This window comes from Enhydra lutris, unplaced genomic scaffold (assembly GCF_002288905.1).
Source record: "Enhydra lutris kenyoni isolate GAN:26980312 unplaced genomic scaffold, ASM228890v2 scaffoldscaffold8, whole genome shotgun sequence".
Lineage (NCBI taxonomy): Eukaryota > Metazoa > Chordata > Mammalia > Carnivora > Mustelidae > Enhydra > Enhydra lutris.
The window spans coordinates 43,032,112-43,156,760 of NW_019154092.1; the positions used below are offsets into that span (position 1 = coordinate 43,032,112).

Below are 124,649 nucleotides of genomic sequence, written 5' to 3' on the forward strand. Positions count from 1 at the left end.
ACAGGGAAAGGGTTACTTAAGTACACAAGCATATAAGTCACCTGCAGATGGGTTATAAGGAGAGAAGTGATGGTCCTCATTTGACAAAATGGGCTTCTCCCAAGGGGGAGTAGCTTCAGATGACTTCCAGACTTTTTCCTCCCCAATCCACATTTATTTACTAAGCACTTACTGAGTACCTTTGAGGTCATGTGACAGACACAAAGCTAGACTGTGTAGGACTCCTCCTTCAGCAGCTTCCCTTGAACCAGGGGGAAAAAGACATGGAGGTAAAAACTTTCAAAGAGATCAAACATGTCAAGCAGCATAAGACTGCTAGAATGTTCTGGGAATTCAGAGATGCGAGCTCTTTCCTGATTGAGGGGATCGGGCAATGATCAGTCTTAGAGTACAGAGAAGATATACACCTGAGATGTGCGTATGCATGGCTGGGGGAAGGGGGTTCAAAGCAAAAGGAGACTGAGCAAAGGCAAAGGAGCTTAAGAGACCGAGAAGGGTTTAAAGAGAGAGGAGCCAAACTTGGCTAAAGCAAAAAGAGTAACAGAAGAAAAAGCTGGAAAGGAAGAGTGTGAGCCCATGGCTAAGAGCCCAGAGTAGCAAACTACTTTGGACGCTGTTCCTGCTACAATTTGCAACTATTTAGTCATTGAGCAAATGTTTCTGGATCAGCTGCTGCGTGCTGGGTGCTGTGATGCACAGGGTGAGTTAGAAAAAGGAGAACAAGGCATCCAAAGGTCCAACAAGGTCCAAAAAAAGGCATCCCTTGCTCTCACCGCAGAATTCCATCATAATATAACTTTCTAGAAATATAGTTTAAACTCAAAGAGGACTTATTAAGAGCAAAACAAAACTGGCCAAATGACAAAATTAGTGATTAGGAACCTCTTTTGGTTACTTATTGCCGAGTGACAAACTATCCCAGAAGTTAGCGCTTTAAAACAGCAATCATTTGATTCACTTGCTTACAATTTTGCAACTTGGGATGGGCTTCATTGAGACAGCTGGTGTCAGCTGGGTCACGTGGACAGCCGGAGTCTGGCTGGAACAGCCAACGTGAGTCACGAGTATGGACCTCAGACTTCACTGTGGATTGGGTTCCTCAGCTCTCCACATGGCATCCCATGCAGTTAGCCTGGTCTTTCCTCCAAAATGGTGATCTCAGACATTCTTCTTCGTTCCTGGTAATCTGGCATCTTACATGGCGGCTGGCTTCACCTGGAGCACAAAAAAGGAAGCTGCCAGGGCTCTTACAGAGTAGCCTGAAATTGGCATACTGGTATTTCCAGCACATTCTCATAGTTAAAGTGGGCCACAAAGCCAGCCCAGATGCAACGGGAAGGGTCTACACAGGGCATGAGTGTTAGGAGACATGATTCATTGGAGGCCACCCAAGTGAACAGTCCACCACAAATCTTAAAGCCAATTCAATAGCATCTTCCACAATTTTATCCAACTAAGGGGCATTAAGTACATAGATGTCTCTGCTCTAGTGCACATAACCTACCTGCCCCATTCCACCTCCAGCTTTGTCGAATGCTGGCCAGATGCAATTACTTCTCAGGCCACTCACTGATCGCTTAGCAGAAAGCATCAGATTCTACTGGGACCTTGCAACAACATAGTTTCAAACAGGGCAACATCTGGGAAGGGAGAGGGCTCTCAGCTCAGAACCATCCCACCTGCTCCAGAGTCTTTGTCATTCCCGAGTCCCTGGGTCAGGTACCCCAGCCTCAAAATAGGAAGGAAGAAAATTCGTTCATGCCTGGTTCCTGCTTCCCCTTCTGCCATCTGCCACATTCTTGTCTCCCCTAGGAGACACCCCTCATCTGTGTTATACAGTCCCGTCTCCGGAAAGCTAGAGCGGAAGATTAAGTTCCCAGTTTTCAGAACAATATTAAGATCCCTCTGCAGCATTTATGACCCACTTGTGTTTTCCATTTCCCAAACTGGACACAGTCGTCCCGTATGGCCTGAATGCCAAGTTTGGTGATAATATCAGGATTTCTATAGGAAAAGCTTGGAAGGCAAACTGGTTGGAGGGAAAGTAGGAGGGGCTGAGGTTTTTCTTGAAACTTTTTACATGAGCCATGTGATCCCTCCTAGAATTAGAATTGACTGCCAAAAAAATTGACATAATTAGCCAAGAGGTGACAAGTAAAAATATATACTTAGACCACCAATTAAATTAATAGAGATGTGTACTTAGTACATATAAAAGCAAAAGTTAACTGAGTTAAATAGAGCAGAAGCTGAGTTTTTTAAAATTTGTTTTGTTTTGTCTTTTTTTTTACGTTTCTATCCATCTGTCAATTATTCTACATTGAGGCAGAATCATATGGTGATTGAATATGGGCTCTAGAAGTCAGACGGTCCGGGCTTGAATTCCAGCTCCGTCTCTCACTGGGTCTTAATTTCCCTGTGCCTTAGTTTTTCTCACCTGGAAAATGAGGATAATAATAGTACCTTTCTCATAGGGTTGTTGTAAGTATTAAATAATACTTGCAAAGTGCTTAGTGTCCAATAAACATTGTCTATAAATGTTACTTATTATTCCATACATTACTGTTAGCCTGAGGTTTTTCAACACACACTTTCTAGATTTTTTTTCTCTTTATTGATTTGTGTTGTATTGATTTGTGTTGTGTGATGATCCTGGAGGCAATGACTGTTGAAGATTATGAGAAGCTAAAGGTAGTCTCCAAACCCCCTTCTTGGGCCTTTCACCAACTTTAAATAGATCCTGCCAATAAAGTCATCCATAACAAATTGCGAAGTATCAATGACAGATTAAAAAAATCACTTGAGGTAATATTCTCCTAAACCTCAGAAATTAAAAATAAAATGAAAAATACAAGATAGGTGACAGAGACGAACTTAAGCAGCAAAAAGAACAAGAAGCACCGAATCTACATATGCTTTCAATGTTTTCAACAAAGCAGGTACCTTCTCATCAAATTTGCATGGGGAGGAAATGAGATACATAAAAGCAATTGAGAATTTATTTCGGATAGAATCATACAATTCCATGCAATTGCCATCAATTGTTCTCCCAGCATCCCGTTTTCTATTACAATCCCAAGAGGCAAGCAGAAGCATCGAAGAGTTAAAAGAGGGGGGACTATCAGCCCCCCAGCAAGGTGCTCACTGGAACAATTTCCCTGCGGCTCTGTGTTTACAGAATCTTATTTGCATAGAAGAACTGCAGGAGCTCTGGATGATAGTGGCTCTGAAAGAAATCAGCAAAAGCGCTCGTGAGGGACGGGTTCAACACAGCTCTTTGGCAGTTGTCAAAGGCAAAGCGTGAGGACCATCAGTCTTCAGACTCTCAGATCATGGCCTGTGTTCATCTAATGGTCTACACTAAGAGTGCCAATAGATTTTGTGTGTAATCCTCTGGGTGTTTTGTCATTTACATTGCATGACGGATTAGTTACAAGGGAAACACAATTGGCCTGAGTTCTTTTATGGGGAGTAACGCCCAAGTGTGGCTGCCCACCCTCTGGGTTGACACCAGGAGGGCGGGGACCTCTGGAAGAATTCTCTCCCACCCTCTCTCTCTCACCAGTTGCCGGCAGAGTTTAGGGTTCCTTTGATCTTCTTCGGTCTGGAAGCCGGTTTCCTTTCTTTCTTTCAGATATGGAGAACAGGCTCGAAATGTTGTTTTGCAAGCCTGAGAAAAATAATATTACCATGTTATTGTCAAAAACATTAGAGAGTTTTAGAATCCAACTGAGGAAGAGCACTGCACCGGATCTGTGGTCTGGGGGCCACTGAGGGTATGAAAGTAACTTCCAGAAAGTCTGAAGACGTCAGCCTTAAAGGATTTTGCTTCTAAAATAACCATGTCTATAAGTTGGGGCTGGTGAGGAGAGCAACACTTTATAGTTTACCACCAGTTATCATCCCATCAAAAGTAGTTCTGGATTCCTAAATTCCCAAATTCATTCTCTCTCTCTCTCTTTCTCTTTCTCTCTCTCTCTCTTGTGTGCACTAATTTATTTATTTTTTAACCATTTTTTAAAAAAAGATTTTATTTATTTATTTGATAGACAGTGATCACAAGTAGGTAAAGAGGCAGGCAGAGAGAGAGGAGGAAGCAGGCTCCCCGCTGAGCAGAGAGCCTGACTCGGGGCTTGATCCCAGGACTCTGGGATCATGACCTGAGCTGAAGGCAGAGGCTTTAACCCGCTGAGCCACCCAGACACCCCCCATGGATACACTTCTGAGTGTCCCTAATGGAACCGGCAGGAAGAGGTCTAGCGGCTCAGCGCAACAGGGCACCACCGCAGCCCCTTTTAGGAATGGCCAGAGCTTTAGCACAGCCGGTGGGACTCTCACAGACTTACCTTGGCAACCTGCGGATTTCTGTCCTGTAAATGTATCAGGAGGGAATCTTGAGTCTGCTTGACCTGGCTGGTGAAAAATGTCTTCCATTTCCGCCCAGCAAAGGCCGCCAATTGGCCAAACAAGACGAAGGCTGAGTATCTCAGGTTGTCATTCTCCTGTGGATCCCCGGTGAACAAAACAACAGAACCCAGGTCATGACCAAAAGGCCACTGCATCAGAGGACATCCCAGTCTTTGTGCTTTGTTGCATGGGTGGGTGTGAATCACAAGATCCAGTCTAAAGCACTTAGCTGTCTTGAACGACAGTCTTAACCGACTGTCTTCTCCAGAGGACAAGACAAGCAGACTGGGGGAATCACTGTGCTAATCCAAGCTTCCCAACTCTGTTCTTTATTACTCAAAGTTTTGGAGATAGAATACATTTGTATGGTTCAAATTTCAAAATAATCAATTCATTTTATTAACAAAAGTAAGTCTACTTCTTACGCCTTTCTGCCTGCCACTCAATTTCCCTCCCGTGAATGAACAAAGTTATAAATTTTGTGTGTATCCCTCCAAAAGATTAAGAAGAAAAAGAATAAAATATGCATCATATAGTCCTTTCTCACATTTTTAGGCAAATAGAAGCACACCATCCCATTGTCAGGTACTTTGATTTTTCATCAAATGATCTATCTGGGAGCTCTTCCCATGTCACTACCTAAAGGAATTTAGGGTAGCTGCATTTTAATTCATTTGACCCATCTCCTTTTGATTATTCCCAGTGTTTCTACTAGGGCATCTCCTTCACTTCTGGTCTGAATTTCTCGCTTCTGTGGTAGAAATAACAATTGTTTCTTTCCTGACACCTTGCCAACTTTCCCTCTTTTTAGTTAGCGGAATGGTTTCTAAAGTCGTCTCAGTGGGTACAGTCCTTTATTCTTCTCCAAGGTGAGAGGTCTGGTCCAAGTATCTCCCTTTCCTGATGAATAGATCAAGGCTCAGGGCATTTCCGTGACTTGTGGAAGTCTCATTGTTGGGTGACAAAGAACCGGGGTAGCACCCAGTCTCCTGACTGTTGGCGAAGGGATTTTATATCAGTGTTTCCTGGTCCCATGAAATCTCCAGGCAAACCAGGAGGAACTGAGCTGGGCTGAGCCTCTTCAGGGGCAAGAAGCACCTAGAACTGGGGGTCACAGACACTCAGCAAGACCAAAGACCACTGACCATTTCATGAAGAACTGAAAAATATTTTTTAGCACATGGGACACTCACACAAATTGCTTTAGTGGTGCACTTTCTTCACTGTTCTACTGGTGTGTGTGTGTGTGTGTGTGTGTATGTGTATGTGCATAATTCAATTCATTGCTACCCTTCCACTCTAAGAGGTACAAGACACATAAGATGGGTGCTTGGCCTGCTTGGGGCCTGACAATCATATGACAGGGAACACATGCATGAGAGAGCACAGGGTGAGATGGGCAGTCAAGATCCACTAGATACACACTGTCAGGAAACAACTCTCCACAAGTATCTCCAGGTTACTATACACCCAGGGCTTTCTGGTCAAAAACTGTAGTTCATCTGGGTATAAAAAAGTGATTGCATGGCAAACAAGACCTGGAAATTAAATTGGACCTGCAGAGAGATTTAGACATCTCTCTGGAGATATTTGTTTATATTCCAGGGAGGTAGAGACCTTCCTCTCCCCGCTACCCACAGAGATGACTGGTTTGCATTCCAGAGCAAAGGTCTCTTCTGTTTCTCTGAGCAGGAGGAGGGGCAAATGGGTCAAAAGCTCCTATATAAACTCTGAGTTTCATAATTTCAAGGTTTCTGTTCCTCTCATGTGGCTCAGGTCCATCCGGAGAATTCAGTGTGGGGAACTAACGCAAGGTGCTTTGTGAGTAAATAAAAGGTCTGTAGGTCTGTTTCCTATTCTACAGGTATTATCTCTCTGTTAGAGGGTGTGTGTGTGTGTGTGTGTGTGTGTGTGTGTCTGCAGCAGGCTAACTGGTCAGATTGAAAGGAAGGTATCTCAGAGTCCCCACAGTTTCAGAGCAAACAACGTATCAGTGCACTTTTTACTTAGCCCACCTTGTCCCGTGTGAGTGAAAAGCCCAGGTCCTGTAGTCAGAAAGTCTGGGGTCATATCTGCTCACTGGTTCTATGAGTCTCGGGCAAGTCACCTAACTTCTCTGTGCTTTGGTTTCTTCATTTATAAAATGAAGATAATAATAGTGCCTACCTCACAGGGTTATTGAGAAGATTCTATGGGATAACCCACGAGAACTGCCTAGCACTGGGCCTGGCACACAGTACTGGCTCGCTAAACACTAACTAGTGTTATCGTCACACCTTAACAGAGCACTCAATACATGTCAGCACTGTTACCATCACCTTGACCATCATCTTCATCACCATATTCATCATCGGTGTATATATATTCACTTCTCCAGAACAACAAAAACTCCTCCTTCTTTATATGTCTTCCATAACTGCCAGTATGATACTAGTCTCTCAATGATTTCTTAATAAAGAAGTGAATAATACAGACCATGGTCTCTGAGCAACACACCAGCCAGGGCTCATATATATCTCATCCTACCTCAAATTTAATAATCCAGAATTCTTCCAAATTGTCTCACTTACATCATCTAATAAAGTCCTGGTCTGGAGAGTGATGTCTACGAAGAAAGAGCCTAGACTTTTCCCCTGGATCTTGCCCAAGATGATGGTCAGTGTCTTCAAGCTCTCGTGGATGACTTCAGCACTCACAGGGTCATACAATCCATGCACCAGCAGGTCTAGGACAATTTTCTTATATTTTCTCACCTGTTAACAAGTTTGAAAAGCATGAGTAGTCCAGAAATTGCTCCCTGCGAGTTGAAAAGCAATCCTACTTCTAATCCTCCAATAACCTAGGACTTGGACTGAGAGCGCAGCTTTCTTCCGGTACTACAGCAACAACACTCATTGAAATACAAATGCTTTCCCTTAACCTGACCCAACATCCAGCTCAATCTTGGAAGAACAACAGGAAGAGCAGTCTGGAGCTTGGCTTATGAGCAGATGAGGGCGGGAAGGGAGCATCAAGGAGTGTGGTGGGCTGGATGATCTAGGCCTCTGGGGCACAGCAGATACTTTTATTGGGGGTGAGATGAAATGATCACTGAAGTTGACAGTTGCTAAAAGAGGTGGGGAAAACATCTTTTACTACACAGGCATAAATTACTCAAAAATAAATTAAATTCACCCAAGAGGGTGATGTCCAGGTGTGTGTTAATCCCATCTGCCACTCTGTTTCCCAAGGCTGATACTACTGAGGTGTGAAGATCCCCCAAATAACCCCAAATGAGTCACACCCTTGTCCAGTCTTCTTCTCCTGAATGTGGAAGGAAGCAGTGACTTTTCTTCTAGCCTCTAGAATATGACAACAAGGATGGGATATCATTCCCATGGTTGTATCACATTACATGAGTTCATCTGAGCAGGCATGAGCGGGTGAAGCTCTCCTGCTGGCCTTGAAGAAGAAAGCTCACATGCTGTGGGAGAAGAGCCTCAAGGAGTTGAGGTGGCCGGTCAGCAAGAGAGCAGGGACCTCGGTCCTACACCTAGAAGGAGCCGCATTCTTCCAACGGCCACAGAGGCTTGGAAGAAGAGCGCAGGCTTCAGAAAGGAAGGCAGTCTGACCCACACCTTGGTGGTAGCCTTGTGAGATCCTGGGCAGAGAACCCGGTTATGCTGTACCTAAACTCCTGACCCAAGGGAACTACGAGAGGATGAATGCTAGGTCTGTGGTGATCTGTCGCACAGCAGCGGATAACTGGTACGTGGAGCACCGTCTCCCGGTCCTGGGGACTCCAGGCCATGAAGGCCAGTTGGGTGCCACCTTCCCCTCCTACCTTGTCAGGGGTCTCACAGGCCATGGTTCCCAGGCCTCTCATTGCCATGTGGCGCTTTTTAGCGTTGGGGTCCTGGGCTCTTTCTGCCAAGATGGAAAACACATTCTTCAGAGACTCCCGCTTCTGGAACCTCAGTGACCAAGAGACCTGTGTAGTAAGTCAAAAATGTATTGATCTGGGGAATGTTCAGAGTCATACCTATTCCAACCACAATCCCTCCCTCTAAAGAAAATCCTGTGTGGCCTGCTCAACTCAGCCCTTCTTTCTCCACCTAAAGACACCTGATCTGGGGTGCCTGGGTGGCTCAGTCATTAATCAACTGCCTTTGGCTCAGGTCATGATTCCAGGGTCCTGGGATTGAGCCCCGCATCGGGGTCCCTGCTCAGGGGGAGGCTGCTTCTCCCTCTCTCACTCCCCCTGCTTGTGTTCCCTTTCTTGCTGTGTCTCTCTGTCAAATAAATAAATAAAATCTTTTTTTTAAAAACCACCTGATTATTCCTGGAAATACATTAGTTTGATCTACATAATGAAGAATTTGGGTGGAAGAGGAACTAGGTAGAGACAAATAATGCAGGGCTGGTGTTGAGGTAGGTTGGGGGGAATATGGGGACAGGTGCTCTAGGATCACTGAGGGTGTGCTAGAGCTCAGAAGAAAGGGGGCTTCAGGGGCGCCTTCAGTCAGTTAAGTGTCTGCCTTGGGTTCAGGTCATGGTCCCCAGGTCCTGGGATTGAGTCCCACATTGGGTTCCCCACCCACCATTTGTGCTCTCTTTTGCTATCTCTCTCTCTCTCTCTGTCAAATAAATAAAGAAAATCATTAACAAAAAAAATAAAGGGGGCTTTAGAGAGTTGATGTGAGCTGAGACCAGGGGTCCTTCACAGGACGAGAAATGCTGGGCAGCTTCCATCTCAAAGAAAAGCATTTTCCCAACCCTTCGTCCTCCTCCAGCTCTTCCCCACTTTCCTGCTCTACCTTGAAAGATGTGTTTACGCTTGTTTCCTCCAATTCCTCTCTCCTTTATCTCTTGAACCTTCTGCAGTCAGATTGATGCCCCCCTCCCCCACCTCCACGTGACTACATCCAAGGGTTAATTTTCAATGCTCGTCTTCCTCAACCTCTTGAGCATTTGGCCCGACTAGCAAAGCACACCTACAAACATTTCAGGACACCTAAAGGCTGTCCCACCCCAGAATGCATATATCTGAGCAACTAAGATTAGGAACAGATATGCATAAGTAAGGCAAATGGGAAACACCGTGCGGCAAGCACAGGAAGCCACATCAGGGACTAACTGTCACTGCAGGGCTAGAACCGGGTCCCCTCTGTGGTGAGCCTATGAGACCAGGCAGGGCACAGTGTTCTGTGCCTCATACAACACAGCAACATATGCTGATGTCAGAACAAAGACAATCCAGACAAGATCCAGGAAAAGCCACCTCCTTACCGTCCTGGGGCACAAGGGCCTGCAGACTGGACCCACAGTCCTATTCGGTATTTGGGTGATTACCAGGTCTCATCATTATTTCTCAGCATGCATTGTAGCTCTTTCTATACTTTTATGATTAAGTTTGCAGTAAACTAAATTCCTCCCCGCTTGTCTCGTTACCCTATGAACCTGCGGTCTGTGTTATGAGAAGCGTCATCAAGCTTTTTCCAGAAGCGCCTGTGGAGCGACCACAGCCGATGCAGACCAGGCGCTGTTACAGGTAGTTGTTGGGGAGGGACCTCTGTTCATAATATTTTGTGACAGACCTTGGAAAAGAAAGACATCACTGACGTCCTTTTCTTCTTGGGCTGGGTGGTGGGGACCGGCCCGGGCTGGCCCAGGATTCCTCTCTGTGTTTGATCCATGGAACTAGAAGAAAACAGAATCATCATATGAGCCACAAACACTCTTCCAAGACTTGTCATCAACAAGCAGTGTCATACAAAACACGGTGCCAGGGTAAGAACACAGAGAAGCAACATGCCTGAGGCCTGTCCTTTAGGACCCCGTCCCCTTGGTGAGGCGACGCAGCTGTCCCATCAGTAGATAAACAGCAGGAGGAAATGCAGCAGGGGCACCCAGACCGTCCGTCCCATGGCTCCCATTCTGTCCCGGAGCCTTCTTATATCAGAAGCACCAAGGAAATAAAACAAAGGTTCAGGGCCCCACCCAGATTCTCATGAGTTAAAGTAAAAAGTAGCCTGAAACTCTGTGTTTTCAAAAGCTCCCCAAGAATGTAAGTTGGTACTTCGTTTTAGAGGGGATCTTGATATCATCTCCTATAATTCTGAAATGTACATATCTTTCAGCCACCCTTGGACCCCACAGAGACAGTGGCACATCATTTACCCAGACACAGACGTATACGATAGGCACTGCCACTTTGTAATGCGAACAATCTATAATGTCCTTTGATAGTTGTGACTAACTATTTAATATAAATAAGTTAGAACTATATATCACAACTACACAACTACAGATGACCGCAATGCTGTCATTGAGAAGAATACCGGGGGGGGGGGGGATACTAAAAACATACTTGAAAAAAAGAAAAATTCATATGGATAACATGTTAATAAACATAATTTTTTGGAAGGAAAAAAAGAATATTGGGCAGACCCACCCATGCTAAAATGATCTCCAAAACATGCTGTTGAGTGAAAATCAGTATGCTGCTGTTAGTATGAGAAAGAGAAACATATTTGTACCTCTATGCTTGCATGTGCATAGAACAGGGAAGAATGCCCAAGCGATTTTAACAAAAATCGCCTGTGGGGTAGAAATCTGAGCAACCATACTTCTTATTTTATATCTACAGTTTTGTAATTTCACTGCCAGTATATATTGTTTAAAATATATATTATAAGTAAATACAGCTCACAAAGTATTGCTGATCTACCGTGTGAGTTGAAGTACACTAGTGTAAACTAGTCTGAACTAGGATAATAGAATCCATTGCCAGATCCAAAGTCATGAAGAATTCCCCTATGTTTTCTTCCAAGATTTTTTAGAGTTTAGCTCTTATATTTACATTGTTGATCCATTTTGAGTCCATTTTTGTATGTGGTATGTGGTAGGAGTCTCGCTTCATCAGAACCACTGACTTTTGTTTTGGTTAAAAAAAAAAAAATTAGTGGGAGAAATGACACACAAGGAGCTGCAGGGGTTGTCGGTCGCTAGCCACAATAAAGTCCCCTGAGGAACTTTCCATCTCCCAGATGTCCTGGTGGTGCCTGGGACGAAGTCTATCACCATCTCTGGAGGTGAGCCCCGCCATCAGTAATCTTAAAGCTCACCCAGTAATTCCAATGGGCAGTCACTGAACTAGGGTGAGTACCGACCATTCACCTCGGTTTGCCCCGCAGTATGGTGACTTATAATAAATATATACTTGGTCTCTCTCCCTGTTTCTGGCACAGAGCTCCTAAACCCGTTAGAATTTCCCAAGTGATTACAGCGATCAGGGCGTCTTTGTCATGTTAATGAGGTGACTTTCTGAAAGCCTTTTCTTACCAGGGGGTGAAGCTGGTTGCCAGGGGGATGAACCCTGTGACTGGAGGGCGGGAAACTTCAGTCCCCTCCCCTCCTGTTGGGAGGCCGGAGGGGCTGGAGACAACCCACAGTCAGTGATTGAATCAACTGTGCATAGGTAAAATGAAGCCTCGACAAAACCCCGAAAGGTTGGGGTTCAGAGAGCTTCCGGGCTGTTGAACACGTGGTGATCTGGGGAGAGTGGCACACTCAGGGTGTAGCAGCTCTATACCCTTTCCCCATACGTCACCCTATGCATCTCCCACCTGGCTTTTGCTGAATAATATCCTTTAATAATAAACTGGTGACTCGGTAAGTAAAATGTATCTCTGATTTCTGTGAGCCGTTCTGGCAAATTCCTCAAACCCAAGGAGAGGACTGAGGGAACGTCCGGTCTAGCTGGTTGGTCATTGGTCACCTGCCGATGTCAGAAATGAATTGAATTATGAGACGCCCTGTCGGTATCTGCTGAGAATTGGAGACTTGACTGGTGGTGTGGGAGAAAAACACACACTGGAGCCTGGCCCCCCGGGGTGGGGGGGTTCCTGGGATGTGGGATTTTGCATGCTAAGACCAGGGAGGTGTCAGGCAAACCTGGACATGTTGGCCACCCTACTTACTGTACTTGAATTGCAAACTTATTTGAACATGGGCAGCTGACAAAACCCAGCCCCGTTAAACAGCTTGGAACATTTGACTCTGACCTGGAGGTTCAAAGAGAGTGGTTTCTCCACTCTCTTTGCCCCTCCCTCTCTGCGGGTTCCGGTGTCGCTCTCTTGGTCAGAAGACACTGGAGAGATCCATGAAAACACCTCTTCCTCTCCACCCCCTAGGCTCTTTTTCTTCTTCATCTCTGGTCAGCAGAGCTCCCCTCACTACCACAATGGGGATCTCAAACAAAAGCCCAGAAAAAAAATCACCCCCACCAATCAGCAATATTTTCTTTGTTTGAATAAAGGCATTCCCATAAGTTCTTCATTCCATTAAATGCCAGCAGTTCTCACACCTGAACATGGGCTAGAATCACCCGGAGGACTTGTTCTAACACAGATTCCCAGCCCTGATCCCCAGAGTTTCTGATTCTGTGCGTCTGAAGCAGGGCCCCAGATCCACATCTCTAACAAGCTCCCGGGGAATACCGGCGTGCTGCTGGTCTGGGGACCACACTTAGAAAACCACTGCATTAAGAGAAAGAAACGACACTATTCCTATGCCAGTCTTCTCCAAAATGAAGGGATTTTAAAATTCACACTGACGCCAGACAGGCTTGGCTGTTTCTTTTGGGGCTCTTCTCCACACAACCTTCTGTTTCAGTAGAACCTCACGGGGCTGAATGCTCCTGATAGAGCTGACAAGCACCTGGCTGTGGGTAAAGGAACTGAAAATGGTCGAGCTGGGGGCTGTTCACTAAGGGGGCCTCCTTATAAGACAGCTGGTATCTCCGTTCTGATGCATGAAAATCACACCTGAGGCTTCTCTCCGTGGAGAAAGAAAGCAGAGCCAGTTCCCTGTTCATTACGCTGGACTTCTCCTGTGGGATTAGCAGAGCAGGGAAGAGGTTTAGCTATCCAAACCGTCTGTTCCAGGCTTCAAAGGCCAAGCATCCAGCCCCGTCACTTCTTCATAGTCAGGTCGAAATTTAAGGTGCTGGGAGGCTCTCACGCAGTGCTAATTAGGTCCGTGAGGGCTGAGTGCTGTTCTTGGTAGGTTCGGTATGAGGTTAGGAAAACGCCCGGGGCTCCGCATCTAGCTCACCACCTCTGCTAGCAAGCCCTTCCTACCGCCCTACCTTCTCATTACAAGATGAGAACTATGATCTAGTTCGGTCACACAGCTTGTCAGGGCTCATCTCCATTTCTGGAGCAGGAAAAACAAAGCCGTTTCTCACCATGTCAGCCCAGCCTCCGACATTAGAATCCCCCACAGTGCTGGGTATTAACCCCAGGCCTACCTCATTGTTACTGGATCGGAATCTCAGAGGGCATAGGACCCAACCCCAGCACTGCCTTTTCTTTCTTTTTTTTTTTTTCTCCCTGCCTCTACAGTGGAACTTAAATAACTCCAGAATTGACATACCCCACACATCGGGAGAGACCCCAGAAGTCAGAGAAGCAGCTGGGGCCAAGGGGATAAGAGAGGAGAGAGTGTCAGGGTCTTCGCAGAGGACACAGTATTGACATCATGTGTTCGTGAAGCTCCTTGAATTTCTTTCATGATAAAATCACATTGAGCTATACAGGCTATGATTTGTACCCTCTTCTTGGATACTATTCCCAAATAAAAAGTTCCCTTAAAAGTAAAAAGAAACATAAAAGTTAGCTTGGGGTCCCAGAGCCCCTCACCCGGAGTTTTGTGGCATGTGAGCTTGCCGCACCTCCTACCCACAGGCCCTCCTTCCTGCCTGCGGTGTCCTCCTCTCTTCTCCTTTCCAACCCGTAAGTCCCTTAGACCCAATGCAGCCAAACAAAAGGACAATTTCCGTCTGTTGTCACGCAGGATCTCAGAGAGGAGGATTTTAAACATGGCCTATGGAGTCAAAGATTTCTTAAGTGTTCTAACTGGAGCTGCAAAGCCCACTCACCCCCACACTTTGCTTTGAGGGGTTAGGTTTTTCTGGTGGGTTGCTAGGGTCATCCCAGGTGCCCAGGCCAGTGTGATGGAGTCTGGGAGGCCACCTGGCCACAACGAAGCCAAAGGCATGGCTCTGCTTATAGTTTCGTTCATCCCCGTGTGCATCCTTCCTCCAGGAAGTCCTCCCTGGGTGTGTTAATACCTTGTGCCCTGGTTTTCACTATTTCTGAAAGCCTGGAGCTTGTCTTCATCACCATGGTGTGATTTTTCCTGGTCTTCCTGAACAAACATGGATTTAGGGTGACCTAGAAAACTGCTTTGTGCTTTAGGCTGACTCCCAAATGCCTCTGTAATTTTAAATCCTTCTGACTCAAAATATTAGGTTTATGGTCAATAATCCTTTTATTCAGTGAAGCCAAAAGGTATATTATGAAGGCCAAAATTATAAAACACTTTGATCATTTCTGTAAAACAAGGGGAAGAAATTGTTAGATTTCTCTTTTTTCTTTTTTAGGAGGGGAGGAGGGGAAGGGGCAGACAGAGAGAAAGAATCTCCAGCAGGCTCCATGCCTAGTGCTGAGCCTGACGCAGGGCTCGATCTTAGGACCCTGAGATCATGACCTGAGCCGAAATCAAGAGTCGTGTGCTTAACCGACTGAGCCACCCGGGTGCCCCAAAACTGGTAGATTTCTAAAAACCCTCCCAATACTGACCTTATTAATCATCATAATAATATTAACAGCTACCACATATTGGGCACTGTGTATGCTAGGTACCACATTTAGCACTTTGTCCACACTGCAGGGAAAACCGTTTCAGCTGACCTCTGCTGAGCCAACTTGCCAGGGGAACCGTGTTTTCCATACCCTCGTGACTTGCACCAACCAGTGAGTGTGGCTGATGGTGCCCACTCCTCACTTCTCCTTTTATGCTGACCAAGAACCAGTTTCTGACACCTGTACTTCTTATCATAACTGTGGCATTTAAGCATTCAAGAAATTGATGAAAAATGAATACACAGAGAAAGGAAGTTGTTTCTATGAATGCAAAATGGAATGTTTTGGAAAGATCCAACAACAAGAAGCTACTCAAACCTTGCTGTCTACTTAGAAACGGTGTGGACAGTAAGCACTGGGGAAGAGTCTTCATGGAACCATGACTGGGATCTGAATGACCGTGCAGAAGCGACTTTATACGGGTCTCCCCTGGTGCCTTTCAGATTTTATTCCACTGAATGAAACTCAAACCAGAACTCACAGATGATGTGTGTGCCTCAAAAGCCACCAGCTCGTGGATCCATATTCAAAGAAAAGACCATGGCTCTACATTAAAGACCAGGGAAGTCTATATTTTAAGGTAAACTATGTGAGGCGTGTATTGCCTTCTCTGATTCTCTGCTTTAACGACTCTCTTCCATTAGCTCTCTCTAATCCAGTCCCAGTCTCCCAAATAAGGGGCTTTTCTTGCACTTGATTTAATCTTCGAAGTAATCTTGAGAGGTCAGTTTAATTATGTCCATTTTAGAACAGAGAGAAATGATGCTTAGAGTAAGGTCAATAACTCAGGTCAAATCTCTAGTAAGGACACAGCAGAGACCATGACCTGTACTTCCGCGTGCAGGGTGTCACCGTGTGTAAGGCGGATGTCCGGTCCCCAGACAGCGCCCTGCGTGCTCGCTGGGGAAGGACATGCTGTGTCCACATGTTGGCACCAACATCTCCCCTTCAGTGCCCCTCCCGCTTCCTAAAGCTCTTTGATGACTTGATATAATGACCTATAATCTACCTATTGGACAGAGGTGGACTGACATAGTTTGCGAACAGAAGAAAGATTGGCTTTATGGCCAACATTGCCCACTTCAGTTTTACAAAGACAATGTCAACTGCCCCTGATGTCAGTGACCCGAGTGACATTCCAAAACCTCCCGGGATATCCCGATCGACCTTGGCCTCCTCTGGGCGCTGGGCGGGTTGCCGGGAGCCCCGGGGGCCCTTACCTGGCGGAGGTCACGTGGTCAGCTGCTGCAGGTGCGGCTGGAGCCCAGGTCGGATCCGCTGTGGTCGCCAGGTGGGGTGACTAGGCTCAATTTTCCCAGCCCTGAATTCCTAACGTAGAAGAAGGGGAATGAGAAGGTGAAAGAAGATCTTTTCGGGATAACGGGTCAGCACAGAGTGTTGGAAAGTGAGAATCCCGGGGCGGGGGCGGGGGCGGGGGGGGGGGGGAAAGTTTAGATGACCGCATTGCGGTGGGGGAGGGAATTGCGCTCGAATACCGACGAGATTGTTCTTAGTGGTTGCAAGCATCACTTGTGTCCTTTACTTTCCCAGACTGTGCTGAGGTGTCGTTCCCCCTTCCCCTTGCTGTCTTTTCCCCCTTATTCTTCCCTCCGTTCGGGTCTCACCCACACTTTTTAAAGAAAGGACTGCAATTCCGAGGCTCTGCCCCTGCACCAAATGAAGGGCTCTGCCCAGAGCAGTTCCCCGATGACACCATTAGATGGCAGCATCACTCAATGGACGGGTTCCAGGCTCCGCGCACAGCTGCTAAGCCTCCTTCCCTAATCCAGTTCAGCAGCATTAATCTAGGGATGGGACACTGTGTTCCAGGCGGAGCAGCTTCTCTGTGATTCGTTGGTGCACCCACAGCTACAGCTTTAACGCTGACGCCCCCTTCTGCGCCACAAACACCATCGGTGCTACGAGGACAGATTTAAACTCTCAACAAAACTGTTGATTTATTGGGAAAACAAAACAAGAAAACTGGGAATTAATTGTACTTGCAAATTTGGAGACCTCCTCTCCTCCCCTCACTTCTCCCTCCCTGGACTTCCTATAAATCTATTTATCACTAATTATTTATTGTCTGGCCTTGTGTTTGGCAAAGTGAGCAGGCTATATGTCCTAAGAGAAAAGAAGTCACATTTTCAAAGCTCTTGGAGTTTATTGTTATGCTAATAAATGTTTATTGGGTATTTCTACGTGCCAATCGTTCAGGTAAATATTTCGTAGACTATCTGGTTTGATTCTTACCACAAATCTAAGGTAAGTACTCTAATTATGATCCCCATATTAAGGATGGGGAAACTGAGGCACTGGGAGATGTCTTTACCAAATGTCATGCAGTTAACTGGTGGCAGAGTCAGAATTCAACCTTAGGTTAATGTCAGAGCTCAGACTCAGCCATGATGCTGTGTGGTGAACAACTTTAGGAAACACGATTAGTTGACACACACAGTGTAAGCAGAGAAGTAGGTCAGAGTGGAATTGTGAAAGAAAAAGTAGAAGGAAAGAAAAGTGATGCTTTTGAGAAAACAAGAAGGATGAGTCTAACACAAAACCCTCTCTGGGCTGGGCCCACCGGGCACCCATGGTGACCTCTGAGAATGCAATTTCAACAGTGAAAGAGAAAGGAAGCCATAGCACTAACCTCTAGGAAGAGGAAATTGAGATGTCTTGCTAGAGGAAGAAGGCAATAAATAGACTGGAAGAGAGAGCAAGGTCAAGCTAAGGCGTTCTGGTGTTTGTGTGTGCTTTTTAGAATAGAATGGAGATTGGGCGCATTTGAAAGCAGCTGCAAGGGAGACCCGGCTCATGCAAGTACTGGAAAGTGGAAGAGGAAGAGGCAAAACCAAACCAAACCAAAACAAACAAACAAACAAACAACAAAAACACACCCCCAAAAACAACATAAAACCCAGGGGAGGTCAGTCCAGGACACAGGGGCAAGGGTGAGCTCTGGAGAAAAGGGAGAGAGAGGCCCCCCTTTCATCCAAAACTGGGAGGCAGCCACAGAGATGAGTAAGTTTAATTCTTCCAAGTGAGCCTTAATCTTCTCAGTAAAACCAGAGTTGGGTTGTCTGCCAGGAGTGGGAATAAGACTTGGAAGGACATTTTCTTATGGTGAACTAATCCACAGAGAGCTCAGAATGACCAAAAAGCCGGTAAAAATTAAACCAGGCAATGGAGGTGGCTGGAGAAGGGAAACTGCCCTGTAAGGGTGCGGATTCCCTGCCAAATCTTGCCCCGGAACCAGGACTGAAATTTACCCACTGCACGGACAGGAGCACAGCTGATACAATGCATGACCCCTTACATTTTAAGTTTGCTTTCTATTCAGGTTTTAAAACATTTGCCAGATAAATACTGTTCTTGTTGCCTGCCAAAGGGGAAAATTAAAAGGCAGACGTGTTCTCCCTGTTTGGCTTAAAGCCACAGAGAAGATCACAGGCAGAAACAGAACCGGTGCCCAGAAAACTCACCGATCCAACTCCAGTTCTATTAAACACTTCCCACAAAGGGCATAGGCACAGCTAATAGCCCCAGCGAATTCCAGACGCAGCACAAAGCTGGGAAGCCTCCACATTGGGATGTGATACCCAGCAGAGCTAAGCTTCTCCTAACGTGGCCTTAGGACACAGCACCGTTCTAAAGGGAATTAGAGAGCGGAAGTGTCTTTGATAATTTGATTGCAACATATTGATACACTGATGCACAATGTCCTTCCTGCACATCATTATTTAATTTTATTGCTTAAACAACTCCATTTTCCTTCTCAACTAATATTTCCTTATCAGCAAAAGTCCATTACTGGGGCTGATGTAACCAAAAAATCAAAGAGGATGATGACTTGGCCTGCATTACTGATGAAAAGGGCAATAGGGAGCACTAAATTAATCAACAACAGTTCACCTTCCCTTTAGACTTGGGAAATGAGGACAAATCGTCACCGATCTAATGGTTTTTCTCCAGTGTGAGCATTTTCAGAGTTCCCTCCTTCTGTGTCAGTGCATTGTCCAGGTGAGAAGCTTGTCTTAAAGGGATGGTTTTCCATTTCCTCCCTCTCATCTTCTTTTAGGAAATCCCTTCCAGCTCAGGCCAACCCCCACCCCCTTGGTTTTCACTTCCAGAAAGAAATTAAATCAGCTGCTTGCTCAGTCATAAATGGACAATACCCACTTCTCACTCATCCGTTGTTCATTCTTCAAATGTTTACGGAGGTCCTACTCTCAACACGGCACGGTGCTCTCCAGGTGGCACAACCCTCAGACTGTGCTCTCCAGGAGAGCCAACCGAGAGAGGAGTTGAGACATGGTCTGGTGTGTTCGGAGGAATCCATATGTGCTGTAGACAGGAGCTGACAAGGAGCACGGAGTCAAAGCCTAGTCCATCAGGATGTCCTTTGTAAGGGAAGGAGCATCTGTCCCAGGGCTTGCCAGAAAACAGAGATTAGCAGAGGCAGACAGAAGAGAAAGGCTTTCTAGGAGGCAGGTGCGGCATGGGTTTAGGAGCCCAGATGGATGAACCAGATGACCCAGGGAACCTCACCTTTTCAGATTCTTCCAGAAGCCACCTGCAGCAGTGTTGGAGCCCAGAGCTTCCTGCTGCAGGCAGCTATCCCGTGAGAGGCTCTTCTCAAACTTCAGCACTGGATGCTTCCCACTCTACTATGCATCTGGGTTTTTCCCCCCACATAAAAACCATGGCCTTTTGGTCTCAAATCTGTGAATGAGTAAATGCCATAGGGATAAGCACCAAGTTTCTTCCTTGGCTTCAAATACCCTCTTGCACAGGAAAGCAGAAGCCTCCTGATACCCAGGTCGGGGGAGTGGAGTGAAGATTCTCCAGCCCGACAACCTCGAAGATCAGAAACTTGCCATCAGCCATTTGCTTGTCTAACCCACTGTCTGGCTGTCCTGCCTTCTGTTTTCCCGACTTTATTATTTGACAGGCATTATTAGTACCGGATTGTGAGAAAAGTTCCAGCTCTTCCCTACGTAGCCTGAGATGATCTCTGAAAATTGTTCTCTACTCGACCCAAAAAACCCTGACCAATCATGCAAATCAAGAGGTTCAAATCTCTGTGTTTACTTTAAGAACATCCACGAAACAGCCCAGAAGATCAAAGGTATGCATCTCTGAAAAGCCACCAAGTCTCTGAAAGATGTCACATTACAGAAGCCATGCATACCCCTGCATCATTGCAATGGTGTGGGACTCAGGCCAAACGATGGGGCTAGACACAGGGTCAGTGGCCCCAAAAGAGGGCTGAGTTTTGGCTGCACGTGCTTAAAAATGGAGAGAGTAATGCTGAACTTAAGAATTTAGATGTTGAGGGGCGCCTGGGTGGCTCAGTTGGTTTAGCGTCTGCCTTCAGTTCGGGTCATGATCTCGGGGTCCTGGGATCAAGCCCCACATTGGGCTCCCTGCTCAGTGGGGAGGTTGCTTCTCCTTCTCCCTCTTTCCCTCCCCCCACTCATTTTCTCTCTCTCTCTCTCAAATAAAGAAATAAAATCTTAAAAAAAATAGAATTTAGACCTTGATTCATCAGTCACTGGGTTCATCTAGATGAACGAGTCCCCAGAGCTGCACCTAGGGATTTCAGAACTCCCGGTCAGATGAACCCCCCATAAGCTCCTCTGCCGGCTGAGATGACCCTTACTGAAACAGAGCAGATTATTGAGCCGAAGAAAAAGACAACCCTAGAATTAACTGGAGAAACAAAAATTGATGGCTCAGGAGTAAATTCAGCATAAGATAAATGCCACTAAAGGCTTAAAAAAAAAGTTCAAGCTCAAACACCTTTCCTATCTGACTCATGAATTATGCCCACATCATCACCAATGCCCCGACTTCCAAAAAATAATAATAAATGTACATAAACATCTTTCAAGCTAACTGGTTAAATCTACAGCAGTCATAGAACAGTAGAGTTTGGAATCAGTTGAATACAGGAGACGTTCTGTGCGGTCTTACCTGAGCTAGGCAGTGAGCAGCGCCGGGGGACTGGCTTCTGCCTCAGACCTCATCCTGACCAGAGGTGAATGTAACTAACCCCAGGAACATCTCAGTCCTCTAACCAAGCGTGGGGCTGGCCAAGCTGCATTTTGTCCTTGAACATGAAACATAGAATGAGTTGGAGTTTTATCACGAGAGGGAAATACATAATAAGACCTTTTTAGGCTATCTACCCCTGATAATTGCTAGAGATACGTTTCGGGCCGTGCTGTTTTGCAAACTTTGAGGATTCTTACGTTAGTTTCCTACTTTTCAAGGGCCCCCTGAGAAAGCTACGTGTACCTATTGGTGCAGGGAACCGGAACAACAGACATCACCATGAGAGGCCAAATCCATTCCACCAGTAAGACTGGGTGTCAATTTGTCCCTGCTCTTAACGGCCCGAGGCATTGTTAAGCTATTTGTCATGTTGTCCTCACAGTCCTGGGGGAAAGGGGGGTCATTCTCATGCCTCCTTGACAAGCAGAGAAACTGAGAGGCAGGCAGAGTGAGTGGGTTTTGCCCGAAGTCTCAAAGACAGTTGGTGGGACTGGAGACTCCATGCTTGGCTTCCTCTCCTGTTTTGACCAGCTAGCAGCTCCGTGGATCTGGCCACTCACCTCTAGAGGCCACTCTTATTCTCTGTGGCCTTCCTTCCGGGAGGTCTTCCATCCCTTCCTGCCATCCCTTTCTTCTCCACCCTCTGCCCCACCTTCCTGGTGTCTATTTTCAGTTCGTTGTGGACACTGCTTAGTATAGTCCTTCTTCTGAAACTGGACAGTCTCGGAATTGCATTTACACTTACAGTAGAATCCCAAATTCTACTGTAGAGAGTGTGTGTCACAGAGAGTGTGTTAAAGAGTGACAAATGTGTCAGCATTTTATGACACGATTTCAGACACACTTTTACCAACGGAACAACGCGCCCATGTCCAGAAGTGCTTGACAATGTGTGCTTCTGTCATTAGAAACGCAGTCTGTGGTTGGGATAGCTGACACTTCCTTGAGTGATGGGAGAAGGCTATCGTACTAGGACGTCTTTTACATAGCCCGCTTCCTAATCCCGTCTTTGATCCCGCGATCCCAGCTTCTCACCGCAAGTCCATCATAGCTGACTGTGTCTTTCCTAGCATTGCTCACTTGATTCCTCCAGAAAAGAACACGAGAAGACAGTTTTATCAACAGACAGGAATCAACTCTGTGGGCCTTAGGTCTCCAGCAGCTTCTTCTCTCTCCCACCGATCTCCCCGTGCCTTTAAGAGACTATACATTAGATTGTCCCCAGAGAATAAAGGAAAGTAGGTAATAAGCAAATCACCTAATACCCACTGGGATTTTTTTTAGTAGTTTTTTTTTTTTTTTTAAAGAGATTTTATTTATTTGAGAGAGAGACGTCATGAGAAGGAGGGAGGGGTAGATGGAGAAGCAGACTTCCCGCTGAGCAGGGAGCCTGATGTGGGATTCAATCCCAGGACCCTGGGATCATGACCTGAGCCGAAGACTCTTAACAGACTGAGCCACCCAGGTACTCCTTTTGGGTAGCTTTTAAGTATTCCTGTTCTCATTCTTTCTTATAATTTCAGGTAAATGAACATTGATCATGGCTTAAAACAACACAGCAAGTTTTTGACCTTAGAATCCACTGCTATCAGGGGCGCCTGGGTGGCTCAGTGGGCTAAAGCCTCTGCCTTTGGCTTGGGTCGTGAACCCAGGGTCCTGAATCGAGCCCCGCATCAGGCTCTCTGCTAGGCAGGGAACCTGCTTCCCTCTCTCTCTGCATGCCTCTCTGCCTACTTGTGATCTCTGTCTGTCAAATAAATAAAGTCTTAAAAAAGAAAAAAAAGAAGAATCCACTGCTCTCTCTGTCAAAACTGATGCCTATTAGTACAAACATTTTAGAGGGAAAGTTGACAATATCTATCAAAAGTCCTTGTGGATATGCCCTTTGACATAGTAGTTCTGTTGATAGTCATCTAGCCCCAGGTGCTGTGGTGATTTTGTGCAAATCAGGAAAAGAAACCCTTTCTTAAGACATTTTATGCTATCTGCCAGAAAATTATCATAATAAGTATTTAAAGTTATGATATCTACAAAGATACTGTTGCCCACATAGATGAAGTGCTTTGTGCAATGTACAACCAATGCAACTGTATATGTTCTCTCCAGTTCCTTATGAATACATATGAAGGATGACATCAAAATATGTGTAAAAAGTATTCATAGAACCATTATTTGTAATACCAAAAAATTGTTGCAAATGTCCATCTGCAGGGGACAGGTTAAATAAATATAGTAGGGTACCTTTATATAATGGAATACTAGGGAGCGGTATTAAAAAAACAGAGTAGGCCTATGTATGCTGATACAAAACGATATTCGAGGTATATTATTAAATGAAAAAAGTAAGGTGCAGAGGAGAATATATTAATAATTCGATGTATGTGAATGTCTTTTGAGGAAAATTTGGCTCTATCAGCAACTTTTTTCTCAAAAGACATTCAAGAAATCATTAATAGGAATCTTCTAGGAGGTGAGTAACTGGCAAGAAAAAAAGGTTTTAGTTCAAATGTATACTTTTCTGCATTGTTTGAATTTTCTTACCAAAAGCATTTATTACTTCCAGTTTTAACAATCAACAGGGATAATCAGAATAGAGATATCAGAATAGAGATAAACAGGGGCACCTGGGTGGCTCAGTGGGTTAAAGCCTCTGCTTTCGGCTCAGATCAAGATCCCAGGGTCCTGGATCAAGCCCTGCATCAAGCCCTGCATCAAGCTCTGCATCGAGCCCCAAATCGGGCTCTCTGCTCAGCAGGGAGCCTGCTTCCCACCCCCCTCTCTGCCTGCCTCTCTGCCTACTTATGATCTGTCTGTCAAATAAATAAATAAAATCTTAAAAAAAATAGAGATAAACAGAATAATCTTTTTTTTCCTTGCACTTTTAAGCATGAAAAAAATCCAAGAAATTTTTTTTTACATCTTTTAAAAATTCAAGTTAGTTCACATGTAGTGTAGTATTGGAGTAGAATTTAGTGATTCATCCCTTACATATAACAGTACAATTAGTACTGTTATATGTACTATATACATATAACAATGTATTGTTACATTGTACAGTACAACAAGTGCCCTCCTTAACCTTCCAGTAACCTCAGTTTGTTTTCTATATTTAAGAGTCTTATGGTTTGCCTCCCTTTCTGTTTTTATCTTATTTTATTTAAAAAAAAATGTTTTTTAATTGCTGTGCACATCTCCCAACAGAATATATTTAAAAATAAACTGCAGTTTTCTTGGCTTTTGGATGTTTGGGGTTTTTTGTTGTTTTGTTGGTGGTGGTGGTGGTGGTTTTTTCTTTTCTTTTCTTTTTTTTTCTTTTTTGGTTTTGTTGTTGTCATTGTTGTTTGGTTTTGTTTGTTTCTAGCAAAGGGGCTGAGGAGGAGAAGGAGGAGGGCTGGTGGAAAAGCAGGAGAGCAGAGCCCTCTCTGTGCCCTTCTACCTTTCAGTTCTTGTTTGAAATTTGTTTCCATTGGACAACTAATATATTTAATCACAGAACAAGAGTATCTTGAATCTCATCTTCTTTTATTGATTCAGGTCTAGTTGAGTGTAAACTCAGGGCGTCCAGAGTTGCCAGGGATCTGTTAGAAAGCTACTCATTGTGTGCTTCCTTCATCGAATGGTACTAAGAGGGGGTAGAATAATGAGATTAGCTGTCTTTCTCTTTGGTTTTGATCCCTAGAGAAAAGCAAATTCTAGCTTTCTATTTGTTCCTAAAATTTTAAACATGTTAGAATAAAAGTAAAGCTTAATTTGTTGTGACAAATTTTATATTAAAAATCTATTCCCTGGGGCTCCTGGGTATCTCAGTGGGGTGGGCCTCTGCCTTCTCCTCAGGTCATGGTCTCAGGGTCCTGGGATCGAGCCCCACGGGGAGCTTGCTCCCCCCCCGCCGCCTGCCTCTCTGCCTACTTGTGATCTCTCTCTCTGTCAAATAAATAAATAAAATCTTAAAAAAAAAAAAATCTATTCCCACAAATGAATATTGATTTAGTCTTATTCCAAAAACAAGAGTCTGAAAAGAAAGATTTCGTCTTTGATGAGCAGAAATAACATTTAATATAATTAAGTAACATAGCAATCCCAAATCTAACAGTACAGTGACTTTGATATCTTTAAAAAAAAAAAAGAAAGAAAAAAGAACTATTTGTATTTCTTAAGAAAAAAATTCCTTTCAGGAGCGGATGTAGGAGGGGAGCACTCTGAATGTTATAAATTTTACAAAGTATTTTTTTACTTTGGGGCTCTGTATTTTGAGTCATGCATTTGTTCCAGTGTCAAGGGTACCAGACCTTGATTCTGATTACAAGTGATACATATTTTGATGATAAGTTACATACGTTCTTGTTCCTCCACACGTTGGGAAATGGGTTTTAAATACTGAGCTGATTCCCGGGCAAGGTCTTCTCTTATTACGGATGTAATAAATACCCTTCTATACCTCGCTGAGTTTCTGTCTGGAGACTGATCATTTAGAGCCCCAGTGTTTGTTCGCTTACCTCGTCTGCCTTGATTGCCCTGACTGTGTCACTAACCAAGTATTTATGCATTCAATAAACATTTATTGAGAGTCAGAGTCAGTGCCAGGCTCTCAGCCCAACACTAGGGCATGAGGGAATATAAAGATAACTCTACAGATAAAAATATATGACCCCTGCACTCAGAGAGCTCACGAGCTGCCAGTCCATGGGCTCTTACATCCGACATCCATTACGAGGTTTGTTCAGTACAATCCGGGCCTGGGCTAAAGGAAGGGGAGAGAAATATGGGACAAAATTTCAGACTTTCCCTCTCAGGAGTATGTCAGTGCAGGTGGGTGCCTGAGAGGGAGGGCCTCGGCAAATGGTGAGCTCTAGGGCTCCTGGTTTTACCCTCCTCCTGGCCTGCCAGTCCCCTAGCCTGGCCGCCTGACCTCCCACATGGCCTCCTCTTCTCTTCCGCTGCTCTTCCTCCACCTTACTGACATGGTCGCCCTCAACTCAGCTCCTTGCACTTCCCTGAAAATGTCTGCCCTCAGGGTCTGTTTTTTATGCCTAGAGCTATGCAACTCTCCCTCTAAGCCATCCTGGTCGTGTTCAAACCCCCCCCACCCCCCACCCCCCCCAGCCCTGCTCCGAAAGTCTGCCCCAGACCTAAGCGCCTGATCCATTTCTTCCCACGTTCGCTCACTCCTGCTACGACCTTTTTCACTGGCCCTTAGTATTCAAATTATTATATAGGAACCCACCTCCCCACCCCCCCTCCCCACCCCCAGTTCTGAGTCTTTGTGGAATGTCACTCCAAACCCATGCACCCAGCACAGTGTTTACACAGGGTGGGTGTCCTAGTCCCTGCGGGCTGCTAGAACAAACAGACTGGGGGGCTTAACAACAGACATGTATTTCTCACAGTTCTGGAGGCTGGAAGTCCAAGGTCAAGGCGCTAGGGGATGCAGGGTCTGGTAAGGGTCTGCTTCCTTGTTTGCAGATGGCTGTCTTCTGGCTGGGTGCTCACAAGGCAGAAGGCAGAGAGGAAGGGTGCTATCACTTGTGTCCTCTTGTAAAGGCACTAACCCTGTTCCCAAGGGCCCTGCTCTCAGGACTTCATTACCTCCCAAAGGCATTTAGCCATAGGGTTTCAACATAGGAATTTTGGGGGGAACACGCACACTCGGTCCATTGAGTGGGCTTTTAGCAAATGATTCCATTTACCTGAATCTTTATAGCCTTCAGCACATTTTTTTAGTGTTTCTTTTAACAAAAGCAAACATTGGTTGGAGACATTCACGATACTCAAATTTAACTATACAGAAGCAAAACAGGAATTACAATGAGTTAGTTTGCTTTAAAAACGGGGGGGGGGCATTTTTGGTGTTTCCCAGCAGCTAATTAAGCGCAGTTTAATTAAAATAGTTTAAGTAAATGGACATTTCATTTAGCGCTAATTTTGTTTGTGTGTAGGGAGGCGGGGGCAGGAGGTGGGGGAGGCTGGGGGAGGGCAGGAGGTTGTGGTTAAATTGTAATGACAATAGGCTTTCTCTTCTCTGCATACAAGATAGTCACTGGGTAAAGAACTACACAGCCACTCCTCAGGCAACAGTGCTTCTGAATGGCTTCTGGTAGCGGCTGACTGTGGACCCCTGTTCAAGTCAGGCAACTCTTAATGACAGCCAAGAGTCTCCCGGAGGAGTTAGTGGCCTGGGACACTTAGCATAATTTTACTGGTGGCATTTGCTTTATACAAGGCCATGGAAGAGATTATCTATCAAAACTGTCCCAGTATCAACCCCACCCTAAGCATTTGTGAAATCCATCTTGGAACTGATTTAATGGCCAAAGCTTGAATTTGTCCAATCATTGGAACTAAGGAGTAGCCATTCCATCTTCTTACTGTTTGCCTGAAAGGACCTGTTGTATGAGACTTGTCTTCATGGTGTGATTTCACAAAGCAGCTTGGAGTTATAGCAACTCCAGTAAAACATTTCAAGTAAATTCAAAATACTGAATGAACCCTTATCTTTCTTGGAAGGTCTTACCAAAGCCCTTTGTGATATGTTTCTTCTACTTCCTCTCTGCACATGCAGGCGTCAACCCCCTCCACCTCAGATGTGTAAAAATTAGAATGAGCTCCACGTGCTAAATGTGGAACGCGGCAGGATCTTCTGGTCCGTGGTGACTTTACTGCAATCTACGCAGACACTGGCAACCAGGAACGTTTCAAACTGGGAAGTCCTGGCATACATTGAGGAGACATGACTTGAAATGCAGCTATGTTGTAGCTGGAGAGTAAATGAAGAGAAACTCACTACTCAGTGTCTGGGCTTCTGGACAGCTAGCTGGGCAAACACTGAAATTCTGTCAGATCAATGAGATTTTTAAAAAGTTAATTGGGGGAGTTGACTGTGTTAAAGGAAATGTAAATGAAGAATCATTTATTTTATCTGCCTTCCAAGTTTTGACTTTAGGGTTTTCTAAAAGTATGGCGGTTCCTCAAAAAATTAAAAAGAGAACCACTACATGATCCAACAATTTCACATCTTGGTATTTATCCGAAGGAAGAGGGAGACCTTGCCATTTGCAACAATGTTGATGGACCTTAGGGCCATTTTGCTGAGTAAAAGGAATCAGAGAGAGGAATGGATGAAGGTAGGGAAAAAAAGGAGTATTTTATGACTCATGAAAATTAAAAGAAACTTCAGTGTCCATTAGTAAAGTTGGATTGGAACACCAAATAAGCAAGCAAGCAAGCCAACCAGCCAGTTGGTGGTTTGAGACTCAGATTTCCTAAATACAGACCTGAACCATAGAGAAGGTGATGAAGGGGAATCTATACACATGTCCCTCATTTGAACTGGTAATGATGGAAAGAAGACTAGCTCGCCCTCTGTCTTGGACGATGTCTCTGCCACCACACATTCCATTATTCTTTGCCTCAGTGGGTTCACAACCCAAAGTTAGGATTATCACAAAATTGCTGGATTGAGAGTAACTGCCGGGTACAGGTCAACTGCCACCAAGTAACCCATCCCAATTGTTGGTCATTTGTTCTTAGAGATCTCCTACAAAGTTTTGCAAAAGAATTCCAGAATCAACTTGCAATTTGCCTTGAGCATGTGTTTCTTTGTAATATTGTCACTTCATTGGTTTGGGCTGAATAAACAATTTTGAGGAATAGTTTTTGAGTGCATATCTTGGACATAATGTGATTTATACACATATGTACAACATATAGATAAAAGATGAAGCCTCTGCTTTTGAGAAGTTTATAGATTCAAAAATCAAAACAAATTTCTCTGACTTCATTCTCTGTGCACTTCACATTATCCCACAGTGTGACTCTAACTAATCCTCCAGAACCTTCCAGAACTTTTCAACATCAAGTTCGGGATCCTCATACTGATGACCCAAACTTTCCAGGTTCTGCCCCATTTTATCTCTCCAACCTTATCTCCATGGTCCGTTTTCTGTACACATTCCATCTCCCCCAGACCCAATCCTCCTCTGGGCAGCCCAGGGGTCTTCCCATCACTCCAATGGCATTTGTTTGGTTCAGCCTCCCTGTCATTGTTCATTCATTAAAGATCATCATCACAATGGCACCAGTCCACAAGGCTTTACATTCAAGAGATGGTTCTAGAGAATGAAAGCCTATTTTAAAGATTTCCTGTGCTGTCCTGAGCTAATTAGCTTCTGTCTCTTCACTTTAGATATGCTCCTTTTTATCTAGACAGTATATTTTTGTGTGTAGTAAAACTTAATTGATGCTCATAATTTGGAACTCATGGAGAATCTGAAGTTTGAATTTTGCTATTGACAAATAGCAACGATTAATACACAAGCAAATTTAACGGGGGGGGGGTTTAAATATCTTAAAACTCAAATATTTTTTGAGCACCTTCAAGTATGCCTGGGATACCCTTTACCAAAAAATAACTGGTGTACTATTAAGAAACAAATCTTACCTATTTATCAAAGCAAGATTCATAAGGTAATCTGCTAAGACTTCTATTACCTTCACCATACATACTTCTAAGTAATCAAAATCCATTTTCTTTATGTATCTTTTAACTGAACTTTTCCCTCTCATTCAGATCCCCTTCAATTTAGTGCAAAATAAATAAAATTTTATTGATTTGGAGATCATTAAAATAATTCTCTATGCCTGATTCCTGGCTCTAAAATGTTCTGTGTGACTTTGAGCCACAGTTATTTTAGCAGCTGTAAAGGTCAGGCCTATCATCCACAAAATAGAGAAGATAATACCTCTTGTGAGATTTGCGAGGAGTACATGTGAAGACATGTGGTGTAGAGCCAGGCCAGTGGCAAAACACAGTAAACATCAGTTCCTTTCTCTGTGAGTCATTTGTCATTTTACTGTACATTTCAGTGATTCTTAAAGGATGACCTGTGTGTATTTTTTTCATTGATCTGGGGGCACTATATTTTTATTCTGGGCGCAAATGAATTACTTTTGTAAGTCCCAAATTCCCTGACTAGCATTTCATTAAAATTCCATAAATGCTCTTTGTCAGGGATAAATTATTCCTTTTACTGGGGACACCTGGGTGACTCAGTCAGTTAAGGGTCAGATTCTTGATCTCAGGTCTTGAGTTCAAGCCCTGCAATGGGCTCCCTATTCCTTTTACTAGGACTGCCTCATAATCTTTAACCCGGCTTAACCCCCACCTACTGTACAAAATAGACCCCGAAGTCTCCAAATGATAGTCAAAAAAGATGTTATGAAAACAGAAGGTGCAAATGACCTTAGCAAACATGGCCTTCAGAGCCTCATCTGTCCAAACCCTTCCATCAAGGTCAATTGGGGCCGGTCTGCACAGTGTCCTTGCCCCAGGCCGAGATGACCTCACAGATTCCTGTCCCCAGTGCTCTTTTTCAGGTCTTGGGTGCTGAGTGCTTACCTTTTCTGGCTATAATGACTCCCCACCCCACCAGCACTGCCAGCAGAGGCTTTGCTCTTCCTGGAAGCCACATCCTTGCTGTCCCTCTGTGGGCAGAGCCCCCACTGTCCAGAGCCATCGCAGTTCTCGGTGCTCAGGATGAGCCCCCGAGGGTCCTGTGCTGTGCCCAGGAGACTAGAGCTTGCCAGATCTGGCCCAGCACCATCTGCTCTTCCATCTCCCTGCCTGCACGTGGTAAATCCTCCGGCAGGTGCCCGAGGCCTCCGCCTGCTGCAGACAAGTAAGTCCAGTGGTAGCAGAGGCATCGAGTATTAAGAATGCAGCGACCACTACGACATAGTGTCTGACCGGACTGTACCTGGCAGAGGGCATGGCATCGTGATGATCCGTAGTTATGTGAGCAACCTGGGGGTTGGGCAAGACTCTCAGGACCCCCCATCCCATCCTCCCCCCTCCAAAAGAGGTACACACCTGTGCCCACCAGAAGAGACCAGGGCTCTCAGGCTTCACAGCTTCTGCCACAGCCTGTGCGAGCACTGGCTGGAGCAGGGGCTTATCACATCCCCACTCTGCCTTTGAAGGTCATATCACCATAAGCCCTGAAGCTTAGGTCAGCTAGCTCTAGATTGTTCCATTCCTGAACTCTCTGGCCCTGGCGCACAGGCAAGGGGTGAATGCTTTCACAGTAAACAATCAACACTCTGAAAGTCATCTTTTCCTACGTCCTAAACCAGATTCACCTTACACGATGGGTAGTGGATCCATATGGGTGTATCTCAGCCTCGTCCCCAATCAAACCCTTGGCGGAGGGCTGGTTCTCCTTCCTCCACTCTGCCTTGACTGCCCCAGACCCCTGGAGTCCCAGAGACCTCTGTGTTTGCCTCTCATGTGAGCTCACCCCACCTTGAGTCGGGAAAAGAGCATTCCAGTCCACAGGCAGCTGGGGCAGAACTGTCCAAGGAAACACAGCTTGCCCTTTCTTCCGTCCCTTACAATTCCCTGCTAGGGGCTCGTCACTGTGGATATTGCCTGGTTTGTTCTGTGGAGAGTCCGGGCCTTCAAGGGAGGAGAGCGGAGAACAGCAGCAGGGGTGGCTTCTGTGGAATGGAAAGCCCGAGCCTGTTTCCCGGAAAGAATCTGCAGAGGCTCCATCTGGGTCCCTTTGGTTCCAAATCCAAACATCGCAGCAGGCCGGTGTCTGTCTCTCAGGGCAACCCCGAGTTCTAGAACCTCCGTGTGGCCCACTCGTGGTTGCAGCAATACACAAATATTCTAGATGAAATAGAGTCGCTGAAACTCCCTTAAGGAGCTCTTCTTCAGAACCTGAAGAGGATAGTTTTGATCACTGGAGAATTTTCTTCTAATTAAAAAAATTCAGCAACTGGCAAGGAGTTTTTAAGCTGTCAGTTGTCTGGTTTGGGGCATGCAGCAAAATGGTTAAAAACTTGTCCTTGGAGGGGACACCTGGGTGGCTCAGTTGTTTAGCGTCTGCCTTTGGCTCAGGTCATGATCCCAGGGTCCTGGGATGGAGCCCCGCATGGGGCTCCCTGCTCAGCGGGGAGCCTGCTTCTCCCTCTCCCTCTGCAGCTCCCCCTGCTTGTGTTCCCTCTCTTGCTGTGTCTTTCTCTGTCAAATAAATAAATAAAATCTTTAAAAAACAACAACAACAACTTGTCCTTGGAATTTGATCTGGGGTCAAATCTCAGCTTTGCCACTTAACATTCCGTAACTCTTGGAGCCTCAGTTTCCCTGTCTATAAAATAGGGACATGACCACAGCCTGCCTCGCTGGGCTGTAATGAGGACTGATTGAGAGGACCTATGCTAAGCGCTGACTATAGCAGGGGGCACTTAGGAAACAATACATGTTAACTATTGCTGTTACTATTAGCAGCACATGTGAGAATCCAACAGATGGATGAGTGCGACAAGGTAATTAAGACTGAGACAAATGATACAGAGTATATAGAGTTGGGTCCTAACTTCAGATATTCTTTTTTTTTTTTTTAAATTTTTAAAAAAATATTTTATTTATTTATTTGACACAGAGAGAGAGACAGCAGGAGAGGGAACACAAGCAGGGAGAGTGGGAGAGGGAGAAGCCAACTCCCCGCTGAGCAGGGAGCCTGATGCGGGGCTTGATCCCAGGACCCTGAGATCATGACCTGAGCCGAAGGCAGATGCTTAATGACTGAGCCACCCAGGTGCCCCCTAACTTCAGATATTCTTGAGTATTCTACTTGTTTGCTTGTCCACATGACAATGCATTAGAGCCATAGAACATTCATGATGGAAAGAACACGCAATTCACACTCCTTTCTTATTCCTGAGAAATATGGGCAAATTACTTATCCTCGTTGAGCCTCCATCCACTCAACTACAGAATGGAGTAATTCTAATTAACTCTAAGAGGCCTCATCTTGTTCCCAACTCTCCGGGGCTAGCAGCCCCTCCCTTGGGCACCAACAATTCTCTTACCCCGTGGGTGTCCTTATTACCTTGTACCACGGTGTCTCCTCCACAGGAGTGTAGAATGAGTCTATTTTGTTCGTTTTCAATCTCTGGTATTTCCTGTACCCCTTGGACACAATTGGTCTTCAGCAAAGGCTTGTTAGATGATGGAATGAAAGAATAACTGAAAATGGCAGAAACAGAGTTGGTAGGAAAAATGAAATTCTTCCATTGCTCGTGTTCCAGGGGGCAACCCTAGTCATTGTAGTGTGAGCTCTCTGTTGTATGCTGAGGTTTTCTCATTGTAATAGATGTAATTTGGTTTCTGTTTACCCAAGTCTTTGTAGTAAGTGGTATTTTGAGGCGGTCCACCAGATCCCTAGATCCTCTGGGTTCTGTGTTATCTAACCTTGCTTCTAAACATTCTTCTAAACGGAAATCTTTTCTTAAATCATTATACAGATAATACATGTGTGCGAGGGCACGCTGATAGGGTGGCGGCCGGGGCTGCGGACAGTGGAAGAACTCACCCAAGGCAGAACAAAAAAGATCCAGGTTTACTGCATACACCACAAGGGAGCAGCAGGTAGGACAACTAAGGAGTGACTATTTGTGACAGGACAAGGGTGAGGGGCCACAGCTAGAGGGTGGAGTGTAGAAATACAGGAACCTATGGACTTTTCCCTTCTGTGGTAACTGCCTGGTTGTAAGCAGCCCATTGGTTAGTCAGGGCCTCTGGCTAGTTCCAGGTAGGGCACTTAATGAGACTATTTGTGTTCAGCTGGGGGGTCGCTGGGGGCCCTTGTCCCTTGCTCAAGTTTCCATAGGTCAAGCCCATTGCCTAAAAGCAGCCTCTACAACACAGTCACCAAAAAAAATCACAAGTCTGAATGAGCTTGACCTCATAATAAACCTAAAACACTCCAAATCAGTAATTCTTGTTAACATTTTGAAGGTAATCTTCTGATTTTTTTTAAACAGCTTTCTTGAGATATAATAAACATACAGTATTAGCTTGCTAGGGCAGTATATTAGGGTTCTCCACAGAGAAACAGAAACAACAGACTCTCTCTCTCTCTCTCTCTCTCTCTCTCTGTGTGTGTGTGTGTGTGTGTGTGTGTGTGTGTGTGTAGAAAGGGAGAGAGATTGATTATATATTAATTTTCAGGAATTGGCTTACATGACTGTGGAGGAGCAAGTCCGAAATCTGCAGAGTTGACAAGCAGGCTGGAAACCTGGGGAAGAATTACAACCCAAAGACAGTCTACTGGCAGAACTCCTTCTCCCACAGGGGAGGTCAGTCTTTGTTCTCCGCAGGGCTTCGCTGGACCAGGCCCACCCACATTAGGAGATTGCTCAAAGTCCGATGATTCAAACGTTAATTCATCCCAAAAACACCTTCCCAGAAATGTTCGAGGTAGTGTTTGACCAAATACAAGGGCATTGTGGTCCAGCGAAAGTGGATACGTAAAAGGAACCAGTGTAGGCTGCCATACATAACAAGGTACCACAGAGTGGATGGCTTTTTTTCTTTTTTTAAGTGCCAAAATAAGAATATCCCCAAGGATGCTCCCGTCTGTCAATAAATCTCATGGCTGAACCAACTGGATGATTGTGCTGCTAGATATGTGCTTCTTCTATTCTAGTTCATCAGCATGTTACCTGATATTCTGGCATAATGTTTATTACCCCTGAGAAATAGATGCAGAGCACCCTTCTCAGAGAGTGAAGTTATCCAAGCCAGAAGTTTTTGCTTTTCACCCACATACCTAAGGTTTAGCTCCTAACACAAATGCCAGCAAATAACTACGATATCAAATGCTCAGAAATGCCTCCACAATATCTCCACTTGGAAGAGACAAATCAACTTGTTTTATTTACGTTATTTAGAAAAGACAATGGGAAATGTCAAGACAAAGTATGTGACGGGTATATGGTTCCTGGGTTGAAAAAACAAAACACAAGGAGAGGGGATTTCCCTTCCAGTTATGTGAGTCCCTAAGTTGCTGGTTACTTTTGACATTTAGTTACTCTTACTTTCACTTTCACTAAAGTGACTTCAAGCAGAGTGGTCAGCGGCTACCTTCAGACTTCCAGTCCTATGAATTTCAAGCATTATCACCGTGTGGTTTGAAGACGCGTACTCAGTATACGACTGTTGTATAAAATAAACAAATGAAACAAATTAGTAAGGTTAATTCTGGGGTGGTAGGGTTTCCCATAAAAGAAAGCATTATAGGAGACAAAAATTACAAGATATGGAAAACGCTGTGGGATAAATGTTGATAAAAGTGAAAGTGAGTGCCTTTCAACCAAGCTAATGTCTTTTTTGTAGAACCTAGTTTACTAGATATAAGGGCCTCAAAAAAATTAGGAATAATATACTCTGCATCATCATAAATGCAACTATGCTTTGTTAGTCCTTCTTTAACTATATTAGGGCATTTAAGACACATCAAAGGGTTATAGAACGAAGGCTGAATGAAGCCCAATTATCAGAGTCAAATATCGGCCAGTGAGAAAGAACTATCATCACACTCTGGCTTTGCTTTGCAGCGCGAAGATTTTCCAGGCCTAAAATCTGGAAACAGGCCCAACATCTCTTCAGTCAGAAGTCGGAGCACGGTCGAAGTTGTTGTGATAGCCCTGTTCCAATACATGCGGCTTCTGGCTTGATAAGGCAGTGCACACCCAAATTTCCAGCTCTTACATCCAAGAATAGAACGCGAGCCACCCTCATTCTGGACAGAGACTTGGATGCTGCAAATTTCCCCGCTTCCACCCAGGCTCTATGCCTCTCCTGCCGGCCCAAACAAACGCATACCTTGTCGACTCCCGACTGAGGCCGTCAAAAAGAATAATGCAGAAATTTACAACAGATCATTTTTGCTTCTCTATGATGCAATTGTCTATAATTAATAAAATAAAAAAAGAAGATACCATTAAGAGCTGGTATCGGCTTTCAGAAGAATGCACTGACATATAGGATCCTGGAAGTACAGACAGATCCACACCAAGAAGAAGCAAGCTATGCTAGGACCCATACGGGTGCAGCAAGGTCGAGGCTTGCTTCCCAACTCCTCTGTCTTGTCTAATGCTATCACCAGTTCTCAGTCACTTAAAATTCCAAAACTTGGGGGATCTTTGACTCACTGTTCTTATCTCCCTTATCGCCAAAGTCATCAATTTATAGGCACCGTTTCCTTGAAAATTCTCACATCTTCCCTTCTGTCCTCAGCCAGGGCAGGTGCTCAGTAATCACGTGCTGATTATGACAACCCCTACCCTTGGGTCCTCTCTGTCCCAGCTGCTTCATACATCACAGACAGGCGTCCCTGAAATGCCATTTTTTTTTAAAGACTTTATTTATTTATTTGACAGACAGAGACCACAAGTAGGCAGAGACACAGGCAGAGACAGAGAGAGAGGAGGAAGCAGGCTCCCTGCTGAGCAGAGAGCCCAATGCGGGGCTCGATCCCAGGACCCTGAGATCATGTCCTGAGCCAAAGGCAGAGGCTTTAACCCACTGAGCCAACCAGGCGCCCTCCTGAAATGCCATCTTCACTGGGTCATTCCTCAGGGTAAACACAAAGAATGGCAGCCCTCTGGCATCCCCAACATCATCTATAACCCACCGCTGAGATTTCTCCATTAGCCTCCCACTTCCTAGATGACAAGGCTGGTCTTACTGATCCCCATGGTGAACTGGCACAGTGTGGAACACGGAGGAGGCAGGAAGTAAATTCCAGCCAAATGAACCAACAAACTTTGAAGCCCATGGAGCCGGTTATATCACCCATTTCAAAATAATGATTAGGGCAGAGTAGTTAATGAGTGGTATGAATGTTTTGCTTTTGTACAGGTGAGAAGGCATGGGAAGGGCGTTTTGACAGGTCAATTGCTTTGCCTCATCTTGTAAGCTCTTGAAATCTTTCTTGAGTGAGAACAATAAAGCACGATTATTTCATGAGTATGTATAAATAGCAGCTAGACTCAGAGGAATCAATGTCAAAAATGTCTTAAAGTTTACTATACATAATTTGTGGTTATTATAAACATCCTGTCTGATAAGAGCCCATGGACCTTATTATTTTTTTTTTTTTTATCATGAGCACTTACGCAGAGATCAGAAACACTATAAATAGGGCTACTTGAAAACATAAAAATACCAGGACAGGTGACTTTGGGCAAGCCACTGGATGTTTTTGAGCTACATATTCCTTGTGTGTAAAATGAGGAGGTTGCACAAAGCAGATGATTTCCATGTTCCCTTCAATTCTTATTTTATTCTACATACAAAACAAACAAGCAAACGACCAGGACAACAAAAACCCCTCTGCTCCTTAAAGCAGCAAGTTTATTACTTTGAGCATTTAGTCTTAAGATTTCCTGGGCCAGTAAAATGCCCTTGTCTCCCGTGATTTTCTGTGGACTCTTCATAAAGTAAAGAGCCTTTTATTTTGACAAGGAAGAAGTTTTTTTAGTTTTAATACCTCCATCCTACCAACTATTACCATCATGTCATTTTAACAAGCCATTTTAAGACCAGCAATTCAATCTCTGGATAAAAGATAATCCTTGTGCTTCATACCAAATTCATTGCAGCCTCCTTATTTTTCTCATTCCACCACAGACTGGTGACAGCCTTGTCCCAGACTGATAACCGTTGTCATCCAGACTTATCATTTTGATTCCTCTGTGTGACCTAGGTTGTAATAAACCCAACTTCCCCAACTACAACATAGGGCTATGAGTAAATCCACCATTTTATCATCCACAAGAATGATAAAATCTCAAATTTCAGCATTGGAATGTATATTAAACAGAAGTAAGGGTAATTGGGTCCAGCCATCCATCAGAAAGATATTTGTGTTCTTTCTACTACATCACTATAGACAGTTATCCAAACTGACCGCTGACAACTGGGCAGTTCTCTCTCTGTGCTATGCTTTAAAATGCTTATTTACCAACAGCTTCCCTTTTACAAGTCCCTTATTGGTGATTTACTCAGTCTGAAATGAGACTGAGAAACATGAAAGTGGTTAAGTGTATACATTTGACGTAATACAGATAAAATGCCCCATTTTTGCATGTTTAAATGGCCTCTGTTTTTTTAAGGTTCAACGCAATGTCCTCTCCTCCAGGAAGACTTCCCCATCTCTCCTGCCAGAAACAATCTTTTAAACTTCCTCCATGGTGTTTGATCATGTCTTATGGTACTACTTTCCAGTTTCTTCTACCTTTGTGTTATGGTAAAATATGTGAAAATCTTATTTCCTCTATTTGATTGCAAAGTCCTTGGTGTCAAGAGCTATGTCTTTGACTGTTCATGTAAGGCCAAACACATTTAGCAGAATATCCTGCAGGAATCAGATTCCCAGTATATTGAGGCAAGAATGAAAAAAAGAGGAAAGGAAGCAAAGGAAGAAGGAAAAAAAAGTCTGTGATATATAGGAGAAGCCTTCCTACCTGGAAAAGACCTTTAAGGGAATGTTCAAGACAAAGGGAAACTGAAAATGAAAGTGATCTGAGTTAAAAGCCAACCCATCAATGAAAGGGATTACGCCTAAGCAAAGGGGCAGAGGTTGGGGTGAGGAGCTGTCTGGGAACGTGTTATCGTTATGGGGGATACTTTATAGCCTGACTTTCCTTCTTCCCTAACCTGTTGCTCTCAAGTACACTTGCTGAATGAGTACTTGCTGCCCTTAAGGGGGTGAGAGGTAGCGAGATGCTATAACCACAAGCAGGCTTAAACTCCAACAAGACAGATTAATTCCTTCCCTAGAATGTAAGCGTCATCTCTCTGAGAGCAGTCAACTGACAGAAGCAGAAACTTTTCCCCACTGCAAATGCACAGATTTGTTCCTGCAACGAAATCACTGGAACATCTTGTTCAGTCAAATTCCTTTTTCATCAAGGAAACCTACGCCAGGCTGTTCCTCCCCAACCCAGGACACTGTCTTGTCAAATCAACTTAGCCTGAGTCAACAGGGGCAGTAGGCAAACCCTCTGTCTCTGATTGGGTGAGAAGTCACATCGCTCACACAAGGCCCCTCCGGCCACCCCTCCCAACCCAGAGCTTATTTTCCTTTGTCCCTAGCTTGGTTTCAACCACTGAGCCCATTAGTCCAGATCTGGCTCCCCATGACTAGATTGTCCTCGTAGAGCCAGCACCTCAAACCCAAGTTGTCCATAATGGAACCCTTCACCTCCTCACAAACCAGGTATGCTTTTCTTCCTGGTTTCTCAGTCTTTGCTAAACATACCTATTTCCCAGGTCAGGAAGTCTCAGATCTTTCTACTACCCAGCCCCCAAGGCTCCCTCTTTCCTGGGCTTACTCAGAGACAGCAATCTTCTCCCATCTTTGCTGCAAACTCCGGGGATGAAGGCAGGGTTCCCTTCCTCATGCCAGGCTTGTCGCCAAAGCCAAAATTAAGTCAAAGAAAAGTGAATGACTTTTCCTAGGAAGAGTTTTATAGCTACTCCCATGGCACAGGATAGAGTTCATTGTAAGAAAACAACACATAGTTTATAGAATTCAAAAGGTCATAGTCTAAAGGGGCTTCCAATCTCTGTTTCCAAAAGTAAAGCTCTTTAGACCTCACCATTCCCCTTTCTTCTGGCCTGACGTTCAGCCCAGAGTGTGCAAGGCTCACAGAATAGAAGAACTGCCCTCTCTCAAGCAGGTGGTTTGTATTTCTAAGACTCTTCTCTTTCTGGGACTCTGCTTGACCAGTAAAGATCACTTTACATCTTCTTAACACTTTTTTTTTTTTTTTAAACCAACGAGTCTTAAAACTTTAGAATAACTCTTCCCTCTTCCTCTCAAAATTGTAATACTCTATTCTCTACCCCTTTCTTTCTGTTCCCATCCCATTGTCCTGAGTTTGGCCCTCTTCATGGTTTAACTCGTCCAGACTCTTGCTCTACCCTCTTAACTGGTCACCTGATTTCTGATACCACTCTAGAATGATACTTCTTCTTCTTCTTTTTTTTTTTAAAGATTGTATTTATTTATTTGACAGACAGAGGCCACAAGCAGGCAGAGAGGCAGGCAGAGACAGAGAGAGAGGAGGAAGCAGGCTCCCTGCAGAGCAGAGAGCCCGATGTGGGGCTCGATCCCAGGACCCTGGGATCATGACCTGAGCTGAAGGCAGAGGCTTTAACCCACTGAGCCACCCAGGCGCCCCTAGAATGATACTTCTAAAGCACACTTTGGTCATGTCACTACTTTTACTCCCTCCCCAAATTTCCAGTAACTGCCTATTACTCACAAAGCAGAGGCAAAATAACTTAGCATGGTAGTCAAACTTCCACATTTGCTCCCAACCTGTCAGTCTACTCTTACATTCTCATACTCTAAATTCCTGCCAATGGAACAAGCTCTGAGATTTTATATGCGCCTCTGTGTGGAATGCACGCCTACCCAGTAAAACCCTAGCAATCATCCACACAAAAACCTGCACACGGATGTTGACAGCAGCTTTATTCATAATTGCCCAAACCTGGAAGCGACCAAGATGTTCTTCAGTAGGCGACTGGGTAGATCAGCGGGTACCTGCAGATGATGGAACACTATCCAGCACTAAAAAGAAACGAGCTATCAAGACATGAAAGGCATGGAAGAAACTTAAACTCATGTCCCTCAGTGAAAGAGGCCAATCTGAAAAGGCTACTCACTGTATGATTCCAACTATATGGCAACCTGGAAAAGGCAAAACTTTGGAAACCATAAAAAGATCAGTGGTTTCCAAGATGGGGTGGGGCGGGGTGAGCAGATGACTAGGCAAGAGCACAGAGAATTTTTAGAGCAGCAAAGGTACTCTGTATGGTACTATGATGGGGGATGCATGTTACTTATTGTCCAAGTCCATAGGAAGTCCACACCAAGCATGAACCCTAGTGTAAACTATGGACCTCAGGTGCTGGTCATGTGTCGATACAGATGTAGGCTCACTGACCATAACAAGTGTGCCACGTGTTATTTATAATGGCGGATAATGGTGGAGGTTGTGCCGGTGAAGGGATTGGCTTATATGGGAACTCTTTGTACCTTCCTCTCAATTTTGCTGTGAACCTAAAACTGCTCTTTTTTTTTTTTTTTTTAAGATTTTATTATTTGAGAGAGAGCAAGAGAGTGAGAGAGAGCATAAGTGGGAAGAGGGAGAAGCAGTTTCCCTGCCAAGCAGGGAGCCAGATGTGGGGCTGGATCTCAGGACCCATGACCTGAGCTGAAGGCAGACGCTTAACCAACAGACCCACCCAAAAATTGCTCTAAAAAAACAAAAACCTTTAGCTATCTTTGAAGGCTCAGATAAAATGAAGCCTGCTACACAAACCTTCTTAACTTTTCCCTGTCTGGAATGCTCTCCCTGAACTCTGTGGGCCAACGGCACTCCCACACACCTCCTCCCAGCACTTGTCACCTCGCGCTTAGTGTTACAATAATTGGTGCGCGCATTCTATCTCCTCTGTAAAATACAAACTCCATAAGGTCAAGGGAAGTGTATTGATTTTTATACCCCTTTCAATCCCTCACACATTTCCTCGTAAAATTTACTTAACAACTTTTGTTAATAGGTAGGTAGCTTCAATTTCAACCTACCACCTTTTTGAATTTATGTATATTTTATCAGGAAATTATGTTAATCATTACTTACATAATCATTACTCTCAGTCCAGAGGTTAGTCCATATGGGGATGGACTTTAATTACAAATCCAAGCGAGTTCTAGTCCAGATAACTGTGTCACACCTACTTAACCCTCTACATAAGAACCAACTCCTTGGTATTCCTCGTGCGTCAGGGGAGGGAAGGAGACCAGATGGGTGAGGAACACAGTCAAGGTCCCCAGTAAATGAGGGCAGAGATTAGATATAGAACACTGCAAGGCTGGGGGAAAGGTTTGGGTGAGTCCCTGGGGTAGGATTCTCTGAGCAGCTGGTGAGTCAGCCATGAAGGTGCTGATTAATACACAGTAAGGGGGCACCTCAGTGGCTCAGTGGGTGGAGGCCTCTGCCTTCGGCTCAGGTCATGATCTCAGTGGGATTGGGTCTGAGTTGGGCTCTCTGCTCGGCCGGGAGCCTGCTTCCCTTCCCCTCTCTCTGCCTGCCTCTCTGCCTACTTGTGATCTCTGTCTGTCAAACAAATGAATAAAATCTTAAAAAAAAAATACACAGTAAGATTCGGCCAGCATTGTACACACAATGCCAAAGACAGCTAGCTCGTGGGCAGATGGCTAGCCTGTCAGTGTGGTCAGTGGAGGGAGAGTTCTGGCCCAGCAGTCAGGACAGCTGGGTTTTAGCTGGTCTTGCCCACTGCGGGTCCTCAGGGGACTCCTTCACTCGCTTGTCCAAGTCTTATTGCACCTCCAGAGAATGGTAAGGATGTCAGACTTAGGGAACCACAGGCTCTTTCTGGCTCTAAGTCTGTGATTTTTAGGAATTCGTTCACTCAGTGAGTAGATACACTGAGTGAGTGCCTTTGTTGCATCCCTGGGAAGGGAAAAAAAAAAAAAAAAAAGAGCCTGCAGCCCAAATGGGGAGGGAAATATTACCACACCTGAAAAAGAAAATTAATATCTAGGTTGGGGAATAAAATAGGGAAGGAATAAAATGAGGCCAACTCATGGAGAGTCTGGGGAGTCGGGCTGTGAAATCTCAACTTGACAGAGGAAAGGGATAAGAGGGGGAAGAAGAGGGCAGAGAACATCAGACTTTGGATTTTATAGAACCTCCCTTATCTCATCTGAGCCTCACGGTGAGTACTCTAGGAGTTGGGTGACATATAGAGACAGTGAGCAGGTTCACTAGAGTTAAATAAAATATTTCAGGGCCCCCAACAATAATGTCCCAGCTACAAATCTGGATAGGGGATAGATTCTAGGCACCTTCTGGACTAACAGGCTCCTGAAATTCATGCTGGCTTTTCACTAGCGCTGGTTTCTTTTCTTTTCTTTTCTTTTTTTTTTTTTTAAGATTTTATTTATTTATCAGAGAGAGAGAGGGAGAGAGAGTGAGCACAGGCAGACAGAATGGCAGGAAGAGGCAGAGGGAGAAGCAGGCTCCCTGCCAAGCAAGGAGCCCGATGTGGGACTCGATCCCAGGATGCTGGGATCATGACCTGAGCCGAAGGCAGCTGCTTAACCAACTGAGCCACCCAGGCGTCCCGACTAGCCCTGGTTTCTTACGGCACCTCCCCAGATCCCAGCAGACAAAGAACCTAAATGAGAGAAATAACGTTTGCTAGACTCTTGATTTGAAGGTGACTGCTTCCTTCCACTGCCCTGACATGGGGGCATGATATGACATCAGTGCTGTTTTTGAAAGATAAGTTAGGCATCCATTTGTAAGAATGATGAGCATTGGAAGAGGAGGGAGACAAAAACATGACCAGTTAGCTGGGAGGGCGGGGGAGGGCGATGGAGAAGGTAGGGGAGGTAATTCATAAGGGCCAGGGAAGGCATTGTAAAGAGCAGGGATTGGGTCTTCCTTGGTGATGCATTCAATGTAGGGTGTGAAGGTAAAATCATATTCAGGTTCCATTGTTATCTACTGAGCATTTATCAGATTTCTAATTATACACTTGGGTGCTCTCACATGCCCATTTAATTTGGTCTTCAGAGCAACCAGGCAGAGCTAAGTTCTATAAGAGATGTTGAGAGAATCATTTGTGGTCTCTGGCTAATAAGTGTGGAAATTGAATCCAGCTGTCCTAACTCCTAGACCCATGTTTCCTTCATGACACGATGGATCTAGAGAGATGTGGCATTTACAGAAGTGGCACAGTTGAGAGGAGTGGCCCATGGAGGGGAAGTATGCTGGGCTTGATGTTGGACCCACAAATATGAGCCACAGTGAGACATCCATCCAGTTGGAGATGTTCTCTACTGACTTGGCTGCGTCTTGCCTTCCATCCCAACTCTTTAATGCAGCCCCTCAATAGGGCCTGTGATCCCCAGTGCGTTTGTCCCCCTGAATGGCACCAATCCTACCATCTCAGACAAATGCTCTGCCCCTCCCCAGCCCACTCTCTGCTTGTGACTCCACAGCCTCCCCAGCTTCCAGTTCTCTTACTTCCATTACAAATGGCTTTGGCCTTTTGGAAACATCAGTCCCTTGATCTTTTTCTTTTCTTTCAACCTTTTATTAGTTGTTCCAGGTTTCTCCATCTCCCCAAATCACCCTAGGCTCCTAAATCCTGCTCTTACCAGCACTTCTGATTCCCCTGTACTCCCTCTCTCTGTAACCTCTCTCAGACAACACCCCAACCTTGGCTCAATATTATCATCTACCTTCACGCTTAGCTAGTTTCCAGAGAAAAATTTCTCAGCCTTGCAGACCTGTGACCCCAAACTCACCTGAGCCCTCAGCACTTCCCTTCCTCCTCTCCCTGCCCAGGGTCCCTCTCTGTTGCCTCCTACGTTGTAGAGAAAACCTCCAGACCATCACACATGCTCTCCCCATGTCCCTGCCATCTATACATGTATCAGTATGTCCCCCTCCTCCCTGTTTGTCCTCCCACAACAGAGAATCAGCCATCCCTTCTGCCCAAGGCCCCAAGGCTAGGCCCCAACTTCCTCTGCTCCCTCGTAGCACCATAGGTCACCTCTCCTCCTCTGCAGGCCTCTTTCTTTCAGTTTATAAACATTCTCCACCTTTTCTTCTTTGACCTCCCGTGGCCTCACAGTCCTCTTAGCCTTTGTCCAAATTCTCTTCCCCTGCTTGTCCAAACTTCCCAGAAGAGTCAGTCTCTACTGCCTCATCTCACACTTGCTTCTCAACCCACAGCCGTCGGACTTTCTCCTCCACTAACTCAGAGAGCCTCATTCCTACGAATTGACATGTATAATTTTTATTTTCCCGGAGCTCTCTGCTCTACTTTTTTTTATTGCAGTGAAATGCACGTCACATAAAATTTACAGTCTTAACCATTTTTAAGTGTCAGTTTAAGAAGGTTAAGTACATTCACACTGTTACGTAACCACCTTACAAAACTAACTCTGTACCACATTCTCCCCACCCCTGGCAACCACCTTCTACTTTCTGGTTTCTATGAATTTGACTGCTCTATGTACCTTTTTGTCTTTTTGTGACTGGCTTATTTCACTCAGCAAAATGTCCTTAAGGTTCATCCATCCTATCACATGTGTCAGAATGTCCTTCCTCGCTAAAGCTGAATCATATGCCGCCGTACTGAATCATATGCCGCCGTATGGATGGGCCGTGTTCTGCGTTTCCACTCATCTGTTAATGGACACTTGTGTGCTATGAACACACATGTACAAACCCCTCCTTGGGACCCTGTTTTCAATTCTTTCAGATGCATACCCAGAAGCAGTATTGCTGGATCATATCATCTCCTTCGTTTTTTTAAAGCTTATCATTTCCTCCTTCCTGAGGCTCTCTGCTACACTGTTTCCATGAGGTACTGTCCTCATTCTCACTCCCAGTTCCTTCTGTTGCCTTCCTTCTCCCACTTTCTCCATTTCCTTCCTTCCAAGGTCTCCCTCCACCTGCCCTAGTGGTCTGTGTCCGTCAGCATCCAATTAGAAAAACAAAAACCACCTTCCAAAGAGAGGGTGTTAGGTGGGCTGTTGGCTCCACAGATGTTGGGAAGCTAACAGAGTAAGAAGGAGAATGTTGAGGGAGCCCAAATCAGTAACTGCACGGTCAGTCACTGCCGCTCCTCCCACAGGGCTGGGCAACAAAGGAAGAGGTGAGGATGATCCTCACTACCGACGCTGGTGACGAGAGGCTATCAGGAAGCCCTGCTCTGCTGCATGGTCCTTGGACCCTCACGCGTGGCACTCAGCCTGTGAAAGTTGGTAGTTCCGATCGGCCAGTGCTGGGAGTCAGTGAAGAAGCCTGAGGCTGGCACTGTGGCCACCTTCTGTGACTTGAGTGACAATGACAACAATTAGAAGCAGGAAGAGAGTCCATTCTGTCCTCCTCATACCTTCCTGTTTTCCCTTAATGGTTTTGTGGGCAGAAGCCAGAGGGCATCCACCTGGCAAGGGAGACTGGGGAGCAAGCCACTTGCCACTCTGGCCATGGCCTCTAAGATCACCGTAGAGGGTCACTGGGAGCTGAGTGACAGGGCACAAAGGACAAGCCGGGGCTCCACCCTGGGTCCACTCTTCTCCCTCAGTCTACTTCCCAGGAGTGGTCTCAGTTTCCTGGGATTGAGCTCTCACAGCTCCGACCACCACCTGTGCGTGCTAACACCCTGATCTGCCCACCCAATGCCGACCTCTGACCGAGCTTCAGATGCACTGTCCCTTCAGTTGGGGACTAGAAAGCTCCACCCTGGTAGTTCTTGAAGGAAACAGGCTACAGATGGGCCTTGTTATCTCTCCCCTCAGCCTGCTTCTACTCCTCTGTTCCCTGTCTCAGCTGGTGGCTTCGTCTCTGCCAGTGAGCTATTCCAGAAGCCGGGGGGGTTCTCCTCACTTCACTGGCTTCTTCACCCCCCAAATACCTCTGCAGTGCCCTCCGTCCCCTCTGCCCTGTCTGTACCACTGTCCCAGCTCAGGCTTTCATTCGGTCCCCCTGTCCACTTCACAACCTCCTCAGTGTCCAGTCAGACTTTCCTCTTGCCTGTCTGGACCTCACACAGCTGCCTAGATGGCAGTTTTTTGTGTGAAAGCAAGTAGGCACTCTAAAAATGCTTTCTGAATGAACAGAAACTTGGGGAGGAAAGGTGAGGATCAAAGGTGAAAATTTGCAGCAGAGGACCCAGACTCGTAAGCCTTCATGATGGATTAGTTTAGTATTGAACCTCGGGGATCACCCTTCATTATGGGGCAACAGGAGAAAGAGATGGCAAATGGGAGGCCAATGATGGAGAGTATTGTGCCACAGGTGCCAAAGGAAGTGTTTCAAGAAGGGGGGGAAGGCCAGCTGGGGCAAATTTTGCTCGAAGAATAAGGAAGTTGAGGATTAAAAGAAGGGTTTGGGGTGTCTGGATGAACCAGTGGGTAGAGCATCTGACTTTTAGTTTCGGCTCAGGTCATGATCTTGGGGTCACGGGATTGAGGCCCATGTGGTCTCCGTGCTTTGTCCTGCCCTCCCCACTCCACTCTCTGTCTCTCTAAAGAAACAAATAAATAAAAGCTTTTAAAAAAGGTTTTTTAGTGGTAAAAAAGAGCAAGTTTTGCAGTTTTAATAAAGCTGTGGAGAAGGAAGCCAGACTATACACAATAAGGAAGGTTTCCACAATGAGATACCACCTCACACCAGTCAGAATGGCTAAAATTAAGAAGTCAGGAAATGACAGATGTTGGCCAGGATGCAGAGAAAGGGGAACCCTCCTACACTGCTGGTGGGAATGCAAGCTGGTGTAGCCACTCTGGAAAACAGCATGGAAGTTCCTCAAAAAGTTGAAAATAGAGCTACCCTATGACCCAGCAATTGCACTACTGGGTATTTATCCCAAAGATACAAATGTAGTGATCTGAAGGAGCAGGTGCACCCCAATGTTCATAGCAGCAATGTCCACAATAGCCAAACTATGGAAAGAGCCTAGATGTCCATCGGTAGAAGAATGGGTAAAGAAGGTGAGGCATATATATACAATGGAATATCACTCAGCCATCAAAAAAATAAAATCTTGTCAACTGCAATGATGTGGATGGAACTAGAAGGTATTATATTGGGCAAAATAAGTAAATCAGAAAAAGACAATTATCATGTGGTCTCACTCATATGTGGAATTTAAGAAACAAAACAGAGGATCATAGGGGAAGGGAGGGGAAAATAAAACAAGATGAAACCAGAGAGGGAGAGAAACCATAAGAGGTATTATATAAGACTGATGAATCACTAAACTCGACCTCTGAAGCTAATACTATATTATATGTTAATTGAATTTAAATTTAAAAAAAAAAAGGGAAGGGACTGGTTTCATAGGAGCAAGCAAAGCTGTAGACTCTTTGTTGAAATGGCTGAATACTGTGGAGACAAGTCAAGCTGCCCCATTTGGGTGAGTAAAATGTATACCAGAATGTTCCTTCTCTTATTTTCTTCTCACTTCTCCTTTCCACCCTAATAAGTACAGAATGGGCTGAACTCATGACCAAATAGTTCAGTTTCCCTTTTCTCATTGTTGGCATAATGTTTTTTGAATGTTATTTTCACAGCTGGTGTGAAATAAAATTCTATCCCTTTCCAAACTTACAGAAGGATGAGAGTTGCTTTTCATGTCTACTCAGAAAATGTGGATGAAATAAAATATATGAACAAGTCATTTTTCTTCACAAAAGGAGCTAAGATACATTTTTCTATCAAGAAAAAAAATTGTAAAATGCTTAAAAAAATCCTCATGGCAGGCTTTCAAAAATGTATTCTAGAACAATTACTCCAAGAGTGAGAATGTCAGTAGTAAATTACTTTCTTAACAGGTCTAGCAGTATGTGCCTCTGGCACAAGGAGAGACATGAACAAATTCCTCTTAACAAGGAGCAGAAGATGACTAAGGGAAGTTTCCTAAATTATCAACCTGGGAGGCTGGGAAATTTGGCCGATTTTCAAGTTGAAAGCAACCTCTGCAATGCGAACCAGGTAAATCCAAGTTTGTGTCATAATGGTAAGTCATTGGGCCACAGGAAAGCCCAAGTGGCACTGTCCTAGGTATAGCTCAATAAATTGAAATGGAGTAGAACTTACTGTGTAATTCACTGTCACAAAAGACCTGTTGACAGGGAATGTCTCCGCATATCCTTGAAACTGGAGCTCTGACAAAAGAAACTGCTACAGGAAATTATTTTCCAGTATCAGAAGTTGAACTCCTAAATTGCTGACAGGTAGAAGGAGGTTCTTAGCTGAACTTGAGTAAAAACTGTCCTGTACAGGGGGGTTCTTTTGTTGTTGTTGTTGTTTTTAATTTTTTAAGGATTTTATTTATTTATTTGGCAGAAAGAGAGAGAGGAAGAGAGAGAGAGAACAAGCAGGGGGAGCGGGAGAGGGAGAAGCAGGCTCCCCCCTGAGCAGGGAGTCCTATGTGGGGCTCCATTCCAGGACCCTAAGATCATGACCTCAGCCGAAGGCAGGCACTTAACTACTGAGCCACCCAGGCACCCCTCCAGGGGTTCCTAAACACAGGTGGTAGGTGAATTTGGATTGAGAAAAATATGTTGGGGCACTTCAGTCGCTCAGTCAGTTAAGCATCTGCCTTTGGCTCAAGTCATGGCCCAGGGTCCTGGGGCTGAGCCCCACATCGGGCTCCCTGCTCAGCAGGGAGTCTGGTTCTCCCTCTACCCTCCCCCCACAACTTGAAACAAAACAAAACTTGTGCTTTCTCGCTCTCTTTTTCTTTCTCAAATAAATGAAAAATAAAATTTTTTAAAAAGAGAGAAAAATGTTTATTTTCACTATCTCTAACTGGAACTTAGCATTTTGTTCAATTATAGATGAAAGCAACAAACTGCTAGGATTAACAGAAGCCCCAGATTTTTCATACCACCTTACAATTGTTGCAGATACTTTCAAATATCATTTATATTCATCATTATTAGTTATTAGACTAGTCTATATAGCTAGTCTATAACTAGATTAGTTATATTACTAGTTATATTACTAGTTGCTAGATTTTTATTTAATGTATTATAAAGTAGTATGTGCATTATTGTATCAGGAATTTAGAATTTAAAAATATTTTAGAGGCACCTGAGTGGCTCAGTAGGTTAACCATCTGTTTTCAGCTCAGGTCATGATCCCAGGGTCCTGGGATTGAGGCCCAAGACAGACTCCCTGCTTAGCAGGGAGCCTGCTTCTCCCTCTGTCTGTGCCCCCAAATCGTGCTCTCTCTCTCTCTCTCATTCTCTATCTCAAATAAATACAATCGTTAAAAAATATTTTTATCTTATTTTATTGTAATTATATTCTTTGGTTATTCTACATGCTTTATTTCATAAATTAAAAAAAAATTCTGAAGAGTCTCTAGGCTTCGCCAGACTGTTGGTAATGTCCATTGAATAAAAGAAGATGAAGACACTCTGATCTGGTGTTTTATGAATAAAGCTTATGGTTCATTTCTAGCTGCAGGCACAAAAATATGAACAAGAGATTATGTTTGCAACATTTGGTGCCCTTAATAAGCTGGAATCTAGATATAATTTTCCAAAGTTGTGTTGTTTAGGACTAATCTTTTATTCTCTCTATATATTTTTAAGATTTTGTTTATTTATTTGTATAAGAGAGAGCACAAGCAGGGGGAGTGGCAGGTGGAAGGAGAAATAGGCTCCCCGCTGAGCAGGAAGCCCAACTTGGGGGTAATCCCAAGACTCTGGGACCATGACCTGAGTGGAAGGCAGACACTCAACTGACTGAGCCACCTAGGTGTCCCTTATTCTCTATTCTTCTGTGCAATATGCTTTTGGTTCAAGTGCAAAGAAGAAAAGATATTCTACTTCCCTTTGGATGCGTATTAACACAGAATTCTCCAGTTAATTGCTGGAATTGGTACAGACCTCAAGACGGCCAAGTTCTAATGTGAAACATCAGCACTGAGTCAAATCTCCAGGGAGGCCCTGGGGTCCCCAGACATTCATGAGGTAACCAGTGGCCATGGAAAGGACATGTGAAAGAATTCCCAGCTGAGGAGTATAGCTGGCGGGGGAGATGATTCACTTTGAGAAACATTTCAGAAAACTAGCAGGTCTAAAGTCAAATAGTAAAGGGTGGGAAGGCATGCCTGGCAGATTTCTTCTATGGTTAGACCACACCTTGTTGACCTAAAAGATATGAAATCTTCAACTAAACAATATTAAAGCTGTTTTTAGGATCCTAATATCCCTTGTGCCAAAGAATCCACCATTTACTGCTCAGTAGGAAAATATATTGGATAATCAAACCCACTTTATTAATTCATGGCTTTCTTAAATTACTGTATCTATTGTAGCTACTCTCTCTCTTTCTCTCTCTTTTTTAAAATTTATTTATTTGACAGAGAGAGACACAGCAAGAGAGGGAGCACAAGCCGGGAGAATGGGAGACAGAGAAGCAGCTTCCCACAGAGCAGGGAGCGCGATGCAGGGCTCAATCCCAGGACCCTGGGATCATGACCTGAGCCACAGCAGATAGCAGATGCTTAACGACTGAGCCACCCAGGTGCCCCGTAGCTACTCTCTTGGCCACAGAAATTTTGGAAACTTTGTAGAAAAATATCCCAGTACTGCCCCCAAGAGATAGAATCTCAGAGGTACATTTTTATCCCATGTGGTCTAAGAACTATGAAGTGTGCAGGGTCTATTACTGTATGTACAGTAATGCTCAAGATACCAGGGATGTTATTTGGGTGATCAAGGCAAACATTTCTGGGATTTTTTTTCCCCCCCCTGACATCAGATAGAGACCTCGCCTACATTCTATTTGGTACACATTTCTACCTGGTATCTAGACCATAACTACATATCTGGTGAATGAAGAATAAAACTGTGCTGCCCGTGGTTTAAACGTAACATATTCTCAGTACGGGAAGGAAAGAACAGCTACATTTGCCTTGGCACAGGAACTTTTGAGGATAAAGTTTCATAGGTTTCTAGAAATTAAAAATTCATTCACAGCAACATGAATTCACAGAATCTAGAACTTCAGAGGTTCTTTGTGCTTCTCAAATGTTAATGTGCATGGAACTGCCTGGCCATGTTGGATTAATTCTGGTGCAGTAGGTCTGGGTGGGACCCAGATTTCATTTTTCTAACAGTCTGGTGATGCCAATGTTGCTGCTCTTCCAGTCCTCTCTTAAGAGCTTATAGCTAATGATGGAGCCAGACTAGGATTTAGAATGAGTAACACTGAGCTGCCAATGGCTTTAGAAAATTTTAGAGGTGGCATTAGGAAAACTGAATCACCTTCATAAAAGAAAGAAGGTACTTCCACAATGACATGACACTAGCAAATTTTACTCTGTCCAGATTACCTAAGTCCTAGAGGAAAATCAAGAGGTAAAATATTATCCATAAACACCAAAATGTTATTTTCTTTAAGGAGTAAAGGTCCTTCTATTGTTAGTAAGCCTATGATAGTAACTTCTTTGTTCTTCACAAAAGTTTCTAGAACTTCCCTTAAGATATTTTGGTAATGAAGGGACTGCTTATTATGGTATTAATTACTGCTTATTATGGTGTTAGTTTACTCTTTTAGTAGACAGCCTGATAAATTACATTATTTTAATTATTTAAAAAATAGTGCTGCTTTTTAGCGGTAATTACTATCATTGGTACTTCATTGTATTTTAAAACATCATTGTTTTTTAATGATAGTACTTACCTATACCAAATGCCTTTTTTTTTTTTTTTTTTAAAGCATCAAATGCTTGTGTCGCTTCCAAACTAGGCTGACTGGAAACTTGTTTCTGCAGTGTCTGGCGTAAATGCCTTCAGATACACTGTTTATTTTCTCTTGTATTTTTAAAGAGTTTGCATTTTTAATGACCCTAATTTATTTAAAGATAATTCCCAGTGGTGCAGTCAGCATTCATTATTAGTGTTTTCTAGTCTAAGGCAGATGGAGTTGTGTAAACCTAAACATGTGATTAGCACAATCTATCTGCTTTTGCTCTAGACGATGTGCCAACCTAAAACCAATGCGTCTACCACATATATTCTCTTTATAAGGAGAATGACCTGTAACTCTCTGAAAACTCAATCATATGGGTTTTCCTTAAGAAAACACACTTGTGCTTAGATGAGATAAAGTTGCTCTATTTTCATGGTAATTGGTCCTGATGTTTCTCCAAGCATCTTCCTTTAATTTTGAGAAAGGTGGGCTAATGTGTGTCCATCTTGAGATAACTGGCATATATAACACTTTAAGCTGCCTATTGAAGAGCTTTATAAGGAAGTTACCTGACCAGGTGTGCCCTGGAAGTCTGTCCCTTCAAGGCTCCTCCCACTTCATAGGTGAACTGGCCAAACCGGTGACAAAGCCTTAGATGGCAGCCTCAGCTCCCCAAAGCACAGGACTCCCACAAACTTACCACACCCATGTCCTTCTCTATTTGTTTAGTGACCAAGCCCTATTCCTATTTCCTTCTCCTACTTTTCCGTTAATTTGGGTCTTGGCACCTTGTTTTCCCCGATCCCCTGCCTTGTAACCTACCTTTCTTGGAAGAGCTTGTGCCTTCTTTGCAGACTTGTATGTTGTCTGTCATTTGACAACCCTGCAAGGCCTGGCGAGCTACACTCCGGACAGCCAGCAATGGTCCCCTGCTTTTTCTGAGAGGGTCCAGTGGAGGACACCAAGGAAGAAGCCCAAAATAAGGGTATAGGACTCACAACCAAGTTCAGAGGCATTGACGTCAAAATGAAATAGCAATGCACAATGAAAATGGTTTATTTTATATGTGGGTTGGGGTAGATCTAAAATTCAGGTATGTAAAGCACCTCATTCAAGTGTGGTGAAGTTTAACCTACATGTACACCTGCGTAGTCATCATGCAGGTTGAGATATAGAACGCCCCCTTGTTTCTTTTCAGCCAACCCCAACTCCCCCATTAAAGCTAACCTCTTGGGGTACCTAGGTGGCACAGTCATTTGAATGTCCGACTCCTGGTTTTGGCTCAGGTCATGATCTCAGGGTCATGAGACTGAGGCCCGAGACGGGCTCTAGGCTCAGTGCAGAGTTTGCCTGAGATTCTTTCTCTCTCTCCTTCTGCTTCTCCCGTTCATGCTCTCTTTCTCTCTAAAATAAACAAATCTTTTTTTTTTTTAAGATTTTTTAAAATTTATTTGACAGACAGAGATCACAAGCAGGCAGAGAGGCAGGCAGAGAGAGAAGGAGGGGAAGCAGGCTCCCTGATGAGCAGAGAGCCCGATGCAGGGCTCAATCCCAGGACCCTGGGATCATGACCTGAGCTGAAGGCAGCGGCTTAACCCACTGAGCCACCCAGGCGCCCAATTTTTTATAGTTTTTATAAGCCCCTACTCTCATGGAACTTTTACTATATGAGTAATTAAAAAAGAAATATAGGAGAATTATTAAGAAACATGGGTGCTGGAGTCCCATATAAGAAGATTTTTATTTAATTAGTATAGAATAAGCTTTTTTTTTTTTCTTTTTAGTGTTCCCAGGTAATCCCAATGTGTATTTACATACCATCACACCAGGCTTTACTGAAGAGGTGAGATTAGAATTTGTCCTTGACTTACGAAGAAGATTTTAATAGACAGCTTAAGTGGGAAGGGCCTTCCCACTTTCTAGGTGGGGGGCTGCAGTGGCATAAAGCTCCAAATGCTTTTTCTGGTCTTTCCAGGACATTGACCTGTACATAAAAATATTCAAAAATATTCAGTTTGTATAACACAGTTTGTATCCTTTTTTTTCTTAGACGAATCAACCTCTAAATCCTCAGATTTCCCATAAAATGGGAATAACAATTTTACCTACATCATAGTATTGTCGAGACAATTAAATGATCTTAGTATAAATAAGGAACATTGTTTAGAATAATGTTTAGCAAATAAGTGCTCAATGAATGCTAATCATTATTTATTGAACATCATCTATATGCCAGGCAGGAAACCAGAATGAGAATACTTTGCATTTGTATTCTTTTGACTTTACAAAGCTGTTGTATATTTTTAAAGTCTTATTTATTTATTTATTTATTTATTTTTTTAAATTTTTTTTTTTAAAGATTTTATTTATTTATTTGACAGAGAGAGATCACAAGTAGACGGAGAGGCAGGCAGAGAGAGAGAGAGAGAGAGGGAAGCAGGCTCCCTGCTGAGCAGAGAGCCCGATGCGGGACTCGATCCCAGGACCCTGAGATCATGACCTGAGCCGAAGGCAGCGGCCCAACCCACTGAGCCACCCAGGCGCCCCTTTAAAGTCTTTTTTAAAAAAGATTTTATTTATTTATTTGAGAGAGATATAGATTGCGAGAGAGAGCAGGAACAGGGAGGAGAGAGAGAAGCAGGCTCCCCACTGATCAGGGAGCCCATACAGGACTGCATCCCAGGACCCTGAGATCATGACCTGAGCCGAAGATAGACGTTTAACGACTGAGCCACCCTAGCACCCAGGCACCCCAAAGCTGCTGTATATTTTCTATCACACTTCCTCCTTCCAGTGACCTTTGCAATAGGTAGAGAAAATTTAATAGCACCTACATGACAGGAGAAAGCTGTGAAGTGACTTTTTAAAAGAGTGCAATAGTACGTGAACTCCAGTGTTTCACACTCCCAAAGTGTGCTCTTTCCTTCAATAAAATAAGGAAGCAAACAAACAAAAACCAAAAACAAAAGCAAAAAACTGTTGAAGAACTGAGGCATTTGTTCAGCTAATTTGTACACATACTCCACTTTACCTAGACAGAGGTCCATAAGAATCTCAACAATCTTCCTTCTGTCATTCCCAGGTTATCCATAAGGGGGACATTTAATTGGCGGATAATCTGTACTCTGCTTGGAATTACATTTCTTTTCTTTTCTTTCTTTCTTTTTTAGAGATTTATTTATTTGAGAGAGAGCAGAAAGAAAGGAAGACAGCACAAGCTGGGAGGAGGGGCACAGGGAGAGGGAAAAGCAGACTCCCTGCTGAACAGGGAGCCCAATGTGGGGCTGGATCCCAGGACCCTGGAATCATGACCTGAGCCTAAGGCAGGTAGATGCTTAACTGACTGAGCTGTCCAGGCACCCCAGGAGCTACATTTCTTATTCAGCTATATTTCTAGTCAAGGATTGTCAGATAACTCCGTTTACTGGAGAGAACCCTGCCTTTAGGAGTTCTTTCATTCTCTTAAGGAACATCCAGAAAATGGAAAACCTAAAACTAGGCAAGTTGGAACAAGAAAGTTCTCTTCTTCAACATACACATACAAAATGGAAAAGTTAATATAGCAATTAACATGTTCTTTCATGTAACACATACTTGGTGACCTCTTATATGTATTATATTCTTGGTCTGGACAATACAAGAGTAGGAAAAATATAATTGGAAAACATGAGTAATCATTAATAGAGACATAAAGTCTAAAACCTCCCAAGGTTTCCTCTACTGGTTTCTACAGGTGAGAACTACCGTGAAGGATACAGCTCCTAGGTTACATGACGTGGCCGTTACTCTGTAACTGGTGGCAAATTTTCCACATAACTGAAAACAGATGTGTAGAAAACCTATTATTATCATTACTCCTACTGCTGCTACTACAACTTTAGATTTGCTATCCTCCATTTGAGTTATGAGCTATTCTAAAGAAAAAAGTATAAACTAAGATATTATGGCAGGGAACAAGATCTTTGTGCATTTTAACAGTATTTGTTAGAAATTATTTTTAGCCCCAAACAACAGAAAACCCTATTTGGGTTGGTTTATACAGAGGCTTATTTCACAAAATAAGAAATATAAGGCAAGGAGCCAAGGCTGAATATGACTCGACAATACTACCAGAGATCCAAGGTCTTTAATTCTGCCAATATCTTTAGAGTATATGCCTTCATCCATTTGCTTGTCATCTTATGGTCCAATGATGGGTGCCATGTATTCAAACTTTTCTGGCAAGAAGTGGAATGAAGCAAAAAGCCAAAGTACACACTACCTGAGCCTATTTTTTAAAGCGTTTCTATAAGTCCCACCCAGCAGCTTCCATGAATGGGACTTGAATAGGTTCCTCTTGGACTAGCACTGTCCAGCTGAAATATAATGCAAGCCACAAATGGGAGCTACATATAAAATTTTACATTTTCTAGTAGCCATGTTTTAAAAAAGTCAAAAAGAGAGGAAATTAATTTCAATAACATATTTAACCAAAAATACCCCCCAATTTTTCTGATGTGTGACTAATACTTTAAAGATCAAATCAAGATACACATTTTACATTCTTTTTTTGTATTGTTTTCATAGTCAGTCTGTATCTCAGTTTAGACAAGCGGCTTTTCAAGTGCCCGATAGCCATATGTTACTGTCTTGGGTAGGAAGCCTCAGGCCAATCACCAAAGTGTCTCAGGAGGATATATGAATTGGGGTGGGCCATCCAAATAGCGATGTTTGCCTTCTTGACAGTAGCAAATACTTCATTTAAGGAATGAAATTACCTGAATTTAACCAAAATCAGTCCCATCCATGATAGCTCTCTACAACACTTCAGACCAGGGTTATTCGAATGTAGGACAAACTGGCTTTCCAAGACAAAACAATTTTACCACTCCTAATGAAGTATTTACGATGCTTGTACTTTTTGAAATTTCCCTCATTCAGTTTGATGTTCTTGACAATTTCTGGCGAGCAGGGTTATTTGAGGTGATGCTTATATACAGTCCTTTTTACTGTGGTGCTGACTATAGCAGCCATACCTATCATTTATCATCTAACTACAGTGTTCCCAAACATGCCCGCCCTTTGATGTTTTCTCAGTGGCCTGGTTGCTCCAGATTTTATGTAATTGCCAGTGTTTAGGAAGGGACAATGCACTGTTCTCTACTTCCACTCAATTTTCTCTATTTTACGTTTCCATCACTTTCAGTTTTCTTATTGCATCTTCCTTGACTCTTTTTGCATCTTTTACATCTTCACCTTAACATTATCATTCCCAGGGGCGCCTGGCTGACTCAGTCCACGGCGCATGCAACTCAGGATCTAGGGGTTGTGAGTTTGAGCCCCACTTTGGATGTAGAGATTACTTAAAAATAAAATTTAAAAAAATAATAAAATTATCATTATCATACTTTAAAAGTGCACAAACTCATTTATAGCAAAGAACTTTTGGTGATAAGATTTTTCTGAAACAAGAGTGAAGAAAAATCCTCCAATGTCATAACCGTGAGTGGGTCAAGGGGCACTAAGGTACAGTCCCCGCTGCTTTCAAGATGACAATTTAGTGTTTCAGTGCTTTTCTGAGAGAGGACATTGAACATCTATTTATGGTGACGGTGATGATAGAGATTAGTAAATCCCCGGCGGGCCGGTAACTGTGCCAGCAGGCGTGGAGAGTGGCAAAGAATTCTGCAGAAGATGGAGGCCTAGGCACACAAACAAAAATAGCTCAGAAATAGAAAGCGTTCCTTAAGTGCAGAGGCCTCACATTTCCCGGTCCCACCTATTCCGCTTCTCCAGCCACCTGACCTGTATCCAGCTCTTAATCTCTCCTTCATCTTCTGCCTGCCTCCGCTCGCTGTCCCTGATGGACCTAAACTCCCAGCCTTCCTCTCGTCCCCTGGGGCTGGTAGACTGGTACCCGCGAATTTCCCGGGCCCGGCCGCGCCTGCGCAGAGCCTCTTCTCGCGCGAACGTGTAACCATCCCCCCTCGAGTACCCCGACACCTCGGGGGATGCGGGGTCCGTCGTAAACTAGCCTCCGCTCCTTTCGTGGAACAACGGGCGTCACCTGGGTCTGCTGCGGACTCCTTCAACGCTACAGGCCCCCCCTCGCATTCCACGAGATCGCGTCCCCACCGGCGCGCGCAGGCCTCTAAACAGTAACCTCAAAGAACCAGATCCAGGAAGGTCCTTGGGGGGGAAGGAACGCGGGCTCGCCGGCCGCGAAGGGGCGGCTGGAGCCCCGCCCCCCGGGAACGACTTTCTGCCTCCGCATTGGTCCGCGCGCCCGTCAGTCTTCCCCGGGCCGCACCGGCCCGCCTCCTTGGCTCACGACGCCGCCTGCCTGGCTACCTCGCCGGCTGTCTGCCGCTTCTGCCTGTAGGGACCTGAGCTAGCGCCAGCTCCGCGAAGCTCAGGGAAGAGGGGGCGGACTCGGCCGCCGCTGAGCATCGCCTGTGTGGGCGGCAGGGCCGCGGCCTCTCCGCCGGCAGCACCACCTGTCGCGGGCCGAGACTTCGGGTAAGGCTCCGCGCAGCACGCGGTTGCTGGCGGCCTGGCGTGGCGGGGCCGGGGCGGGAGCTCCAGGAGCGCAGCGGGGGCCGCCTCCTCCCGCCCGGCCCGCCCACCCGATTGCGGACCCGCCGCCGGCTTTCGCGCGGGCGGCCAGCAAGGACCCGCTTGGCGGATGGGTGGGGCGAGGCGAAGGGAAGCGGTTCCCCGAGCCCGGGGGAGGGCGGGGGAGAGGTCAGGTCGCGGCGGTCCCCAATACGAGCGCCCGCGGCTTTTTCCCGGGCACGGTTTCGGGGCGCGACTTTCCCGTTTCTCGACCGGCTGGTCCCAGGGCGGCGCCCTTGTTGCCCGGGATGAGGTCCTGTGGCTTCCAAACCGGGAGCGTCGCTCTCTCCTGCGACCTTTAAAGACCGGTTTTGTGGCTTGATAACCTTTTTATCAAATCCCCTTCTGCAGGGATGAATTAATGACAGGAATTAGGCTGTGTGTGTGTGTGTGCGCGCGCGCGCGTTTGTTCGTTTCTCTCTTTAAAGGAAGTTTGCTACAAGCTAGAAAGTTCTACGTTTGGACAGTTCTGCCCATTCGTGTGAAATGGCATAAATAGACCAGAACTGGCAGGTGTTTCTTTGACACTGGTGATGACCACCTCTGCTTGTGTGGTGGTGTTACATTTGCGGTCCAGGAATTGACTTCTTTCGTGGTTACAAAAACAATTTTAGAAAACATGTTGCCTTTTGATGAGAAGCATAATCAAAATGATACATCTTAGCAGTAGTGCTTCCTTACTAATGCATTATCTCCCTATCTGATTTATTTTCCTAATGCTTGTGGCAGCAGCCTCTAAGCAGAATAGGTAATAGCATTGTTGTTTCTTTTAGTGTTGCAATTGCTAACAATAGAAGCACGTTTTAATTGTCAGTTCTGGGCCTGACATTGTTCTGTACATGAATCATCTCAAAATAACTCTTTGAGGTTGGTACTGTTATTTCTACTTAACAAATGAAGAAACTAAGGCTTAAGAAGGTTAAGTAACTTGCGCAAGATCACAGATTTTATAGGTGGCCAAGTCTGGGTTTGAACTCAGGCAATTTAACAAAACAGCTCCAGCTCAGTCGCTCCTTAAGCATTGTTCATGTTGTTCAAGTAATTGCAATGTTGTACTCGTTAATTTTACTCTTAATATTTACTCATGAATTTATTCTTTAGTTTCCAGGCATCCTGGAAGTTAGAGAAGAAACATTTGCTTGCACTTTCCTCTCCTCACCTTCCCCGTGTGTGTATTTCTATGTGTATGTATAATCTATTGTGTAACTACTAAAACTAAGTTACATGATACTATGTTACATGGTTTGCAGAAATACAGAAAAAACAGCTTAACTCTTGTCTTCTAATGTTGGACCTTTAAAATAGCTTTGAACTTTGATTTGCAATCTGTGTTTGGTTCTCTTATGGTAGTTATAAAGACTTAATTAAAAGTTAAGCATAGAGCCCAGATATGCTGATAGAACTTTTATCATATATTAAGGAAATGTTGGGCTATGCTTTTGTAGAAGTTCTTCATTCTCTTGAGAATTAAATATACTCTTGCTCAGTACTTACTTCTGAGAAAGAACTACTGACAGGTTTGTCTTACAGGGTGTTTTTGTCTTTTAAAATACACTTGTTATGGAAATACGTCAAAAATTCATAAAAGAAAAACTAATTTACCATTTAAGAATTTCTTTTGCAAATTAACTCCTATAAAGCTGCTCATATATAACTTGTATCAAGTTTCCTATAAAAATAAGCTATTCTTAACTATATTAAATTTTATATTAAGTTAAACTAAAATAAATTCTAATTTATGTTGGTGAATTTTCGACAAACTTAGTCATATTTCATTTATTTATTTATTTTTTAAGTAGGATCCACACCCAACTTGGGGCTTGAATTCACGACCCTAAGATTGAAACCTGAGCTAAAATCAAGACAGATACTTAACCGACAAAGCCACTCAAGCACCCCAAATTTAGTCATATTTTAAAACATAAATAATAATTGAAACCTATAGTTGTCTACTGAGGATCAATTTTAGAAGGAGGACAAAATTCATACTATCAAAATCATTCTACATTTAATTTCCTAAAAATCTATTTTATAAAAAGTTAACTTTTATTTTAAAGTCATCATTTTGGTTATATGGCTCTATATTATATTTCCTTTGATCAATGTGTACAAATTGCAAAAGTAATGAAAAATACTATATTGATTCTGTAGATGTTGTTCAGAATGACATTTGATGTTGCCTGGCTCTGTATACCATCCAAATTCTAATCACTGACCTAGAGATTTAATTCGAAATAGTTTAAATAAGTGCTAACCGTGAGTATCCTTATAGCCTCAAGGATTTCACAGTAGAAGATATTGATGCAGAAACTAACAGGCATTCAGAACACATCTTCTGACCACCATAGTCTGTCCCTACTACTAATAGTGCTTAAAGAACTAACATTTATAGAGCACTTAGAGGGCACTGTGATAAGCATCTTACATGGATTATCTAATTAAAATCTTAAAATGGCGCTGTTTAGTAGGTCCTGTTATTATCCCCATTTGAGTGATGAGAAAACTGCAACAGACTTATTCAAAATCAGAGTAAGAATTGGCCAAACCAGGATTTAAACCCAATAGTTTGATTCCAGAGCTTGCCTTTGACTACTCTGCTAAACTGCCTGGATATGGATTTTATTGAATAAACTTTCACGTCAAGTAGTCAGGCTCTTTATGATGATGATAAAGCTCTTAATTGCTTGATACTTTGTAAATATCATCATTACTACACACAGCTCTGCAAACCAGAGTTCCCTCTCCCTTGGTTCATTGATGAGAGAAATGAGACTTCTAAGGCAGTCCTGAGACTTTTGGAGTTGATGGGCAAGTGTGTATAGGGGGACAATTGGGACCAGACATACACTGCCAACTTTTAATTCTATTAAGGTTAAGGACTCTTTTAAGAACTACTGCAATCCACCATCACCATCTTTTCATAAACGAAAGACGTTTTTATCACCAAACAGATAAGGAGATCATAATTAGAATAGGAAAACAAAGAGAATAAATTTTGTTTTATGAAGAACTATATTGTATTGTTCAGTTTTTCTCAATTGGCCACTCAGCAGTGAGAAATGTGTCCCAGGCTAACACCAATTCAGAAGCCGTTGGGAATGTCTGGGTGACACAACCGCATCCAAAGTGGTGATGGGCTGAGTCCAGATTCCGATCCCAGTCGGACTGCAGAGCTTGTGCTCATTGCACTCAGTCACGACCTCTAATTTCTGTCTCCCTTGCAGTGACCTCCTTTAACCCCAAGTAGGGGGCCAGGGAGAGTTGTCTCCAGCAGCCAGTGGCCTAGCAATTCCTGTCCTGGTCCAGCTTGTAAACACCGGAGAGTAAGTTCCAGGGCAAGGCCATGTGAATGACACACCGGGGGTAGAAACCAGAGGCAGATCTCAGTATTCCAGAAGCTGTCAAGGAAGCAAGTGGCTTGATTTTACATGTCAATTAAAAATTAGAAACGCTGCCTTTTGGTTCCTGTTTTTACTTCACTCATTCTCAGAGTTCTCCTTCCAACCCACCTGCATAACAGCGTTTTATCTTGTTGCCTCTCATTGTTCTTATTACTGGTATTTAAGCCTACCTGTCTATCTCTTATTCCTTGGTTTTAGTTTTGGCAGATTTTTTTTTCCTTAATTCTTTTTTTAACTTATGACCACTGTTTTCAAGACACTATTAAAATTACCTTTACATTTTATTTTATTCTCTATCATTCACTAACAAAGTAATTTTAGTGATTAAACATTCTTAAATTATAATACTTTTTTGCATATAGTCTCATTTGATCATCATAATTATCTATAAGGTAGATTTGACAAGTGATGTTATCCTTATTATACAGACTAAATTCAGTATTAGGTAGAAGCAAAACTTTAACCAGGAACTGAAAATAGATTTCATGTATTAGAATGCTGCTCTTAAGTTAAATACTGAAAGGAAAAATTTTAATCTTCCTTACTCGCAGTGTCAATTCTTCTGGCCACTAAATGTGGGACTTCTCTCCCCCCCCCCCCCCCCCCCACTCCCCCGCAATTCTCCAATTCTCAGCAGATGCTGATTGGGTTTGCTTTAATGTAACTTAATTCTGACACTGTCCATATGGAGATAGCTTCAGATTCCATAGGTTAAGGATTAGGTCCCAAAAGACAGCCCCTACTTGAGATGCCAATTGCAAGTCCCAGATTGTGACCCATACTTCTGACCAACTCTCTATAAATTGAGGCTTCACACAACCCCCTCTGTTTCGATGATTTGCTATAATGGCACACAGACTTACTTACATTTGCTGGTTTATTATAAAATGATACAACTCAGGAACAGATGGAAGGGATACATAGAACTATGTATTGATGGGGGTGGGGGTGGGGGTGGAGAGGCATAGAGCTTACTTGTCCTACCTGAGTGTGCCATCCCCCAGCACCTAGATGTGTTCACCAACATGAAAGCTCAACAGATCTCCTTGTTAAAAAGGGCCCCTGCCCACTTCCCTTTCTGGAGGTTCTGGAGGGGGGCAGTAAATTTCTACTCTCTAATCACTTGGTGTTTCTGGTGTTTCTTCAGCTCTATCTGAGGCTTTGCAGTGGTCCACCCTAGGTCACCTCATAAGCATAAACTCAAATGTGATCAAAAGTGTCTTATGAGTAACAAAAAATACTCCTCTATCATTCAGGAAATTCCAAAGATTTTTAGGAGCTCTGTTCCAGAAACTGGGGACAAAACCCAAATATATTTCTTTTTTTAAAAAAGATTTTATTTATTCATTCATGGAGGGGGTGCAGAGGGAGAGTGAGAGGCAGTGAATCTGAAGCAGACTCCGCCCTGGAGCCTGTCTTGGGGCCCGACCTCAGGATCATGAGATCATGACCTGAGCAGAAATCAAGAGTCAGACATTTAACTGACTGAGCCCCCCAGATATATTTCTTATCATACCACAAGTACTAATGACAAAATAATTTTTTTTCAGATTGCCTTTGATTTAAAGTAAAAAGTATTCTATACTATATCGTAGATTTGCCTACCTCACCAATATACTGGAATACTAATCCAGTTTTTTGGTACCAAAGTTTTAATTTTGACAAATAATGCTGTCTTTCCTGGAAGAACCACACAAACACATAATCAGTGCTACCATTTCAGTCTTTGAAATTTATTTTGAAATGATTTGAAAGGCTTTGGTTGCATATATCATACTTCTTGGCCCCTTAATACTTCACTGTGTTTTCAGGACAAGTATATCTCTTCCATATGGTTATCAAATACAGAAAATTTAATATTTTATAGTACTTTTATTTAAGCTACAGTATATCTTCTAGTTTTGCCAGTTGTCCCAATAAGTGTCCTTGATAGCATTTTTTTTTTTTTTTTGATTCAGGCTTTGCATTTAGTTGTCATATGTTCAGTCTTCTTTATTTTTTTTTTTATTTTTTTTAAAGATTTTATTGATTTATTTGACACACAGAGAGAGAGATCACAAGTAGGCAGAGAGGCAGGCAGAGAGAGAAAGGGGGAAGAAGGCTCCCCACCGAGCAGAGAGCCTGATATGGGGCTCGATCCCAGGACCCTGAGATCATAACCTGAGCCGAAGGCAGAGGCTTAACCCACTAAGCCACCCAGGCACCCCCTGTTCAGTCTTATTTAAATTGCAGTAGTTCCTTAGTGTCTGTCTTTCACTAACATTTTAAAGTGACCCAATTATTTTGCTGTATATCTCTCATAATTCTTTTTTATTATTGCTGAAGTATATTTGGCATATGACATTGTATAAATTTAAGGCATATAACATTAATTAGATATATTTATATATTATAATATGTTTGCCATTGTAGTGATAATTGTCACCTCTCATGTTATATAATTATCTTTTTTTTTTTTTTTAGTGGTTGGAACAATTAAGACCTAGTCTCTTAAAAAGTTTGATGATTATAATACAATGTGAATATCTATATATTATATATAATATATTATTATTTATTATATATTATATATAATAACATATATATAATATATAATAATATATTATATATTATATATAATAACATATATTATATATATAAATATTATATTATATATAAAAATATAATATCTATATTCACTATACTACGCATTAGATCTTTAGGAGTTATTATTTCTTAGGACTCACTGCAAGTTTGTATCTTTAAACATCTGTCCTGTCCTCCCACCCCCAGTCCACATCTTATGATTCTTGATGTCCTTGTAATCATATAAATTTTTTGTTTTTGTGGACACATTTATGCACCACATTTATAGGAAATATCCAGATTAGGTAAATCCATAACGACAGAAAACAGGTTGCTGGTTGCAGGCACTGGAGGAGGGAAAGAACTGCTTAAATGGGTAGTGTTTCCTTCTGGGATGGTGAAGATGTTTTGGAACTAGATAGAGGTGGGTTGCACAACATTATGGATTTTCTAATCCCTCTCAATTGTTCACTTTGAAATGGCAAGTTTTGTTGTGTGAATTCACTTCCATAAAAATTAACTTAAAAAATAATCTCACTGTAATGGTTTGCTGCACTCCATATACAAACCTTGATTTCTAAGCAAATAAAAATTCCAGTAAAAAACTTATTGCGGGGTAATTGCAGTGATTTGTAATGATTAAGATAAATGGGCTTTGCAAGTTCATTTTGGGTGGGTGAATTGATATGCAGAAGAATCTATTGTATCCTTATTTTAATTATTTAATGTACAATATATTATGTGGAGTTTTCCATTTTGAAAAATTTCCATGTGTCTGTGATGGTCGTGAAAAGGCAAAAACATGTTTTCTAGCCAATTTGTGTATTTTTTATATTAAGTAACAGGTTTTTTGAAAAGAAAAAATATTTAGTATATTACCTTTAAACACTGACTATATTAATACATTAAAATTATACAGCTAGATTAAGAGTTTGAATGGCTTCTCTTCCTCTGGATGTTTATGCTCCAGGATTTCCTGGTAACTTACTTTTCCACCTTCAACCTAAACTCCCATACACATTAACATGAACCATACCGTATGTCTTTGTTTACTAGATGTTACCTTGTTTCTTAATTGCTGGATTTCTTTCTTTCTCTCACAATCAGGAGATACATACCTTGCCACACTTGTGGCTTAGAAAAAGAATAAGTGTTTAGCACACTGTAGTATACAGTACATACAAAATAACAATAATGACTAACCAGGGACTTAGAGTATTATCAGGAAAAGTCAGTCATTGTTTTCACCCAGTTACTTTTTTACAATGGTTACAACCTGTAGAAACATAAATGTACTTTGATAAAGCTTTTTCAAGTGTGGAAAATTAAGCTTTCTGTATCTGCTTTTGAAAACTGATACCTAATGTGCATGCATTCTGTAATATGTTTCTCATCCGTTATCTGCTGCCTTTTCCCCAGGTGAAAGGAAAGATGTTGTCCCGGTTAAGAATAGTTGCTACTCCCTATACTCTAGCATGTCGTCATATGCACATAAAAGAAAAAGGCAAGACACTCATGTTGAACCCAAGAACAAACAAGGTTAGTAACATTAATACTGACATAACATTTTCTCTCTTCCTGGTAAAGATTTGATATATTTTAGGCTGATAAAGTATGAACTTTTTAAATTTTGTAGCTTTATACTAAAATTATTCAGAGGTATTTGCTTTATCTGTATGACTTTCCACTTTTCTCCACATGGCAAGAATCACAGCTACTTGATGGGTCTGTTTCACCACTCAAATTCTACTACCAGAAAAAGATTGACTTTGTTTCCTGGTTTCAGCTCAAAAATATCCCTAGAATAGCAGTCTGCCCAGAACTTTCAGGCAGTGGGGGACACTTAGATTTACCCAGCTCAAATCCAACTGAGCCCTTGGAAGATGGGGTTAAAATTGTCAAATGAACTATTGTCTAATGTCTGCACCTCCACCCAGCTTCTTGGACACAGATCATTGCACACAAGTGCTTTTGCCCATTAATCTCACAGTACTGCTTCATGGTGGAGAGACTTCCAGCCCCCTCTTTATGGTCTTGGGGTAGAGGTGATGGGCGTTATTGATACCTAGTCTTGCCTTTACTCCATGGCCAAGCTGTGTTCAGTGGGCAAGTCCCTCTCTATTTTCTAGTGGAGATAGTAATTAGTAAGTACATGTATTTCTAGAAAGAGATTTCTCACCAAAAGCTTGTAAGAGGATACACTGAGTTCATTGTAATGGGTGAAATTTACCTCTTGGGAATAATGCATACAGGTTAAGGTATGACATATTTTAAAACAACGGTCATCAGAAATTTGCCAATGCTGTTTATTTCCCATGGTGGGGGTTGAGGATAACTAATTGTATAGTATGATATGTTTTGAAGGATTTCAGGCCTACAAAGGGAAATTGACCAGGGACCACCCAGACTGCCTTATTTTTGCATTTTTGGTACCTTAGACAGAATGAGAATTCAGCAGGTAGTAGTGAATTGAATGAAGCTTAATGAGGGATATTCTAATGCTCTCTTGTTTTTGCCTCACTTCCCCAAATCTTGCTTGCTCTTCAAGATGCAACTCATTCAAAGTCCAGTTCTCCTGTAGCAAATTTTCCTACACCATAGACTGGAATAATGGCTCCCTTCTCTGAAGCCCTATAGCAGTTTTTGTCTTCCTGTTCCTGTATCAAGTAATCAACATCTTGCTGCGTGCTTCCTTTCATGCCTTAAGTTGTCATTGAAGTAATTGTTGAATTTATATTTCATGAATTTATATTTTTTCATGAACTTTCATGAAATTTATATTTCATGAATTTATATTTCTTACGTATATTTCGGGACCATTCAAAATTTTATGTTTTTTACAATGCCATGGGTATAGTAAATATTTGCTAATTATGTTGGTCTTTTTTTTTTATCCTTAAACTACTTAAAGCATACTATGAGGGAATTGTGAGTAATTTATAAGGTAGTTTAAGTAGCAAATTAATTTTAAGGAGGAGGGTAGTCTAAAATGCATCACAGTACTTCTGCAAAGATAGTAACTAATGCTCTGGGCCTCTGAGATCTTGACGGTTGGATAGCATCTGTAAGGTTACCTCACTGAAGGATAATTTTTGGAAACCCCTTAAACATCAGGAAGAGTTTTTTGTTGTGCATGTTTAAGAAGGAACATAAACTAGGGATTCCTGATTTGAGGGTCATGAAATCCTTGGGGACTTGAAAGACATCAGATTTGTGCTTCAAACATCGTAGGCTAAATGTTTTAAGAGTATGTTGCTGCTATGATTAATAAAATAGTAATTTTAGACAGTATTGAATTCTTTTGAGATTGTGATTTTTTAAAAAAGATTTTATTTATTTCACAGAGAGAGAGAGATCACAAGTAGGCAGAGAGGCAGGCAGAGAGAGAAAGGGGGAAGCAGGCTCCCCACTGCGCAGAGAGCCCGATGTGGGGCTTGATCCCAGGACTCCGAGATCATGACCTGAGCCGAAGGCAGAGGCTTAACCCACTGAGCCATCCAGGTGCCCCTGTCTGTGATCTTTTAAGATGTCTATAATCACTGTCTACTAAAGGCAGAGCTGTTACTATGTCTTTAAGGCTTTTTCAGTGTGGTAAATAGTGTACAAGTCAGTGACATTAAGAACATTCACTGTGGTGCCTCCATCACCTGAAATGGAAACCCAGAAGCCATTCTGCAGTCACAGCCCCCATCCCCCACCACCTTCTCAGCCCCTGGCAACCACAAATCTGTTTTCTCTTCCTATAGATTTACCAATTCTAGTATGAATATGAAATTCTTTATGACATTTTTAAAAAGTCCTTATATGTTAAAGGAGTGGACATCATTGTGCCAGGTTATATGCAGGTGTTCTGGTGTGCATTTGAATTCACTAGCCATGAAACTTTGGGTCTTTATTTAACCTTTCCAGATCTCAGTTTTCTCACTTAAATCATGTAGGTGATACATTTTGAAATGTTCAAAAGGCTGTGTGTGTGGAAGGTTGGCTTTCCCCTTCTCTCCGTATGCTCATTTGGTAACCTTTTTAGATAACTTTTTGAACCTCATCTCTGCATCCTGTAGGAATGTATGCACTTTCCAGTTTGTACCTGGAGCTCTGGTTTAATAGTTCTTGGTTCTTTGAGGGTTTTTGTTTTTATTTTAACTCCCCTGGCCACACTTCTAATAAACTAATTCAAAATTTTCTTTTTTATTTGCATAAGTAACAATTACATTACAACTAATAAAAGAAAGAAAGATCACATTCCTACCGTCCCAGTAGATCATCTGTTTTTATTTTGCCAAAGCCCCTTAAAAGTATATTTACTTTGAAGATCCTAGGATACAATTTTACATGTCATTTTCCTACTGGGAATAGTATTTTACAAATAATCTCTATGATGTCTCATTAGCCTTCTATATATGGCTGCATCACAGTCCAGTAGGTAGATCTAGACTCACAGAGACTGAAGAGAGACCCAGCTTGACCCTTACAGGCTGTGTGATCTTCAGTGTAGATACAACTTCCCAGATCCCAGTTTCTTCATCTGAACTGTTGTGGAGAAAAAGGAATATTGTAAAACTACTTTAGGCACTGTAAATTCTATGTAAGTGTGAGTTACTCCCTTCAGGGGATGTTTTATAATTTGGTTAGTCATGATGCTATTGTCGAATATTGTTTTCAGTCTTGACATTATGCATCGTTAGTTACTAGTTAGCAGTTTTGTAAGTAGGTATTTGGTGACTTCTTAATTCCTGATGGTTTATTCTAACTACACTTCAAGGGAAGCAAATTTTTTCTTTCTTCCCAGTATGTTTACCTGTATATTCAAATCTAGTTAATGGATTTTTATCAGTATTGGCTTATGTGAAGAAATTGAGTGTGTCTAGAGGAAAATAGCTCAGGGGATCTTTCAGGATCAGCCAAAGAAGACACACTTCCACGCTGCGAAATGGGAGGGCATTGCTGTGGCATAGATGAGAAAAGGGCAGACATGGAGAGACAGGTGACCTGGGGAGATGGAGGAGGAGGAAAAATGGACCGTTAAAGAACTGATCGAGGCGTTCATTTGAAGCTAATGTCATCTTTGTGGGCGTGCTTCACTTGTTAATACCAGGCTGGCAAATTTAAGCATTTGATCAATTACTAACTTAAATACTTACTATATAAAAGTGTTTTTTAAATCGTTTTAATTTCTACCCTGCATTATAAATAAAATGCTTTCTTTTAAAATTTTTTTTTTTTTTTTAAAGATTTTATTTATTTATTTGACAGAGAGAGATCACAAGCAGGCAGAGAGGCAGGTAGAGAGAGAGGAGGAAGCAGGCTCCCCGCTGAGCAGAGAGCCCGATGCGGGGCTCGATCCCAGGACCCTGAGATCATGACCCGAGCCGAAGGCAGCGGCTTAACCCACTGAGCCACCCAGGCGCCCCTTTTTTTTTTTTTTTTTTTTTTTTTAAGTAGGCTCCTCACCCAACGTGGGGCTTGAACTCATGACTCTGAGATCAAGACCCAAGCTGAGATCAAGAGTTGGACACTTTGGGCTCCTGAGAGGCTCAGTTTGTTAAGCATCTGACTCTTGATTTCTGCTCAGGTCATGATCTCAGGGTCATGCGGTGGAACCGCATGTTGGGTTCTGTACTCAGCTTGGAGTCTGCTTGAGATTCTCTCTCTCCTGTCCCTCCCACTGCTCATTCACTCTCTCAATAAAGAAATAAATAAAATCTAAAGAGTTGCACACCCAGCTGACTGAGCTACCCAGGCACCCCAAATATACATTTTTGAGTGTCCCTTCAACCTAACTTTTGAGTGTCCCTTGAACCTCAGTAGGAGATAGGCAGTGACACCTTGTGTAGCCAAGTCATTTACCTTTGCCGGTAGGGTAGGTAAGGCACCTTTAAGTGAAATAATTAGTTCATTTAAATCTAAATTTTAGGGGTACCTGGCTGGCTTACCATGTGACTCTTGATCTCAGGGTCATGAGTTCATGCCCTGCATTGGGTGCTGAGCTTACTTAAATAAATGGGTAATTTAATTTAAAAAAATAAATAAGGTTTAGCTTTTCCACTTTAGTCTTGTACTAGAGTGGGAAAAGGAAGTAAGGGTGAAAGTTTGGGTTTTACTTCTTTTATATATCCCAGCCTTAGGTGAAATCTTAGAAGGAGAAACACGAGTTGCAAAGATTTAGAGATTTCAGTCTTCTCCCTTTCTCCTTTTTCCAGTCTAGCTAAAGGTTTGTCAGTTTTGTACATCCTTTCAAAGAACCAACTTTTGGGTTCACTGATCTATTTTTCCAGTTGTTTTTTCTGTTATCTATTTCATTTATTTTCATTCCGATCTTTTTTGTATTTCCTTCCTTTTTACTTCAGGTTTAGTTTGCTCTTTCTCTCCCCTGCTAGTTTCTTTTCTTTCTTCCATTTTTTTTTTTAAGATTTTTATTTATTTATTTTGAGAGAGAGAGAAAGAGAGAGCATGAGCAAGGTGAAGGGCAGACGGAGAAGCAGACTTCCTGCTGAGCAGGGGGCTCAATGTCGGATTCATTCCTGGGACTCCAGGATAATGACCTGAGCTGAAGGCAGACACTTAACTGACTGAGCCAACCAGGTGCCCTCCACTGGTAGTTTCTTAAGGTATAAGTTTAGATTATTGATTCGAGATCTTTCAACCTTTTTAGTGTGGGCATTTATACCTGTGAATTTCCCTGTAGGCATTGCTTTCATTGCATCCCCATAAGTTTTGGTATGTGTGTTTTAATTCATCTCCAAGTATCTTCTAATTTCCTTTGTGATTTCTTCTTTGGTCAGTTGGTCATTTTGGAGTGTGTTGTTTGAAATCCACATATTTGTGAATTCCCCAAATTTCCTTCTATTACTGATTTTTAATCTCATTGCATTATGGTAGGAGATCATATTTGGATTTAAATCCTTTTAAATTTATCGAGACTTGTTTTATGGTTTAAGACTATGTTTGATGTTTAATTCCATGGGCACTCAGTTTGAAGGATGTGTTTCCTGCTGCTCTTGTGTGAAATGTGCCATACGTGTCTGTCAGGTTTAGTTGCTTTATAGTGTTGCTCAGGTTTTCTGTTTCCTTTTGATTTTCTGTGTAATTGTTTTCTCCATTATTGGAAATGAGGTATAGAAGTCTCCAACTTGTCTTTCTTCCTCGGATTCTGTCAGTTTTTGTTTCATGTATTCTGGGCTTTTTTCACAGATGCATATATATTTATAATTGTTACATCTTTTTAACAGATTGACCTTTTTATCATTATAGAATGTCCTTCTCTATGAACAATGTGTATTTCACAATCATTTTGTTTGTTATTAATTTAGCCATTCCAGCTCTCTTTGGGTTACTATTTACATGGTGTATCTTTTTCCATCCTTTTACTTTCTACCTAATTGTGTTTTGAATCAAACTGTGTCTCCTGTAGACAGCATAAAATTGGATTGTGTTCTCCATCTTGCCAATCCATACCTTTTTTTTTTCAAAGATTTTATTTATTTATTTGACACAGAGAGAGAGATCACAAGTAGGCAGAGAGGCAGAGAGAGAGGAGGAAGCAGGCTCCCTGCTGAGCAGAGAGCCCGATGCGGGGCTCTATCTCAGAACCCCGAGAGCATGACCCGAGCCAAAGGTAGAGACTTAACCCTCTGAGCCACCCAGGTGCCCCAATCCATGCCTTTTTATTATAGATTTTTATCCATTTACATTATATAGTGGTTGATAAGATATGTTATGTCCGTCATTTTGCTGTTGGTTTTCTAAGTGTCTTATCTTTTTTTGTTTCTCTATTTCTCCATTGTTCCCGTCCTTTGTGTTAAACTACATTTTCTAGTATACCATTTTAATTCCCTTGTCATTTCTTCTACTGCCTTTTTCTGGATTATTGTCTTAGTGGCTTGCTCTGGGGATGATAATTACCATTTTCATAACAATTCAGACTGATTCCAACTTAATTTTAATAGTACATAAAAACCGTTCTTGTATAGTTCCATCCTTCTGTCTGCTTTGTCATAAAAATTACATGTTTATACATTGTTTGATCATCAATACAGATTTCTAATTATTTCTTTATGTAGTTGTCTTTTAAGTCAGTTGTCTTTTAAGTCTCAGGTAGAGAGACAAAGAGCTACAAACAAAAAAAAAATACATTCATACTGACTTTTATATTTACCTATATGGTGATCTTACCTGTGTTCTTTATTTCTTTGTGTAGATTTGAGTTACTGTCCAGTGTCTTTCTTTCACCCTAAAGGACTCCCTTTGATATTCCTTGTGAAACAGACCTGCCAACAATGAGTACTCTATCTTTATTTGAAAACATCTAAATTTCTTCTTCATTTTTAGATAATTTTGTAAGGATTTAGAAATTCTCGGTTGACAGCTTTTTTTTTTCCTTTCAGCACTTTTAATATGCCATCCTACTGCATTATGGCCTCTGTGGTTTCTGTTAAGAAATTAGCTGCTCCACTTTTTGAAGGTCCCCTGTGCATGTTGAGTGACTTCTCCCTGCTTTCAAGTTTCTTCTTTTAGCTTTTAACAGTTTGAACGTGACATTTCTAGATGTAGATCTCTTTGAGTTTTTTCCCTGATTGGAGGTGTTGAGTTTCTAGGATGTGTGTTTCTTCTAGGGGTAATGTTTCTCACCAAATTTGAGAAGCTTTTGGGCATTACTTCTTCAAATATTCTTTTGTCCTTTTCTCTTCTTGCCTTCTGGGACTCCTGTTATGCATACGTTGGCACACTTGATGGTGTCCCACAGGTCTCTGAAGCTCTGTTCATATTTACTCATTGCTTTTTCTCTCTTCTCAGACTGGATTATCTCAATTGACTTTTCTTTATGTTTGCTGATCCTTTTTTCCACCTGCTCAAATCTGCTGTTTAGTCCCTCTGAATCTTTTTATTTCAGTTATTGTACTTTGAATTCCAGAATTTCTATATTTGGTTCTTTTTTTACATCTCTTCATTGATATTCTGTAGTTAGTGGGATATCATTCTTGTACTTCCCTTTGGTTCTTTAGATGTGGTATCCTTTGGCCTTTGAATATATTCAAAATCACTGAAGTCTTTAGTTAGTATAATGTTTGGGCTTCCTCAGGGACAGTTTCTATTAACTAACTACTCTTTTTCCTGTGTATGAGCCAGACTTTGTCTTTTTGCATGTCTTACAATTTTTTGTTGAAAACTGGACATACTCAATAATGTGACTTCTCTGGAAACCAGATATTCCTCCCAGGGTTTCTTGTATTGCTATTGTCTATTTAGTGACATTTCTGAACTAATGCTTTTAAGGTGTGTAAAGTATACTTGAACTCTTTAAAATCTTCATCTTGTTTTGATATGCCCACTAAAGTCTGCTTTGTTGGCGTAGTCATCAACTAGTAGAGACTTAAATACCTAAGGGCTCTGTGTACATTTTGGGGCACGCCTTTCGTACTTAGGCAGTTTACAACTGCACATCAGCCTTCACCTCCTGCTTACACAGAACCTCAAGATTAGCCAGAGGTGCGAGCTAAGGGCCTTCCCAAGTCTTTCCTGGACTTGCCTATAGCTCCCAGTGATCATCTAGATTCTTGGGAACATTCAAAACTTTTCAAATTCCCACCTACCCTGTGGACATTTTGTTCCTGGGCTTTTCCTTTTCAGCTTTTTGGTTAGCCTATTGTTTGCCTCAGCTGTTATCCACTGCCTTAGGCTGCTCCCATGTTAAATAATTACTTCTGATTGTTTTCAACAAGCTCTTCTGGAGAAAAACCTGTTCACACTGGGTGAACTCCAGATCATATTTAATAAAGCCTTGCAAGTGGGGTTGTCCACTAAACCACCAGATGGGCCAAAAAATGACAAATTTCCTGAGTATGGGACTGTAAAATTATCTCCAACCTCTCTTTAGTAGCTGCCAGGCTCTGTTTTTCAAAGCTTATTGTTTCATAGTGATTGCTGTTTTCTAGGCTACTGTGGAGCTGGGGTGGAAAGCATAGGAATAATGCAAATAAAAATGTCATGAAGCTTGCTGTTCTTATGAGAATTTAGCTGTTTTTCTTGAGTAAAATGTTTCCTGATTGCTGAAGCCTTTGATTAGTTTCCAGAATTCCAAAGAAGTTTATTCTGATCACTTGGCCAATGTTCTTACCGTTTTTGTAGAGGAAAAGATTTGGGAAATCCTTACTCTGGCATTTTCACTGACCTCACTTCTATGAAAAGAATTTAACACACAACTGAATATCAGAAATTGGGAAAGATTTTCTTATGACATAGGTTCATTTCTTCCTAAGTACCATTGCTTCCTTTGCCCTCTTTAACTCAGCCTCTCTTTCTAGTGAGGGTAGCTCTGTCTGTGTTCTTTCAAGCTGTATTCTGTTAATTTCATTTCTAACGTATGGATGTATCTGTGTATATGTACTTTATGTGGGTTTTCTGAACATAACAGTCAACAGTGAGTGTGTTTGATTTGCAATTTGCTTTTTTTTTCCTTAACTATATGTCTGGGAGGTAATTGTACATAACTGGAGATCTGTGTTTAAGTGTATGGTATTTCATACACATACCATAGGTTCCTTAACTGTTCCATAATTAATGGGCTTTTAGTTAGCTTGTAATAGTCAAGAAAACTAGAAACAGTACTATAGTCTTTTTGTATACTTGTCTTTATTTTATGTATGAATATTTCTCTAAGAAGGCTGTCTAGATGTAGTGTATGTGCATTAGATTTTAAAAATATTTTTAAGTTGTCTTTTAAAAAACTTAAACCTGTTTACATCCCAGCAATGATATGTGAGAGTAACTCTTTTACCACACCGTTACCATTATTAGAGATGACCAGTCTTACGGATTTTTGACAGTGTGGGCAAAATGATATCATACTGATTTTTTTAAAATTTACATTTAAATTACATTTTGTAGGATGGCACCATTGCAACCTCAGTAAGCAATAATTTTTCATCCTTTTCTCCTTTTTAGGGAATGGCATTTACATTACAAGAACGACAAATGCTTGGTCTTCAAGGACTTCTACCTCCCAAAATAGAAACACAAGATATTCAAGCTTTACGATTTCATAGAAACTTAAAAAAATTGAATGGCCCTTTGGAAAAGTAAGAGTCAATTAAATGTTTAGTTCTTTATTGATACTCTGATCAGGAAAATTGGGAACATTATGGTTATTGTTGCATAAGAAATATGCAGTCTTATAATGAAGTTTGTGTTTTAGGCAGTTAACTGTTATTTTTATAATGATTATGTTTCCTTTATTTCACTGAATATTTGTGTTCACTCTTGTAAAATTTAGCAGAAATCTTTTATTTATTTATTTATTTATTTGACAGAAATCACAAGTAGGCAGAGAGGCAGCCTGTGGGGGGGCGGGGGGTGGGGAGCAGGCTCCCTGCTGAGCAGAGACCCCCCCCCCTTGCAGGGGCTCAATCCCAGGACCCTGAAATCATGACCTGAGCTGAAGACAGAGGCTTAACTCACTGAGCCACCCAGGCACCCCAGAAATCTATTTTTTTAAGCCTAAAATCACAGAACATTTCAGCCGTGATTAGAATATTAGAAGCAAAAACTGTCATCTGATTTGTACCCTTTCTCTTCAACAACTTTTATTAATCCTCTGCTTTGTGTGTGTCACTATACTAGTCACTGAGGTTGTGAAGTAAGTAAAAGATAGGTGATCAGTTAATATGTCATCCAATCCAGGGGAGTGAAAAAGAGAAGTAACTGAAACTGTCCCAGGTGAAACAGAGTGTATTGCCACCCCATAGCACAGAGCCCTGCGTTCTAGGAGCTCATCAGTAGTTATACTGTGATCATCATCATACCCTATACTGCAGTGTGCAGCAGAGAAAAGGTACATGCAGAGGATATTCTGAACTTAAAGAGTAATTAACCAAGTTTAAAGAGTACATTAAAGCTTCCTAGAGAAGTGATGCCTGAGCTGAGTTTTAAACAGTACGTTATAAGGGATAGGTAACATGAGAAAGAAGGGCAAGGTATTCTGTGTAAAGAGATCAGTCTGAATGCAGAATTTAAAATATCTTTTGGGGAGCGCCTGGGTGGCTCAGTGGGTTAAGCCTCTGCCTTCAGCTCAGGTCATGATCTCAGGGTCCTGGGATCAAGTCCCGCATTGGGCTCTCTGCTCAGCGGGAAGCCTGCTTCCCCCTCTCTCTCTGCCTGCCTCTCTGCCTACTTGTGATCTCTCTCTCTCTCTGTCAAATAAATAAATAAATAAAATCTTAAAAAAAAAATCTTTTGGGGGTCGGCACCTGGGTGGCTCAGTTTTTAGGTGTCTGCTTTCCGCTCGGGTCATGACCCCAGGGTCCTGGGATTGAGCCCCTTGCAATGGCTCCCTGCTCAGTGGGGAGCCTGCTTCCCCCTCTCCCACCACCCATGCTTGTGTTCCCTCTTTCACTCGTGCTCTCTCTCTCTCTCTCTGTTAAATAAATAAATAAAATCTTTGAAAAATATATCTTTTGGGTTTGTTAAGTACAGGAGATTATTGTTTGATGACAAGTAAGAGTAGTTTCTTTGATCTGATGGGGCAAAAGGAAGAGAACAGTAGACTGAGAAATGATTGAGACGAAAGGAAATCCAGACTGTTTCAAGAAGTTAGATAAGGGGATAGGAAGGACACTGAGCACTAAGTAAAGCAAGACTTGGGTTTCTAGTCCTCCTTGGGGACTATATTTGGGGGTGTATATTTCAGGCCAGAAGGAGGTTTAAGGTGCTCATGCTGTGAGGAATGATCCCAGAAGAAAGGGTAACTGATAGAACAAGATCCCAGAGAATGGAAAGGGACAGAGGGACAAGTGCAAAGTAGAGCTCATAGGGTCAAAGGCAAAGATAGAGGGCGTAGGGTCAAGTGCAGAGGTAGAGGCTGGTCTTGAACAAGAAAAAAGAAAAGCTCATTCTCTGAGGCAAGAGCAAAGATGAAATACAGGCACAGGTAGGGGTAAACCCTGCAGGTGGTGGAGCAGAGCCTGTGAGATCCCATCCCACCTGATGACTTTGATTTTCTATGATGTAGAATATGAAGGTCTTGGCTAAGATTTGTAAGGGTCAAGGTTAAACAGAATTGGTGAGGACAGTAATAAATGTTTAGAATAGCCATTTAGCCAAAAGTGAAGCTGAACAAGGACAGATTAAAGGCCTGGGTAGGCCCGGAACGCCTCATAGCATAATCTTATTTTTATTGATGCTACCCTGCCCAGCAATGTTATTTTTTCCTCAGAAAAGATGAAATGTAACGGTAGTTCAGGTTTGGGGTTTGCTGGGCTGGCAACGATGCTACATTAACTCATTCAGCTAATATTCATTCAGGGCTCCTATGTGCCAGGCATTGTTTTAAGCTCTAGAACTACAAAAATGAGAAATTCCAGCCCTTGCCTTCAGGGAGTTCATGGCTGGAAAAGACAGACACCGTGGCAGGGTAGTGCCGTGATAAAGGTGCGGGGGTGTTCCACAATGGTGAGGATTTGTTGAGGGTGAGAGGCTTGATCGTGGATCCAGTGTGGGGAAAGAAGAAATGCCAGCAGGGAGCCTAATAGAACCGGAGAAAATGAAGTGATCCAGGAGCAGGGCTCTCCGTCAGAACTGTGAGGCATGGCATTGTATAGCTAGCTAAAGAGGGGAGGGTTGCGATCAGAGGACTGCATCCGTGGCATTCAGGATTTCTGAGCTGTAACAGTCCTCGGTGAGGACAAGATCCAGTGGGAAGCATTCAGAGGAGTGACCAAAGTGAAAGGAAGGTGAAAGTGAATCACATGTGCCTGATAAGTCATCTGTTCTTGATGTCTTTGCTGTTTCATAAAGCTAGTCCATCTTCATTGTTTGTTTTCTTCCCTAGCCTGAGGAGCCATCTCCTTCCCTTTGCTACCTACTGGCATTATTTCTGCCTGCAGTAGCTACATAGAAAATATTATTCCTTTTATAAATGGAATCACTTCTCCCTATTTATTCACCAAATATTTGCACACCACTTATATTACATTTACTTTGGTAGTTACTGGAAATAATAGATTTATATAAGGCAGTAGTCCCTAGCTCATAATATCATCCAGGCTGGGGGGAAGACAAAGTCAGGAAGGGGACTGAGAATTGCAGAAATAGGACTAGGGTGTTGAGGGACCTGAAAACAGGAAAATCTGTGTATATATGTGTGGTGGGGGAGGGAAATGGGCAGAAAGGGAGAGCATGCCACCTGTGTTGCATTCAGGGAGTGTAAGTATGGGACTGTGCATGGGTAGAAGGTGATCCAGGCAAAGGGTGTCTTGTGTATAGCGACACCAAGGTAAGAGATGTGGGGCATTTGAGAAACTGAAGTTAAGTTCAGCAGGAGGATAAAGCTAGGAAGTAGACAGAGATCTGGGTAACTATTTTAGAAGCATAAGCCTATTTAATGGGTGTTTGGAAGACAATCAAGGAGAATAGAAATGGTTAGAGTTACTTTTTAAAGAGAAGAATAAATTCGAGCGGGGGAGGGGTAGAAATTGTGTGTACAAAAACTAGTTAGAAAGTTCTTGAGGTGGGGCACCTACATGGCTCAGTCAGTAAAGCGTCCGACTCTTGATTTCACCTCAGATCATGATCTCAGGGTTGTGAAATTGAGCCCTGAGTTGGGCTCTGTGCTGGCATGGAGCCTGCTTAAGATCCTCTCTCCTCCCTCTGCCCCCACCTCTAAAGAAAAAAAAGGAAGAAAGTTCTTGAGGTAGCCCAGGTGAGAAATGATGCTGACTTGGACAGGGTGAGAGTAGAAGGGGGATATAAATATATTTGAAAACTATTTAGCTGGTGGACACTGTAGGTCTTATTGATTTATTAGACTGGGGTAAGACAGAGTGGGCAAGGAAGAAATCAGGAATGGGATCTCAGATTCGAATTCGGTCAGATGATAACAGGACAGACAAGTTTGAGTAAAAAGTAGTCTATTTTACACATATTTAATTCAAGATGATTGGTGGCTTTTTTTCTTTTTCTTCCTTTTTTAATAGGAGAATCATCTACAGCTTTTTATTTTTTAAAAGACTTTATTTATTTATTTGTCAGAGAGAGACAGCATGAGCGGAAGCAGGGGGAGTGGCAGGCAGTGGGAGAAGCAGGCTTCCCACTGAGCAGGGAGCCTGATGTGGAACTTGATCCCAGGACCCTGGGATCGTGACCTGAACTGAAGGCAGGCACTTAGCAGACTGAGCCACCCAGGTGCCCCTTACGACTTTTTATTTTTAAGTTGATTTATTTTATTTATTTATTTGTTTTAGTTATCTCTCTACCCAACATCATACTTACAACCCCCAGATCGAGAGTTACACACGTTTCTGACTGAGCCAGCCAGGTGCCCAGTCACTGGTTTTTTCGAGTCAACATTTCCCAGTTTTCTAAACTTTATTCTTGAAAAGCCATTATATATATATGTGTGCTAATTGACCATTGCTTTTGTGGTACCTCTGCACTCTGTATAGACCCTATAATGCCTTAAACCTACTGGATTCTAACTCCACAAGGACAGGGGTCACTTCTTAAAACCTGGGAGCCCAAAATAGTGCCTGGCACATAGTATTTAGTAAATATTTGAATGAATGCCACTTTATTTTGCTTCCATATTTACATGTCAATAACCTTGAAGGTTCTTTTCTTTTCCTTTTTTTTTTTTTAAGATTTTATTTACTTATTTGACAGGGAGAGAGAGAGAGAGCGTGCACAAGCAGGCAGAGGGAGAGGAAAAGCAGGCTCCCCACAGCAGGGACAGCTTGATGTGGGACTTGATCCCAGGACCCCGGGATCGTGACCTGAGCCAAAGGCAGTCGCTTAACCCACTGAGCCACCCAGGCGCCCGAAGGTTATTTTCTTGAGAGTAGGGTGGTCTCATTGTAGTCTCTGCATTTCTAGCGCCTGGTGTAGAGCCTGACTCAGCGAGGGCTCAGTGAATGTTAGCTGCTGTTTCTGCTGTTCTTCTTTTTCCCCTCTTCTTTGTTATCATCATCTACCGTTTAAGTACATTTTTATTTTTGTTAATTTTTGTCCTTGGTGTCAAATAATGATAATTTAGAGTTTTGTTTTCTGGTAGGGAGGGGAGTCCTGTTTTAGATGTTTGCATATAACTTCTTATTCTAAAGGCCAAAACTTTGAGTGTAAATGCTGACTGATATAGACATTATTTACTGTGCTTAATTTCAGATACATCTATATAATGGGAATACAAGAAAGAAATGAGAAGTTGTTTTATAGAATTCTGCAAGATGATATTGAAAGTCTGATGCCAATTGTATACACACCGACAGTGGGTCTTGCCTGCTCCCAATATGGACACATCTTTAGGAGACCTAAGTAAGGCTTATTTTTAAAGACATAAATTTGTAAATGATTATTGTATGGGAAGAATGGCACTCCCTAACAGCTCTTATATTTCTCTTTTATATATTGCCATCTTATGTCAATCACCGTTCCCTCCTCACCAAAGCTTAATTTGGACAAGAAGGGGTTAATAAAAACCCCGCATGTTCATATCTTGTTGTAGTAGAAATGGCAACATTCATTCCTAACCTTCTGCAAGTTATTATGATTAGTAGAAGAACCCGTGCATTTCTGTACAAAAAAGGGGGGGTTACTCTTGATTTTGGTGGCAGGTTTTCCAGAATTATCATTAATAACAGTTTGACAATCTGCCCAAATTAAAAGATTCTCATTTTTTTGTTGGCTTTAATTTCTGTTGTTTGTTCTTTTTTATGAGCTTCTCCAAATTTTAATATCAAATAGTTCTAGCGCCTCAAATATTTTAAATAGAGTAGGGAAATGGGCATCTACTTAAGTCTTTCCATAAGTCACTTTCTCGCTCTAAATCTGTTTTCTCGTAAAATAGGGATGCTAGTGCCTGTTAAAGAGCAGCAGAGAAGGTCAGATGAAGAACTGATGGGAACAGTTCTTTGTAAACTTGCGATTAATTTGTGTTTTCTTGTCGTGTTCCTCTAACCTGTTAGCATTTGCAGCAGTCCTCACCCCTTTCCCATGTCCTGCTTACGTATCGATGCAAATGGTGGAGACATTCAGGCAATGCACGATAGCATCGATCTTCAGTCTCCCCTCATCTAGCCTTGTGGCTTTCCGATGTTAATGTGTGTACAAAACACCCGTGGGACTTAAAATGCTGATCCGAGCCAACCTTCCTGTCCTTCCCATTCCCAAGATTCTAATGAAAAAGAGAAAGATGTGGCGGGTCTGGGTTTTAATGAACGCGATTGGTGACCGCATTGCACATGCTCCCTGTAAGACACTTTGAAAACAGTCTCTGTCCTACGTGCTGCCATCAGTTAATGTGTGTTAAACATTCCTTAAGTTAACCCGGCTGTTTAGTTCATTTTTGGTTTCTTTTTCATTCAGAATAGTGGTTCTCAATCCAGATTAAAGAACAAGGAGAAACTTAATGTATTTATGCTTGGGCCCCACCTATACAAGTTCTGATTCAGTCAGTCTGGAGCTGGGGCCCGTGTAGGTGTTCCAGAAAAGTTCCTGTCATTCTGATGCGTACCCCGCTCTCAGAACTGACATGAAGCAAAAAGAGCAGGGCTTTGAGGCGACACAGATACTGTGTTTTTTGCATAGAAGATGGTCAGTAAATCTTGATCTCAACTCCAGGTCAGTTTAATCAGAATCTCTGGGGCTGGGACCCCTGGCATTTTTTTTTTAAGCCCATCAGATGATTCTATTATGCAGCTACAGCTGAAGAACGGTTTAAACTGATTTGAGTTAGGATAGCAGTGCCAAAGCTGAGACACTAGTGAGAAAGTCAAGTGTAAGAGCCAGTTTGAAGGCACTGGGGGCCTGTTGGCCTTCATCCCTACCTAACCCGTGTTTCTACATACATGTCTACAACCTGTGTTTCTCCCCGACCCCGTCCCCTTCTTCCTTCCTCTCTTCCTTTTTAAAAATCTAGATTTATCTCAGTTGGATAACAATATGCAGTGTGTTTAAGATAACTTTTCACTTTTTCCTAATGCTTCAGAGACATCCTCTTTTGTGTGAAGTTACTGTACTTTTTCTTCTTTCCCTTCCTGCTCCTTCAAATTTCACATTTTCAGTTTTAGTGAATTTTAATAGTAGTTTTTATAGCTTTATTATGCTGTCCTGAATTGGTGGTTTATGTTTACACTGCTTTTTACACAGGTGTATCGAGTTTCTTCTTGGGTAAAACAGTCATGTCATTTAATAATGATCTTTGTTGCAGCTACTGTGTGCGCAATGCAGTTACAGTTTGGAGTAGTTGAAAATGTTTGAAAATAATCCAGTATGATTTAGCTAAATCTGTTTGGAAATGATACTGTGTCTTGATGTTTTATTAAAATACCTAAATATTCCAGTTATGAACAAAACTTAGGAGAAAACAAAAAACTGTTGTGAAATGCAAAGGTGTTTTTGTTCTGTTGCAGGGGATTATTTATTTCAATCTCAGACAGAGGTCATGTTAGATCAATTGTGGATAACTGGCCAGAAAATCATGTTAAGGTACTACTAATAGCACAATCTTCCTCTTCATAATCTTTTTTTCCTTCTTTGTAAGATGCCTCTGAATTTCCAAGAATAGTTTTCATTGTTGCTCTGATTTATTTTGCACTTGCATACATGCAGATTTAGTGTTCTGAGGAGATCATGACAGTAATAATTGCAAAATGGGTCACCAGTACAGAGCTCGACTCTGGGAATGAAATGGGAGTTAGTTCACAAGGTGAACCTGTCACTATTGATACCATGGTATTTCTTGCCTTCTCTATATTCCTTTTCAATATTATTCTAGGTAGAGAAAACACATTAAAATGCCATAAAAGCTTTCATTTTTTTGGGTGGTGAGAGGATTTATGACACTTCTTTCTTCTAAATCTCAGATGGATTTAGATCCTTAAGCAAATATAAAACTCTGTAGAGTTTCAAATTTAATAAATATAAATCTTGGTCCACGTGGCTGTCTTTCATAAAATAAAATCCAGTGATTTACTTAAGATCTTTTGGCAGGCTTTAGAGCTTGTTATAGGCAGTAATCTTGCCTTTATAACATGTCTTCCTCACCAAAATAATCTTCGATGAATAATCATGAGCTCTAATAATCTAGAAAAAATTTGGCCAGATAATTAAACTGTTAGTATGACCTTTAAACCTTGTAGATAGGTATATTTTTTATTTTAGATCTTCTTCCCCCCACTGTTGTTAAGGTGTTTCTTGTTTGGCCTAGGTTATTATGTGGGAATAGCATATCGTTCCATTCTAACCTTGTTTTTCTCTTCTGGTGGCTCTCTATCAGAAGTTTGCCTGCCTCTCCCCAGTTTAGTTTTTGTGAAGATACATAACTGAGCCTCCAGTCAGAAACATTCTGTTTCTAAACCAAAGACAAAGGGAAATCAGATCTAGTTCATCTTTGTTTCACACCTAGATTCTAGAAATCCTAGAATTTTAAATACGCTTGGTTGGTTTACTTTGGAAGTTAGTCAAGAAATAATCTTATTTTTAAAAGTGAGAGTGAAAATACACAAAGAATCTTTTTTCAAATGCTTTTTAGTACCCCACTTTTGACAACTTTTAATTTATATATTTTTTTGTAATTAAGGCTGTTGTGGTGACTGATGGAGAGAGAATTCTGGGTCTTGGAGATCTGGGTGTCTATGGAATGGGAATTCCAGTAGGAAAACTTTGTTTGTATACAGCGTGTGCAGGAATACGGCCTGATAGATGCCTGCCTGTGTGTATTGATGTAGGAACTGATAATCCAGTGAGTAAAACCATTTTCTGCCTTTGATCTTCCTCCCATATTTAAAAAACAAAAGCTTTACGACATTCTTCTCTCGAAGATAATATAAAGATGGGAAAATTTCATGATTAAAGTTAGTCTTTTCTTAAACTGTGCTTTTAATATTTATACAAATAACAGTAAATTAAATCTATTAAGTTTCTTGAAAAAATGTAGCAAGGTTTTAAAAGTTACCTTAGTAATTTTTTTTGTTTTGCAGTTTTTGTTTTATAGAATATGTTTAAGCTGGTTGTGTAACAAAATGATTTTATTTTTGCATTTGGTCTATGTTATAGGCACTCTTAAAAGATCCATTTTACATGGGCTTATATCAGAAAAGAGATCGATCACAACGTTATGATGACCTGATTGATGAGTTTATGAAAGCCATTACGGACAGGTATTTTTTTTTTAAGTTGGAGTAAATGAAAGCATCTTTAATTAATAAAAGAAAGGAACCACAGTTTTTTCTTGATCTCTGATAAAGATGCATAGAAGGAGATACATTTTTGAGAGCTTGGGTTCTGTCCTGATTGCTTAGGTGTACTGATACTGGTGAGACCTTTCGCATTCTGCCTTGCTCTCCTGAGTTGTCTGACCTCCTGCAGGAAGTCTGCGCTCCCCACTCCTGCCAGACCCTCACTGCTCAGCTCTCCCAGCCCTAGGCAGCCGGGCTCACGTCCACCCTTCCTGGGACTCTTGGGCAGCTTTCGTGTTTCAGATTCACTGACCATGGATCCTCCTCTCTCTCTACTTCTGCAGCATCTGATCAGAATAAAGGCCGCATTCCCTACTTTTGCATTCAAGAGTCTCCCTTATCTGGCCCCAACCTACCATAACCAACTTCTCCTTATCTTCTCACATAAACCCTGAAATATATAGCCTGACTGTTGAAAATTCAGGGTCACCAAAATACACCTTGTTTTTCTTCCTATCTCTTTACTTTTTGTTCTTTGAGGGCCCAAATAAAGTCTTACCTCCTTTTCAAGCCTTCCCTTACCTCAGCTCACCAGGGTGATTGGGGTCTTTTTTTGAATGCCAGCGAACTCTTACAAAAATTACTTTTTAACCTCTTATTTAATATATACTTTCCTGTGTTGCTGTTTAACTGCTAATATGGTGAGAATACACATATCAAATATATACTTTATGAGACTGAGATAAAAATCTCTTTCTTTTTAGGAAGTTACTTCATGCTTATATGAGCTGGGCAACCTTGTAGGCACTTGGAAATAGTTTATACTGATTAATATCACATAGATTCACCCCACAAATTTTTCTGAATGAGTAATAGATTTCTGCATTTCAACTCCAGTTTTCAGAGGCTCTGAAAATTGCCAGGTGGCCTTAAATGGACTGACTTGAGACATTATTTCAAAATGGAATCATAAGGAATATTAGACAGGAAAGCTTTTTAATAATGATATTTTCAATACCACCGTTATGGGTTTTGCTGTTTTAGATACGGACAGAACACACTTATTCAGTTTGAAGACTTTGGAAATCATAATGCATTCAGGTTCTTGAGAAAATATCGAGAAAAGTATTGTACCTTCAATGATGATATTCAAGGTAAAGCAAAAAGAAAACCTTAGATTTTTGATCCCTACCTTCTTTAAACCTTTTTAATCTGCCCCTTTGTTATCTTAAAAAATCTTTATTTGAGGGGGTGCTCCTGGGATGCACAGTCGATTGAGCGTCTGACTCTTGATCTTGACTCCAGGTCATGGTCTCCGGGTTGTGAGATGGAGCCCCACATGGGCTCTGCACTCGGTGGGAAGTCTTCTGGAGATTCTTTCCCTCGGCCCTCCCCCCCCGCACCCTGTTCACGAGCACTCTCTCTCTTCAAAATAAATAAATCATTTACAAAACATCCTTATTCATCTTACAGGGACAGCTGCAGTAGCCCTAGCGGGTCTTCTCGCCGCACAGAAAGTTATAGGTAAACCACTCTCAGATCACAGAGTCCTATTCCTTGGAGCAGGAGAGGTACGTTTTTGTGCGCTTTGAGCATTTAAATCTAAAACTCTCCTTTAGAATTGGAAAAATGGGACATAATGAGCTTCTCATTTTGTTATGATCTTGTATGAATGGAAGATCTCTGTTGTAAAGTAGGTAATTTAACATATGTTTAGAAATACTATGTTTAGAGAGAATATCACAAAGAATCAACTTTTGCCGGGTGCCCAGGTGGCTCAGTCATTAAGCGTCTGCCTTTGGCTCAGGTCATGATCCCAGGGTCCTGGGATCAGGCCCTGCATCGGGCTCCCTGCTCGGCAGGAGGCCTGCTTCTCCCTCTCCCACTCCCTCTGCTTGTGTTCCCTCTCTTGCTGTGTCTTTCTCTATCAAATAAATAAGTAAAATCTCAAAAAAAAAAAAAAAAAGAATTTTTACGTGATTTGTTAGAGAATAAACCAAATATTCCTCATAATGCATAATCCTCATATATAAAGTAATTCAAGCATTCTATTATACCCTGGTCTTTATTTTTTAAATTTATGTTTCGTTGGACAGGCTGCTCTTGGAATTGCAAATCTCATAGTTATGGCTATGGTTGAAAATGGTCTCTCAGAAGAAGAGGCGCAAAAGAAAATTTGGATGTTTGACAAGTTTGGTTTGTTAATTAAGGTAAGGTATTTAAATCTTGGAGAAGCAAAAGAATGTTGTTAAAATGATACTTTTAGTTTGACTTTTTAAAAATATTATCAATTCCTAAAATACTATATCGCACTGGACTATCCAGATTGTACCCATTGGGGGACCTTCCAGTATATTCTCAACAGAAATCCTCCAGTCTCCTTTCTGTCTTTTATAAAGACTCTTGCTTCATATTCAAGTCATAATCTCCATGTTGGCACCAGACATATTCTTTCTTGCTTTGTTCTCTTTAAGAAATCAAGTAACCATACAAATAAGATTGTACTTGGCCTTTCTAAAACTAGGTTTTTAATTGGAACTCAGAAGTTCCTAATTAAATTGTTAGCAGGACATCTGACATTTGAGCAGAAATTCCTTAGCCATTTAGAGATCATAGGCCCTTGTAACAGTCCGAGAGCAATCCATGGATCCTTTCCTGAGGCCAGTTCATGGATACAGAAGAGCTTCCAACCCAGATTAATTTAGTATCCTTTGTACCTGCCTGCTTTCCTAGCACTGATTGCCATTTTTAGTAGCTTAAGAAATGCATTATATCTTACACTGTGTAACACATTAGGTAAACCATTTCACAGTTGAACCTACAGTACCAGCGCTGTTGTATTTTTGCTCTATACAAAGACAGCAATTACTTGAAGCAGACCTCTTCAGAGCAAGCTTATTTCAACGTACTTTGTTTCAGTTCTGAAATCTTTCCTTCTTAACTAGTACTCACAACTATTGACACGGAAAATAAAATGAAAAAGTGTTTGAATGAAAAATCTTGAGCGCTTAAATTATACATAATAGTTTAAAATGTACCAGACCTTATGATAAGATTCTGTAGGTATTATCTCGTTCAATCTTCTGTGAAGTTTTACAAATAAGGAAACCTAGGATTTAAAAGGGCAGGTGACTTTCCAAGGTCATTAGCATAAGTAGTGGATGTCAGAGTCACATCCAAGCAGACTATGAAGCCTGTGCTCTTGACCATGAAGCTGTGCTGCCTTCCAAGTGAGCTGTCACCACCGTATTTGCTTGTATCTAAGATACAAGGATTAGAAACTTTGTACTTTTAGAAGGCCATTGGCAGCATACATATTTTTACTGGTACGCAGTTTGGTGCTTCTTTTTGTGGTGTTGGTTTTCACAAATTTTTTTTTATATTTGTAGCAAGTCAAGTCTAGAATGAATATGCTGTTGGTTAGCGTAAATGTGAATCCCGGAATATCTGCAAGTTCGGGGAATATTTTTCTTTTAGGGTGTGTGAATAGCTTGACTTACGGGTTTTAGGCGTCTGGACTCCCCTGCTGACCCAAACACTGCCCTCCTTTTTGAGACTCTGAGAGTTTCCTGTTAAACCTACATATTGGAGAGCTGTGGTCCTCCAGGGGGCAAGTATAAGAAGCCACTGTTCTGAGAACCTGAATCTGTTGAGGCTATATGTCAGTCCTTTAGTTAACTTCCCATCTAACTGATTATGGCGTGCTGCTTTTCCCAGACCCTGCTAGTTCTTATCTGGGGGTATTCTAGTGTTCTGATAGAAAAATTCACCTCTGCAGTGGGTTCTCCTCTTTTGCTAAAATAAGGATACAGATTTCTCAGCCTGGTTGGATTTTGCATTTGATATATTTTTGACTGCTTTAAATTGTTGAAAAATTCTCCATTGTTCTAGTTTGTCAGTGGTATGTCTCCTGGCCTTATAACACCACTAAGGATTTAATTTTTATAGTTTTTGGCTTGGGATTTAGGGAGGAAAGCATGTTTCTCCATTCAGCCATCTTGGACCAGAATTCTCTGTTCCTCTTGTTTCAGAACTCTTGCTAGTACAAGTCCATGATGTCTATCTGCAATTGTAAAATCCTAAAAGCTCTGAAATCCCAAAGTTTTTTTGAAATTGGTAACAAATCTGATTGACTTGGACTTACCTAGTAGCAAAACCAGAGAGGTATTTGTAGTCTTGACCTTTTGTACTTAGTGTACTAAATTTTCTTCAGTTTGGGGTGCCCATGTTAGGGGATTTTAATATTTGATATATTACCACAATACCTTTCTAAAGTATGAAAATATTTTACATCTAGCCTAGATAAGGGATTGTAAGCCTTTGTGCCATATTGGATTTAGAAGCACTTCACAAAGTAAATGAGTTTTTGACAGGGACTAGAAAGTTTCTGGTTAAGGTGGGATTTATGTTTTATATCTGGGTTTTGTGGACACTGGAAGATAGTGGCTGAAGAGGAAAGTAAATGAGAATGAAAAGGCATTCCTATTGTAGAAAGAATATATGACTCATAATGATGTCTTTTCCTTAATCCTCAGTAAGCATTTACTAAAAAATACTGTATTTTTCCCAAAAATTCAGGGGCGGAAAGCTAAAATAGACACTCATCAGGAACCATTTGCTCACTCAGCCCCAGGGAATATACCTGATACTTTTGAAGAAGCAGTAAATATTCTCAGGCCTTCAGCTATAATTGGTGAGTAGAATTGTTGACATGTCATCATATCACTTAACAATATGTTGCTGGTCATCAGTACCATGCAGGAGTACTAAAAATGAAATGACCTATTTTATCTAACTTTCAGCATATAATGTGTTTTTCTGTGATAGCCTTTATGTGTAAAGTTCAGTTAACAGATGTTGCCTGTGATCTTAAGTGTGGGAAACTGTACAATTTATCATGCTTTGCTTTTAGACTTGGTGTGACTGCTGTGCTCAAAACCTGAAAAAGACCAAGGTCATATGATAGACTAAACCAAGAAGTCCTATGCAGGGTCAAATCTTTGCACTGGCAGCAAAGCAGAAAGCGTTGTTATGTTTTGAGAGTAAGGCATTGCATAGCTGACTTCAGAGTATGCCAAAATGGTATTGGGTTCACCCCAGAAAATGTAAAAGTCTTTATTTTGTTTTTTATTTTTTATTTTTTTATTAACATATAATGTATTATTTGTTTCATGGGTACAGGTCTGTGATTCGTTAGTCTTCTACAATTCACAACACTCACCATAGCACATACCCTCCCCCAAAGTCCATCAGAAAGTCTTTATTTTTTTAAAAAGATTTTATTTATTTATTTTAGAGACAGAGAGAGGATGCGAGCAGGGTGTAGGGTGGGTAGGAGGGGTGGGAAGAGCAGAAGGACAAGCAGAATCTGTGTCTAGGGCAGAGCCCGACACAGGGCTCAATCCCAGGACCCTGAGATCATGACCTGAGCTGAATCCAAGAGTTCAGATGCTTAACCAACTGAGCCACCCAGGTGCCCCAGAAAATGTAAAAGTCTTTAAAAGAGGAGCTATTTCATTTCCTATATAGCTGTGAGATTTGAATCCATAAGTTTTTAATAGTTTTATCACTTTCTTGTAGAACCCCTATTGAATGTTAAATAGAAAACAGTCACAGACAGTAAGTTTCTGTGGTCGTTAGCTTCTTCATTGATTAGAACACACAATTTCTTAGGGCAAGAGGACATCTTGAAGATCACCCAATTTCTCTCAAAATTCAATATGAAAACCTAAGAATCTGTCCACCGATTTTCTCTCTGGAGGGTCAAGGAAACAAAAATTGAAAAAGTTTAATTCCTTTAGAACTCATAGACTCCTAAAAATATGTCCATACACTTCCCTATAGAGAAACACTAAATATAAATTATTTTTTTACATAAGAAAAACAAGCACAGAGATGTTAAACAACTTGCCCAAGATTTGTGAATATTTCATATAGCCAGGAGTGACAGAGAACACTAGAACTCTAGTCTCCAGATCAGTATTCTTTGTTACATATCAGTTTTTAAAGTAGAATTGAAAATTAACTATTTTGATTGTTAAATATAAGTCATCTTACTAGATGAACTGGAAAAGGACTCAGCTGAGGTTTTGCTTGGTCATCCCCAGATTCCCGTCATAGGCTGAGTGCTCTTCATGCTTCTGTAACACTGCATACCTGGCACCTGTTACAGGTTTTCTCATTTTCTGCCTACTTTGTTTTTCTCTCCCCTGTAAGTTGCATTGTGTTCATGTTTATATCCCAGTAGCCTAATGCAGTGTCTGAGACATTGTAAGGACTAAAGAAAAGGTCATTAAATTGCGTCAAGAAAGTAGATTGCTTTAGTCAAGATGATTTTTTATCCCTTCTGAATTCCTATTATTTGTTTAATTAAACCCGAGTGTAACAATTTAACATTTGAAATGCAAGTTTTTAACTTTTTTTTTTTTTTTAAGATTTTATTTAGTTATTTGACAGAGATCACAAGTAGGCAGAGAGGCAGGCAGAGAGAGAGAGGAAGGGAAGCAGGCTCTCTGCTGAGCAGAGAGCCCAATGTGGGGCTCGATTCCAGGACCCTGAGACCATGACCTGAGCCGAAGGCAGAGGCTTAACCCACTGAGCCACCCAGGCGCCCCAAGTTTTTAACTTTTTAAAATTCATTTTTAATTGTGGTAAAATACACATAACATAAAATGTGCCATCATAACCACTTTTTAAATTTAAATTCAACATATAGCCAACATATAGTAAGTACATCATTAGTTTCAGATGTAGAGTTCAGTAATTCATGAATTGTATATATCATAACCCTTTTTAAGTGTATGATTAGGTAGTGTTAAGTGCATTCACATTGTTGTGCAGCTGGTTTCCAAAACTCATTTTGCAAAACTGAAACTCCATACCAATTAAACAAATACTTTCCCTAGCCCCTTGTTGCCACCTTTCTACTTTTTGTGTTTATGAATTTGACTACTCTGAGTATATCATGTAAGTGGAATCACATAGTATTTGTCCTTTTGTGACTGGCTTATTTTACCTAGCATAATATCCTTAAGGTTCATTCATGTTGTAGCAAGTTTTATCTTAATTAGACAGAGATGGAGATAGTCATACTCTTTTTTTTTTATTTCCTAGAATTTACTATGTTTGGGGTAAACAATAAATATTTTAGTAAAAACTTTCAGCATTTTATTGTTTTCAGATTCGAGATTGTGTTCCTATGGCATTATCTTAGCAATAGAAAATATGTGTTTTGTTGTATTAAACGTATTGCAGAAATGCTGTTGATAAGAATTGTTTTATGTTACATGTAAGGAAGTTGCTTTTCCCCCCCTTATGTATTATAGGAGTTGCAGGAGCTGGCCGACTTTTCACTCCTAGTGTAATCAAAGCCATGGCTGAAATCAATGAAAGGCCTGTAATATTTGCATTAAGCAATCCTACAGCAATGGCTGAGTGCACGGCTGAAGAAGCATATACACTTACAGAGGTACTACTAATAATTGTCTGAATTGGTTATGTCCATTATTTTCCTTCCATTGGCCTTAGTTATACATTCTTGCATAATTCTTTTCATGGTTAACTGTAGAGATTACAGTATGTATCCTTGGATCATCAAGTTCTGATATAAACTATTGTGTGTATGAATTCTGGAACATAATTACCATACATCTCCATTTTAACACCTTTCTGTCTTGTGGGCTGTTGTTGTACATTTTAATTATATTTTAAATCCCAAAAGACAGTCTTGTTCTAAACACAAAATAATTGATTTTGATACATTTTGATACATTTTAATATCTTCTCTTGCCATTCTGTCTGCCGTGTATGTCTGTGCTTTTATCTTGGGTCATTTTCCTTCTACCAGAAGAACTTTCCTTGAGTGTGGGTCTGATGAATTTATTTTAATAATCTCTTTATTTTGCCTTCATTTTGAAGGATATTTTTTACTATGTATAGAAGTAAAAGTCAGTGGAGATAGTATTCTATTATTTCCTGACTTCTGTTTTCCTTTTGATACATCGTTTTGTCTTGGGTTTGGCTATAATGGACGTAGTTGAGTTTGTATTTATTCCAGCTGGAACTGTAGAACTCTGTATCTTGATGCCTTCTTTTGTGGCCTATGTTGGAAGTACCTGGGTTGGCTGCATTCTCTGTCTGCTCTTGTGGGTCTCCGGTTGGAGAGTGTCAGACTTGTTCTCATATCTCAGATATCTCTTACACGGCTTTTTGCATATTCCATCCTGCTGACATTCTGTGTGGTCTTTCTTTCTTTCTTTCTTTCTTTATTTTTTAAAAGATATTTATTTATTTATTAATTTGAGATAGAGAGAGAGCAAAAGGAAGGACAGAGGGAAAGGGACAAGCAGACTCTGTGCTGAGCGCAGAGCCCAATGCAGGGCTTGATCCCACGACTCTAAGATCATGACCTGAGCTGAAATCTAGAGGTGGATCAGCTTAACCCACTGAGCCACACCAGCACCCCTGCATACTGTATTTTAATATTTTCTTTGGGTATATCTTCCAGTTGCATGCACTCTTTTTAGCTATGCTAATCTATTGCTAGGCCCTTAATTTTATTGTATTTTTCATTTGTAGAATTTCAATGTGACTGTTTTTCTAATTAGTGAAACAGACTTACAATGGCATATTACAGAAATAATCAATTCATAAATAAATTCTGCTTCCTTGCCGTCACATTTAATAAAACAATTCTTTTTACTCTCCAAACATAGCTTCACTGTCGGTATTTGTCTTCATGAAAGCCATTGTTTTCAGTCATCTGACAGCTGTCAGGAACAAGTTTTTACTTTCATCCAAGTCATTTAAGGTTTAGTACTTCTGAATTCTTTGACACAGCCCCAGGACTATATCCCAATTACAGGTGTCTGCTCATATACCATTAGGACAGTTAGGTTTTCCCCACTGTTCTGTAGGGATATATTTTTAATCTCCACAATGTAATCATGTTCTGTATTGTTCTTGTAAGTGGTCTTTAAGTGACCCCAGGAAGTAGTATTTAAAGGCTTGTTTACAGTGACACCCAACAGGAAATTATTAGGTCATATACTTCAGAATAGGTAACCAATCTGTGATGAATGCTTTTTTCTGCACTCTATTAAAAATGTCTTTTTTTTTTTTTTTAAAGATTTTATTTATTTATTTGTCAGAGAGAGAGAGAGGGAGAGAGAGCAAGCACAGGCAGACAGAATGGCAGGCAGAGGCAGAGGGAGACGCAGGCTCCCCGCTGAGCAAGGAGCCCGATGTGGGACTCGATCCCAGGACACTGGGATCATGACCTGAGCTGAAGGCAGCTGCTTAACCAACTGAGCCACCCAGGCGTCCCTAAAAATGTCTTTTATTACGGAAAAGTTCAAACATATACAGAGGTAGAATAGTCAACTCCCATATGCCAGCACCAGCTGTGGAAATATCACCTCCTTCTCAATCTTGTTTCTTCTACGTCCTTCCCACCCTAAACAGATCTCAAGACATCGTATCGTTTCATTGTAAATCTCTCAAAAGTTAAGAGTTCTTTTAAAGATATAATCATGGGATCATTACCACACCTCACAATTTTTAACAGTATGTTTCACATACTTATTTCATCTTTCTACATAGCTTATAGTTCTCTGCTAAATAGTCTATCTTGTTATTTAATTTCTGAAATATATGAATCATGATGAAAGTTAATGTCTGATAGCAGGAAATACATTACTCTCTGTGAATCCATTTCTATCCTCTTTCTTTTTCTTGGTTATGCAGTCTTGTATTTTTGTAAGCCTCGTTTTATTTTTGTTTTTTGTTTCCTTCTTGAGTGCTAGATGGTGTGGATAAACAATTGTAGCGGTAATTTGAGGCTCTGGAGGAGGGGGTCTTCCCTTTTCCTGTGGTGGGGGTTGGTCTGGAGCTGCTCACCTTAATCTAATCAGGATGCGGTCCATGGGGTGCCTGCTCTCTTTCCACGGTTTACGCTTTCTCCCAGCGTGTATCCCTTCGCGCATGAATCACAAGTCCAGGGCTATTTATTAGCAGCCATCACCCCCAGCAGGCCCTGAACTTTTCTCCCTCTGTCATCGTGAGGCTCCTGATAGCTTTGTTGCTCAGGTTCTCAGCCACAGATACCGCTTATTTTGAAATCCGCAGTCTTCATGAGGGGGAAAGCTTCAAATAAGTGCTGGAATCACATGTATCTTGTTTTCCTCCTCTTCTGCATCTCCCACACCCAAGCTCTCATGATTTTGATAGCACTGCTGCTTTCTTTCTTTCTTTCTTTCTTTTTTTTTAAGATTTTATTTATTTATTTGACAGAGAGAGATCACAAGTAGGCAGAGAGGCAGGCAGAGACAGAGGAAGGGAAGCAGGCTCCCTGCTGAGCAGAGAGCCCGATTCAGGGCTCCATTCCAGGACTCTGGGATCATGACCCGAGCCGAGCCTAGCGAGGGCAGAGGCTTAACTCAATGAGTCACCCAGGCACCCCACACTGATGCTTTCTTAACAGATATTTTTAATGTATTTTATCCAGTTTCTCTCATTGTTATCAGAGGGAGACTGGGTGTGAAACAGCCTAGATCATTGCCAAAGCAGAACCTTCTCAGAACTTTCCAGACTTAGTATTCATGCTCCTTAAGTCTTCAGCATTCTTTTTTTTCTCATTGCCAAAGTATTTATTTTGATACATACATTCCTTCTAAATTTCTTTTGCTTCATATTGCCGCTCAGTTTAGTCAAAATGAATTCTGACTGCTGGTTTCCAAGTTATAGTAATCACTGAAACTTCTAATAGTTATTGAAATCTTTTTCTTTGAAATCATCCACAAAATCAGCCTCCAGATAGCAAAGTAATAAATAAATGAAAATCAGTCTCTTTTAGTATACTGCCTTATCTTTTTACCAAAGTATGGTATCCTATTTACCAGTCTTTACTACTTAAAATTAATGGTTATTGCCCCCAAGATTAAGTCTTAGTCGGATACAATGACTGATAAATATACTCAATTTGTCAGTAGGTTTTGGCATTTTAGAAATATAAAATATGTAAATGTTTTGGGCAGTAGTAGCATATCACTGGAAGATGGCCCAAACATTTAAGAATTTTATTTTTTGAATAAATACCATCATGAGAGCTGTGTATTACTAGAATAAATAAAAATAAAAATCCAACAAGGAGACTAGTTTGATATATTATAGTCTATCAGTTCTAAGATGCAAATTTTTTCTCAATATTGTATTACCTCCTAAAAATGATAAAAAAGCATTGTGTCATAGTTTAATTTTACATAAATTCCTTCTTAGTCTTACATAAAATAATGGCATAAATTACATATTTGCAGTCACCTCTTAAATTTTTAGTGTCCTTTTGTTTTCAGTAGAGAGAAGTCTTAGTGTTACTCTAACACCCTCTGCTGCTTAGTGAGAAAAATACTTCTTTTTAATTCTTGAACTTCAGAATGAGAACACTTGGTTATCATTAAGATCCAGCCATATTTGATTGATCATGTAAGACAAAAAATATCCTGAAGAAGAACTGCTGTAGAATCTTGCCATTCTAGAGAAAATACCCAAGATCTTTCTAAATCTAAAAATTTACTGATATCATGAGAATGTAATATTTTTCCTATAAAGAGCTTATATCATATAAGCCATTTTATAAAGCTATTAAAATTAATGATATTACAAAAATAATTATTATATGCATTATCATTGTAATGTTATATGGCATTAACCATGAACTGACTTTAATCTTCAAAGAAACACAATTTCATCACAGTCTCTGTGCTTAGAACAGGTGGAGAATGATCGTAGCTCTCTGTAGAAAATGATACAGCCGCCTGACATTGTAGCATCAGGATAGTCTCCTGGGGCCAGCCCTAGCATAGTTAGATAGCTTCTATACTTTGTGTCATTTTGAAACTGAAAGTATGTCTTGTAAAAGTAAAAATTAATACACATTGTAGACCTTCAGGTGGTCCAAAGGGTCAGACTGATGAGTGTTAAATCCACTAATGCCAAGGATTCACTATACTTCAGAGAATAATCAGCCTTGATAGAATACCCATTTTTAGATCTAGAGAAAAGAAGACAAAATATTGTCTAAACACTTATTATTCTGTCCAATGTTCAGGTACCATGTGAGTTTGTCCATCCTTCTGTGTGGAGATAGTTCAGTTTTCTGTAAACCATCTCATACTTAATCCAGGTAGCTGTTCAAACATGACTGACTTTTGGCTCAGTCGGTTAAGCTTGATTTCAGTTTGGCTCATGATCTTGGGGTTGTGGGATCGAGCCCGGTGTCAGGCTCTGTATTTGGTGTGGAGTCCGCTTAGGGTTGGCTTTCCCTCTCCCTCTGCCCTTCCCCGCTGTGCTCTCTCTCTCTCTCTCTCTCTCTCTCTCTCTAAAACACATAAATCTGGGGCGCCTGGGTGGCTCAGTGGGTTAAAGCCTCTGCCTTCGGCTCAGGTCATGATCCCAGGGTCCTGGGATCGAACCCCACATTGGGCTCTCTGCTCCGTGGGGAGCCTACTTCCTCCTCTCTCTCTGCCTGCCTGCCTCTCTGCCTACTTGTGATCTCTGTCTGTCAAATAAAATCTAAAAAAAAAAAAAATTGCTAAAATACATAAATCTTTAAAAAATAAATAAAAATTTAAAAATAAAAGAAATAAACATGACTTACTTTAGTCATACCTCAAGCATTCCAAGATAGATTATCCTGTTTGAGAACTACTGTTTTCTTGCTCTTTGCCGTTTTTTGCCAAAGAGGAGTGGAGCAGATGGGATTTGTGGTGGGGAAATGATATTTAAAGGATTTATGGAGGCACCTGGGTGGCTCAGTTGGTTAAGCGTCTGTCTTGGGCTCAGGGCTCAGGGCTCAGGTCATGATCCCAGGGTCCCTAGGTCCCTCCTCAGCCAGAAGCTGCCTCCTTCCTCTCCCTCTGCTGCCTCCCGGGGTTATGCTCTCTCTTTCTCACTCTCTCTCTCTCTCTTTATCTCTCTCTCAAATAAAGTCTTTAAAGAAAACAAGAGATTCATAAATTTACTTTCAGGTACTTTTCAATTTCACAGGTATCTAATTCTCCTAGAAATATTGAACATGGGGGCGCCTGGATAGCTTAGTCAGTTAGCATCTGCCTTTGGCTCAGGTCATGATCTCAAGGTCCTGGGATGAGCCCTGCATGGGGCTCCCTGCTCAGCAGGGGAGTCTGCTTCTCCCTCTGCCCCTCCCCTGCTCATGTGTACTCACTTGCTCTCTCTCAAATAAATAAATAAAATCTAAAAAAAAAAAAAAAAAAAGGAAATAATGCATATGCTAGTAACATTATATTCCATTATTGAACACAGTACTAAAATTGGTACTACAAATTTGGAGACTTATTTTTCTTTAACAAGGCAACATGCTGTATTTTTCTGGGGTAATACTGTGGTTATACCATACATAGGTTTTGTAAACTGTCCTACAGGAGCATTGTTAGCATAATAGAAAGACCATGGGCTTTGGAGTTACAAAAAAAAAAAAAAAAATCTGGATTCAAGTTTAACTACTACAATTGTAACGTGTGACTTTTTACAAAGTACTCGGTAATCTAAATTCTAGTTTTTTGAGATTTTTTTTTTTTTTATATCAGTGAGGTGGAGATGATGATAATCTCATAAGGCTTTTTATGCAGGCTAAACTGGGGGAACACATACAAAACACCTGGTACAGAGCCAAAATTAATAGATGTATGGTCAGTGATCACAGTTTAACCTTTGGTATGTTCCCCTTCATTCACAGATGTTTATAGCAATCTTCATTATTCAGGATGGTATTTGTTGGCCCATCTACATTTTAAACTTTTTAAAGGAAGTAGAAGGGGCACCTGGGTGGGTCAGTGGGTTAAAGCCTCTGTTTTCAGCTCAGGTCATGATCCCAGCGTTCTGGGATTGAGCCCCACATCGAGCCCCACATCGGTCTCTCTGCTCCGCAGGGATCCTGCTTCCTCCTCTCTCTCTGCCTGCCTCTCTGCCTACTTGTGATCTCTGTCAAATAAATAAATAAAAATCTTAAAAAAAAATAAAATTAAGGAAGTAGAAGTGTGAGGTTTTTTAGTTTCCTGATGGACAATTTTCAGTTTTATTTGAATGTGTGCTCTGCATAAAAACTCATTCTGATAAGAATTTTAATGAAAGATTATGTTATATAGTAAATTATGACTGTTTGCAAGTAATACATTGGTCTATTTTAGTACAGGATTTAATTGTGTTTTGACTAACCTCAGTGTTGGTCCACATTAAGTTACAAATTGAGGTTATTTCATTTCTTACCAGGGAAGGTGTTTGTTTGCCAGTGGCAGTCCATTTGAGCCAGTGAAACTCAGTGATGGGCAAGTCTTTACACCAGGCCAAGGCAACAATGTGTATATTTTCCCAGGTAAGTGCCACCATGATTTATATTAAAGAGTAATAGGTAATTAAGTTAAAATACTTAACAAAATTACGTAGAATTTAAGATTAAAATGAATAATAGTATTTATAGAATTTTGCTACGTATATACAGGGAAACTCAAGGAATTCAGCAAATCCAGCTTGCTTTATTTTCCCTGTAAATGTATTTATTCATCTTTTCCATTAAGCTTGTTCTTATTATAGAAATAATGTAGTACATGGTATATAAAAATGCAAAAGGAACAGAATGTTATAAAATTATTTAGTCTTTGCCTTCAGTACCTCTTTTTTTCCTAAGTTTTTATTTAAATTCCAGTTAGTAAAAAAATTTCAAAAAATAAATTCCAGTTAGTTATACAGTGCAGTATTAGTTTCAGGTGTACAATTAGTGATTCAGCACTTCCATCCAACACCCAGTGCTCATCAGGACAAGTGCTCCGTAATCCCACCACCTGTTTAACCCACCCCCCCATCCCCACCCCTCCTCTGGGAACCATCAGTTTGTTCTCTATAGAAAGAGTCTATTTCTTTGTTTGCCTCTCTTTTTTCCTATTGCTTGTTTGCTTTATTTCATAAATTCCACATATGAGTGAAATCAAATAATCTTTGTCTTGCTCTGACTGACTTATGTTGCTTAGGGTAATACTTTCTAGCTCCATCCATGTTGTTGTAACTGGCAAGGTTTCATTCCTTTTTTTTTTTTCTTAAGGGCTGAGTAATAGTACATTGTATATATATACCCATCTTCTTTTTATTTTTTTTAAAGATTTTATTTATTTATTTGACAGAGATAGTGAGAGAGGGAACACAAGCACGGGGGAGCTAGAGAGGGAGAAGCAGGCTCCCCACGGAGCAGGGAGCCCAATGCGGGGCTGATTCTCAGGGTACTGGGATCATGACCCAAGCTGAAGGCAGACATTTAACAATGGAGCCACCCAGGCGCCCCTGGCCACACCTTCTTTATCCACTCACCAGTTGATAGGCAACCTACATAATGGGAGAAGATATTGCAAATTACATACCTGATAAAGTGTTAGTATCCAAAATATATAAAGAACTTATAAAACTCAACACCCAAAACCCAAATAATCCAACTAAAATATCAGCAAAAGACATGCATAGACATTTTTCCAAAGAGGATATACAGATGGCCAATAGATACATGAAAAGATGCTCATCATCACTGGTCATGAGGGACAAACAAGTCAAAACCACAATGAGATCATCACCTCACACCCATCAGAATGGCTAAAATCAACAACACAAGGAACAGCAGGTGTCAGTGAGGAAGCGGAGAAAGGGGAACCACCTTGCACTGCTGGTGGGAATGCAAGCTGGTGCAGCCGCCCTAGAGAACAGTATGGAGGGGCCTCAAAATGTTAAAAATAGAACTACCCTATGATATAGAATTGCACTGCTAGGTATTTACCCAAAGAATACAAAAATTCTAATGCAAAGGGATACGTGCACCCCAATGTTTATAGCAGCATTATCTACAAGAGCCAAAGTGTGTAAGCAGCCCAAGTGTCTCCTTGGTACCCCCTTATTGTACTTCTCAGCTATAACCACTGTCAGTGGTTTGCTTTGAGTTTTTCTGATGGTTACCATCATGACTAATACCCTTATCTTCCCTTATCTTGATTCTAGCCATGGACTGTATGTATGAACTTCCCACTGTTAAATATAATAGTGTACACATACCTCCTAATACTTTGCTTCTCTACCTTTCAATTTGTGTTACTATTTTTAGTTTTCCTAGTAGTTACCTTTATTTTTATATAACACATCTAAAAAACTTTTGATAGCAACTTAACGATAGTTTGCCACTGTTGAAAAATCTGGTGTTTAGCTGTATCTGTTCTTATTCCATCTCTCCATTTTGGTTAGTTAATGTTTCTACATTGTAGGGCTGCTGTGCGGCTCAGTTGGTTAAGCATCTGCCTTTGGCTCAGGTCATGATCCCAGAGTCCTGGGATCGAGCCCCGCATTGGGCTCCCTGGTCAGTGGGGAGCCTGCTTCTCCCTCTCTAGCTCCCCCGTGCTTGTGTTCCCTCTCGCTATCTCTGTCATAAATAAATAAAATCTTTAAAAAAAATTTCTACATTGTAGAGAGGGTTTTTGGACATGTAGGTTATGTTCTGTTATTTTCTGTGCTTTGTAGATTGATTCTGAAATTACATGACTATTTATGTCTAAACAGGGGTTGATTTGATAAATATAGTAGAATATGTAATTCTGTATTACAAAATTTTTGAAACTCAAAGTAAAAGTCTTTCAAGTATCATGAATCAATCTTTCATTTCCTGACAGCTTTCTTCATTTCTTCTGGATCCTACTCCACAGCAGACTACTTTCTCTTTTTCTTTTTTTAAGATTTATTTATTTGAAAGGGAGAGTGTGCGTGTGCATCAGGGGAGGGGCAGAGGGAGAGGACCCCAAGCAGACTCCGCTCTGAGCAGGGAGCCTGATGGGGGGCTCAATCTTACAACCCCGAGATCGTGACCTGAGCTGAAACCAAGAATCAGATGCTCAACTGACTGAGCCCCCAGGCGCCCCACACAGCAGACTGCTTCTTGTAACCCGTGTTGTTCTCCCTCTCATGCATGCGCTGTTTCTGTCTTGCTGCTATTCCTCTCTATCTTGATCTTGTTTTTCAGGAGTACATCTTTTGACAAAGTGTTTTCGTTAAGCATGGATGAAAACTTCCTGAGTTTTACATATCCTAAAAATGTCTTAATTTTGTCTTCTCACTTGATAGTTTGGTTGGGTAGAGGTTTGTAGATTGAAAGCCCATTCCGAATCTCAGATCTTTGAAAATATTTCTCCACTTTTAGTGTTGCTGTGAGAAATCTGATGTCATTGAGATTCTCATTTCTTTATCCATACTAGCTTTTTCTCTCTAAAAATACTTAAAATTTTATCTTTATCTTTAGATTTCTGAGGGTTCCTGGGATGCATCCAGATGTGGGCTTATTTCCATTTATGATGCATATCTGTGTGGGGGCCAGGTCACTATATATTCTTTTCCAAAGGATTTTTTTAACTTTGTTTTTTCTTTCTTATTTCCTTCCTTCCATCATTTGTTTTTCTCTTACGGAACTCATGTTAGACCATAGTCAAATACTTCTGTTGTCCTTGACTTGTAATTTTTATTTTACATTTTCAACTCTGCCTTTTTAAATTCTGTAATGTGGGGGAGTTCTATTCATGTAACTCTTGATTTCAGGGCTGTGAATTCAAGCCGTATGTGTGAGTGTGGAGCCTACTTAAAACCTAAAACAACAACAAAAAAGTCTTTTTTTTTTTTAATTATAAAAATTTTCAAACATACACAAAAGCAGAAAGAAGAATGAAGTCCCATGTTCCTGTCTCCTGCATTTCAGCAGTTACTAACATGTAACCATATTTTCCTACCCATTCCTTCCTCACTGAGTTATTTTAAAGCAAATCAGAGAGATCATATAATTTTATTCTTAACTACTACAGTATATATCTCTTAAAAAGTAATTTTTTTTACTGTTGATCGAAATTTTTTTTAATTTTATTTTTTTCAGTGTTCCAAGATTCATTGTTTATACACCATACCCAGTGTTCCATGCAATACCTGCCCTCCTTAATACCCACCACCAGGCTTACCCATCCCTCAGCCCTTCCAAAACCTTAAGTTTGTTTCTGAGTCCACAGTCTCTCATGGTTCATAATTTCTTTTAATTAAATGTAATACTCGTATCATACCACATAAAATGAACATTTGTTTGAATCACATATCATCAGTTCAGTAGGCTCAAATATTATTTTTTTTATTCCCAATATCTTTATCTTATCCTAAAATCACTCTTTTTTAATAGCCACTTTTATTTTTTTAAAGGTTGCAGGCTCTTTTTGAATTTCTTCTGAGAACTAAGATTCTTTTAAATATTTCTTCCTTTTTGCTGTTCATTTTCTATAAATTTCTGGTGATCCTTAATTGTTCATTCATTTTAATGAAAGACTATGTTGGATTTGGCCTGAATTTCCTTTGTCTTCTTGTGGGCCTCTCTCTGAGGAGCTGACAGTAGGTGCTACGATTTCATGACAGGTAGATTTTTAGTGTATGTAGGCTAGCATCAAGCAAGCACATTTTAACTGTTGTCAAAGTAAATAAGACTTCTAGCCTGTGAATATCCCAATGCTTTTGTGTGTGAATTTTCCTCCATTTCCTCCTATGTAGCTGTTTCGTGTCTAGAATTCTATCATGCTTGGCTCTTGAGACCTAGTGTCTGTAGTAGAAACTCTCTCATCACCAATGATCTCTTTCTAGAACTTGATAATGTTCAGAATCCATCCATTCTATCCAGCAGTATTCCTGTGGCATAAAGGCATAAGAGTATGGAAAAGAATACTTTTCTGATCATTTTAACAAAGTCATCTTCTGTATCTTATTTGACTAATAAGGAATTTGGCAATTGATTATTTTTATACAGCACCACAAAATCCTAACTTTATTATTAACCATTACCAGCATTATAAATACAGATGTAAAAATGACTTGGTAGTAGAGGTAAACATGGACTTTAAAGCAGGAGACCAAAAGTCTGTTGATTAAAAAAAGGTAGGCTCTGATAATGTTTGAATTACCTGGTCCAGCAGTTATAACTGGATGAAGTAACAACAAAACTAAAACCTTAACAGGGTCAAAAGGCTAATAAGATATTGACTAATAAAATACTCGGGAATTCTGGATCAAGAGTAGGGGGAGAACTTGAGCTTCAAAAACCAGTATGTGAAGGCCTTTCGCCATGAAGTGTTCTCTCATCAGCAAGAGGGGGCTGAGCAATCCAACAACAGTGCTTTTGGTGGAAGGAGGGCAAGCGTCAGAGTCTGGCATCTGCCAAGAGTGGGATTCTGTTTGAACCTCTCATGCCATAGCCCTAAAGGCTGTACCATGGAATATGGGTCTAGTTTGCACTGTCGCGTGGATGATCTAGAAAACCTCAAGCCTTTGTTCTGGCTTACCAGCACGCACAAGTGACTGGCAGAAGCAAACAGAAATCCATGGAACAAGATAAACACTATCCTTTTCTTCAGGTTACTTTCACAAATTTTGAAATACACCTCCAGTTAAAAAATTAAAGATAAAGACACATGTACAGAGACAAGACAGCAGAAGCCAAAAGTATCAGAAACAACAGGAAAACTGGAATTCTGGCTATCAAACAGGTGCTGTGAAACAAATATGCTTGTTGTGTTTATGGAGATAAAAGCCAAGCTTGGAAGATTCGGCCAAGTAACACTAAATTGTAGAATTGAAAAATAAAATAAATTTAAGAATTCAGTGAATGAGGCTTATGGCAGATTAGACTAAAGAGAATTAAACCGTAAAGTCAGAAGAAATGATCGAGAGACCAAAAAAAAGAAAAATATAGAAAAACTGCTATATACCTTTAATTGATATACTTTATTGTATGGTCCCAGAAGATGAACATGAGAATGAAGCAGAGGCAATATTTGTGTCTCGATGGCTGAGAAAGTCTTAGAACCTGATGAATGAAGTCAGTACACAATATTGACACGAAACCAGTGAAACCTGTGTGGGATAAATAAAAGGCCACATCTAGGAACATTGTTGTGAGGCTTCAGCAAACAATAACAAAGAGAAGACTATGAATGCAGCCAGAGCAAAAGGATTTCCTTGAAAGGAGCAACTATAATAGTTTATCAGTTAAGCAGATTGAAACTATTAAAGGGACATGCATTGTCTGGCAGGAGAGAACATTAGAGATTGCCATGAAGTTTTCATGGGGTACAGGTTATATATTTTAGGATAATCATTAGAAGGCTAGAAGAACTTCCCAACTATGGTTAGAGACTGTTAAGGGAGGAAATGAAATGATTAAAAAAAAAAAAATTTGACAGTCAAGAATGAAGAGGAAAGGAAGGAACATGGAATAGACAAGACAAATATAAGAGGACAATAGATTTTGCTCCAATCATTTAAGCAACTGTATTAACTATAGATGGAACAAATAAATGCTCTACTTTCTGAAATATATCTATTATCTAGAGGCTAGATTAAAATAAGGAATCTATTAACCATCTGTTTTTCTTCTCATCCTTGATTAATTGGATAACTATAGTGCCCCACTCTGACCAAAGACTATTGTAATACTCTTTGAATATTGTAAAACAGAATTTCTAGACTGGAAGACACCAGAGAGAGTTGGGGAAGGAGGTGTCAGAAAGTAGGTTGATTGAAAGCCAAGTCACCACAGTGATGCTCAGAGTGGGTAAGCCCCATCCTCGTCCTCATGGCTACCAATCATTCTTTTAGTTCCTAACCCTTACATATGAAAAACACTCAAATGTTACTCGTCAACTAAGGAAATTTCTTATATAAACAATGTATCTCATAAGAGACTAAAATAGACAGGAAATAAAAAAGCTGTTTAGGAAGAAGCAGGGATTGATTCGGTGGGGAGAAGGAAAGTTTAAAAATTATCAATAACCACATGGAGACGAAAATAATATGTTCCAGAAACAGGAGAGAATTTTTTTTTTAAATTAGAAAACAAAAATGAGCTCTTGAAAAGTTTGATAGCAGAAGGATTATTTAAAAAAAAAAAAAAAAAAGCTGAGGAAATCACCTAAAAAACAAGCAGAGAACAAGGGATGGAAAACAAAAGAAGAAAATTAGAAGACTAGTCCAGAAAGTACAATATCAGAAAAAAGAACTGGAGAGAGAGAGAACAGGTAAGTGGAAGGAAGAATATTATCGAAGATTTCATGAACATTTCCCCAAACTGAAAGACCCAAGTTTCTAGATAGGAAGGGGCTCCCACTGAGTGCCGTATGTGATATGTGAAAGTCATGCACCTCAAAGCCCATCACTGGGAAACTGCAGAACATTTGGGATGAGAAAGGTTCCTAATACTTCCAGAAATGCAGTAAAAAGATAATCACCAAAAAGGATCTGGAATCGAATTGGCACTGGTTTCTCACCAACAGTTCGGGCAGTTAAAAGGTATTGAAGTCATGACTCACGATTCTGAAGGGAAATTATTTCCAAACTAGAATTCTAAACCCAAACAATCAAAAATAAGTGGACAGTGGTTTAAAAAAAAAAATGGGGGGGGGCATCTTTGGAAAACTGCAGGAAAACATGTCTGACCAAAAAGAGGGAGTAACAAAAAACTAGGAAGAAGTGGGATTTAGGAAGTGAACTCAGAAAGAAAGAAAGGGAATCCCTATGAACATAAGGGATTTTGCAGGATGACTGCTCCAGATCCGGGATGGAGAGCAGAATCTGGGCTGGAAAGCAGATGGTCGCAGCAGCAGAGGATTCTTCTAGAGGATGAAGGAAGAGAGTACATGAGGTGACTGAGTTACTGGATGATTCAGGCAAACGAATGACTGTTTCAGTGTGAAATAATTTTAAGTACTGAAAAAGTAAAATAAGGAGAATAGGATAGTGACTTCAGGGAAAACCAAAAGTTTTGCAGAAGAGGAGAAATAATCACGACACGGTGTTAATAATGGCTCTGCTGGAAGTAACACTCATGAAATCGTAATAATATAAACGTTGACTGCTGATTGATTCAGCCAAAATGGTGCCCTAACCATACCGGCAAAAGGGACAAGGCTGGAAATGGGAAAGAAAGCCAAGTACTTAATTCCTATAGGAAGGAGTGGGTGATATTTAAAACTCAGAAGTCAATCAGGAGAAATACAAGCAAGCTGTTTGAGAGAAAGAAATATAAAAATAATCAGCTAAAAGAATTGAAAGTAGCTGCCTTTATAGGGCAAGAAGTGGCAGGGTTAGAGGTGGGCTGGGAATTGATGTTTTTTATAACAAGTGTTGATAAATTATATGCATTGTTATTTTGCTAATTGTAAAAAACTAAATTGAGAAAAGCCATTTGATATTTCTCAAGTTATTCTAGGAGGTAAAAATTCTAACAGTTAACAAAGATCATTTGATTTTAACTCTCAGGTTTCTGTTTTCTCTTGGCTGCTAATTTGGGGGGGGGGTGGCCATCTGGGGCTAGCGGTCACCATTAACTTGCTTCAAGTCTGGAATTTGTTTGGTTCCTTTCATAATTTGAAAAGTGACCTTACTAAATAAACTATTTAAAATGTTTTGTAGGCGTGGCTTTAGCTGTTATTCTCTGTAACACCCGGCATATCAGTGATCATGTTTTCCTAGAAGCTGCAAAGGTAAATGTTTTAAATATTGTTTGGCTCTTTTATTAGGATGAATTATAAAGATGAATGGATCTTAATTAAAAGCAGAGTTAAATCTGCCTTATGAATGGAAAGGAAGTTATTCATCTGTTGCTTTTTTGATTTGGCTCTCTACTTTTGCATGAGATTAATTTTATATCATGATTTTTCGAATGTTTGAATGTTAAGCTATGAATCCTTTCATATTTATAACAGATACTGTACCTGTTGTGTATCTGTATCTGAAGGTACTATATTGTGACGGCATAGATAAAATGTAACACCTTCATTTTTTAATGGACAAATACTGGTTTATTTGGAGTGTGCTGGCCTGTTAGAGTGCCAAACTGTAATATGAATTTTGAAGAACTCACATTAATACAGATTTTCATGCTTATTTTCATAGTAACTAATGTAATTATGCCACGCTTTGTATGTGTTAAGTAGAATATGTCAATAAACCTTTCAATCTGGTTATTTCTTATTTAGTGGTGAACAGTTTTAATCTCTGCGGTGCATATTCCTGCTAAAAATAAGGAGAATTATCTTACCTATATTATTTTCTGCTCCCCAAACCCCTTTTCCATTTTATTAGGTCCTTATTCTGTGTTACTTAAACAAAAATAAAATGCTGTTTTTCTCTTCAGGCTCTGACAAATCAGCTGACAGATAAAGAGCTAGCTCAAGGGAGACTTTACCCACCACTTGCTGACATTCAGGAAGTTTCTATTAACATTGCTATTAAAGTAAGTATTAATGTATACCTAAATTTACATAAATTTTAATGATATACATAAATTTTAATGATGTTTTCTTTTTTTTTAAGATTTTATTTATTTATTTGACAGAGAGAGATCTCAAGTAGGTAGAGAGGCAGGCAGAGAGAGAGGAAGGGAAGCAGGCTCCCTGCTGAGCAGAGAGCCCGACGTGTAGGGCTCAATCCCAGGACCCTGGGACCACGACCTGAGCTGAGGGCAGAGGCTTTAACCCACTGAGCCACCCAGGTGCCCCTTAATGATGTTTTCTTAAGTAGCACAAGTTTATTAGAGAAAAGTTTGAAACATTTCAAGGGTGCAAAGAAGAAATTTTAAATCACACATTTTCTTACTACCAGAATATAACCCACGTTATATTTTTTTAAAGATTTATTTATTTATTTGAGAGAGAAAGAGAGCAGGGGGAGGGAGAGAATCTCAGGCAGACTCCCCTGCTGAGCAGGGAGCCTGATGTAGGGCTAGATCCCAGGACTCTGAGATCATGACCTGAGCGAAAGGCAGAGGCTTAACCCATTGAGCCACCCAGGTGCCCCTGGGGACACCCATGTACCTTTGAAATTACTGTGGTATGGGGGTACCTGGCTGGCTCAGTCAGAGAGTACAATTTGATATGGGAGTTATGAGTTGGGTGTAAAGATTACTCAAAAGTAAAATCTTACATAATAATTATTATGGTATATATAATGTATATTATTTGATACTATGTTTCCCATTACAATGGTTTTTCAGTATTTTCTTATCTGTTCAAACTGTGCATTGTTTTGGATGAATTTTTCTATCAATTTTTTGAATTCAAAGAAAACCCTGCATCTATGAATGAAACTATCAGACTTATAAATTAAATTAATGAAAATGAGTCTTTGGTACTGGCTCTTCCCTTCCTATCAGTACCTCTTCCCACTCAGCTGTTTTTTTCCTTCAGTCTTTCAATATAATTTTTTTGTTTTCTTCTTTAGACATGGTATGTTACTTATACTTATTTTCCTAGATTTTAAAATTTTTTGTTCTTTTTAATAAGTAAAGATTTTTCTTTCCATATCCTCACTTGTCATTTCTGGCATATAGGGAAGGTATTAATTTTTATGAATTTACTTGATAACTAGTTTGTTGAGCAACCTTAACTCTTTAAATTAACTCTTTTTGAATTTTGAGTTTTGAATCATTTGTAAGTAATTTTTTTCTTCATTTTTTATGTATTACTTTTTTTCCCCATTAAGACCAGTTTTAAGCAACTTAGTAGATAAGGGCATCCTTGTATTTTAATACTAAATGTGATACTAGCTTTTGGCTGAAATAAATATTCTTTTATCTTTCTAAAGAATTAATCTTCATCCCTAGTTTACTAAGATTTTTCTAGTAAACACCAGGATTAGAAGTAGAATTTATGAATAATATTTTCGGTTATATACTGATGATTGTAAAATTTTTACTCCTCTGACTATAAATGTTATTGTTGGATTATTTTAACACTCATAAACTAAATAAAGATTGGAAATTAGAGGGTGATATGTTTAAGAAATAACAGCGGGGCACCTGGGTGGCTCAGTGGGTTAAAGCCTCTACCTTCGGCTCAGGTCATGGTCCCAGGGTCCTGGGATCGAGCCCTGCATCAGGCTCCCTGCTCAGCGGGGAGCCTGCTTCCTCCTCTCTCTCTCTCTCTCTGCCTGCTTCTCTGCCTACTTGTAATCTGTCTGTCAAACAGATAAATAAAAAAAAAAAAAAAAAAAAGAAAGAAATAACAGCCAGAGGTGCCTACATGGCTCAGTCATTTGAGCATCCAAGACTCTTAATTTCAGCTCAAGTCATGAGATCAAGCCCCACATCAGACTCCACACTTGGTGGGGAGTCTGCTTGAGATCTCTCCCTCTGTCCCTCCCCCCACGCATGCACACTCTCACGTGCTCTCTCTCACTCACATAAATAATCTTTAAAAATATTCTTTAAAAAAAAATAAATAACAGCCAATCCAGGGGCACCTGCCTGGCTCAGTCAATGGAGGATGTGACGACTCTTCTTGGAGTTAGGAGTTCGAGCCCCATGATGAGTGCAGAGATTACTTTAGTTTTAAGTTTTGGCTTCAAAGTTGGTTTTGTTGTTGTTTTTTTTTAAGATTTTATTTATTTATTTGACAGAGAGAGAAACTGAGAGAGCAGAAAACATGAGCAGGGGGAGGGGGAGAGGGAGCAGGGAGCCTGATGATGTGGGGCTCGATTCCAGGACCCTGGGAGCCGAAGGCAGGCACTTAATGACCGAGCCACCCAGGTGCCCCAAAGTTGGTTTTTCAATTATGGGCTATACTCTAAGCTATTAAACGTAAATGGATTCCTCCTTGTGCATGGTTGGTGGGAATATAAATTAGTGTAGCCATTATGGAAAGCTGTATGGCTGTTCCTCAAAACCCAAAATTTAGAACTACCACATAATCCAGTAATCCCATTTCTGGGTATATATCCAAAAGAAATTAAATCATGATCTTGAAGAGCACTCCCATGTTCACTGCAGCATTATTCACAATAGCCAAGACACAGAAACAAATTAAGTGTCTGTCAACACTCAGTGTGGCATATATACACAAATACATGTACACACACACACACACACACACACACGGATATTATGCAGCCTTAAAAAAGAAGGAAATCCTGCCACTTGTACAAGGATGAACGTGGAAGACTAAATGAAATAAATCAGTCAGAGAAAGACAAATACTGTCTGATCTCACTTATAACTGGAATCTAAAAAAGAAACTCAAAAATAAAACAGTAGAATGGTGGTTGCCAGGGGGCTAGAGGAAAAGGGGAAATGCTGATCAAAGGGTGCAAACTTTCTATAATAAGTTGTTTAAGTTCTAGAAATCTCAATGTACAGCATGGTTTAATGAAATTTGCTGAAAGAGTAGATCTTAAATATTCTTGCCACACACACAAGAAGTAAGTATGTGCAGTGATGAAGAGGCCAGTTGGCTTGGTTGGGGGAATTATTTCACAGTGCACACATACATCAGAACATCTCATTGTATTCCGTAAATACAGGATTATTTGTCAATCCTATCTCAGTAAAGTTGAAAAAAAATAAAAATAAAATAACATCTTAAAAAATAAATAACAGCCAGTCCACTTGAGCTGGAATCTAAAGTATAGGTAGGAAAATGGCACAAGAGAGGATTTGCAAGTTTTCTTGAGGCCAGCTTATCCGGATACACATATGCCAGGCTAAGGAGTCTCAATACCTTACTGTTGCAAAACAGCCGAAGATTTTAGAGCCCAGAACTAGGATGAACAGCACTCGGTTTTGGAATTTATAGAATGATACTATATTTGGGACATATTTTGGAACATATCAGTCAGTTAGATTACCAGTGTGTCAAGCTGAAAGGTTATATGAAAGAGAGACTTGGGGGTGCCTTGGTGGCTCAGTGGGGTAAGCCTCTGCCTTCAGTTCAGGTCATGATCCCAGGGTCCTGGGATCGAGCCCCACATCGGGCTCTCTGCTCAGCAGGGAGCCTGCTTCCTCCTCTCTCTCTCTCTCTCTCTCTCTCTGCCTGCCTTTCAGCCTACTTGTGATCTCTGTCCGACAAATGAATAAATAAAAAAATTTTAAAAAGAAGAGAGAGAGAGACCTGTGCTTATGGGCTGGTACAGGAGCGTAGCCCCAGGTTGATGCCTCTTCTCCCTTCCCCAGGGTAGAGAATTTGCTCCTTCATTGTCTTAAGACTTGCCTTTTTAAGAGCAAGGGATCAGGAGACTAGCAGTGCTTTGTTTCTGTCCCTCACCCCATCCCGCAGCCAGTGAGCATCTCCGATCTCTCTTGCTTTGCCTCAGCCTTTTCTGTGGGTACAAATATGTTTCTTATAATAGGCTAGAAAATAATTGAAATACATGTTCATCACAAAATACAGTAAGGTTGAGCCCCTGGAACGGAGTGTTATTTTTAATAACCTTCATTTCTTTGTTAAATTTTTTTCTTAGAAAGCTGAAATAAACTTGAAGAGTGGTCACCGTTTAAATGGGAATTGGAGTAGGAGGAGAAAGACAAAACTGAAATTTTTTAATCATGTGTTACAATATTTTTTTAAGTTAAAATGAAACCATAACTTGAGAATTTACTATATAATAAGCACTGTGCTATCCTGTGAGGAAGCTTTTCCTATTACCTCATTTCACATCAAAACTCAGAGAGGGTGGGGCGCCTGGGTGGCTCAGTGGGTTAAGGCCTCTGCCTTCAGCTCAGGTCATGATCCCAGGGTCCTGGGATCGAGCCCCGCATCGGGCTCTCTGCTTAGCAGGGAGCCTGCTTCCCCCCTCTCTCTCTGCCTGCCTCTCTGCCTACTTGTGATCTCTCTCTGTCAGATAAATAAATAAAATCTTTAAAAAAAAAAAACAAAACTCAGAGAGGGTTTATCCTCATCACCAGTCATGGTGTGTGGCTTGGTTACAAATATCAGAAATCCATTCGAGCCAAATGAGGTGGGAAGTAATCTGGCTTCACTGTGTAGGGCCTGGGATCTGTAGTCTGAATGCTTTAGGTTTGAGACACAGCTCTCACTTAACTACCTTGGGCAAGTTACTTACTTGTAACTTGTTACTTATTATTATTACTTACTTACTCCTCATACTTTAGTGTCCTCATATGTAAAATGAGGATAATACTATCAGTACTTAACCTTATAGGATTGTTTTGAGGATTAAATGAGCTGTACATGTAAAGCACATGCAACATGCCTGGCACTCCATGATGGTGGTGGTGAGTTGCCATGTGTAGGTCCCAGCCCTCACTTTACTTGACCTTATAGTTCTAGTGTCCAACACCTGATTTATAATAATCTCTGTGTCTCTTAATCTGAATTCTAGAGCACAGACACCTGGCTCACATTAGGTTAGGTTTTCGCCCCAGTCCAGTCAGCTGTGGATAGGACATAGACTCTCTTACCTGCTGTTTGAAAGTGGGGGAAGGACAGGGGCTAGGTGGGTCACCCAAGTAGGGCTGCCTGACTGACACAAAACAGAGCTTAAAATTGTTTGTTAGCTTGAAGTATTAAGGAAATGCCAATAATGGGGGGGGTGTAACTTTAAAACACATCAAATTTACATTGAGATGGCAGATTATTTTTATTTCATCTTTCAAGTTTTTAATAGCTTCCAAATGTTTTGAAATGAGTCAAAGTAATGTTATTTTTTTTATTTTAAAAAAAGAAAAATGTCATACTTTCATTTGACTGTGTTTTAATAGTACTTTTTCTCTCCGGTTCCTATCAGAGTCTACATAGCAATCTTATTTATTTTGCAGGTCACAGAATACCTGTACGCGAACAAAATGGCCTTCCGATACCCAGAACCTGAAGACAAGGCCAAATACATTAGAGAAAGAATCTGGCGAAGTGAATATGATTCCCTGCTCCCGGATGTCTATGACTGGCCAGAATCCCCACTAAGCCCTCCCTTGATAACGGAAGAGAAGCACACCCACTGAAAAATGCTTTCCATGCTTCAGGGAACCCCCCTTATTTTATTTTTTTCCAGAGAAAAAGAGAATCTCAAATTTATGGTTTTTTTCCTGTTTTATTCTCCCCCACTGCTTTGCTTGACTTTTTTTTTTTTTTTTCATGAATCTGTACTTCCTTAGAGGATCAACATGTTGGCTGCATTGTGAATGCCCACCAGCGCCCTGCAATCAAATAACCATGATGCTTTTCTTCTGATTCGTAGCTCATAGCACATCGAAGAGATGTCACAGATGTATTTGTAAATGTCTTCACTTGTGCTATTGTTCATGCTTGTCAAAGTATTTGCTATTTACTATTACAGTAATGATCTTCTCTTCCCAGCTCTTTTAGGGCTACTAAGAAATTTACTTCTGTGGATACGAGTATAGAGTTTTAAGAAGCCAAATTTAACCAGATTATAAGGACAAACTGTCAGTGTCTAAAAGTTCTTTTATTTCAGCCCTATTTTATCTTCATGCTCTGAAATTCCTTTCCAGCTGATATATCTAGAGAAATGTGAAAAATCTACCCTGTTATTTATTTTCTGGACCTAAATTGAGGCCCAACTATAACATCAGGAGAGAGAAATGGGAAGTACCGCTGTCTTTAGAGAGATAAACAAAATAGTCATTGTTTTCAACAGTGTATAAAAATCATAGTGTAACTTTTTTATTTAATAAAGGTATTGTCTTAAATTTAATTGCTTCAATTAATGTGATTTTATTGCCCAACTAGATATTTAGGTTTGCTTATTATGAAAAACACCTATTTTCATTTTACTTATTTCTAGATGATTCAAAGGAGGGGATATAATGCATAAATTATAACTGACATCATGTGACTTTTAACCAATGAGTCCTGTTGCACATTTGAATGAAGCATATTTAACTGGAGATGCTATACCCCTTATTCCAATAGTGGTGCTCTTTATTGTTTGGATAATTTTGGAATATCTTTATTCCTTTGAATACCATTAGTGACAACTCTTCCCACTGAAGATGGATTAATTTTTTGAAACCACCAAAATTAATTTAGAACTAAGGGGGATGAATGAGGTAGGTGTACAGACCAAGAAATGCCATTTTTAATACCAGTAAAATGGGTAACAATTGGCGAGTAAGACCAGTTTTCTTATTTGGCTTGTGGATTGGAGGGTTCTAAAGGAAAACGCAAAAGCCTTTGGAGAGTTAGTAGTATTACTTTTTATGTGCCTAACATAATTGCTTTGAAGGAACAAAAACTTATTTTAAGCGCTCCTTCTAGAAGATCAACTACAAAAAGTTATTCTTAGCTACATGTAAGGGTGTACATTATTTGGTATTTCCACAGTCCTTGATATGTTAGATGTGATATTCTATAGGGGGAAAAGGGCATCATTTGTATGTTCATATGTCCTATGTATAGGTAGAGATTGATTCATACTAATTTTGGATATAATTTAACATTTTAAGAATGCTTGAAATGGCACTGCCATTTGGAGCATTTTAAAATGCAGTTGATTAATCCATTGAACAGATGAGTAAAGTCAGAAGTCTGTTGTATAAACCTGTTGTATAATATAAGCAATTGGGTCACTATTTGTTTCTTTTAATTAAGAGTGAAAGTTTTATGTTTTTCATGTTACCTTTGTCAAAACAAAAATTGCCCCCAAAAATACTCTCTTGATTTTAGTTTAACATTACAAGTATAATAATTACAAATCCTGTTTTTTGCTTAGTGCTTACTGAAGGCAGGATCACATGCTGAATTAATGTAATTTTACTAAGATGTTTGCTTAGTAAATATGCCTAGTACAGTCTTCATGGAAATTATATTTTAAAGAAAGAAACAAAGCCAACTGACATCTAGCCTGCTTATTTATATAACCCGTAATGTACTGGTTGGTAAATAACACATGAGAATAGGTGGTTTTAATGAGCACATATTTATCTGGAGAAGTAAGATATATTTACACATACTATATGAGATATATAATAAATGTATTAGAATATATATATAATGTGTATTTATTAAAATCCACCTGCTCTCATGTGCTATTTACCAACCAGTATTTCACCAAACAAGAAACGACTGTTGGATGTAAATTGAAAAAAAAAAAACAAATTGGGAATACAGGCAGGAGCTACCAGCATGGTGGGAAGAGGTTGGTGGCATGACGGTATCAGATTGGAAAAGAAACATTCAGATCTTCTATGGAAATTTTACCGAGCAAGAAGGTAATTATTTTTAAAGACAGGAATGGAGAGTCATTTTCATTCTTTTGAATGGGGAAGAAAATTGTAGGTTTAGGCTTAGTAGGGAGAAATGAGAACACATGTTCTAAACTGGCACCAGCACCCATGGTGTGAAAGAAACTGGGTGAATTGTGGGATAAGGTTTATTGACTTTAACATGGCAAACATGTTAAAGATTTTGGTTAAAATCTTTTTAAAGGATGGTTTCTTAACCGGGAAGTTGCTTCAGAATCCCCCTGACGCTTCTTTAACATGCATATGCCTCTATCACCTCCTTCCAGGCCCCTTGGACCACCATGGGCAGAGCGCTGGCAGCTGAATTTTCAGCAGGTTCCCAGGGGATTCTGACGCACACTTCCCCTGCCTCTCACTGGCTGCCCTAAAGTGGATATCCGAATCACCTGGAGAGCTGATTACTCCTCTGGAGGGCAGTGGGTCTGGGGTAGGGCCCGAGAGTCTGTATTTCTTACCCGCTCCTGGGTGATGCGCAGGTAGCTTGCACAGAGAAGTCATCGAGGACTGAGCGTGGTGTGCAGTTTGTTTAGTGCTCATATAGTATGTACTTTAATATGAAAAAGATAACTGAAAGTATCTTCTTACATGGAACTGGTTTCATCTGTCTTTGTTATGTCTGGTTTTTATGGGATGTTCATAGGCACAAAAATACAGAGCTTTTAAACAGATTTCTCTGAAAATATGTAACTAGAATACTGTTCAATTCTCAAGTATTGTTTTTAAATTCACATATTAGTAAAACCTAGCAACCAGTTTTCATTTTTGAAAAGGTTAGCTATCAAATGGATACTTGTTCTTCTCTATTGGTTGTCTTTTAATATGACTTACCCTATCTTTTCTCTTTTCTTTCTCTAAAATTACCAGCTCCTGGAGAAAGAAGACTCTACATTCTCCTTTGCAAAGGAGTTGCTAATAAATTAAGATGAAAGCATAATTATTAAGGGGTGTGGAGCATTATTTACTGCTTGCTCTCAGATAACTGAGAGCCCATGGGGTGAGGGGAGTGGGAAAGCTTTGCCTTCATCAGATGTTCTGTAGCTTTTTTCCCCAAGCCCATTCAGTGTCCTTCAAAGAGAAATTTATATTCTTGAACAGTTCCAGGATTCTATTGGATTCACCAAAATGGAATCAGCTCTGCTGAGCCTAAATAACACTTGAGAACATTAGTGTAAATATCAAAGCTCTCTACTGGGATTTCCTTTACAGGAACTACCGTAAAAAATGAAATAGCACCAATGTCATATGTCCGCTCAAAATAAGACCACACATGTTCAGGTGCAGGCATATTGCTGACTTTATAGAAAACACAGATTCATTATCTATTTTGGTTCTCAACTGATGTGTGATTTGCACTTTAATGTGCATCTAAATGTTAAAATGAAATAAATTCTCTACAGCCAAGCTGAATGAAATAACATTTAATATTTAAAATATTCAAGATAATTTAACTACAGACAACTTCCCCCAATCTGAAATGAGGATGTTTTAATATTAGCAGAGAAAAAGCTCAACGCTTTGCTTCAAATTTGAATAAATTCAACAGGGCCTATTTAGGACAAGACACTTACTTATTGCATAATTATTGCCAGGAACTTCTCTGGTAAACTGGTGATTAGATTTTAAAATAATAATTTCCCCCCTTTCTTGGAAAAGTAAAATTGTGTCTCTCAAAGAGAAAAGTAACATATGCTATAATATGGAAATATGTTCATAGTTTAGTTGTGTACAATATACAAATTAAGTCAGATGACTTTGGATGGTTTGTATATGTAACTGGTTTTTACCAATAAACACTTTTTTGTATGACTATTTAATCTTGTTTTGTTTTTTTTTTCCCCAAATAAAAGCTTATTTGCCACTTCTGTGGGAAGTCATCCTTACTTCAGAACACTTTTTAAAGTTTTATGACTAGGGAAAATTTGTGGATATCTGTTCCCCAGTTTTCAGTATGTCCTTTTATGTCCTAGAAAAATTATTTTCCCTCTCCTAATTTTAAGTGTATATTCTAGTAAATGGATTCCTGGAGAGTCACTGAATGGTCACTAATATACTAGGTATGTACAGTTAGCAAATGATGCTGAAGTAAACTTTATAGACAAGCACCAGGCCTTGTTCTAAGCACCTCTTATGCATCAGCATAATTAATTCTCGGATCCCCTGCTGTCACTACACCTGTTTTACAGAGAAGACCACAGGCACAGGGAGGTTAAGTGCCTTGCCCAAGATCTTAGCTGGTGAGAAGCAAAGCCAGTGTTCTTAACCTTAGCCCCTCTCAAGGAAGAAGGGCCTCGGTGACAGGTGATTTTACTTGGATCTTAAATAAAGAATTGTTATTTCAGATGAAAAGTCTTCAACTATTCTTACAAGATAAGGCTTGGGTCCTTTTTAATGTGTTTTAGCAGTTTATTTGATTTTTTTACTTTGTTCCCATTTGTAATTCAAATAGAATATAAATGTATTTTATTCCTTAGTCTTCAGCATTTTAAGTACTGGATGTAAACATAAAAGACTTGGTTTTGAATTTGGTAAATTACACCAAAGATTCTTTTTTTTTTTTTTTTTAAGATTTTATTTATTTATTTATTTGACAGACAGAGATCACAAGTAGGCAGAGAGGCAGATAGATAGAGAGGGAGGTGGAAGCAGGCTCCCTGCAGAGCAGAGATCCCGATGTGGGGCTCGATCCTAGGACACCGGGACCATGACCTGAGCCGAAGGCAGAGGCTTTAACCCACTGAGCCACCCAGGTGCCCCTACACCAAAGATTCTTTTTTTTTTTTTTTTAAAGATTTTATTTATTCATTTGACAGACAAAGATCACAAGTAGGCAGAGAGGCAGGCAGAGAGAGAGGGAGGAAGCAGGCTCCCTGCCGAGCAGAGAGCCCGATGCGGGGCTCGATCCCAGGACCCTGAGACCATGACCTGAGCCGAAGGCAGAGGCTTAACCCACTGAGCCACCCAGGCGCCCCCACCAAAGATTCTTAATAGCCAGCTGCCTAACATCTTTAGATTTGGTAATCTTTCCAGAACTACCAACTGCTATCACTTCTATCCAAACCAGTTTCAATAATGCTTGTATACTTTGTGACTCTGCCAATGTCAATGTGAATTGTAAGATTCTTGATACAATGATATTCTGATACAATGATAGCTTTTTTATTGTATGCATACATATAACTTCTTCCATTAAAAAGTAGAAGAGCTGGGGTGCCTGGCTGGCTTGCTGGTAAAGCATGCAATTCTTGATCTCAAATTGTGAGTTCAAGTCCCAAGTTGGGTCTGGAGCTTATTTAAAAAAAAAAGAGAGAGAGATAGAACAGTTAAAGAGAAATACAAGATGTATATGTGGAATAAGGAATTTCTGAGACCTATTTTAGCTAACTATTTGACAAACATTTTTGCTTAATGTTTTATTATACTTTGTCTAATGACCTTTAAAAAAAAAAGATTTTATTTGACAGTGAGCACAAGCAGGGGGAACATCAGGAAGAGGGAAAGGGGGAAGCAGGCTCACCGCTGAGCAGGAAGCCTGATGCAGTGCACGATCCCAGGACCCTGAGATCATGACCTGAGTCAAAGGCAGACACTTAACCAACTGAGCCACCCAGGCACTCCTGCCTAATGACCTTTAAAATTAACTGAAATTAAAACCATATTTTTGCAATGAATAGTGTTCCTTTTGATAATATCCCAGCAATAATTATTAACTTCGAGGAAACCACACATTGCAAAATCACTGCTTAGTCTTTCTCACCTGTGCATTTAAGATTAAAGGATGGAATAAACAGACTTGTGATAATTGCTTATGGGAATGCCAGTATAAGGGGAAGTGCCTTGCATAGAGTGTATTATAGTAGATCAACTTACCATAGATAGTTCCAGGAATCCGTCTAAATGCTCCATAATGGGGGCGCCTGGGTGGCTCAGTGGGTTAAGCCGCTGCCTTCGGCTCAGGTCATGATCTCAGGGTCCTGGGATCGAGCCCCGCATCGGGCTCTCTGCTCAGCAGGGAGCCTGCTTCCTCCTCTCTCTCTACCTGCTCTCTGCCTGCTTGTGATCTCTCTCTGTCAAATAAATAAATAAAATCTTTAAAAAAAAAATGCTCCATAATGATGTGAATTGTTTTTTCTCTTGTGATACATAAATTGTAATGAGATGTGTATATTTTCTTAGTAAAATTCCCCATGCATATAAAAATGTGTTATGACCTTGTTTTTAGAGGCTGCTGTATAAAGGGCACTTTTAAAATTCAGTATTATCTCAATCCTTAAAACAGCCTGGCCCCCAGCCCCCACCCAGAGCACCTGCTCCCTTGGAAGTGCTCTGTGGTTAGACTGAGAAACACCGTGGAGCACTACTCGTGCTCCCCATCTTTTCCTTTCCTTTTGTTCAGCTTCCTACTTTATTTCTCTTCTCATTTAGTTTAATCCTAGCAGTAAAGGAACTATTCCTCACCTCTTCTCACCACATACACATTCCACCCGAATGCTAGAACACTAAGTCAGGAAAGACTGTATGTTGAGTTTGTGGTAAAGGGACAAAACGGTACAACAGCTAATACCTACTGAGTGCTTGCTTCAAGCCAGGCTCTGTTCTAAGGCCCTGAGATCTATTTGCTCATTTCTCATTTCACCTTCCCAACGACTTTCTAAGGTGTACGTGCTAACATTTCCCCCGTTCTGCAGACTGTGAGGTGCAGAGCCCTTAAAGTCATGAAACTACCCAAACCAGCAAAGCGACGATTCAGACCTCTTGCCTCTGATGCTGTTTAAACTACCCTCTCCCTACAGTGAGCACAGCCTGTGCAGCAGAGCGTGGCTGCAGCCCATCTCACTCGTCATAATCACTAACTTCCAGGAAACCTGTAAGTCTGCTGGCATTGCGGGTCCCCAGGACTCTGACGCCTTCCCTGCATCAGACCTTGGACATCCTCCTGCATCCCCACTTTGGGCAGACAGTCCTGCTTCCTGTTTCATAGGAAAATAGAACAGTCAGAAAAGGATGTCTTCAAGCTCCCCTCTCCCCACCCCCTCAAGTTCCGTGAGAAAGTGGGAAAGTGAGAGGCAGCGACTAGAGCAGCTGGCCTGACACCATCGGCCAGCCTCGCTGGGGCTAGGAACTCACCGCTCGGCCTTGGTGTTCTCCTGTGGAATGGAAACCATCTCGCAGAGCACCAGCATCCGCCAGGGCCATTCTGAACGTCAGCGCTTCCTCCCCAAGCCTTCTCTTTTAGGATCCCAGGGTACATAAATATCTCCAGTCAAAAGTCGTGGAGTTATCCTTGACTCCATCTCCTTCTCTCACACCTCACATCAAATCCATCCGCAATTTTTGTGGGTTCTACCTTCAAGTATATTAAGAATGTGACCATTTCTAACGTCTCCCCCGCTGACTCCCTAGACCTAGCCACGATCATGGTCACCTGGTCTCCCCCCACCCGCCTTCCCGGCCACCTACAGGCTATTTTCAGCAGAGGAGCCAGAGCCATCCTTTTCAATCTAAAACGGAGCAAGTCACTCTGTTCAAAACCCTAACTAGTTGAGCCAATGTCCTTAGAGGGCCACAAAAGCCCTGACATGCTCCCCCACCACTGCCACCACTCACTTCTCTACCTTCATTCTGCTGCTGTCCCTGCTCTCTTGCTCTATTTCAGCCCTACTTGTCCTGAGCACACCAGGCAAACTCCAGACAGGACTTGGCATTTGCGGTACCCTCTGCAGGGACATTCCCAGTATCTTTGCTGCTGGCTTCTTCACCTTTTTTAGGACTTGGCACAGATGTCACTTCTCAGTGAGGTTTTCTCTAACTCACCCTTTTCAAGTCTGCAACCCAGAGTCCCCAGCATTCTCTCTCTCCTCCCTATTTTTCTCCATTGAACTTATCACCTCCCTTCTATGTAGAGCGTTGCAGGGGATAGAATGTTCTCCTTTCCTTTGTGGAAGCCAAAGCTAGTGAGGGGAAAGCTCCTATCTCCCTACTTCGTGGCTGCCCCAAACAGTGGCAAGTATCAAGTGGTAGTTTGAATAAGGTGGTGCCCTAAGAAGATACAGAGGCAAGACCTTGGCTCTGCTACCTCCATTAGTTCATGTTTTCTGTCAGTTCTGTGGGCTCTCTGATCTCCTTTCAATCTGCAACTTAAATTAGCCAAAATTGATTTCTATGCTTATAACCAAGAATTCTGATTGATATTGAATTAAGATGTCAGTTACTTATAAGTATGTAAATATTAGCCTGTCCGACAATACTTTGAGCAAATCAAGGACTGGGTCATGTTTTTTGTTTATTTTGTATAGTTTCAAAATCTCTTCCTCACCCCGTTCAGCGCTCTTTCTCTATATAGGTTTAAGCAGTGATTGATTCCAAATAATCGAATGATTAACAAAAAAGTTTCTGAGTATAATTTGAATGAGAAAAATAAAGTCATGGAGTCTGCCCTGTTATTGCTTTTTTGGGTCTGAAATTTACCCACTGCTTTTACTAATTTGTGATTAGAGCCATTATCCTTCTCTCTTAATTCCAGGTTGGTTACTATTGTAGATGTAATGATAGGCTGGTTCATTTACTGATTTGAGAAGACCACCAGTGTATTATATCTAGGTCACATCTAAAATGAGAATGGGAGAGAAAAGAGAGGCCAGCTTTCTCATAATTGTATAAATTATATTATTAGATGTGCTAGGTATCACTCTGGAATGACTCATATTTGAATAACACTTTACAAACCATTTTCAACAAACACTATTTAGTCTTTATGACAAAAGTTTGAGGCAAGAAGAGCAATTATTATCCTCATTTCACCAAGGGAAAAACAGGGGCTCAGGAAAGTTAAATAACCTGGCCAAGGTCACCCAAATACAAAAGAGCAAAATCAGGACTCAAACAGTCTTTTGGCTCAAAAGTTTATGCTGTTAAGCAATGTAAAAAGACAAATGACAAATCTGGAAAATATTTGCACCTTCCATCATAGTTAAAGAGTTATTATCCCTAATATATATAAAGCAGCTAAGAACTCATAAGAAAAAGACCACCATTACAATGAAAAATTGGGCAAAAATTGTGCACAAAAAGTGTACAGAAAAAAAGTCAAATGATCCTTAAACTTATGAACAGATACTCAACATAGTTCAGTTAAGAAAGATAAATGCACGTTTGAACTCCACTAAGATGGTAGATTGGCAAAAAAAAAAAAAAAAAGAAAAGAAAGAAAGAAAGCAAGAAAAAGAAAAAAAAATCCCAAAGTTTGACAACATTAGTGGTAGTGAGGCTCTGAAGAAAAAGGTCTTCTGGTAAGTTGCTAATAAAAGACAGAATGAGGGGCACCTGGGTGGCTCAGACAGTTAAGCGTCTGCCTTTGGCTCAGGTCATGATCCCAGAATCCTGGGATCAAGCCCCGGGTCGGGCTTCCTCGTCAGCTGGGAGCCTGCTTTTCCCTCTCCCTTTGCCTGCTGCTCCCCCTGCTTGTGTCCTCACTCTCTCTCTGTCAAATAAATAAATAAAATCTTTAAAAAAAAAAAAAAAAGAAAAGAAAGAAAGAAAGGCAAAGTAACATAACCCCCAGAACAGTACTTTTAGCATTATCCAGCAAAATTATGTATGTATTTATCAGTTGAGTCATCAATCCCACTTGTAGGAATCTATGCCAAAGATATACTTGCAGAAATAAAAAATAACTTGTGCAGAAGGTTATTTGTTACCATACTATGATAGCAAAAGACTGTAAACAACCCAGAGAACTGATGGAATAAACAAACTATGGTATAGTCATTCAGCATGAGACAGCTGTGAAAAGTAAGGAGGAAGAAATTTGTACGCAGATACATGTCATGGTAGCCAAGACCATGTGCTGCTTGGAACTTCCTTCCCAAAATAACCTGCTGCAAGGAATGCACCTTTACTGATGCTTTTCGGCTTTTTGTGTTTTTAAATCACCATCTGAAGATGACTTGCTTTCAGCTTAAAGAACTTCCTTTAATATTTCTTATAAAGCAAGTCTACAAGCAACAGACTCTCAGTTTTGCTCGTTTGAGGATGTTTTTATTTCACCTTCATTACTGAAAAATAGCTTTGATGGAAATAAGATTCTTGGTTGACAAGTTTTTCCTTTGAGGACTTTAAGTATATTATACCACAGCCTTCTGGCTTCCACTTTTTCTTTCTTTTTTAATCATTTCAAGGTTGTTTTTTTTTTTATTACTTTCAGAAGTAGAATTTAGTGATTCATCAGTTGGAAATAACATCCAATGCTCATTACATCAACTGCTCTCCTTAATGCCCATCAGCCAGTTCTCTTCCCCACCTCCCCTCCAGCAACCTTGTTTGTTTCCCAGAGTTTAGTGTCTCTTATGGTGTGTCTCCCTCTCAATTTTCATCTTATTTTATTTTTCCTTCCCTTCCTATGTTCATCTGCTTTGAGTCTTAAATTCCACATGAGTGAAATCATATGGTATTTCTCGTTCTCTGACTTATTTCGCTTAGCATAATACCCTCTAGTTTCATCCACAACTTTGCAAATGGCAAAATTTCATTCCTTTTGATGGCTGAGTAATAT

General features: G+C 41.1%; 2 protein-coding genes across 4 annotated transcripts; one reads left to right on the top strand and one right to left on the bottom strand.

Moving 5' to 3' along the window:
* Positions 1–886: 886 nt before the first annotated feature.
* Positions 887–16,426, bottom strand: LOC111142708 (maestro). 3 transcript variants are annotated; one of them, XM_022495994.1, is made up of 7 exons: positions 16,316–16,426; positions 9,984–10,086; positions 8,231–8,377; positions 6,978–7,160; positions 4,347–4,502; positions 3,563–3,670; positions 887–1,215 (listed from the first exon to the last, which is right to left on the bottom strand). In XM_022495994.1, the coding sequence occupies exons 2-7, from the start codon at positions 10,080–10,082 to the stop codon at positions 1,195–1,197; spliced, it is 714 nt and encodes a 237-aa protein (XP_022351702.1). In that variant the 5' UTR covers positions 10,083–10,086; positions 16,316–16,426; the 3' UTR covers positions 887–1,194. The 3 variants fall into 3 exon arrangements, with proteins under 3 accessions (XP_022351702.1, XP_022351701.1, XP_022351703.1); XM_022495993.1 differs by lacking the exons at positions 887–1,215; positions 16,316–16,426 and adding an exon at positions 3,173–3,226 and having other exon boundaries at positions 9,984–10,082; XM_022495995.1 differs by lacking the exons at positions 887–1,215; positions 4,347–4,502; positions 16,316–16,426 and adding an exon at positions 3,173–3,226 and having other exon boundaries at positions 9,984–10,082.
* A 42,075-nt stretch (positions 16,427–58,501) lies between these two features.
* LOC111142587 (malic enzyme 2) lies at positions 58,502–115,830 on the top strand. Its single transcript, XM_022495878.1, has 16 exons — positions 58,502–58,772; positions 66,254–66,373; positions 75,776–75,909; positions 80,984–81,133; positions 83,230–83,305; positions 84,399–84,560; positions 84,875–84,978; positions 86,041–86,150; positions 86,470–86,567; positions 87,093–87,206; positions 89,575–89,689; positions 92,322–92,464; positions 99,280–99,382; positions 107,518–107,588; positions 108,242–108,340; positions 113,657–115,830. Exons 2-16 carry the CDS (start codon positions 66,266–66,268, stop codon positions 113,837–113,839), a joined length of 1,770 nt encoding a protein of 589 aa, XP_022351586.1. The 5' UTR covers positions 58,502–58,772; positions 66,254–66,265; the 3' UTR covers positions 113,840–115,830.
* The last annotated feature ends 8,819 nt before the right edge of the window (positions 115,831–124,649 follow it).

Bases quoted from the DNA above. Each gene is read 5' to 3' on its own strand.
- LOC111142708 (XM_022495993.1), bottom strand. From the start codon at position 10,082: ATGGATCAAACACAGAGAGGAATCCTGGGCCAGCCCGGGCCGGTCCCC. The intron at 3,671-4,346 runs GTAAGTCTGTGA...TATTTTTCTCAG, and splicing joins GAAATCCGCAGGTTGCCAAG to GCTTGCAAAACAACATTTCG. The intron at 3,227-3,562 runs GTGAGAGAGAGA...GATTTCTTTCAG, and splicing joins CTAAACTCTGCCGGCAACTG to AGCCACTATCATCCAGAGCT.
- LOC111142587 (XM_022495878.1), top strand. From the start codon at position 66,266: ATGTTGTCCCGGTTAAGAATAGTTGCTACTCCCTATACTCTAGCATGT. The intron at 83,306-84,398 runs GTACTACTAATA...TTTGTAATTAAG, and splicing joins GGCCAGAAAATCATGTTAAG to GCTGTTGTGGTGACTGATGG. The intron at 99,383-107,517 runs GTAAGTGCCACC...AATGTTTTGTAG, and splicing joins CAATGTGTATATTTTCCCAG to GCGTGGCTTTAGCTGTTATT.